At 65.0% G+C, this 136,574-nt stretch overlaps 6 protein-coding genes across 8 annotated transcripts in view; 4 read left to right on the forward strand and 2 right to left on the reverse strand.

Annotated features, from left to right (window-relative positions):
* The first annotated feature begins 1,221 nt into the window (after window positions 1-1,221).
* On the forward strand, window positions 1,222-4,295 carry LOC141977229 (uncharacterized). The gene has a single exon (XM_074938608.1). The coding sequence runs from the start codon at window positions 1,222-1,224 to the stop codon at window positions 4,288-4,290; it is 3,069 nt and encodes a 1,022-aa protein (XP_074794709.1). The 3' UTR covers window positions 4,291-4,295.
* A 5,030-nt stretch (window positions 4,296-9,325) lies between these two features.
* Window positions 9,326-60,968, forward strand: MEGF8 (multiple EGF like domains 8). Its single transcript, XM_074939139.1, is given in 45 exon segments — window positions 9,326-9,475; window positions 12,325-12,488; window positions 12,670-12,876; window positions 13,447-13,627; window positions 13,904-13,992; window positions 16,700-16,919; window positions 22,434-22,614; window positions 22,852-22,997; window positions 23,605-23,724; window positions 24,366-24,523; window positions 25,036-25,143; window positions 26,045-26,192; window positions 26,621-26,784; window positions 27,165-27,356; window positions 28,003-28,203; window positions 28,598-28,837; window positions 30,344-30,462; window positions 30,708-30,839; window positions 30,993-31,106; window positions 31,419-31,667; window positions 35,779-35,975; window positions 36,194-36,404; window positions 38,860-39,082; window positions 39,399-39,531; window positions 41,062-41,276; window positions 41,652-41,762; window positions 42,354-42,472; window positions 42,909-43,113; window positions 43,372-43,543; window positions 44,495-44,658; window positions 45,848-45,992; window positions 46,297-46,448; window positions 46,450-46,532; window positions 47,409-47,541; window positions 47,826-47,936; window positions 47,938-47,983; window positions 47,986-48,036; window positions 48,307-48,521; window positions 48,914-49,121; window positions 49,512-49,674; window positions 49,781-49,973; window positions 51,545-51,715; window positions 51,856-51,986; window positions 58,640-58,772; window positions 59,219-60,968. Coding segments are annotated over 44 exon segments (7,959 nt in total). The 5' UTR covers window positions 9,326-9,475; window positions 12,325-12,365; the 3' UTR covers window positions 60,401-60,968.
* Window positions 60,969-61,582: 614 nt separating this feature from the next.
* Window positions 61,583-63,653, reverse strand: LOC141977230 (uncharacterized). Its single transcript, XM_074938609.1, has one exon. It carries the CDS (start codon window positions 63,641-63,643, stop codon window positions 62,549-62,551), a length of 1,095 nt encoding a protein of 364 aa, XP_074794710.1. The 5' UTR covers window positions 63,644-63,653; the 3' UTR covers window positions 61,583-62,548.
* A 3,286-nt stretch (window positions 63,654-66,939) lies between these two features.
* LIPE (lipase E, hormone sensitive type) lies at window positions 66,940-84,038 on the reverse strand. 3 transcript variants are annotated; one of them, XM_074938574.1, is made up of 10 exons: window positions 84,015-84,038; window positions 74,901-75,448; window positions 74,449-74,539; window positions 73,869-74,014; window positions 71,839-72,024; window positions 70,939-71,233; window positions 70,472-70,699; window positions 69,831-69,995; window positions 67,616-67,980; window positions 66,940-67,377 (listed from the first exon to the last, which is right to left on the reverse strand). In XM_074938574.1, the coding sequence occupies exons 2-10, from the start codon at window positions 75,411-75,413 to the stop codon at window positions 66,955-66,957; spliced, it is 2,412 nt and encodes an 803-aa protein (XP_074794675.1). In that variant the 5' UTR covers window positions 75,414-75,448; window positions 84,015-84,038; the 3' UTR covers window positions 66,940-66,954. The 3 variants fall into 3 exon arrangements, with proteins under 3 accessions (XP_074794675.1, XP_074794677.1, XP_074794676.1); XM_074938576.1 differs by having other exon boundaries at window positions 74,901-75,423; window positions 84,015-84,035; XM_074938575.1 differs by lacking the exon at window positions 84,015-84,038 and adding an exon at window positions 76,431-76,446.
* An 8,960-nt stretch (window positions 84,039-92,998) lies between these two features.
* On the forward strand, window positions 92,999-113,412 carry LOC141977395 (cell adhesion molecule CEACAM6-like). Its single transcript, XM_074938860.1, is given in 8 exon segments — window positions 92,999-93,222; window positions 94,078-94,443; window positions 107,669-107,704; window positions 107,707-107,937; window positions 108,098-108,180; window positions 108,183-108,358; window positions 112,342-112,610; window positions 112,774-113,412. Coding segments are annotated over 8 exon segments (1,650 nt in total). The 5' UTR covers window positions 92,999-93,152; the 3' UTR covers window positions 113,193-113,412.
* Window positions 113,413-125,503: 12,091 nt separating this feature from the next.
* Window positions 125,504-136,574, forward strand: part of LOC141977393 (cell adhesion molecule CEACAM1-like) — a 27,253-nt gene continuing 16,182 nt past the window's right edge. Inside the window, exons 1-2 of the mRNA XM_074938858.1 lie at window positions 125,504-125,648; window positions 126,507-126,872. Of these exons, the coding sequence (XP_074794959.1) occupies window positions 125,579-125,648; window positions 126,507-126,872 (436 nt within the window). The 5' untranslated portion in view covers window positions 125,504-125,578. The remainder of the gene's footprint in view (window positions 125,649-126,506; window positions 126,873-136,574) is intronic.

Genomic DNA, 136,574 nt, shown 5'->3' on the forward strand with positions numbered 1-136,574 from the left:
AGGAGCAGTGGGGCCCCGGCTGCGGTGAGTGAGGGGGGACCCAAGACTGCAAGGAGCTTTGATAAGTGCTTCCTGGCCCAGCGGAAGGAGGGGGAGGACATAGATAGCTTCCTGACGGCCTTTGAGAATGCCTGCGAGCTGCACAGGGTTGACCCTGCAGACAGGCTCCAGTTCCTCACCCCCTTACTGGACCCCAAAGCCGTGGAGGTCTACAGCCGGATGACAGGGGCAGAGGCAGGGGACTATGAACTGTTCAAACAGGCCCTGCTCCGTGAGTTTGGGCTGACCCCCGAGATGTACCGGAGAAGGTTCCGGAGTCAGCGTAAAACGCCTGAGGTCACCTACCTACAACTGGTCAACAGGATGCAGGGATATGCCCGCAAGTGGACAGCGGGGGCCCAAACTAAAGAGGACCTGCTTGACCTGTTTGTACTGGAGCACCTGTATGAACAGTGCCCTTCCGACCTGAGGCTGTGGCTGGTGGACAAAAAGCTCGCGAACCCCCAGCATGCAGGGCAGCTGGCCGACGAGTTTGTGAACAGTCGGTCAGGGGGTAGCCGGGAGGAGTCCCAAAAGAACAGGCCCCCCCCGATGCAGAGAGAGAGTCACCATGGGGCCTCCCAGCGGGGAAATAGGGAGAACCCCCTCCAAAGGGGAACGCCTGGTGTCGGGCCCCTCCGACCCGTTCGAGGGGACCAACGTGACCTGAGCTGCTATCACTGTGGCCAGAGAGGCCACGTACGGGCCCAGTGCCCCGGGCTCAGGGACAAACTGAGCAGACCCAACCTACCCAGGGTTAACTGGGTAGGGACTCAGCTGGACGAGGGGCAGGCGACCCAGGAAAGGGGGGCTACCAGTTTGCCACCTGCTCAGGAGGGAAGAGTACCCCCAGCCAGCCCCGCCAGAGGGCTGGAGGCTCTGGACTCAGGGTGCTCGGTTTACAGGGTGGGTGCGGGGCTGTCCCTCCGGAGAGAGTGCCTTGTTCCCCTGGAGGTGGATGGGAGGAAGGTCAATGGATACTGGGATACGGGCGCGGAGGTGACGCTGGCCCGGCCCGAGGTGGTGGCCCCAGATCGGGTGGTGCCCAACACCTACCTGACCCTGACGGGGGTGGGCGGGACCCCATTTAAGGTGCCCGTGGCAAGGGTACACCTGAAATGGGGGGCCAAGGAGGGCCCCAAGGATGTGGGGGTACACCACCATTTGCCCACTGAAGTTTTGATGGGGGGAGACCTAGAGGACTGGCCAAGCGACCCCCAGACCGCCCTGGTTGTGACCCGTAGCCAGAGCCGGCGAGGGGCACTGCGACCTGACCCTGGGGAGGGTACCACACTGGAGGCGCGAGACCCTACTCGGGTGGGGAGGGAGCGCCGAGGGGCACGGCTCAGAGAGGCTGCGGCCTCAGACCTGGCCACGGAGGGGGAACCGGGCCCCATCCCTTCCCCAGCCGCTGAGTTCCAGGCCGAGTTGAGGAAAGATCCCTCCTTGCAGAAGCTCAGGGACCTGGCCGACCTCAGTGAGGGACGGACCATGAGGAGAGGCTGCCAGGAGAGGTTCCTGTGGGAGAAGGGGTTCCTGTACCGAGAATGGGCTCCCCCAGGGGAAGGGGAGTCCTGTGGGATCAGGAGGCAGCTGGTGGTCCCCCAGAAGTACCGCCGCAAGCTCCTGTCCCTGGCCCATGACATCCCCCTCGCAGGGCACCAGGGAATCCGGCGCACCCGGCAGAGGTTGCTACAGAACTTTTACTGGCCCGGGGTCTTTACCACCGTCCGGCAGTATTGCCGATCCTGTGACCCCTGTCAGAGGGTGGGGAAGGCCCGGGACAAGGGGAAAGCGGCGTTGAGACCTTTGCCCATCATAGAGGAGCCTTTCCAGAAGGTGGCCATGGACATCGTGGGGCCTCTCAGCAAGACGACCCGGTCGGGGAAGAAATACATTCTGGTGGTGGTAGATTTCGCCACCCGCTACCCCGAGGCAGTGCCCTTAGCTTCCATTGAAGCAGACACCGTGGCAGATGCGCTCCTGACCATTTTCAGCCGAGTGGGGTTCCCCAGGGAAGTCTTGACAGACCAAGGCTCCAACTTCATGTCGGCCCTGCTCCGGTGCTTGTGGGAGAAATGTGGGGTCCGGCATGACTGGGCCTCAGCGTATCACCCCCAGTCCAATGGGCTGGTGGAGAGGTTTAACGGGACGCTAAAGATGATGCTGAAAACCTTTATGAACCAGCACCCGCAGGATTGGGACAAGTACTTACCTCACCTGCTGTTCGCGTACAGGGAGGTGCCCCAGGAGTCTACCGGATTTTCGCCTTTCGAACTGTTATATGGAAGGAGGGTGAGGGGCCCCCTGGACCTGATGAGAGACGAGTGGGAGGGGAAGGCCACTCCCGATGGAGAGTCAGTGGTGGAGTATGTCCTGACCTTCCGAGAGAGACTGGCTGAACTCATGGGCCTGGCCAGGGAGAATCTGGCCAGAGCCCAGAGGAAGCAGAAGGTCTGGTATGACCGCACGGCGCGGGCCCGTGCCTACGCCACCGGGGATCAGGTGATGGTTCTCATCCCCGTGAGAAAGAACAAACTACAGGCCGCCTGGGAGGGCCCGTTCAAGGTCGTCAAGCAGCTCAATGAGGTAAACTATGTGGTGGAGCTGTCGAACCGGGCCCACCACCGCCGGGTGTACCATGTGAATATGATGAAGCCATATTATGCCAGGGGGAATGTGGTGTTAGCTGTGTGTGGTCAGTGGGAGGAGCAGGGAGATGACCCTTTAGTAGATCTATTCCCTGGGACCAGAGCTGGTTCCCCCCTGGAAACAATCCCCCTCTCGGATCAGCTCACCCCTGCCCAGCAAGCTGAGGTCAGGGGGGTGCTGCATCCGTACCGACAGCTGTTTTCCAACCAGCCTGGACGCACTAATCTGACTGTCCACCGGGTGCAGACAGGGTCGCACCCGCCGATAAGATGCTCCCCCTTCCGAGTCACAGGGAAAACTGCTCAGGACCTGGAAAGAGAGGTCCGGGACATGCTGGCTTTGGGGGTGATCCAGCCATCGGCCAGCCCTTGGGCCTCGCCGGTGGTGCTGGTCCCCAAAAAGGATGGGTCAGTCCGGTTCTGTGTGGACTATCGGAAGCTCAATGCCATCACTGTATCGGATGCCTACCCCATGCCCAGGCCGGACGAGCTCCTAGACAAGCTGGGAGGAGCTCGGTACCTTACCACCATGGACCTTACAAAGGGCTACTGGCAAGTGCCGCTGGATGCAGATGCCCGGCTGAAATCGGCCTTTATCACCCCTCTGGGGCTCTATGAGTTTCTGACCCTGCCTTTCGGCCTCAAGGGAGCGCCGGCCACCTTCCAGCGCCTGGTGGACCAGCTCCTGAGGGGGATGGAGAGTTTTGCCGTGGCGTATATTGACGACATCTGTGTCTTTAGCCAGACCTGGGAGGACCACGTGTCCCAGGTTAGACAAGTGCTGGACCGACTCCAGGGGGCTGGGCTGACTGTCAAAGCGGAGAAGTGCAAGGTGGGGATGGCTGAAGTATCTTACCTGGGCCATCGGGTGGGGAGCGGCCGCCTAAAGCCGGAACCGGCCAAGGTGGAGGTGATCAGAGACTGGCCCGCTCCCCACACCAAAAAGCAGGTCCAAGCCTTTATTGGGATGGCAGGATACTACCGAAGATTTGTGCCCCACTTTAGCGCCATAGCCACCCCCATCACTGAGCTATGCAAGAAGGGGAAGCCAGACAAGGTGGTCTGGACCGAGCAGTGCCAGGAGGCTTTCCGGGCGCTGAAGGAGGCTCTGGTCAGTGGCCCAGTTCTAGCAAACCCAGACTTTGACAAGCCCTTTGTGGTGTTCACCGACGCCTCCGACACGGGACTGGGGGCGGTGCTAATGCAGGAGGATGAAAAGGGGGAGAGACACCCCATCGTGTACCTGAGCAAGAAGTTGCTACCCCGGGAGCAACACTACGCGGCCATCGAGAAGGAGTGCCTGGCCATGGTGTGGGCCCTCAAGAAACTAGAGCCCTATCTCTTCGGGCGACACTTCACCGTCTACACCGACCACTCTCCCCTGACCTGGCTGCACCAGATGAAAGGAGCCAACGCCAAGCTCCTGAGGTGGAGCCTGCTCCTGCAGGATTACGACATGGACGTGGTCCACGTGAAGGGAAGTGCCAACCTGATAGCGGATGCGCTGTCCCGGAGAGGGGGCCCCGAACTTCCCCAGGTCACTGGTCACAGTGACCCCGCTCAGTTCAGTCTCGAAGGGGGGAGAGATGTGACGATGTGACGCAGCAGGGAGGGGGAACCCCAGGGCTGGGGTCTAAGCTCCCTGCTCCCCCAGAAGGACTTCACTGAGGGGTCCTGGGTGTACCCACAAGCTCTGTTTTGGACTGTGTTCCTGTTGTCCAATAAACCTTCAGTTTTACTGGCTGGCTGAGAGTCTCAGTGAATCCCAGGAAGAGGGGTGCAGGGCCTGGACTCCCCCACACTCCGTGACAACGGGTCACAACCAGGGCGGTCTGGGGGTTGCTTGGCCAGTCCTCTAGGTCTCCCCCCATCAAAACTTCAGTGGGCAAATGGTGGTGTACCCCCACATCCTTCGGGCCCTCCTTGGCCCCCCATTTCAGGTGTACCCTTGCCATGGGCACCTGAAATGGGGTCCCGCCCACCCCCGTCAGGGTCAGGTAGGTGTTGGGCACCACCTGATCTGGGGCCACCACCTCGGGCCGGGCCAGCGTCACCTCCGCCCCCGTATCCCAGTATCCATTGACCTTCCTCCCATCCACCTCCAGGGGAACAAGGCACTCTCTCCGGAGGGACAGCCCCGCACCCACCCTGTAAACTGAGCACCCTGAGTCCGGAGCATCCGGCCCTCTGGCGGAGCTGGCCGGGGGTACTCTCCCCTCCTGAGCAGGTGGTAAGCTGGCAGCCCCCCTTTCCTGGGTCGTCTGCCCCTCGTCCAGCTGGGTCCCTACCCAGTTAACCCTGGGTAGGTTGGGTCTGCTCAGTCTGTCCCTGAGCCCGGGGCACTGGGTCCGTACGTGGCCTCTCTGGCCACAGTGATAGCAGCTCAGGTCACATTGGTCCCCTCGAGCGGGTCGGAGGGGCCCGACGCCAGGCGTTCCCCTTTGAAGGGGGTTCTCCCTATTTCCCCGCTGGGAGGCCCCATGGTGACTCTCTCTCTGCATCGGGGGGGCCTGTTCTTTTGGGACTCCTCCCGGCTACCCCCTGACCGACTGTTCACAAACTCGTCGGCCAGCTGCCCTGCATGCTGGGGGTTCGCGAGCTTTTTGTCCACCAGCCACAGCCTCAGGTCGGACGGGCACCGTTCATACAGGTGCTCCAGTACAAACATGTCAAGCAGGTCCTCTTTAGCCTGGGCCCCCGCTGTCCACTTGCGGGCATATCCCTGCATCCGGTTGACCAGTTGTAGGTAGGCGACCTCAGGCGTTTTACGCTGACTCCGGAACCTTCTCCGGTACATCTCGGGGGTCAGCCCAAACTCACGGAGCAGGGCCTGTTTGAACAGTTCATAGTCCCCTGCCTCTGCCCCTGTCATCCGGCTGTAGACCTCCACGGCTTTGGGGTCCAGTAAGGGGTGAGGAACTGGAGCCTGTCTGCAGGGTCAACCCTGTGCATCTCGCAGGCATTCTCAAAGGCCGTCAGGAAGCTATCTATGTCCTCCCCCTCCTTCCGCTGGGCCAGGAAGCACTTATCAAAGCTCCTTGCAGTCTTGGGTCCCCCCGCACTCACCGCAGCCGGGGCCCCACTGCTCCTCAGCCTGGCCAGCTCCAGCTCATGCTGTCTTTGTTTCTCCTTCTCCTGCTGCTCATGTTGACGTTCCCTCTCCTTCTCCTGACGTTCCCTCTCCTTCTCCTGACGTTCCCTCTCCTTCTCCTCCTGCTCATGTTGACGTTGTTTCTCCTCATGTTGACGTTGTTTTTCATGATCCTCCAGCTCCCTCATTTTCCTCTCCCTCTCCCATTCCAGCCGCATCCGCTCCAGGGATGGGGAGCTCCGCTGGGAGGATCCCCTGCTGGCTGCTGGGGTCAGGGGGCCCTCGGTATTCGCTGGGCTTCCCACAACCCCTCCCCCAGGCATAGGTAGGAAGGGTCTCGGGGTGTCCTGGGCAGCAGTCTGACCCCTCCCAGCCTGGTCAGGCCCCAGGGCCCACGCTGCGTCCGCCGGGCGGCTTCCCTCAGGGACAGGGATCGGGTCATCCAAGCGATCCCTCTCCTCCAGCTGGGCAATCAGCTGTTCCTTGGTGGACCTCCCGACGCGCAGCCCCCTCTGCCTGCACAGCTCCACCAGGTCGCTCTTAAGGCGTTTAGCGTACATCTCCCGGCTGGCCACTCGCAGGCCGGGCAGCTGTCCACGGTTTCCAGGAAAAGCCCCTAGTGTGCCAGTCCTTCTTGAGGTCACCACCTCTTTGCCAGGGTCGAGCTGCAGACTCCTCCGCCCCTGGGACCGCTCGCTGCGATCCCCCGGGGGACCCTGTTACTGCAAAAGTCCTTCTCTCTGGTCACACACTCCCAGGGGTTAACCGCCCCCTGGAACCGTCTCTCTCTGAATCTTCAGCACGCCTGGTCCCCGTCAATCCCCCTTCGTTTTACTGTTCCCCAGTCACTTACTGCAGGAAGCGCTGTTCACGGGGTGCAGTAGATCCCACCGCTGCCACCAGTTGTCACGGAGTGTGGGGGAGTCCAGGCCCTGCACCCCTCTTCCTGGGATTCACTGAGACTCTCAGCCAGCCAGTAAAACAGAAGGTTTATTGGACAACAGGAACACAGTCCAAAACAGAGCTTGTGGGTACACCCAGGACCCCTCAGTGAAGTCCTTCTGGGGGAGCAGGGAGGTTAGACCCCAGCCCTGGGGTTCCCTGTGTTCCTCCACCCAGCCCCAAACTGAAACTAAACCCCCCCAGCAGGCTCCCTCCTGCAGCCTGTCTTCACATTCCTGGGCAGAGGTGTCACCTCCCCCTCCCCCTCCTGGCTCAGGTGACAGGCTCTCAGGTCTCCCGTCCCCAGGGCACATTCCCAGGTCAACACTCCCCCCTCCCTGCTGCGTCACATCGTCACATCAGAACTTCTTTAATATGATCCAACAAGAGTGTGTGGGGGCGGGGGCAGAGGCCAGGGTGTGAGTGGGGTGGGGGTGGGGGCAGGGGCCCAGAGTGTGTGGGGCGCAGGGGCCTGGAGTGTGTGGGGTTAGGGCTGGGGCAGGGGCCCGGAGTGTGTGTGGGGCCCTTGGTGTGTGGGGGGCGGGGGCCCGGAGTGTGTGTGGGGGGCGGGGGCCCAGGGTGTGTGGGGGGTGGGGGTGTCAGACCCTCAGCACCCCTGGCTGGAAGGGGCCGGGTCTGGAGGAGCTGGGAGCTCCCCCCATCACCAGCTCCTGCCGGGGTTAGCGCTACCGCTCCTGGGCCGGACCCGGATTCTTCCCAGGGCCAGGAGGCCCTGCCGGAGTCTCATGGGGTGGGGGGGCTGGGCCCCCGGTGCCGGCTAGCCCATTCGTCTGTGTACGGCCCTCCTCCCCACTCACTTGGGAGCGGGGCAGGGACTGGTTGTAGGTTGTGGTGGGGAGCAGGGTCCGGTTGTAGGTCGGGGGGGGGAGCAGGGACCGGTTGTAGGTCGTGGGGGAGCAGGGGCTGGTTGTAGGTCGGGGGGGAGCAGGGGCCGGTTGTAGGTCGGCTGGGAGGAGCAGGGGCCGGTTGTAGGTCGGGGGGGGGAGCAGGGTCCAGTTGTAGGTCGAGGGGGGGAGCAGGGGCCGGTTGTAGGTCGGAGGGGAGGAGCAGGGGCCGGTTGTAGGTCGGGGGGGGGAGCAGGGACCGGTTGTAGGTCGTGGGGGAGCAGGGGCCGGTTGTAGGTCGGGGGGGGGAGCAGGGACCGGTTGTAGGTCGTGGGGGAGCAGGGGCCGGTTGTAGGTCGAGGGGGGGAGCAGGGGCCGGTTGTAGGTCGGGGGGGGGGAGCAGGGACCGGTTGTAGGTCGTGGGGGAGCAGGGGCCGGTTGTAGGTCGAGGGGGGGAGCAGGGACCGGTTGTAGGTCGGGGGGGGAGCAGGGACCGGTTGTAGGTCGGGGGTGGCCTGTCCTCAGGGGGCCCAGGGGGTATCAGCCCGCGGCTGTCAGTAGGGTTCGGAGTTAACGCCCCGTGGGGGGATCGGGGCGGGGACCGAGCGGGAATGATCGGTGACGTAGGTATAACTGGGCGGGGGAAGGGGCGGGGCTGATGGGGGCGGGGCCTGTGTCTCCTCCGGCGGAGCGTCCCGCCCGCACCAGCCCGGGGCGGAACCATCGAGACGGGAGCCCAGAGCGGCCGGGCCGGGCCCCTCCCGCCGCGCAGCCCCGCCCGCTCTATGGTTCCGCGCGCCGCTCTGGCCCCGCGTCTCGCTGCTCCCGGCCCGGAGTCCGCCACGGGCAGAGCGAGCGGGTGAGAGAGAGACCGGCCCCTATAGACCCTATAGACCCCCCCGCCCCGCATAAACCCCCCGCTCCCGCCCCCCGGCCCCTATAGACCCCCCGCCCCCCATAAACCCCCCGCTCCCGGCCCCCGCCCCCCTCCGGCCCCTATAGACCCCCCGCCCCCCATAAACCCCCCGCTCCCGGCCCCCGCCCCCCTCCGGCCCCTATAGACCCCCCGGGCCCCCATAGACCCCCCCGCCCCCCATAAACCCCCCGCTCCCGCCCCCCATAGACCCCCATAAACCCCCCGCCCCCCATAAACCCCCCGCTCCCGCCCCCCGACCCCCATAAACCCCCCCGACCCCCGCTCCCGCCCCCGCCGGCCCCTATAGACCCCCCCGTCCCTCATAGACCCCCCGCTCCCGCCCCCCATAGACCCCCATAAACCCCCCCGACCCCCGCTCCCGCCCCCCTCCGGCCCCTATAGACCCCCCGGGCCCCCATAGACCCCCCGCTCCCGCCCCCCTCCGGCCCCTATAGACCCCCGTCCCTCATAGACCCCCCGCTCCCGCCCCCCATAGACCCCCCGGCCCCCCCGCCCCCCGGGTCGTATAGACCCCCCCGTCCCCTATAGACCTCTTTCGGCCCCTATGGGCCTCCTGCCTGCCCGGGGCCCGCCCATTGCTGCAGGGTCCCCGCGCGGCTTTGGGGACGCCTGGGATCGGGGGGGGGGTCGCCCCGTGGCCGTGGCTGTCCCGTGGGGGGTCGCCCCGTGGCCGTACCCAGGGTGGGGGGTCACCGCGCTGTCGCGCCCCTGACCCCCGTCTGCCCCGCACAGGTTGGCGCATGGAGCCCCCCGGCGCCCGCTGAGCCTGGCATGGACGGCGCCCCGCCCCCCCCCCGCAGCTCCGCCCTGGCGCTGGCCCTGGCGCTGGCCCTGGCGCTGAGCGGGGCCCGCTGGGCCGGCGCCGGCGACTGCAAGGGGCAGCGCCAGGTGCTGCGGGGCCCCGAGGGGTTCGTCAGCGACGGGCCAGGCAACTACTCTGTGAATGGGAACTGCGAATGGCTGATCGAAGGTGGGGCACACGGGGGGCACCAGCCGCACGCGGGGGGCACCAGCCGCACGCGGGGGGCACCAGCCGCACGCGGGGGCGCCCGCGATGCCGCCGGGGGCCTCGCGCAGGGCTGGGAGGGGCCCTCCCCTCTGGGCTCGGGCCAGGGGCCCCATGCCCGGATCCGCGCCCCGAGGGCGATTCGAGGGTCCAAAGCCCTGCCCGAGAGCCAGAGCTGCCAGGGGCTCCCGCGGTTCAGCTGGGGCCCGGGGCGGGGCAGGGGCTCTTGGGGGCTCTCGGCTCTGGCAGCGAAAGGCGGACACGCCCCTGGCCGGGACGGGGAGCGGGACCCGGCCCGACGGGGCATTGGGAGGGGAATTGGACCACGGATCCCCTGAGGCCGTTACGGTCCTGCCTGGCTGCCTGTGGGGGCTCTGCCCCGGGGCGGGGGGATTCGGGGCAGGTCTCTGGCGGGTCGGACGACACGAGCACAGTGGTGCCTTCTGGCCTGGAAATCGATGAAAGCCTGGGGGGCTCGGAGCCCTGGGGGCACCGTGGTGCATGCTGGGAGCCGGGCTCCCTGCAGGAGGGAGGTCAGAGCCCTGGGGCGCCGTGGTGCATGCTGGGAGCCGGGCTCTCTGTGGGGGAGGGGGTCAGAGCCCTGGGAGCGCTGTGGTGCATGCTGGGAGCCGGGCTCCCTGCGGGGGGGAGGTCAGAGCCCTGGGGCGCCGTGGTGCATGCTGGGAGCCGGGCTCTCTGTGGGGGAGGGGGTCAGAGCCCTGGGAGCGCTGTGGTGCATGCTGGGAGCTGGGCTCCCTGCAGGAGGAAGGTCGGAGCCCTGGGGGCGCCGTGGTGCATGCTGGGAGCCGGGCTCTCTGTGGGGGAGGGGGTCAGAGCCCTGGGAGCGCTGTGGTGCATGCTGGGAGCCGGGCTCCCTGCAGGAGGAAGGTCAGAGCCCTGGGGCGCCGTGGTGCATGCTGGGAGCCGGGCTCCCTGCAGGAGGGAGGTCAGAGCCCTGGGGGCGCCGTGGTGCATGCTGGGAGCCGGGCTCTCTGTGGGGGAGGGGGTCAGAGCCCTGGGAGCGCTGTGGTGCATGCTGGGAGCCGGGCTCCCTGCAGGAGGGAGGTCAGAGCCCTGGGGGCGCCGTGGTGCATGCTGGGAGCCGGGCTCTCTGTGGGGGAGGGGGTCAGAGCCCTGGGAGCGCTGTGGTGCATGCTGGGAGCCGGGCTCCCTGCAGGAGGGAGGTCAGAGCCCTGGGGGCGCCGTGGTGCATGCTGGGAGCCGGGCTCTCTGTGGGGGAGGGGGTCAGAGCCCTGGGAGCGCTGTGGTGCATGCTGGGAGCCGGCTCCCTGCAGGGGGAGGTCAGAGCCCTGGGGGCGCCGTGGTGCATGCTGGGAGCCGGGCTCTCTGTGGGGGAGGGGGTCAGAGCCCTGGGAGCGCTGTGGTGCATGCTGGGAGCCGGGCTCCCTGCAGGGGGAGGTCAGAGCCCTGGGGGCGCCGTGGTGCATGCTGGGAGCCGGGCTCTCTTGGGGGAGGGGGGTCAGAGCCCTGGGAGCGCTGTGGTGCATGCTGGGAGCCGGGCTCCCTGCAGGAGGAAGGTCAGAGCCCTGGGGGCGCCGTGGTGCATGCTGGGAGCCGGGCTCCCTGCAGGGGGGAGGTCAGAGCCCTGGGGGCGCCGTGGTGCATGCTGGGAGCCGGGCTCCCTGCAGGGGGGAGGTCAGAGCCCTGGGGGCGCCGTGGTGCATGCTGGGAGCCGGGCTCCCTGCAGGAGGAAGGTCAGAGCCCTGGGGGCGCCGTGGTGCATGCTGGGAGCCGGGCTCCCTGCAGGGGGGAGGTCAGAGCCCTGGGGGCGCTGTGGTGCATGCTGGGAGCCGGGCTCCCTGCAGGGGGGAGGTCAGAGCCCTGGGGGCGCCGTGGTGCATGCTGGGAGCCGGGCTCCCTGCAGGAGGGAGGTCAGAGCCCTGGGGGCGCCGTGGTGCATGCTGGGAGCCGGGCTCCCTGCAGGGGGGAGGTCAGAGCCCTGGGAGCGCTGTGGTGCATGCTGGGAGCCGGGCTCCCTGCAGGGGGGAGGTCAGAGCCCTGGGGGCGCCGTGGTGCATGCTGGGAGCCGGGCTCTCTGTGGGGGAGGGGGTCAGAGCCCTGGGAGCGCTGTGGTGCATGCTGGGAGCCGGGCTCCCTGCAGGAGGAAGGTCAGAGCCCTGGGGGCGCCGTGGTGCATGCTGGGAGCCGGGCTCCCTGCAGGGGGGAGGTCAGAGCCCTGGGGGCGCCGTGGTGCATGCTGGGAGCCGGGCTCCCTGCAGGGGGGAGGTCAGAGCCCTGGGGGCGCCGTGGTGCATGCTGGGAGCCGGGCTCCCTGCAGGAGGAAGGTCAGAGCCCTGGGGGCGCCGTGGTGCATGCTGGGAGCCGGGCTCCCTGCAGGGGGAGGTCAGAGCCCTGGGGGCGCTGTGGTGCATGCTGGGAGCCGGGCTCCCTGCAGGGGGGAGGTCAGAGCCCTGGGGGCGCCGTGGTGCATGCTGGGAGCCGGGCTCCCTGCAGGAGGAAGGTCAGAGCCCTGGGGGCGCCGTGGTGCATGCTGGGAGCCGGGCTCCCTGCAGGGGGGAGGTCAGAGCCCTGGGGGCGCCGTGGTGCATGCTGGGAGCCGGGCTCTCTGTGGGGGAGGGGGTCAGAGCCCTGGGAGCGCTGTGGTGCATGCTGGGAGCCGGGCTCCCTGCAGGAGGAAGGTCAGAGCCCTGGGGGCGCTGTGGTGCATGCTGGGAGCCGGGCTCCCTGCAGGGGGGAGGTCAGAGCCCTGGGGGCGCCGTGGTGCATGCTGGGAGCCGTGGTCCCGTGGGGCAGCGTTGCTGTCCCGTGTTTGACCCCCCCTGTCTCCCCAGCCCCCAGCCGCCGGCACCGCGTGCTCTTGACCTTCCTGTTCATGGACACGGAGTGCACCTACGACTACCTCTTCGTCTACGACGGCGACTCCCCGCGCTGCCCCCTGCTGGCCAGCCTGAGCGGCAGCACCCTGCCCGCCCCCCTGGAGGCCACCTCCGGCCAGGTGACCCCGGCGGGGCTGCAGCCTGAGGAGGGGGGAGAGTCCAGGAGAGGGTACTGGGGTCGGTGGGGAGGTGGGGGGCTGGGGGGTGACTGGGGTCTGTGGGGGGTAGGTGAGAGATTGAGGGGCTGGGGGGGAGGTGGGGAGTTGTGTGTGTGACCCCATCTGCCCCCCGCACCCCCAGATGCTGCTGCACCTCTTCAGCGACGCCAACTACAACCTGCTGGGCTTCAACGCCAGCTACCGGGTCTCGCTCTGCCCCCGCGGCTGCTCCGGCCACGGCACCTGCGAGCCCCACGGCCAGTGCCGGTGCCGGCCTGGCTGGGGGGGGCCGGACTGCGCTGTGCCCCCCTGCGACAGCTACTGCCTGGGCCACGGGGCCTGCGACCAGGTGAGGCCCCCGAGCCCCCCCACACCCTCTGAGCCCCGCCGCCCCCCCGAGCCCTGCTGCCCCCCTGAGCCCCACTGCGACAGCTACAGCCTGGGCCATGGGGCCTGCGACCTGAGCCCCCCCGATCCCACCACCCCCCTGAGCCCCCTGCCCCCCCGAGCCCCACTGCGACAGCTACAGCCTGGGCCATGGGGCCTGCGACCTGAGCCCCCCCGATCCCACCACCCCCCTGAGCCCCCTGCCCCCCCGAGCCCCACTGCGACAGCTACTGCCTGGGCCACGGGGCCTGCGACCAGGTGAGGCCCCCGAGCCCCCCCACATCTCCTGAGCCCCGCCGCCCCCTCGAGCCTTGCTGCCCCCCTGAGCCCCACTGCGACAGCTACTGCCCAGGCCACGGGGCCTTCAACCTGAGCCCCACCACCCCCCCGAGCCCCGCCGCCCCCGCCACCAGGTACGTGAGACTCTCCCCCCCACTGCTCCCTCTCCCCTGTGACCGGAGGGAAGGGCCGGGACCCCAGGGCTGGGGGATCTGCGAGCCGGGACCCTCCGTCCGTCTGTCTGTCCCCACAGGAGTCTGACCGGTGCCGGTGCCAGCCGGGCTTTGTGGGCGAGGCCTGTGACCTGGCGCTGGGCGAGAACCAGGGTGCCGGGCGCTGGTACAACGTGAGCTCCACCGACCCCCACTTCCGGCCCCGCACGGCTGCTGCTGGCGCTGTCCTGCCCCCCACCGGGGCGCTCTACATCTTCGGGGGTCAGAGACACCGCCGCTGCGAGGGAGGCGTTGGGGGGGCACCGTGGGGGGTGCAGGGTGGGGGGGAATGTGGGGACCGGGTGCAGGGTGGGGGGGATGCAGTGGGGTTGAGGGGAGGTGGGGCAGGATGGGGATGCGGATGGGGATGCAGTGGGGGCAGGAGCTGGGGAGGGAGGTTAGGGGAGACAGGGGGGTTGGGTGGGGGTGGGGATGGAGGTGCAGTGGGGAGGGGCAGGCGTTGGGGGGGCCCCCCTCACAGCTGCTCTGCTCCCCAAGGACTGGACCTGAACACGGCACTGGGCGACCTCGTCATCTACAACTTCACCTCCAACCTGTGGCAGAGCCGGGTGCTGAGCCCCTCCCCGGTACGTTCCCCCCTTCTATGCCCCTCCTCCCGGTACATCCCCCCGTCAGGTCGTCCCCCCCCCGTGCCCCCTTCCTGTGCCCCTCCTCCATGGTACAACCCCCCCGTCCCCCCTCCCCGGTACGTTCCCCCCTCCTGTGCCCCTCCTCCGTGGTACGACCCCCCCCCCCGTCCCCCAGCCTGTATGTGCCCCCCTCCTGTGTCCCTCCTCCATGGTACGACCCCCCCCGTCGCCCCTCCCCGGTACGTGCCCCCCTCCTGTGCCCCATCTCCATGGTACGACCCCCCCCGTCCCCCCATCCCCCGGCCTGTACTTGCCCCCCTCCTGTGCCCCTCCTCCATGGTACGACCCCCCTGTCCCCCCTCCCCGGTACGTTGCCCCCTCCTGTGCCCGTCCCCCCCGTGCCCCCTTCCTGTGCCCCTCCTCCATGGTACGACCCCCCCCGTCCCTCCTCCCCGGTACGTCCCCCCGTCACGTCCCCCCCTCGTGCCCCCCTCCTGTGCCCCTCCTCCCCGGTACGTCCCCCCGTCACGTCCCCCCCTCGTGCCCCCCTCCTGTGCCCCTCCTCCCCGGTATGTCCCCCCGTCACATCCCCCCCCCGTGCCCCTCCTCCTCGGTACGTCCCCCCCGTGCCCCCCTCCTCCCCGGTATGTCCCCCAGTCATGTCCCCCCCCATACCCCCCTCCTGTGCCCCTCCTCCATGGTATGACCCCCCCCGTCCCATCTCCCCGGTACGTTGCCCCCTCCTGTGCCCCTCCTCCATGGTACATCCCCCCCTGTCACCCCTCTCCGGTACGTGCCCCCCCCCCCCGCTGGGCCCAGCCGAGCGGCTCCCCAGCACCCTCTCCCACACTGCGCGCTCGGAGCTGCCTGGCCCACTCCTGTGCCCCGCAGAGAGGCAGCGTGTCAGGGCGCCGGGGTTGGCAGAGCCAGGGAAGGCAGCTCAGCCGGGAGTTCCCGGATCCCCAGGCGTGGGGCAGGTCAGACGGGTACGGCAAACCCAAGGCCGTGTCTACACGGCAGCGTTCGGTTGACAAGTTACGCTGCCGTGTTACCCTGCCGGCAGAGTGGGGCCCCACTAGCCGCTCCTGCAGGACACAGAGCGGAGCCGGCAGGGGGCTACGCACCGTGCAACGGGCCGCGGGGGGCTCTGGGGAGGGTTTGCAAAGCCACACGGGGCAGGTCCAGCCTCACGGGATGCGTCGTACCCTGGGTATCCTCCTCCATCGCCAGCCGGTTTGCAGCTGACGGGGGGGGCGGTTTGAGTGTGAGACAGGAAGTGTGTGTGTGTGTGTGTGGGGTGGGGGAGACTGGGAGCGTGTGTGGGGGCGAGTGTGTCGACATGCCACCTCTTTACGTTCACACAGCCGCTGGAACAACCAATCCTGGGGCGGGGGACCCCCCCGCACAGCACAGCGGTCTCCCCCTGCCGCCGTGTTCCCAGTGCCAGGTCCCACGTTCATGCTTCTCTGCGCCCTCCCGGAGCGCCCCCCTCGGCGGCTCTGAGCTCTCCAGGCTGGGGGTCCGAGCGGGGGGAGAGGCGTGTGTCTGCAGGGCACCGACTTGCAAGCAGGGAGCGGAGCGGTCACGCGGGCATTGTGGGACACTGGGGGAGGCCAGTTCCATGGGCGTCCCGAACGCCGCGTCTACACGGACGCTCTGCTCTCCCGTTCCTTGGGCGGCTCTGATTTTCACGGCAGCGCAGCCGAGTTTTGCGCCAGAAGCAGCCGTGTAGACAAAAGGGCTCTGGGCCAGCTGGGGCCTCCGTCTTCCCCGCGCCCCACACGGCCCTGGCCTCCGTCTTCCCCACGCAGGAGTCTTGCCTAAGCTGATCGCTTTCCAGAGACTTCAGCCCCCCTCTTGGTGGAAGGACCCCCCCCCGCCCGGGGAGCCCAGCTTGCACCACGGCGACCCCCAGGGCTCTGACCCTCCTTCTCGGCTGGCCAGAGCTCTGGCCCCTGGCATCCGTCCAGTGATGGTGCCAGAGGGGGCGTCTCGCCTTGTTCGTCTCCCCTACGGCTCCGTGACCCTGGTCCCTGGGGCTGGGTGAGCTCCGGCTGCTGGCCCCAGTTCCCGGCAGCCCGGGAGGGAGCGTCACGTCCGCCCGTCTCTATTTCCTCCGGCACTGGGGCGCCGCTCACTTTCCGCAGGGCCTGTGCGCCGTGCTTCGGGCCGGTCATGCTGGGCTGTGTCCCCTGCCACCCCAGCTGGATCCTTTGGGCAGGGCAGACCCCCCGCCTGGTTAGACGCAGGCTAGTCACGGCCCCCACGAATACCCACAGCCGGCAATGCCGCAGCCTGAAGGGGCAGCAGCCGCACCAGTGAGTGTCCAGGGGTGCCCGGGGTGTCGCTGGTGTCGGGGGCGTGGCGGGCGGTGCGGAGGCGTCCTGCCCCCTCGCAGCGCTGCAGAAGGGCCAGCCCCAGCTGACCCGGGGGGGCAGGGCAGAGCCTTCGGTCTGGGACGGGGCGGCTCTCGCCGGCTTTGCATTCCCGCGTGGTCCCATCCGCCTCCCCGGGCTGCTGGTGGCAAGGGGGGGCAGGTTTCAGATCCATCTCCTGGCCCAGCGGGGGGTGTAGCCAATGCCTCAGGCCGGGCGGCTGCTGGTGCAGGGCCGTCAGCCGCAGACTGCGTCACACACACACGCACACCCTCCGCCCGCGGTGGTGTGTCCCCTGCCCTCGGCGCTAACCCCCTCTCTCCCCACAGGCGGCCCGTCACTCCCACGTGGCCGTGGCCTGGCAGGGCTGCCTGGTGCTGTGTGGCGGGGAGCTAGCCGACGGCTTCTTGGCCAGCGACGTCTGGATGTACCAACCCCACGCGGGGCGCTGGCTGGAGCTGGGCCCCTCCAACGCCACGGGCTCCCTGCCCCCCGGCCTGGCCAGCCACGCCGCAGCCGTGGTCGACACATGGCTCTATGTCTTCGGAGGTGAGACGTGGGCTGGGAGCCAGGACGCCTGGGTTCCCTGCCTGGCTCCGGGAGGGAAGTGGGGGCTAGTTTTTAGAGCAGCGGGGGTGGGAGCCAGGTGTCCCGGGGTCGCAGGCTCGGGGCTCTGGCACGGCTGTGAATGAAGCCAGCCAGGACTTGGGGGCTGCTTGTCCCCTCAGGGCCACTGGCACCAGGGCCAGGAGCCTGCTCAGCTGTGGCCTTCCTGGGTCCGACCTCGGAGCGTTCAGCCCCTTGGTGACCCCGGGAACACCCCGCAGTGAGGGCCCCTGGACGGGGCCCCTGGGGAGCCTCAAGCACCACCAAAGGGCCCTGCCCCCCGCAGCCAGCGGCGACTCCCAGCCAGTGTGTGACACGGACGGGTTATTAGTTGTGGAGACTCCAACACCCCGGTACCGACCCTGTGTAACATCGCTGCCCCCCCGAGACGCCGAACAGCATTCCACGAAACTCGGCGAATCCAGACCCCTCCGATCCACCCAGTCCTTGACAATGCCCCCCCCCCCAAAGTCTTTCGCCCCGCAAGCCTTTTGGGGACTTTCGTTTCGCCTCATGCACTCAGGCTGCGATCAGAAGGAGGCTTGGAAAGCAGATTGGGCTCAGGGTGTGGCTGCGCTTGCAGGTGCTGAGCGCTGTGGGTTAAACCCGCCTTCGGCGAGCGCAGCAGGGAAAGTGCCGCGGTCTGTCCACACTGACAGCTGGCAGCGCACTGGCGTGGCCACTTTTGTGGCCCTTGCAGCGGCATTGGGAGCGGTGCATTATGGGCAGCTATCCCAGCATGCAAGTGACTGCTACGTGCTTTTCAAATGGGGGGGGGTGGAGTGTGACAGGGAGTGTTGTGTGTATGTGGGGGGAGAGAGAGTGGGTTTTTGGGGGGCTGAGAGCATGTCAGCGTGCTGTCTCGTAAGTTCAGACAGCAGCGAACCCCCCCACCCCGGCCTCTGTCTCCCACAGTAACGAAACGGAGCTTTCAAAGGGCACTTCCCCATTCCTGGGCGAGCTCCAAACAATGAGAAGAGTGGCCACGTGGCTTAAGGGATTAGGGGACGTTTCCAGAGGCTGATCAGGGTGCAGAAATGCAACACCTCGTCCACACGGACGCCGCAGCACTCCAGCCACCACGCAGCAAATGTTCATCTTCTCGCCGAGGTGGAGCACCAGGAGCTCTCTACCTGCCTTGCCAATGTGGACCGGGAGCGAGCGCGGGCGCCCGGGGCTGCCCTAATGCGCTCTACCTCACACATGCAGCCACGCCCGAAACAGGGCAGAAAACAACGGCACCTTGGGCCAGATCCCGGGCAGCAGGTGTCTGGGTTTGACTTTCCGTGGGTGTCTTGGTGAACTCTGACCCGAATCCGAACCAAGCCTGGTGGATGGGGACGTCTCACACACCCATGGGAAACCAAGGCCGCCCCGGCGTGCGACTGGCTCCCCGCGACGGGCCCACGAACATCTCCCCCCGGTTGCCCAGGCGATGAGTACGACGGAGCTGCTGGGCTCGCCCAGCCAGGGGCAAGTGCTGCTCTGCACCAGGCGCAGGAAAGACGTCGTTGTCGTGGGGAACCCAGCGCAGAACAGAGCTTATGACCGCAGGGAGCAGGGACCTGCAGCAAAGTCCGTCTGGGGGGATCCTGAGCCCTGCTGATCCAGTTCAGCAGTTTTTGAAGTTTTTTTGTTGAAGAATTGTCACTTTTAGGTCTGTAATCACGTGACCAGAGAGATTGAAGTGTTCTCCGACTGGTTTTTGAATGTTATAATTCTTGACATCTGATTTGTGTCCATTTATTCTTTTACGTAGAGACCGTCCAGTCTGATCAATGTACATGGCAGAGGGGCATTGCTGGCACACGATGGCATATATCACATTTAGATGTGCAGGTGAACGAGCCTCTGATAGTGTGGCTGATGTGATTAGGCCCTGTGATGGTGTCCCCTGAATAGATATGTGGACACAGTTGGCAACGGGCTTTGTTGCAAGGATAGGTTCCTGGGTTAGTGGTTCTGTTGTGTGGTGTGTGGTTGCTGGTGAGTATTTGCTTCAGCTTGGGGGGCTGTCTGTAGGCAAGGACTGGCCTGTCTTCCAAGGTCTGTGAGAGTGTTGGGTTGTCCTTCAGGATAGGTTGTAGATCCTTGATAATGCGTTGGAGGGGTTTTAGTTGGGGGCTGAAGGTGACGGCTAGTGGCGTTCTGTTATTTTCTTTGTTGGGCCTGTCCTGGAGTAGGTGACTTCTGGGTACTCTTCTGGCTCTGTCAATCTGTTTCTTCACTTCCGCAGGTGGGTATTGTAGTTGTAAGAACGCTTAACAGAGATTTTGTAGGTGTTTGTCTCTGTCTGAGGGGTGCCACAAGTACTCCTTTTCCAGAAGGTGGCCATGGACATCGTGGGGCCTCTCAGCAAGACGACCCGGTCGGGGAAGAAATACATTCTGGTGGTGGTAGATTTCGCCACCCGCTACCCCGAGGCAGTGCCCTTAGCGTCCATTGAAGCAGACACCGTGGCAGATGCGCTCCTGACCATTTTCAGCCGAGTGGGGTTCCCCAAGGAAGTCTTGACAGACCAAGGCTCCAACTTCATGTCGGCCCTGCTCCGGTGCTTGTGGGAGAAATGTGGGGTCCGGCACGACTGGGCCTCAGCGTATCACCCCCAGTCCAATGGGCTGGTGGAGAGGTTCAATGGGACGCTAAAGATGATGCTGAAAACCTTTATGAACCAGCACCCGCAGGATTGGGACAAGTACTTACCTCACCTGCTGTTCGCGTACAGGGAGGTGCCCCAGGAGTCTACCGGATTTTCGCCTTTCGAACTGTTATATGGAAGGAGGGTGAGGGGCCCCCTGGACCTGATGAGAGATGAGTGGGAGGGGAAGGCCACTCCCGATGGAGAGTCAGTGGTGGAGTATGTCCTGACCTTCCGAGAGAGACTGGCTGAACTCATGGGCCTGGCCAGGGAGAATCTGGCCAGAGCCCAGAGGAAGCAGAAGGTCTGGTATGACCGCCCGGCGCGGGCCCGTGCCTACGCCACCGGGGATCAGGTGATGGTTCTCATCCCCGTGAGAAAGAACAAACTACAGGCCGCCTGGGAGGGCCCTTTCAAGGTCGTCAAGCAGCTCAATGAGGTAAACTCTGTGGTGGAGCTGTCGAACCGGGCACACCACCGCCGGGTGTACCATGTGAATATGATGAAGCCATATTATGCCAGGGGGAATGTGGTGTTGGCCGTGTGTGGACAGTGGGAGGAGCAGGGAGATGACCCTTTAGTAGATCTATTCCCTGGGACCAGAGCTGGTTCCCCCCTGGAAACAATTCCCCTCTCGGATCAGCTAACCCCTGCCCAGCAAGCTGAGGTCAGGGGGGTGCTGCATCCTTACCGACAGCTGTTTTCCAACCAGCCTGGACGCACTAATCTGACTGTCCACCGGGTGCAGACAGGGTCGCACCCGCCGATAAGATGCTCCCCGTTCCGAGTCACAGGGAAAACTGCTCAGGACCTGGAAAGAGAGGTCCGGGACATGCTGGCTTTGGGGGTGATCCAGCCATCGGCCAGCCCTTGGGCCTCGCCGGTGGTGCTGGTCCCCAAAAAGGACGGGTCGGTCCGGTTCTGTGTGGACTATCGGAAGCTCAATGCCATCACTGTATCGGATGCCTACCCCATGCCCAGGCCGGACGAGCTCCTAGACAAGCTGGGAGGAGCTCGGTACCTTACCACCATGGACCTTACAAAGGGCTACTGGCAAGTGCCGCTGGATGCAGATGCCCGGCTGAAATCGGCCTTTATCACCCCTCTGGGGCTCTATGAGTTCCTGACCCTGCCTTTCGGCCTCAAGAGAGTGCTGGCCACCTTCCAGCGCCTGGTGGACCCGCTCCTGAGGGGGATGGAGAGTTTTGCCGTGGCGTATATGATGACATCTGTGTCTTTACCCAGACCTGGGAGGACCACGTGTCCCAGGTTAGACAAGTGCTGGACCGACTCCAGGGGGCTGGGCTGACTGTAAAAGCGGAGAAGTGCAAGGTGGGGATGGCTGAAGTATCCTACCTGGGCCATCGGGTGGGGAGTGGCTGCCTAAAGCCGGAACCAGCCAAGGTGGAGGTGATCAGAGACTGGCCCGCTCCCCACACCAAAAAGCAGGTCCAAGCCTTTATTGGGATGGCAGGATACTACTGAAGATTTGTGCCCCACTTTAGCGCCATAGCCACCCCCATCACCGAGCTATGCAAGAAGGGGAAGCCAGACAAGGTGGTCTGGACCGAGCAGTGCCAGGAGGCTTTCCGGGCGCTGAAGGAGGCTCTGGTCAGTGGCCCAGTTCTGGCAAACCCAGACTTTGACAAGCCCTTTGTGGTGTTCACCGACGCCTCCGACACGGGACTGGGGGCGGTGTTAATGCAGGAGGATGGAAAGGGGGAGAGACACCCCATCGTGTACCTGAGCAAGAAGTTGCTACCCCGGGAGCAACACTACGCGGCCATCGAGAAGGAGTGCCTGGCCATGGTGTGGGCCCTCAGGAAACTAGAGCCCTATCTCTTCGGGCGACACTTCACCGTCTACACCGACCACTCTCCCCTGACCTGGCTGCACCAGATGAAAGGAGCCAACGCCAAGCTCCTGAGGTGGAGCCTGCTCCTGCAGGATGACGACATGGACGTGGTCCACGTGAAGGGAAGTGCCAACCTGATAGCGGATGCACTGTCCCGGAGAGGGGGGCCCGAACTTCCCCAGGTCACTGGTCACAGTGACCCCGCTCAGTTCAGTCTCGAAGGGGGGAGAGATGTGAGGATGTGACGCAGCAGGGAGGGGGGAGTGTTGACCTGGGAATGTGCCCTGGGGACGGGAGACCTGAGAGCCTGTCACCTGAGCCAGGAGGGGGAGGGGGAGGTGACACCTCTGCCCAGGAATGTGGACGGAGGCTGCAGCAGGGAACCTGCTCGGTGGGTTTAGTTTCAGTTTGGGGCTGGGTGGAGGAACACAGGGAACCCCAGGGCTGGGGTCTAAGCTCCCTGCTCCCCCAGAAGGACTTCACTGAGGGGTCCTGGGTGTCCCCACAAGCTCTGTTTTGGACTGTGTTCCTGTTGCCCAATAAACCTTCTGTTTTACTGGCTGGCTGAGAGTCTCGGTGAATCCCAGGAAGAGGGGTGCAGGGCCCGGACTCCCCCACTCTCCGTGACAGCCGTCAGTCGCCAGGATACAGGGTGTCGGCCGGTCTCTGTGCCTGGACAGCCGGTCGGCGTCACACCTGCCCGCTAGGCGCCTCTGCACCGATCAGGCACCCTGATTGCCCCCCCCAGGTGCTGGAGTAGCACACAGGGGAAAGTGAGGCACCCACACAGTATTCAGACAAAACATTAAGAACATTCCCACTTCATCACACCAGACGCCTGGGTTGTGTCCCAGCTCTGGGAAGGGAGTGGGGGTGCTAGGAGTTAGAGCCTGGGGGCGCGGTGGGGGTTGGAGCCAGGACACCTGGGTTCCGTCCCCTGCTAACCCCGCTTCCCCCCCCGCAGGCCGCACCGCCATGGACGTCTTCTCCTCACAGATGTTCCGCTTCCATCTGGAGAGCTGGCACTGGGAGCGCGTGGTGCCCGCCGGGGGGAAGGCGCCCGCTGCTGCCGGGCACTCCATGGTCTTCCACCCGCCCTCCCGCGCCCTGCTGGTCTATGGGGGGCATCGGCCCTCCACAGCCCGGTGAGCGGGACGGGGGCTGGGCTGGGGGGCCCAGGGAGGGGCTGGGGGTGTGTGGCTGGGGATGGGGTGCCCAGGGAGGGGTTGGGGGTGTTGTGGGGGGAGTGGCTGAGGGCCGTGGGGGGCTGGGGGCGTGGCTGGGAGCGTGGCAGGTGTGTGCCTGGGTGCGTTGGGGGGGTGTGGCTGAGGGCTGAGGGGGGACCGGGGGGTCATGCTCCCCGGCTGACACCTCCCCCCCAGGTTCAGCATGCGGGTGAACAGCACGGACCTGTTCCACGTGGACCGGCGGCACTGGAGCACCTTGAGGGGGCGCGACCCCCAGCACGGCCCCCGCGAGCGCGTCTTCCACAGCGCCAGCGTGCTGGGCAGCTACATGGTGGTGTACGGTGAGCGCCCGGGACCCCCCTCGGACCTCCCCGAGCCCCCCGCTGGGATCCCCCTCGGGCCCCCCCGTGCCAGGACCCCCCTCACTCCTCGCAGGGACCCCCCACAGGACCCGCCTCTGACCCCCCCCCACCGGGACCCCCCCCACCGGGACCCCCCTGGACTTCCCCCCGCCAGGAACCCCTGACTCTTCGTGTGGACCCCCCGACTCCTCACGGGGACCCCCTCTGACCTTCCACCCCCCACCACCCCCACAGGGACTCTCCCATGGTGACCCCCCCCACAGGGGCTGGGGACCCCCTTCAACCGCCCCCATGTCACCGGGCCCAGATGGCAGCGTACGCTGAGTGACACCCCCTTATGCTTACCCATCATTGGCACCTATGTGCTCGCCCCCCCGAGACCCCCACTAACCCCGCCCCAGAACCTCCCCATGCCCCCATTCTGTCCCCTCCTCCATCATCAGCCCCCCCATGTGGGTCTGTGGTGAGTGAGAATTAACACCCCCGGGTCTGACCCCCACCTCCCGTGGCTGTGATGTTTCCCCCCCGCTGGTCTGACGCCCGCCTGACCCCCCCCCCCCCCGGTCTGACCTCCTCTTGCCCGCAGGGGGCAACGTGCACATTCACTACCACGAGGAGAAGTGCTACGAGGACGAACTTTTCTTCTACCACCTGGGCTGCCACCAGTGGGTGCCCGGCCGGGCGCTGGCGCAGAGCCTGCCCCACGGTGAGGGGCTTGGGGGGCGCGGGGCAGTGCCAGGGCTCAGGTACCCAAGGGAGCAAGAGAGGCGGGGGGCTCCCAGGGTGTGGGGGGAGAGGGGATGGGGGAGCAGGGGTGAGAGTGGGGGGGCTGCCCCAGTGGCTGGTGGTCGTGGGGGGGAGCCCTGGTGGGCAGGGTGAGGGGATGCCCCAGTAGATGGAGGGAAGGGGGGGCATGGGCAACTCCCCCGTGGCTGGCGGGCGGTGGGAGCCGCAGTAGATGGAGGGGGCAGGGGACTCCCCAGCGGCTGGTGGTTGTTGGGGGGAGCCCTGGCGGGCAGGGTAAGGGTGAGATGGAGGGAAGGGGGGGCATGGGCGGCTCTCTAGGTGCTGGCGAGTGGGCGGGGGAGCCCTGGCGGAGGGGGGGACTGGGGGTGCGCTCCGGGGGGCGAGTGGGTCTCGGCGCCGGGCTGATGCTCCCCTCTCGGCAGAGCGGGGCGGGCGGGGGGCCAGTGGGTCTCGGCACCGGGCTGAGCTCCCCTCTCAGCAGAGCGGGCCGGGCGGGGGGCCAGTGGGTCTCGGCACCGGGCTGAGCTCCCCTCTCAGCAGAGCGGGCCGGGCGGGGGGCCAGTGGGTCTCGGTGCCGGGCTGATGCTCCCCTCTCGGCAGAGCGGGCCGGGCGGGCGGCCGGGGGGCGCTATTCCCACGTGGCGGCCGTGCTGCAGGACAATGTGCTGCTGGTGGCTGGGGGGTTCAGTGGGGCCCCCCGCGGGGACCTCGTGGCCTACAAGGTGCCTACCTTCGTCTTCCAGGTGCCCGCCCAGAACGTAAGTGACCCCCGGGGCCCCGCCACCCCCCCAGCGCCCCCTCCATCCTGAGCCTTTGCCACAGGGACCCTAACCTCTGCCAGGCCCCCCAGCCCCTGCTGCCCCCCAGGATCCCTGGCTTCCCCTCCGCGCCTGGGATCTCACGGGAGCAGAACAGCAACCCCCCCCCCCCCCCCCGCCCTTTTCTGGCCCATGGTGTGGAGGGGATCTGGCTTGGGGGCTTTGGGTTCTGGTTGGGGGACGAGGAGGCTCTGGCTTGCAGGGGAGCTGTCTGGGGGGCCATTAACTCCCCCTCGCCCCCTCCCACCGGGGCTATTGCTGCCTCTATGTGGGGAGGTGGCCAGGGGGCTCTCACGCGGGTAGTTGGGGAGGGTCTCTGGCTGGTGGGGGAGGAGGGGTCGGGGGGTCTCTGGCTAGTGGGGGAGGAGAGGGGTGGGGGTCCCTGGCTGAGGGTCGGGGGAGCTGTTGGGGGGCAGCCCCTCCCTCACTGCCCTGCCCCCTCCCCTCCCCAGTACCACCTGGATTACTGCTCCATGTACTCGGAGAGCAGCACCTGCGGGAAGGACCCCGAGTGCTCCTGGTGCCTGGACGCCTGCCAGAGCCCTGCGCCCCCCAGCAACGTGAGTGACCCCCCGGCTCTGCAGCCCCCCGCCCACTGGCACCGCACCTCTGAGCCCCGAGCAGCCTGGCTCTGCCAGGGCCCCCTCAGGGAGTCCCCTCGCTCTGGGCCCCCGGGGCCCCCACCCCCAGAGGGAGCAGCGCCCCCCGATCTCTGGCTGCAGGGACTCCCCGTCAGTGTCACACAGGAGGGTTATTGAAGGTCTGGACCCAGCCTGGGCAGTTCTCGGGGCCCTGGGGCCTGGCCAGTCTCAGCCCCGGCCAGCTGGGTCTGTCCCCGTCCCCATGGGCTGCAGCTGCTCCTTGTCCCCAGCCCAGCCCCCTCCTTCCAGCTGATCATCTGTTATCGTCTCCCCCACCAGCCCCTCCTCTGTCCTTTGTCTTCGGTCCCAGATAAACAGGCCGCTGGGGCCCCTCTCGTCCCTCCTTTGTTCCCCCCTGCAAGGACTTGGCTGGTCAGGGCCGCGGGCCCCTCTCTCCTCAGCCCATTGTCCCCCCACTGGCCAGATCCGGCTGGCTCCCAACCTGGGCTGGGCCTCCCCGTCACCAGTCGCTGGGTCCCCCATCTCCAGGCCGGTGTCTGGGGTCCTGGCTGCTAAGCGAGGTCACACCTGGTCCCCTGCAACAACAAAGCCCCTCCCCCCACCTTGTTACACACAGGGAAACGGAGGCACACACAGTGTTCATGCAAAACAGTAAGAAAATCCCCCACTTCGTCACACCCCTGGGGGTAGGGTACAGACACCTGGGTTCTCTCCCTGGCTCTGGGAGGGCAGTGGGGTCTCGTGGGTTAGAGCAGGGGGGCCTGGGAGCTAGGACTCCTGGGTTCTCCCTGGCGCGGGGTGGTGCAGTGGGGGTCTGGCCGTGCTCCCCCATTGACGTCTCTCTCTGTTTCTCTCTCAGTGCCCCAGCACCGGCTGCCTGGGCCTGGCCCGGCTCCTGGTGGACTGTGAGTCCTGCCTGGCATTTGGGGGGGAAGCCCCCGCCCTGCCCCACGCGCCCGGGCCCTTCGGATGGTGCGTGCAGAATGAGACCTGCATGCCTGTCGCAGGTGAGTGCCCCTCGGCCCCTGCCACACCTGTCCCACCCCCCTCCTCCCCCCCCAGCCCTCCTCCCCTCTCCATCCGCCCCTCCTTCCCCTCAGCCCCCTCCCAACCCAGCTCTCCTCCCCCCAGCCCCCTACCCTACCCCTCCCCTCCCCTCCCCACCCGTCTCTCTCCTTCCCCCCAGCCCTCTCCTTCACCCGGTTCCCTCCTCCCTGCCCCGAACCTGAGGCTCTTCTGGGATCACTCTAGGAGGGCGGGTTGCCTCGGGGGATGGGCTGGGGGGTGCCAGGAGGGGGTGTTGCATTTTGTGCAGAGGGGATTCGGGGCTGTATTTGCTGGGGGAGATGGGGCAGGGCAGGAGGGCGGCATTCCTGGGGGAGAGATGGGTTGCTGCGTTCCCGGGGGCCTGTGAGCCTCCCTCTGCCCCCCACAGAGCAGAACCGGTGCCGTGTGGGGCAGATCTCGGGTACCTACGGCTGGTGGGGGCCGCGCCCTGTGTTCATCACCTCCCTGGAGAGCTGCCGACGTCACAACTTCCTGCCCGGCCTGCACCTCATCACCTACCAGCACCCCCGCAACGACTCGCAGCCCGACAAGGTTGGGGGGCAGCTCAGGCATCGGGGTTCCCCGTGCGGGGGGGGGCAAGGGGGCGCTGCCGGGGGAGCAGTTTGGGCACCAGGGTTCCTCATAGGGGTGTGAGGGGGCACTGCCGGGGGAAGCTCGCAGCGCTAGCTGGGGAGGGGCAGCTGACAGCACGTGGGTTCCCGTGGGGGGGTGGGGGGAGGGGGCACTGCCGGGGGAAGCTCTCAACGCCAGCAGGGGAGGGGCAGCTCGGGCACCGGGTCCCCCATGGGGGAAGGGGAGGGTGAGGAGGCACTGCCAGGGGAAGCTGGCAGCGCCGGCGGGGGAGGGGCAGCTGGCAGCATGGGGGTGCCCCACAGGGGGGCTGCAGCAGACTGACCCCAGTGCCCCCCCAGGTGTCCATCGTCCGCAGCACGACCATCACGCTGAGCCCCAGCTCGGAGATGGACGTCTCCCTGGTCTACAAGGGCTTCATCTACCCGCTGCTGGCCGGGCCCCCCCCAGCCCCCCACGTTTCCATCTGGGCCCGTGTGCAGCGCCTCCACGTGGTCGCCAAGCTGGGCCGCGCCCCCAACTCCCCCGAGCTGGTAAGGGGGGAGCCGGGGCCGCCCCAGCATGGTGCTGGGGGGTCTGTGCTGCAGGGGTCGGGCCGGGGTGAGCTGTGGGGCGGGGAGTCAACAGGGTGTGCAGAGGAGCAGGGATCAGCGGGGCATGCTGTGGGGCAGGGAGTCAGTGGGGGGCACTATGGGATGAGGGTCAGTGGGGGCCACTGTGCTGCGGGCTCAGTGAGGCAGGGGGTCAGCAGGGGGCACCAGCGGGGGGCGCTGTGGGGCGGGGAGCTCTGTGCTGGGGCTCGGTGGGGTGGGGGGTCAGCGGGGGGCACCAGCGGGGGTTGCTGTAGGGCAGGGGCCAGCCAGGGGCGCTGTGGAGCGGGGAGCTCTGTGCTGCAGCTCAGTGAGTCGGGGGGATGCTAGCAGGGGGCGCTGTGCTAGGGCTCCGTGGGGTGGGGGGTCAGCAGGGGGCGCTGAGCTGAGGCTCCGTGGGGTGGGGGGTCAGCGGGAGGCGCTGAGCTCTGTCTGGGGCTCTGTGGGGTGGGCGGTCAGCGGGGGGCGCTGTGCTGAGGCTCCGTGGGGTGGGGGGTCAGCGGGGGGCGCTGAGCTCTGGGGCTCTGTAGGTCGGGGGGACGCTAGCGGGGGGCTCTGGCTCCCGCCCCTGACTCCTGGCCCGTGGCAGGAGGAGGTGGGGCGCTGGGCCGTGCAGCAGGAGAGGGAGACGCGCCCCCTGCAGCGCCCGGGCGCCCAGCGGCTCTTCGGCAGCCCCGAGCGGGGCAACAAATACCTGGTGCAGGTCGAGGGGCATCTCAACAGCTCAGGCACCGGGCAGAGCAGCGAGCTCACCCTCATCTGGGACCGCACCGGCGTGCCGGGCGGCAGCGTGAGTAACCCCCGGTACCCTCCCGTGTGTAACCCCCAGTTCCCCACACCCCCCCCGTGTGTACTCCCCTTGTACCCCCACCATGTGAACCCCTGGACCCTCCCCCCATCCCTCTGCCTGGTGGCAGTGTGTACCCCCCACACCCGTGTGTACCCCCCACACCCGTGTGTACCCCCGACCCTCTCCCCCTGTGTACTCACCTGTACCCAGGTGCTGCAGAGGGATGATTGGGGTGCTGTGAGTTGGGGAAGGGTGAGGGGCTGGCTGGGGTAGGGAGGGGTGCTGCAGACTGATTGGGGGGTTCCCTGGGGGGCTGGCTGCCGGGGGTGCCCTGGGGGCTGCTGGGGTGCGTGGGGCTGGCCCCCGGGTTCTCACTCTCCCGCTTTCCCCCCAGGAGATCTCGTACTTCTTCCTGGAGCCGTTCCGCGCGGGGCCCTGCCACTCCTACCCCTCCTGCCTGGCCTGCCTGGCCGACCAGGGCTGCGGCTGGTGCCCGCTCAGCGCCAGCTGCCACGGCCGGCTGGAGGGGCCGGGGGGCGGGGGGCCATGCGGGGGGGGCTCCGTGCGCCTCGTCCTCTCTCCCAGCAACTGTTTCCTGTGCGAGGAGTACCGGGACTGCCATGCCTGCAGCGCGGTGAGACGGGCACCGGGGGTGGGGTCTTGGGGGGCGTGGGGAGGGCGAGATGTTCCCTAGGGTACGATATGGACGGCTGAACCGGGGCCCCCCCCGACTCTGTGCCTGGGGAACAGCGCCCCCTCCAGGCCCAGTCTCCTGCCCTGGCCGGCGCAAAGAAAGTGCCCCTCCCCCACCCTCGTTAGCTTGAGCGGGGATCCCTGAGCTGAGCAGGGCTGGTAACGAGGGAGGGGGCGGAGCCGTCAGGGTTGGTTACAAACCGGGATCTAGTCCCCAGACTCACCCAGCCAATGTCTCCTCCGGCCCCGGGACGTCCCGCAGCCCCTGCGGAGGGGAACCCAGCCAGCCCCAGCCAGTGACTCCCCCAGACCCATCAGGGGGTCTAGATAATACCTGGTCCCGCCATGAGTGCGGGGGGCTGGACTGGACACCTCGCGGGGTCCCTTCCAGTCCTGCTATTCTGGAGGGCGGAGAGGTGATGGTGCCTCTTAGGGTGCCCCCCCCCGGCACCGAGGTGCAGGCAGAGCTCCTCCCAGGCTGTGACAAAGCTGGGCTGTTCTTAAAGTTTCCTCTGAATAGTATGGGGGTGCCTCAGTTTCCCCTATGCAGTTCTTAAGTATCTAGGGGGTGGGATAAGGGTGTATGATCATTGCAGAGCCCTAGAGGGCAGGTGTGTGCAGGGGTCTGGACACAGAGAATGGCCGACACCCTGTTTCCTGGCCACTGATGGCCTGGGCCTTCCCCCCTGCAAGGTGAGAGCTAAAGGGTTGGAGAACAAAGGAATCAGGTGCCCTCCTGGCCCGGGAAAGGGACAAAGCCCAGAGGAGAAGGGGCTGGAGGGAGTTTCAGTTTGGGGCTGGCTGGGATATGGAGTGAAGGGCAGACTTGGTGGTCTGGCTCACTGCCCCCCAAAATGGACCCAGCTGAGGGGTCCTGTTCTCTGCACCTACAAGCTCTGTTTTAGACCATGTTCCTGTCGTCTAATAAACCTTCTGTTTTACTGGCTGGCTGAGAGCCACGTCTGACTGCGAAGATGGGGTGCAGGACCCTCTGGCTTCCCCAGGACCCCGCCTGAGCGGACTGGCTGTGGGAAGCACACGGAGGGGCAGAGGAGGCTGAATGCTCCGAGGTCAGACCCAGGAAGGTGGAAGCCGTGTGAGCTGTGTGTCCTGCAGACAGGCTGCTCCCCAAGAGGAGACTCCCCCAGAGTCCTGCCCGGCTTCATGGGGAGCAGTTCCAGAGCGTCACCTGGGGACCCCGTGACAGCAACACGTTCCAGTAACAAACACCCCGTAAAACCACCCAGCTTCATGCACCGCGTGGTTATACCCGTGTTAGTAGGACAATGATGTTCAGCACATTATGAGTTTCCAAGTGATCCCTCCCCAGGCAGGCTTAGTGCAGAACATACCATGGCCGTGTAAGAGTGGTGAACAGGGGGCACAGGAGGGCTCTGGGGTGCTGGCTCTGCAGGGCGGGTCTCTGACCCTCCTGGTGTCCCCCCAGGACCCGTTCTGTGAGTGGCAAGTGAACAGTAGCAAGAAGGGGGATCTCCTTTGTAGCCGCCGGGGCCGGCAGCCCCACGCCATCCGCGCCCCCCAAGACTGCCCTGCGCTGTGCCACCAGTGAGTCCTCGCGGGGGGCCGGGACTGGGGGGGGTGTCAGTGTGGGCAGGGTGCTGGGGCAGGGTGGACGCTGTCTGGGGGGGAGGTGGGCGCTGTCTGGGGGGGTCAGCGTGTGGGCAGGGTGCTGGCGCCGCATGGGTGCTGCCTGGCAGGGAGGTGGGCACTGCCTGGGGGGGCTGGGCATTGGGGGTGGGGCAGCGGGGGGGCTCTGGGGAGCTGTGCAGTAACCCCCCCCCACCCCCCAGGCGGAGCACTTGCGCCGAGTGCCTGTCCAACTCCAGCCAGTGCGCCTGGTGCCAGTCCACCCGCAGCTGCTTCTTCTTCGCCGCCTACCTGGCCAAGTACCCATACGGGGACTGCCGGGGCTGGTACGACAGGTGAGGGGCGCAGGGACTCCGGGGTTCTCTCCTTCCTCTGGGAGGGGGTGGGGCCTAGTGGGGGGCTGGGAGCCAGGACTCCTGGGTTCTCTCCTGCCTCTGGGAGGGGGTGGAGCCAAGCGGGGGACTGACTCATCTGTCTCCTGCCCCCAGTGTCCATTCGGTGCCCCAGTGCCTGGACTGTGCCCAGTTCAACACCTGCCGGGACTGTCTGCAGCACTTCGAGTGTGGCTGGTGTGGGAACACGGACAACCCCACGCTGGGCAGGTAACACGCTGAGGGGCGGGGGTGTGGCCGTTCTCTCTTGGGGGCACCAGCTCCCATCCGGCCCCAGGGCAGGGACTGGCTGGCTCAGGGGGGCAGGGAATGGGGCCGGGGCCTGTCCCCTCTAGGGGGCTCTAGCCCGATCCCCAGGACAGGGACTGGCTGGCTCAGGGGGGCAGGGAATGGGGCACGGGGCCTGTCCCCTCTAGGGGGCTCTGGCCCGATCCGCAGGGCAGGGACTGGCAGGCTCAGGGTGGGGGGTGTTGCTGCGCTTGTCTCTGCTGTGACCCCCCCGTCGCTTCCCCCCACCCCCAGGTGCCTCCAGGGTGATTTCTCCGGCGTGGACGGCTTCCCCAACTGCTCGGTGGCGCTGTGGGAGAGCCATGGGCTGCCCCCCGCCCAGCCCGCCGCCTGGTCGTACGGGCAGTGCCCCGACGTGGACGAGTGCCGGCTGGGCATGGCTCGCTGCCACCCCTTCGCCAGCTGCCGCAACACGCCCGAGGCCTACGAGTGCCGGTGCCAGCGCGGCTACGCCGGTGACGGCACCACCCACTGCAACCAGACGTGAGGGGGGGAGATGGGGCGGGGGGGAGGGCCTGGGGAGAGGGCAGTGCAGGGCTCAGGGGGGTGGTGCGGGGGTGGTGCAGGGCTCAGGGGGGTGGGGAGGGGGCGGTGCAAGGCTGGAGGGGATCTGGGGTGGGGGCAGTGCAAGGTGGGGGGGGTGGGATTTGGGGGCGGGGCTGGGAAAGGGGGCTGGGAGGAGGCTGGGGTGGGGGTGTCACGGAGTGTGGGGGCGTCTGGCCTTCGCCGTGACTCCCAGCCAGTAAAACGGAAGGTTTACTGGACGATGGGAACGGTCCCAAACAGAGCTGGTGGGTACAACCAGGACCCCTCAGTCAAGTCCTTCTGGGGGGCAGGGAGCTTAGACCCCAGCCTTGGGGTTCCCTGCATTTCCCCAGCCAGCTCCCAAACTGAAACCGAAATCCCCCTCCCGCAGTCTCACTCCTCCTCCCCCCAGCTCCTCCTCCAGCCTTTGTCCACTTTCCCGGGGAAAGGCGTCACCTGGGTCCAACCCTGCCCAGCTCCGGTTACAGGCTCAGGTCTCCTCACTCCAGAGGAGTCACCCTCAGCTCCTCCATCCCCCTTGCAGACAGTCCCAGCAGAACTAGACGCCATTCCCCGGTCAGTCCACCCTGCTCCCTGCTGCGTCCCATCTCTCCCCCCTTCGAGACTGAACTGAGCGGGGTCACTCTGACCAGTGACCTGGGGAAGTTCGGGGCCCCCTCTCCGGGACAGCGCATCCGCTATCAGGTTGGCACTTCCCTTCACGTGGACCACGTCCATGTCGTAATCCTGCAGGAGCAGGCTCCACCTCAGGAGCTTGGCGTTGGCTCCTTTCATCTGGTGCAGCCAGGTCAGGGGAGAGTGGTCGGTGTAGACGGTGAAGTGTCGCCCGAAGAGATAGGGCTCTAGTTTCTTGAGGGCCCACACCATGGCCAGGCACTCCTTCTCGATGGCCGCGTAGTGTTGCTCCCGGGGTAGCAACTTCTTGCTCAGGTACACGATGGGGTGTCTCTCCCCCTTTTCATCCTCCTGCATTAACACCGCCCCCAGTCCCGTGTCGGAGGCGTCGCTGAACACCACAAAGGGCTTGTCAAAGTCTGGGTTTGCTAGAACTGGGCCACTGACCAGAGCCTCCTTCAGCGCCTGGAAAGCCTCCTGGCACTGCTCGGTCCAGACCACCTTGTCTGGCTTCCCCTTCTTGCATAGCTCAGTGATGGGGGTGGCTATGGCGCTAAAGTGGGGCACAAATCTTCGGTAGTATCCTGCCATCCCAATAAAGGCTTGGACCTGCTTTTTGGTGTGGGGAGCGGGCCAGTCTCTGATCACCTCCACCTTGGCTGGTTCCGGCTTTAGGCGGCCGCTCCCCACCCGATGGCCCAGGTAAGATACATCAGCCATCCCCACCTTGCACTTCTCCGCTTTTACAGTCAGCCCAGCCCCCTGGAGTCGGTCCAGCAGTTGTCTAACCTGGGACACATGGTCCTCCCAGGTCTGGCTAAAGACACAGATGTCACCAATATACGCCACGGCAAAACTCTCCATCCCCCTCAGGAGCTGGCCCACCAGGCGCTGGAAGGTGGCCGGCGCTCCCTTGAGGCCGAAAGGCAGGGTCAGAAACTCATAGAGCCCCAGAGGGGTGATAAAGGCCGATTTCAGCCGGGCATCTGCATCCAGCGGCACTTGCCAGTAGCCCTTTGTAAGGTCCATGGTGGTAAGGTACCGAGCTCCTCCCAGCTTGTCTAGGAGCTCGTCCGGCCTGGGCATGGGGTAGGCATCCGATACAGTGATGGCATTGAGCTTCCGATAGTCCACACAGAACCGGACCGACCCATCCTTTTTGGGGACCAGCACCACCGGTGGGGCCCAAGGGCTGGCCGATGGCTGGATCACCGCCAAAGCCAGCATGTCCCGGACCTCTCTTTCCAGGTCCTGAGCAGTTTTCCCTGTGACTCGGAACGGGGAGCATCTTATCGGCGGGTGCGACCCTGTCTGCACCCGGTGGACAGTCAGATTAGTGCGTCCAGGCTGGTTGGAAAACAGCTGTCGGTACGGATGCAGTACCCCCCTGACCTCAGCTTGCTGGGCAGGGGTTAGCTGATCCGAGAGGGGAATTGTTTCCAGGGGGGAACCAGCTCTGGTCCCAGGGAATAGATCTACTAAAGGGTCATCTCCCTGCTCCTCCCACTGTCCACACACGGCCAACACCACATTCCCCCTGGCATAATATGGCTTCATCATATTCACATGGTACACCCGGCGGTGGTGTGCCCGGTTCGACAGCTCCACCACAGAGTTTACCTCATTGAGCTGCTTGACGACCTTGAAAGGGCCCTCCCAGGCGGCCTGTAGTTTGTTCTTTCTCACGGGGATGAGAACCATCACCTGATCCCCGGTGGCGTAGGCCCGGGCCCGGGCCCGCGCCGTGCGGTCATACCAGACCTTCTGCTTCCTTTGGGCTCTGGCCAGATTCTCCCTGGCCAGGCCCATGAGTTCAGCCAGTCTCTCTCGGAAGATCAGGACATACTCCACCACTGACTCTCCATCGGGAGTGGCCTTCCCCTCCCACTCGTCTCTCATCAGGTCCAGGGGCCCCTCACCCTCCTTCCATATAACAGTTCGAAAGGCGAAAATCCGGTAGACTCCTGGGGCACCTCCCTGTACGCGAACAGCAGGTGAGGTAAGTACTTGTCCCAATCCTGCGGGTGCTGGTTCATAAAGGTTTTCAGCATCATCTTTAGCGCCCCGTTGAACCTCTCCACCAGCCCATTGGACTGGGGGTGATACGCTGAGGCCCAGTCATGCCGGACCCCACATTTCTCCCACAAGCACCGGAGCAGGGCCGACATGAAGTTGGAGCCTTGGTCTGTCAAGACTTCCCTGGGGAACCCCACTCGGCTGAAAATGGTCAGGAGCGCATCTGCCACGGTGTCTGCTTCAATGGAAGCTAAGGGCACTGCCTTGGGGTAGCGGGTGGCAAAATCTACCACCACCAGAATGTATTTCTTCCCCGACCGGGTCGTCTTGCTGAGAGGCCCCACGATGTCCATGGCCACCTTCTGGAAAGGCTCCTCTATGATGGGCAAAGGTCTCAAAGCCACTTTCCCCTTGTCCTGGGCCTTCCCCACCCTCTGACAGGGGTCACAGGATCGGCAATACTGCTGGACGGTGGTAAAGACCCCGGGCCAGTAAAAGTTCTGTAGCAACCTCTGCCGGGTGCGCCGGATTCCCTGGTGCCCTGCGAGGGGGATGTCATGGGCCAGGGACAGGAGCTTGCGGCGATACTTCTGGGGGACCACCAGCTGCCTCCTGATCCCACAGGACTCCCCTTCCCCTGGGGGAGCCCATTCTCGGTACAGGAACCCCTTCTCCCACAGGAACCTCTCCTGGCAGCCTCTCCTCATGGTCCGTCCCACCCTGAGGTCGGCCAGGTCCCTGAGCTTCTGCAAGGAGGGATCTTTCCTCAACTCGGCCTGGAACTCAGCGGCTGGGGAAGGGATGGGGCCCGGTTCCCTCTCATTGGCCGGGTCTGAGGCCTCCGCCTCTCTGAGCCGTGCCCCTCGGCGCTCCCTCCCCACCAGGGTAGGGTCCTGCGCCTCCGGTGTGGTACCCTCCCCAAGGTCGAGGTGCAGTGCCCCTCGCCGGCTCTGGCTATGGGTCACAACCAGGGCGGTCTGGGGGTTGCTTGGCCAGTCCTGCAGGTCCCCTCCCATCAAAACCTCAGTGGGCAAATGGTGGTGTACCCCCACATCCTTCGGGCCCTTCTTGGCCCCCCATTTCAGGTGTACCCCTGCCACGGGCACCTTAAATGGGGTCCTGCCCACCCCTGTCAGGGTCAGGTAGGTGTTGGGCACCACCCGATCTGGGGCCACCATCTAGACGGCATTCCCCGGTCAGTCCACCTCGCTCCCTGCTGCATCACGGGGGGCAGTGGAGGGCTCAGGGGGCTTGGGATTTGGGGGGGGTCTGGAGAAGGGGGTGGCGCAGCGCTCGTGGGGGGGGGTCCGGGAAGGGGGGAAGGGGTGGTGCAGGGCTGGGGGGTTCTGGGGAGGGCTGGGATTCATGGGGGGGCGCTGGCTGTCCGGTTCCGACCCCCACCCTGGCGTCTCCCCAGGTGCTACGAGGAGTGTGGACACGGCCGGTGCAGCGGCCCCCCCGACTACGCATGCGAGTGTGAGCTGGGCTGGACGTCGGAGCCGGGCACCGGGGCCAATGGCAGCGCGGGGGGGGCCCGGTGCAGCGTGGACTGCGGCTGTCACTTCCACAGCAGCTGCCAGGCCGGGGGGCCCGGGGTGTGTGATGAGTGCCAGGGTGAGTCCCCTGAGGCCCCATAGCCCCCTTGCGCCTCCCGTGGCCACTGCACTCCCCCCCGTGGCCCCCTGCAAACCCCATGGCCCCCGCATCCCCCCTGCGGCCCCCCACATGCTCCCCCACGGCCCTGTCCTCCTGCTTGGGCCCTGCACTCCCCCTACGCCCCTTCCACATCCCCAACTCCCCTCCCCCCCGCTCACTCTGCTCCCCCTCCGCAGACTGGACCCACGGCGAGCGCTGCCATCTCTGCCAGCCCGGCAGCTTCGGCGACGCCACGAGCCCGGTCGGGTGCCGGGCGTGCGAGTGCAACGGGCACGGCCTGCCTGAGCTGGGCCACTGCCACGGGGCCACGGGGGCCTGCTACTGCGCCCCCCCCGCTGAGGGGCCACACTGCGAGCGCTGTGCTGCCGGGTTCTACGGCGACCCCAGGTGAGGCCCCCTCTGCCCCCCAACTCTGCCAGAGACCCCCCTTCTTCCTGCCCCCCAACACCCCATCTCCCCGCTGAGGGGCCACACTGCGAGTGCTGCGCCACTGGGAACTACGGGGACCCTAGGGCAGATCCCTGCCCCCCCAGAGCTGCCCAGTCCCGGGGTCCCAGGCTTGGGGCTCTGGCCCGGCTCTGGATGAAGCCAGGCAGGACTCTGGGGCACCGTCTCCCGCCAGGGCCAGCAGCCTACTCGGCTTCCGGGCCTGCTGGGTCCGACCTCAGAGCGTTCAGCCCCCTGCTTACCCCGGGACCCCCCTCAGCGAGTCCCCCTGGACGGGGCCCCTGGGGAGCCTCACACGCCCCCAAAGGGCCCTATCCCCTGCAGCCCGTGGGTGACACAGATGGGTTATTAGCCATGGGGAACCCAGCGTAGAACAGAGCTTGTGAGCGCAGGGATCCGCAGCAAAGTCCGTCTGTGGGGGATCCAGAGCCCAGTGCCCTTGGCTCCCCCCTGAGTCCCAAACAGGAGACTGACCCGTTTCCCACAGCCCAGCCCATCGCCCCCAGCTCCCCCCTCCAGACTTTGCCTCTCTCCTGAGGAAACCGGTGGCCTGGCCTGTGTTCTCCAACGCCATCGGTTGCCATCAGTGTCAGCCAGTCTCTGCAGCCCGTGGGCATCACACCTGCCCTCTCGGGGTCTCTGCAACGATCGCACCCCTTGATCCCCCCATCTAGGTACTAAAGCAATAGATGGGGTGTGACGAAGTGGGGGTTCCCCTTGTATGTGAGCCTACGTGAGTCTGATTGTTCTGCATGAATATGATGCATTCCTCAGTTTCCCTGTGTGCTGCACCAGAGGCTAGGTGGTGGGAATAAGGGCGTGTGACTTGCTGAGACCCTTGGGGGCAGTAGGCGATGGCCAGTGCCCCTCGGAACCTGAGACCCAGGAGGGGGATGTGACCAGGTGACATTTTGCCCAGGAAGCAGGACAAAGACCAGGGGGGTGGGGGGCAACGGAGGTGTTTGGGGCCAGGCAGTTGGAAGCGGGGCTGTCTCTTGTGTGGGACTCAGGGGGAGCCCAAGGCGCTGGGCTCTGGGTCCCCCCACAACGGACTTTGCTGCAGGTCCCTGGTCCCTGCGCTCACAAGCTCTGTTCTACGCTGGGTTCCCCTCGACTCACAACCCGCCTGAGTCACGCGCTGGCTGGGAGTCGCTGCTGGCTGGAGGGGGCCCTCTGGGGGCTCGTGAGGCTCCCCAGGGGTCCTGTCCAGGGGGACTTGCTGTGGGGGGTCCTGGGGTGACGAGGGGGCTGAACACTCCGAGGTCGGACCCTGGAGGCCCCGAAGCCGGACTGGCTCCTGGCCCTGGTGACAGGTGCCCTGTGGGGAGACCCTGCCCCAGAGTCCTGCATGAGCCTCATCCGGAGCCGTGCAGGAGCCCCCAGCCTGCGGCTCTGTGACAAGGGGAAACTGAGGCACACACAATATTCAGAGAAAACATTAAGATCATTTCCTCACACCCCATTCCCCGTTGGAGGGGTGTCACGGAGTCCCCGGGCGATGCTCGGGAACTGCTCCCTACATAGCCAGGCAGGACTCTGGGGAAGTCTCCTCTCTGGGAGCAGCCTGTCTGCAGGACACACAGCTCCCCCGGCTCCCACCTTCCTGGGTCTGGCCTCAGAGCATTCAGCATCCTCTGCCCCTCCGTGCGCTTCCCACAGCGAGTCCGCTCAGGTGGGGTCCTGGGGGGGCCAGAGGGTCCTGCCCCCCAACTCCGCAGTCAGACGTGACTCTCAGCCAGCCAGTAAAACAGAGGTTTATTAGACGACAGGAACATGGTCTAACACAGAGCTTGTAGGTGCAGAGACCAGGACCCCTCAGTCAGGTCCGTCTTGGGGCGCAGGGAGGCCAGAGCCCCATCTGGGCCTCCCTCCGTTTCCCCAGACAGCTCCAAACTGAAACTCTCCTGCCCCTCCTCTGGCCACCTGGTCCCTCTGTTCTCCAGCCCCTTCAGTTCGCACCTTTGCAGGGGAGGGGCCCAGGCCATCAGTGGCCAGGAGACAGGGTGTCGGCCATTCTCTGTGCAGACACCATCACACTGGGCCTCTAGGGCTCTGCAACAATCACACCCCCTGATCCCACCACCTAGACACTTAAGAACTGCCTAGGGGAAACTGAGGCACACAGTATTCAGAGAGAACACTGAGAACATTCCCACTTCGTCACAAGGGGCCACACTGCCAGGTTCTATGGGGACCCCAGGTGAGACCCCCCGCCCCACAGAGACCCTACCGCCGCCGCCCAGGAGTGGCACTGCTCCTCCCCCGAGAAGGAACCCCCCACTCCTCTGCACTTGCTCATGGGGGGTCCCTGCCTCCACAGACCCACAGGCCCCCTGTTCGGGGCAGGACCCCTGTGGGGGCCCCTCCCAGTGCTGATGCTCTCTCTCTCCCCCAGGAACATGGGCACCTGCTACCGGGCGTGTGAGGGGCGCTCGCTGCTGGCCAACCTCTCAGGTTTGGGGTCCCTGGGCTCCCGGCGGGCAGGTGGGGTGCCCGGGGACCTGGCCCACTGCCTGTGGGTGCTGTCGGTTTCACCCGGCCTGGAGCCCTGCCTGCCCGCCCAACCCTGCCCCGCCATCAGCCTGACCCTGCAGCCCGACCTCAGCACCCCCTGCATGGTGAGTGGGGTGGGCTGGGGGGGCTTGGATCAGGTGCTGGGGGCCGTTGTGGGGAGCAGGGTCTGTGCTGGATGCTGTGGGGAAGGCAGCACTGGGCGGCAGAGCAGGATCTTACCATGGGGGGGCAGAGTGGGGTCCAAGTCGGGTGCTATGGCGGGTCTGGGGGGTACCAGGGTTCAGGCCCTGCGGGGGCTGCTGTCATTGGGGGAGCAGGGCCTGGGCCATGGGGCGGGGGACCAGGGCGTGGGCCAGGTGCTGTGGGGGGTGCTGGAGGGGAGCAGCCATACCAGGGGTCCCATCTCCACCTGCCCCCCAGCACAGCTACGCCTACGCCTTCGATGGGCTGCCGGCCTTCCTGGACACCGGGGAGATCCAGGCCGACCGGACCCTCATCGGAGCCTTCTGCGGACAGGGCCGTGCCCAGCCCCTCACTGTGGAGGCCGCATCAGGTGGGTGCTTTCAGTGGGGGGGGCATGGGCCCCCCAGGGTTCCGGGCATGGCATGGGGTTGGGGGTGTCCTGGGGTCCCAGCTGGCTCTGCAGGAGATGGGACGGGGTGTAGCCCTGGGTGGGCCTGTGTGGGCCGCGACCCACCCATTTATAGTCCAGCCCTGCCCCACAGCCCCGGCTCTGCTCCGGCCCTGCTCTGGCGCTTGCCGGCCCACAAGCCCCCGCACCCCGACCCACTGCTCCCACCCGGCAGTTCTGCACCCATTTTCCTGGGGGCCCCCCAATTGGCCAGGGCCCCTGGCTATGGGCCCCGTTGGCCCAGTGACTAAGCCACCACTGGGAGGAGGGCAGTTGATCGAGTTGGCGGCCCCAAAGGAGATCCTCAGGAAAGGTCGGGCTGCCGCCTCAGGGAGCCAGGCCCAGCGTGGGGCGCGGACGGGGCCGAGAGCCGTGGGCGCCGAAGTCAGGGCCCACCCTGATGTCCCCTCCCGGCTATGCCACTGGGACACGCTCCGGCTGTTAGGAGCCAGGCTACCTCGTGTTGGCCGGTCTCTGTGCCCAGGCAGCCAGTCACAGCCACACCCGCCCCCAGGGGTCCCCGGGCGATGCTCGGGACCTGCTCCCCCCGAAGCCAGGCAGGACTCTGGGGGAGTCTCCTCTCGGGGAGCAGCCTGTCTGCAGGACACACAGCTCACCCAGCTTCCACCTTCCTGGGTCTGACCTCGGAGCATTCAGCCTCCTCTGCCCCTCCGTGCGCTTCCCACAGCGAGTCCGCCCAGGCGGGGTCCTGGGGAAGCCAGAGGGTCCTGCCCCCCAACTCCGCAGTCAGACGTGACTCTCAGCCAGCCAGTGAAACAGAAGGTTTATTAGACGACAGGAACATGGTCTAACACAGAGCTTGTAGGTGCAGAGAACAGGACCCCTCAGCTGGGTCCATTTTGGGGGGCAGTGAGCCAGACAACCCCATCTGCCCTTCACTCCATGTCCCAGCCAGCCCCAAACTGAAACTCCCTCCAGCCCCCCCCTCCTCTGGGCTTTGTCCCTTTCCCCGGCCAGGAGGGCACCGGATTCCTTTGTTCTCCCATCCTTTAGCTCTCACCTTGCAGGGGGGAAGGGCCCAGGCCATCAGTGGCCAGGAAACAGGGTGTCGGCCATTGTCTGTGTCCAGACCCCTGCACACACCTGCCCTCTAGGGCTCTGCAAGGATCATACACCCTTATCCCACCCCCTAGATACTTAAGAACTGCCTAGGGGAAACTGAGGCACCCCCACACTATTCAGAGGAAACATTAAGAACAGTCCCGCTTTGTCACACCCCCCACCTCGGTACTGGAGTAACACGGGGCAAACTGAGGCACACAGTATTCAGAGAAAACATTGAGAACTGCATAATGGGGGGCCAAACAGACCCTCCTGGTTCCCGGCTGCGCGCAGGGTAGATGGGGTGGGGGGGCACAGAGACACCCCCCCACCTCCCCTGGCTGTGCACGGGTGGGGGGCACAGACCGCTCTAACACCCCTCCCTCCCAGGGCTGCTGGTTCTGTACTACGAGGCGAACTCCAGCGAGGCGTCAGGGTTCAACGCTACTTTCGCCGTGCATCGCTGCTGGCCTGGCTGCCGGCCCACCCAGGAGTGCCGGGATGGGCGCTGCGTGTGCCGGGGGGGCTATGCCGGGCCCCACTGCCAGCTGCGGGTCTGCCCCGGGAACTGCTCTGCCCACGTCGGCCGGGGCGTCTGCAACATGGTGAGTGATGGGGCGGGCAGGGGGCTGCCAAGGGAGGGGCCTGGGACAGGGGGACTGACCGGGGGGTGGGGGGCGGGCAGGGGACTGAGCTGGGGGAGGGGCAGGGAGAGTGTTATGGGGGCCACGGGCAGGGGGTACAACAGGGGGAGGGGCGGGGGGATGAAGTGGGAGGCGAAGGGGAACGGCTGGGGGGCTCCATTGGGGGACTGGCCCAGGGCGAGTTCACAGTGGGGCTGGAGTCCACGGCTGGCCCAGGATCTGTGCTGAGGCATGTGGGGGGAGGAGGTGGGGTCAGCACAGGCTCTAGGGGGGCAGTAGCCAAGGGGGGCAGGGTGAGGGCCGTGCCCATCTCACCCTCCCCCTCCTGCCCCCCAGAGTCTGGGTCTGTGCATCTGTGGCGAGGGATTCGGGGGTGCGGATTGTTCGGTGCCCCTGGACCCGGGGAAGCTCATCTGGGAGACGCTGATCGACAGCCAGCTGACGCCCGTGAGTCCCCCCGCCGGGACCCCCAACCTCGCCGAACCACCCCCCACGCGCCCTGCCTGGGCACCCCCTGCTCATGCACCCCCTTGCCCCGCCATGCCCCGCCCCATCCCCCCAACCCCACCGGGCACTCCCCACTCTGCCTGGCAGGGGCACTGCCCAGCTGCCCCACGCCTGCCCCGCCTGGCCTGGGATGGACACCCCCCGCATCCTGGCACCCCTGCCCTGCCCAGCCCCACCCCCACGGCCCCACCGGGCACCCTATAGCCCTGCCTGGCCCGGGATGGACACCCCGCATCCTGGCACCCCTGCCCCACCCAGCCCCACCCCCACGGCCCCACGGAGCACCCCATGGCCCTGCCTGGCCCGGGATGGACACCCCACATCCTGGCACCCCTGCCCTACCCAGCCCCACCCCCACGGCCCCACCGAGCACCCCCTAGCCCTGCCTGGCCTGGGCACACCCCATTCCTGGCCAGGCACTGCCTCCTGCCTGACACCGTCCCCTGCCCCACAGTCAACGCTGGCCCTGCAGGCCCCGGCCCCAGCCCCAGCCCCCCAGGCACTGACCCTGCCTCTGTGCGTCTGTCCCAGGACACGGCCAGCCGGTTCCTGCACCGCCTGGGCCACACCATGGTGGAGGGGCCGGAGGCCACGCTCTGGATGTTCGGGGGCCTGTCCCTGCGCCAGGGGCTGCTGGGCAACGTCTACAGGTGAGTGGGGAGCCCTCGGGCTCCCCCCCCTTCCTCGGGCTCCCCCCTCTGGGACCTGCCGGGCTCCGCCCCCTTTCTCGGGCTCCACCCCAGGGACCTGCTGGGCTCCTCCCCCTGAACCTGCTGGGCTCCGCCCCTTCCTCAGGCTCCGCCATCCCCGGATGGGACCCTCTCTTCTCCCACTGGGATCACAGGTTCACCCCAACTCCTGACCTGACTCCACCCCCAGCCCGGGGTGCTGCCCCCACCCTCTTCTGATTGGACTGGCCTTTGTCAGGCCTCGGTTACCCCCCAACGGTGGGGCTGGAGGGGAGGGGCAAGCCGTGGGTCTCTGAGGTGGGGAGAGCCCCATTGCCCCCAGCTCCGGGGGTGGGGCTGTGGGTCTCTGGCCCCCCCGGCTCCGGGGGACTCTCTCGCTCTGGGTCTCTCCCCACAGGTACTCCATCCCTGAGCGCCGCTGGACCCAGATGCTGGCGGGGACGGAGGACGGGGGGCCAGGGCCCAGCCCCCGCTACTTCCACGCCGCGGCCTACGTGCCGGCCCGCCAGGCCATGGTGGTGCTGGGGGGGCTGGCGGCCGGCGGCGTCACCAGCGACTGCTGGGTGCTCAACCTCACCACGCTGCAGTGGAGACAGGAGCAGGTACCCGCAGCCCCCGCCCCCCACCGACCCAGCGCCAACCCCCCCCCACCCCCCCGCATGACCCCCGCCCCCCACCGACCCAGCGCCAACCCCCCCCACCCCCCTGCATGACCCCCGCCCCCACGCTGACCCCAGCCCTGGGCTCCTGCTCACTCTGCCCGTGAGCCCAGTGCCCCTGACACTTCACATCGACCTCGGTGCCTTGTGACCCCTGCCCCCGGGGGCCGCCGGCCCGCTCTGAGCTCTGCTCTCCCCCAGGATCCCCTGCTCCCGGCCGTGGCGGGGCACACGCTGACCCCCCGGCGCGACACCTCCCTGCTGCTCATCGGCGGCTACTCCCCGGCCGACGGCTTCAACAAGCAGCTGCTGGAGTACGGTGTGGAGAGCGAGCGCTGGCAGGCGGGGCCGGCGGCCGGGACCCCCCCCACAGGTACAATCCCCCCCAGGTACCCCCCAGCGTGGAGAGTGAGCGTTGGCAGGCAGCTGGGACCCCAATGTGGGGACAGAGCAGGGTGAGGGGTGTCACGGGGTCCCTGGGCGATGCTCTGGAACTGCTCCCCACAAAGCCAGGCAGGACTCTGGGGCCGTCTCCTCTCGGGGAGCAGCCTGTCTGCAGGACACACAGCTCCCCCGGCTCCACCTTCCTGGCTCTGACCTCGGAGCATTCAGCCTCCTCTGCCCCTCCGTGTGCTTCCCACAGCGAATCCGCCCAGGCGGGGTCCTGGGGAGGCCAGAGGGTCCTGCCCCCCAACTCCGCAGACAGACGTGGCTCTCAGCCAGCCAGTAACACAGAAGGTTTATTAGACGACAGGAACATGGTCTAACACAGAGCTTGTAGGTGCAGAGAACAGGACCCCTCAGCTGGGTCCATTCTGGGGGGCAGTGAGCCAGACAACCCCGTCTGCCCTTCACTCCATGTCCCCAGCCAGCCCCAAACTGAAATTCTCTCCAGCCCCTCCTCCTCTGGGCTTTGTCCCTTTCCCGGGCCAGGAGGGCACCTGATTCCCTTTGTTCTGCAACCCTTTAGCTCTCACCTCACAGGGGGGAAGGGCCCAGGCCATCAGTGGCCAGGAAACAGGGTGTCGGCCATTCTCTGTGTCCAGACCCTTCCACACACCTGCCCTCTAGGGCTCTGCAATGATCAGACACCCTTATCCCACCACCTAGACACTTAAGAACTGCCTAGGGGAAACTGAGGCACCCCCAGAATATTCAGGGGAAACATTAAGAACAGTCCCGCTTCGTCACAAGGGGTTCAGCAGCTGTCCCCGCCCCCCCCCCAGGTCCCCCCGGCATGCAGAGCGAGCGTGGGCAGGCAGCTGGGACTTCAGGGTGGGCACAGAGCAGGGTGAGGGTTCAGCAGCTGTCCCCGCCCCCCCAGGTCTGTACGGGCACTCAGCCGTGTACCACGAGGGCACAGACGCAGTCTACGTTTTCGGGGGGCAGCGTTTCCACGTGGAGACTGTGTCAGCCTCCCCCGAACTTTACAGCCTACACTGCCCCAGCCGGACCTGGAGCCTGCTGGCCCCCGCCCAGGGCCCCAAGGTAGGGGGCAGTGCCAGGGCAGGGGCGTGGGCATGGGAGGCAGGGGGGTTGGGCAACAGGGACATGGGGGTTAGGGGCTAAAGTTTGGGGGATGTGGTTTGGGGGTGCAGCGGGGTGGTGGGTTTTTTGGGGTACAGTGTGGTTTTGGGGTGCAGCAGGGATGTGGGCGTTTTGGGTTGCAGTGCAGTTGTGGGGTTTTTGGGGGTGCAGGGGTTTTGGGCTACAGTAGGGATGTGGGAGGTGGGGTCACAGGGTTTTGGGATGCAGTGCGGTTATGAAGCTAGGGAGATGGATATGGGGGTGCAGGGTTTTTTGGGGTACAGCAGGGATGTGGGGGGTGGGAAGGTTTGGGGTGCAGTGGGGTTATGGGCTGGGGGATGGAGTTTTGGGGTGCAGCGGGTGGTTAGGGTTTGGGGCACAGTGGGATTATGCGGTTGGGAATAATAATGAGGTTTTGGGGTGCAGTGAGGTTATGAGGCTGGGAGATGGGGTTTTGGGGTGCAGCCGGGGTGGGTTTTGGGGGGTTGGATACAGTAGGGTTATGGGGCTAGGGGGATGGGGTTTTGGGGTGCAGTGATGTTATGGGGCACGAGGGCACAGACACCATCTACATTTTGGGGGGCAGCGTAGATGGGGTGGTGGGGTTTTGGGGGCACAGCAGGGATAGGGGGGTGGGGGTAGGGGGTTTGGGGTGCAGTGGGATTTTGGGGTGCAGTGAGGTTACGGGGCTGGGGGAATGGGGTTTTGGGGTGCAGCAGGTGGTTAGGGTTTTGGGGTGGTGGGGGGGTTGGGGTATAGTGGGGTGATGAGACTAGGGGGATGGGTTTGGGCTGCAGTGATGTTATAGGGCACAGATGCAGTCTACGTTTTCGGGGGCAGCGTAGATGGGGTGGTGGGGTTTTGGGGTACAGTGGGGTTATGGGGCTGGGGTTTTGGGGTGCAGCGGGGTGGTTAGGGTTTTGGGGCACAGCGGGGATGTGGGGGCGGGGGCAGGGGGTTTGGGGTGCAGTGGGATTGTGGGGTGCAGTGAGGTTACGGGGCTGGGGGAATGGGGTTTTGGGGTGCAGCGGGTGGTTAGGGTTTTGGGGCACAGCGGGGATGTGGGGGGAGGGTTGACCCCGGCTCTTTCCGATCCCGTGTGGGGGGGAGGGTTGACCCCGGCTCTTTCCGATCCCGTGTGTTCCCCCAGCCGCTGTCTCACTTCTTCCACGCGGCGGCCGTGCTCCGGGACACCATGGTGGTGGTCGGGGGCCGCACGGAGACCCAGGACTTCACCAGCCACCTGCTGCTTTACCAGCTCAACTGCAACACCTGGATCCTGCCCAACCAGACGGGTAACGGGGCCGGGATGGGGGGCCAGGGGCCGGGGGGGCCAGGCAGGGAGACCCCCCCAGCCCCACAAAGCAGGGAGGGGACCCCAGCCACACAGGCAATGGGGAGTGAGTTTCTCCCCCGCTCTGAGTTTCTCCCCAGCGTCTCCTTCCCCCCGCCACACTGCCCCCGTTTCCCATGATCCTTCACGGCCCCCGTTTCCCATGATCCTTCACTGCCCCCGTTACCCATGATCCTTCACGGCCCCCGTTTCTCCCTCCAGGCTGGGTTGGCGGGGTTACCCAGGATCCTTTGCTCTCCCCGCAGGCCCGGCAGTGGTGGGCGTGCCCATGAACGAGTCGGTGGCCCACGCGGTGGCCGCGGTCGGGGGCCGGATCTACGTTTCCGGGGGGTTCAGCGGGGTGGCGCTGGGGCGCATGGCCGTGCTGACGGTGCCCTCCGACCCCTGCCTCGTCTTCCCCGGCCCCCGACGCCTGCAACCGCTCGCGTGCCAGCTGCACCTGGTGCCACGGCAGCTGCCTGTCTGCCGACGCCGCCGACAGGTGGGGGCTGGGAGGGGGCGTGGCCACTGATGGGGAGGGGGGCGTGGCTTCAGGGGAATAGGCCGTGGTTATTGGGGGATGGGCGGAAGCTATTGGTGGGGTGAGGAAGTAGGGGTGTGGCCATTGGTGGGGGACGTGGGGCGAGGAGTGGGGTGTGTGCCTAGTCTGTCACCAGGCTCCTGGGTGCGACCCCACAGCGGGTCAGGCCCCAGGATTGGAGAGGGGCAGGCCCGTGGGCTCCAGGACTGCCCCCCACCGCCCCAGGGGTCCCTGCCGGAGTCTGGCCCAGCAGACCCTGCTGGGGGGAGAGCTGGGCCCTGCAGGCGCGAGGCCCCCAGGGCGGTTCCCATGACCCCTGCCCCTGGGCAGAGCCAGGGCCCCATCAGCCCTAGGTCCTGAGTTCCTTGGGGCCGGCCGGGCTGCAGCGAGTCCCGCTCCGGCTCCGTCCGTCTGTGGCTCCCCGGGGAGACCCCGGCTCCCTCGGCAGCCCCCTTGTGCCCCCTCCCCCCCAGCCGTTGTTGTCTGCAGGGAAAACCTCTCTCAGGGCCCCGCCAGGGGTCAGGGCCTGGGGCCTGCCGGTCCCACTGCTCCCGGATGGGTTCGGCTGGTCTGTCCCTGACCCTTCCTGGCCACACGCGCCCCTGAGAGCAGACCGTCCGCGCCAGGGAAACTGAGGCACACACACTGCCTGAAAATGTTACAGCGACTCCCTGCCTTGTCACATGAGGTGAGCGGGTCGGGAGGGCTGTGGGCCTGGTTCCCAGAGCAGCCGTGGGCAGGGCCAGGCCGTGGCTACGGCAGCTGGGGGGCGTTGGCCAGCGGTGGGGGCAGGGCTGCAGTCCCCCCCCCCCCCCGTTTCACTGGTCTCTCCCACAGGCTGGGCTGCCCGGCCGGGTTGGCCGCCTGCTTCCCCGCGCCGCGGTCGGCAGACGAGTGCCGACGCCTGAGGACCTGCAGCGAGTGTCTGGCCCGGCACCCCCGCACCATGAGCCACGGGCTGGGCGCTGCGGTGAGCGCGTGTCCGGTTGCTGCCCTGTCCTCTCCCGGGGGCAGCTGGGGGGCACGGGGGGAGCAGGGTGGGGCACTGGCTGGAGGCGGCGTGGTGGGGACAAGGCTGGGGCACGGGCTGTGGGGCGCGGGAGGGCAGTGGGGGGGGCACTGGCTGGAGAGGGTGCTGGCCGGGGGCGTGGTGGGGACGGGGCTGGGGCACGGGCTGTGGGGCGCGAAGGGCAGTGGGGCGGGGGACGCTGGCTGGAGGGGGCACCCCTGGCCAGCCCTGACCCCACCCCCCAGGCGCCCTCGCAGTGCAAGTGGTGCACCAACTGCCCTGAGGGCGCCTGCATCGGCAGCGCCGGGAGCTGCACGTCGGAGAACGACTGTCGTATCAACCAGCGCGAGATCTTCGTGGCCAGCAAACTGCTCGGAGATCTCGTGTGAGGCAGCCGACTGCCGGCCTGCACCGCCTCGGGGAAATGCATGTGGACGCGCCAGTTCAAACGCACCGGTACGGCGGGGGGGCAGGGAGACGGGGGGCTGCAGGGGGCCATGGGGGGCGGGGCACATCTGTGGTCTGGGTCAGGGGGTACCTGGGGGAGGGGGCGGCAGGCTGGATCCAGGGCAGGGTGGGGTGGGGGCAGCGGGACAGGTCTGTGGTTTGGTCAGGGGGTACCTGGGGGAGGGGGCGGCAGGGTGGTGGGTGCCTGGGTGGATCCGGGGCGTGGCAGAGGATATGGGGGGGTCCCCCAGGGATCTCACTCCCCACCCCCACCCCCAGGCGAGACGCGGCGCATCCTGAGCGTGCAGCCCACCTACGACTGGACGTGCTTCAGCCACTCGCTGCTCAACGTCTCCCCCATGCCCGTGGAGTCCTCGCCCCCCCTGGCCTGCCCCACACCCTGCCACAACCACAGCTCCTGCCCCGCCTGCCTGGGCTCCAAGGGGGCCGACGGGGGCTGGCAGCACTGCGTCTGGACCGTCAGCCTGCGCCAGGTCTGGTGGGGGGGGCTGTGCTGGCAGGGGCAAGGGGGGAACTGGAAATCCCAGGGGGGGATCCTGGGGAAGCTGGGGGGGCCAGGGGGAGGGGGGATCCCAGGTGGGGACCATGTTGAGGGAGGATACTGGGGGGGCCAGGGGGAGGGGGGATCCAAGGTGGGGGCCCTGTCGAGGGGGGATCCCGGGGAGGGTGGGAGGGCCAGGGGGAGGGGGATCCTGGGGGGGCCGTGTCGAGAGGGGATCTTGGCGGGGGCCAGGGGGAGGGGGGATCCCAGGTGAGGGCCGTGTCGAGGGGAGATCCCGGGGAGCCTGGGAGGGCCAGGGGGAGGGGGATCCTGGGGGGGCCGTGTCGGCCGAGTGGAGCAGTAACCCCCCCTTTCTCCCCGCAGTGCATGAGCCCCACCTACCTGCCCATGCGCTGCCTGGCGGGGCTGTGCGGGCGGGTGCTGAGTGGGACCGAGAGCTGCGCCCCCCCCTGCGCCCGCGCCCTGCAATGCGCCCGCTGCACCCGCCAGCCCCGCTGCGGCTGGTGCGGCCGCCCCGGCGAGAACGGCCACGGGCGCTGCCTGGAGGGGGGGCTGGGCGGGCCCCGGCACGGTAGGTACTGGGGGGAGGGACGCTTGACCCACAATGCCTCGCTCCCCGGGGGGACTATACCCACAATGCCTCTCTGCCCTGGGGGGACTATACCCACAATGCCTCGCTCCGCAGGGGGACTATACCCACAATGCCTCGCTCTGCAGGGGAGCTTTACCCACAATGCCTCTCTGCCCTGGGGGACTTTACCCACAATGCCTCTCTGCCCTGGGGGGGACTATACCCACAATGCCTCGCTCCCCAGGGCCAGTTCCCCACGAGGCAGGAGCTGCCTGGGGCGGTTCCCATGATTCCCCTCTCCCTGCAGGAGCGTTGTCTGCTCTTACCCATGATGCTTTGCTTCACGGGGGTGGCCCCGGGGGCTTGTACCCACAGTGCCCCTCTCCCCAGGGCTGGCGCAGGCTTGCGGGCCGGGGGCCACCTGGTCCTTCCTGTCGTGCCCCCCGGAGAACGAGTGTCTGAACGGGCACCACGACTGCAACGAGACGCAGACCTGCCACGACCGGCCCCGCGGCTACGAGTGCGCCTGCAAGGCCGGCTACACCCTGCACAAGTGAGCGGCGCGGGGGCGGGGGGCGCGGGGGCTGGGGCGGGGGGCGCGGGGCGGGGGGGTGCGACGGAGCTGGAGGTTCCCCCCGTGACCCTCTCTCCCCCCGCAGCGCCTCGGGGCTGTGCCGGCCGGTCTGCCAGCAGGGCTGTGTCAACGGGACGTGCGTGGAGCCCAACCGGTGCCGCTGCCACTTCGGCTACGTGGGCGAGAACTGCTCGGTGGAGTGTCGGTGCAACCGGCACAGCGAGTGCGCCGGCGTCGGGGCGCGGGACCGGTGCCTGGAGTGCGCCAACAACACCATGGTGAGCGGGGGGGAACCGGTGCCTGGAGTGCGCCAACAACACCATGGTGAGCGGGGGGGGGGACCGGTGCCTGGAGTGCGCCAACAACACCATGGTGAGCGGGGGGGGGGGACCGGTGCCTGGAGTGCGCCAACAACGCCATGGTGAGCGGGGGGGGGGACCGGTGCCTGGAGTGCGCCAACAACACCATGGTGAGCGGGGGGGGGGGACCGGTGCCTGGAGCGCGCCAACAACACCATGGTGAGCGGGGGGGACCGGTGCCTGGAGCGTGCCAACAACGCCATGGTGAGCGGGGGGGGGGACCGGTGCCTGGAGCGCGCCAACAACACCATGGTGAGCGGGGGGGGGAGAACTGGTGCCTGGAGTGCGCCAACAACGCCATGGTGAGCGGGGGGGGGACCGGTGCCTGGAGCGCGCCAACAATGCCATGGTGAGCGGGGGGGACCGGTGCCTGGAGTGCGCCAACAACACCATGGTGAGCGGGGGGGGGGGACCGGTGCCTGGAGTGCGCCAACAACACCATGGTGAGCGGGGGGGGGGGGACCGGTGCCTGGAGTGCGCCGACAACACCATGGTGAGCGGGGGGGGGGGACCGGTGCCTGGAGTGCGCTGACAACACCATGGTGAGCGGGGGGGACCGGTGCCTGGAGTGCGCCAACAACACCATGGTGAGCGGGGGGGGGGGGACCGGTGCCTGGAGCGCGCCAACAACACCATGGTGAGCGGGGGGGGAACCGGTGCCTGGAGTGCGCCAACAACGCCATGGTGAGCGGGGGGGGACCGGTGCCTGGAGTGTGCCAACAATGCCATGGTGAGCGGGGGGGGAACCGGTGCCTGGAGTGCGCCAACAACGCCATGGTGAGCGGGGGGGGGACCGGTGCCTGGAGCGCGCCAACAATGCCATGGTGAGTTGGGGGGGGGGGACCGGTGCTTGGAGCGCGCCAACAATGCCATGGTGAGCGGGGGGGACCGGTGCCTGGAGTGCGCCAACACCGCCATGGTGAGCGGGGGGGACCGGTGCCTGGAGTGCGCCAACAACACCATGGTGAGCGGGGGGGGGGACCGGTGCCTGGAGTGCGCCAACACCATGTGAGCGGGGGGGGGGACCGGTGCCTGGAGTGCGCCAACACCACCATGGTGAGCGGGGGGGGGGAACCGGTGCCTGGAGTGTGCCACAACACCATGGTGAGCGGGGGAACCGGTGCCTGGAGCGCGCCAACAACACCATGGTGAGCGGGGGAACCGGTGCCTGGAGCGCGCCAACAACACCATGGTGAGCGGGGGAGCATGGAGGGGGTCTCTGGTCGCCCTGTGTGGTGGGGCCTGGGGGTATAGGGGTTTCTCAGCGTGAGGAGGCTCTGGGGTCACTGCATTGGGGGGTGAAGGAGGGTCCCAGAGGGGGTCTCTGACATCCCAGGCTGAGCCTGCAGCTGCATTCCCTGCAGGGGGTGGGATTGTGGGGGGCAGAGGTCTCTGGGGATCTCAGCCCCCCTCTCCCGGCAGGGGGCACACTGGCGGGACAGGGTGCTCTGTAGGTTCGCTGTAGGGTTTCAGCCCCCCTCTCCCGGCAGGGGTCGCACTGTGAGAAGTGCCGGCCGCTCTTCGTGGGCTCAGCACTGAACGGGGGGACCTGCCGGCCCTGCCGCGCCTTCTGCCGCGGGAACAGCGACGTCTGCATCTCCCGCGAGGAGCTGGGGGCCGCCCGGCGAGACCCCGCCCGCTTCCCGCTGGAGCCCGCCCTGGTGAGCCAGGCCCCTGGGGGGTGTCTCCCCGTCTCCCCCCACCCCCACTTCTCCGCCGGTCCCCACCTGGGCCCCCTTGTCTCACCCCTGTCTCCGCAGGTCCCCACCTGGGCCCCCTTGTCTCACCCCTGTCTCCGCAGGTCCCCACCTGGGCAGCCGAGGGGCCGGCCGAGGACGTGGCCGTCTGCGTGAGCTGCCAGAACAACAGCTTCGGGGAGAAGTGTGAGAGCTGCCTGCACGGCTACTTCCTGCTGGAGGGCAGGTGCACCCGGTACGGAGCCGGGGGGGGGCAGGTGCACCCGGTACGGAGCCGGGGGGGGGGCAGGTGCACCCGGTACGGAGCCGGGGGGGGGCAGGTGCACCCGGTACGGAGCTGCGGGGGGAGGGTGGGAGCCGGGGGGGCAGGTGCACCCGGTACGGAGCTGCGGGGGAGGGTGGGAGCCGGGGGGGGGCAGGTGCACCCGGTACGGAGCTGCGGGGGGAGGGTGGGAGCCGGGGGGGGGGGCAGGTGCACCCGGTACGGAGCTGCGGGGGAGGGTGGGAGCCGGGGGGGGGGGCAGGTGCACCCGGTACGGAGCCGGGGGGGGGGCAGGTGCACCCGGTACAGAGCCGGGGGGGGGCAGGTGCACCCGGTACGGAGCTGCGGGGGGAGGGTGGGAGCCGGGGGGGGGCAGGTGCACCCGGTACGGAGCCGGGGGGGGGGGCAGGTGCACCCGGTACAGAGCCGGGGGGGGGCAGGTGCACCCGGTACGGAGCTGCGGGGGGAGGGTGGGAGCCGGGGGGGGGCAGGTGCACCCGGTACGGAGCCGGGGGGGGGGCAGGTGCACCCGGTACGGAGCTGCGGGGGGAGGGTGGGAGCCGGGGGGGGGGGCAGGTGCACCCGGTACGGAGCTGCGGGGGGAGGGTGGGAGCCGGGGGGGGGGGGGGGGGCAGGTGCACCCGGTACGGAGCCGGGGGGGGGCAGGTGCACCTGGTACGGAGCTGCTGTTACCCGCACACTCTAGGGCCCCCCCTCACCCTGTTCCCAGGGCTTCGGCGTAACCCTGTGGGTCTGCGGGGTCTTTTCCCAGTGAGGGAGCCTCACACAGTAGGATCCGGACCCTCTTTATTAACGATCCCCCAAACCGACTGCGCCCGCTACGCACAGAGTGGTCCCCACTCCCCGTGAGACAGGGAGGTCCATCAGGATCAGGTCCATCTGGGGGACTCCAGTCTCTGCCCGCTGTCACGGGCAGGGGGTGAGGTCTGGCGGCTCCGATCGTGGGGCTGGGTCCTGGAGTTGGTTCCCAAGAGCTTCCTTTGGACCCCAGTTTATATAGTGAAACTCGAGCCTGCTGAGCTGAACCGTAACCAGCGTTGTCCCGGAGAATTACGAAGCAATCGTCTAACCAATCCGAACATATTGTAAAACTTCCTTCAGCCAATCCGAGCCCACCACCGTCATTGATTTAAACCTCGCAAAATTAGTTATGCCACAGACCGAAACAACAGGAGCCAGACAGACACTAGGGAAGCGGGGACCATTAACCCAAGAATACGGAAATGGGGGTTCACACCCTCCCCTGGGGAGACGTGGATCCTTGCGAGGAGACGCCATCGAACTTTCCTCTGACCCGCTCACGCTCGGTTTCTTTCCCTGGCGCTGGTGGGAGCGGAGGACAGGCGCCCTTGGACCAGCCCGACCCTACGTTGTCCTTGGAGCCTCGCTCACGTCCCTTGCGGCGCCCCCCGAGCTCTCGGGGGTTTTTCCCCTCGTGGTGCCCATCGGTGCAGCCTGGCGCCCCTGTGGCCGCGCTCCTAGCGCCAGTATAAGGGGCCCCTGGAGCCCCCGCTCTGCCTTGGCAAAGTGCGTTCGCTTAACAGCTCATCAGCTCGGGTGGTGGACGCCGGGGCGGGGAGTCCGTCTCCCCCCAGGACCGGGCACGTCTCAGTGTGACGATGTGACGCAGCAGGGAGGGGGGAGTGTTGACCTGGGAATGTGCCCTGGGGACGGGAGACCTGAGAGCCTGTCACCTGAGCCAGGAGGGGGAGGGGGAGGTGACACCTCTGCCCAGGAATGTGGACGGAGGCTGCAGCAGGGAACCTGCTGGGGGGGTTTAGTTTCAGTTTGGGGCTGGGTGGAGGAACACAGGGAACCCCAGGGCTGGGGTCTAAGCTCCCTGCTCCCCCAGAAGGACTGCCGCAAGCTCCTGTCCCTGGCCCACGACATCCCCCTCGCAGGGCACCAGGGAATCCGGCGCACCCGGCAGAGGTTGCTACAGAACTTTTACTGGCCCGGGGTCTTTACCACCGTCCAGCAGTATTGCCGATCCTGTGACCCCTGTCAGAGGGTGGGGAAGGCCCGGGACAAGGGGAAAGCGGCGTTGAGACCTTTGCCCATCATAGAGGAGCCTTTCCAGAAGGTGGCCATGGACATCGTGGGGCCTCTCAGCAAGACGACCCGGTTGGGGAAGAAATACATTCTGGTGGTGGTAGATTTCGCCACCCGCTACCCCGAGGCAGTGCCCTTAGCTTCCATTGAAGCAGACACTGTGGCAGATGCGCTCCTGACCATTTTCAGCCGAGTGGGGTTCCCCAGGGAAGTCTTGACAGACCAAGGCTCCAACTTCATGTCGGCCCTGCTCCGGTGCTTGTGGGAGAAATGTGGGGTCCGGCACGACTGGGCCTCAGCGTATCACCCCCAGTCCAATGGGCTGGTGGAGAGGTTTAACGGGACGCTAAAGATGATGCTGAAAACCTTTATGAACCAGCACCCGCAGGATTGGGACAAGTACTTACCTCACCTGCTGTTCGCGTACAGGGAGGTGCCCCAGGAGTCTACCGGATTTTCGCCTTTCGAACTGTTATATGGAAGGAGGGTGAGGGGCCCCCTGGACCTGATGAGAGACGAGTGGGAGGGGAAGGCCACTCCCGATGGAGAGTCAGTGGTGGAGTATGTCCTGACCTTCCGAGAGAGACTGGCTGAACTCATGGGCCTGGCCAGGGAGAATCTGGCCAGAGCCCAGAGGAAGCAGAAGGTCTGGTAGGACCGCACGGCGCGGGCCCGTGCCTACGCCACCGGGGATCAGGTGATGGTTCTCATCCCCGTGAGAAAGAACAAACTACAGGCCGCCTGGGAGGGCCCGTTCAAGGTCGTCAAGCAGCTCAATGAGGTAAACTATGTGGTGGAGCTGTCGAACCGGGCCCACCACCGCCGGGTGTACCATGTGAATATGATGAAGCCATATTATGCCAGGGGGAATGTGGTGTTAGCTGTGTGTGGTCAGTGGGAGGAGCAGGGAGATGACCCTTTAGTAGATCTATTCCCTGGGACCAGAGCTGGTTCCCCCCTGGAAACAATCCCCCTCTCGGATCAGCTCACCCCTGCCCAGCAAGCCGAGGTCAGGGGGGTGCTGCATCCGTACCGACAGCTGTTTTCCAACCAGCCTGGACGCACTAATCTGACTGTCCACCGGGTGCAGACAGGGTCGCACCCGCCGATAAGATGCTCCCCCTTCCGAGTCACAGGGAAAACTGCTCAGGACCTGGAAAGAGAGGTCCGGGACATGCTGGCTTTGGGGGTGATCCAGCCATCGGCCAGCCCTTGGGCCTCGCCGGTGGTGCTGGTCCCCAAAAAGGATGGGTCAGTCCGGTTCTGTGTGGACTATCGGAAGCTCAATGCCATCACTGTATCGGATGCCTACCCCATGCCCAGGCCGGACGAGCTCCTAGACAAGCTGGGAGGAGCTCGGTACCTTACCACCATGGACCTTACAAAGGGCTACTGGCAAGTGCCGCTGGATGCAGATGCCCGGCTGAAATCGGCCTTTATCACCCCTCTGGGGCTCTATGAGTTTCTGACCCTGCCTTTCGGCCTCAAGGGAGTGCCGGCCACCTTCCAGCGCCTGGTGGGCCAGCTCCTGAGGGGGATGAAGAGTTTTGCCGTGGCGTATATTGACGACATCTGTGTCTTTAGCCAGACCTGGGAGGACCACGTGTCCCAGGTTAGACAAGTGCTGGACCGACTCCAGGGGGCTGGGCTGACTGTAAAAGCGGAGAAGTGCAAGGTGGGGATGGCTGATGTATCTTACCTGGGCCATCGGGTGGGGAGCGGCCGCCTAAAGCCGGAACCGGCCAAGGTGGAGGTGATCAGAGACTGGCCCGCTCCCCACACCAAAAAGCAGGTCCAAGCCTTTATTGGGATGGCAGGATACTACCGAAGATTTGTGCCCCACTTTAGCGCCCTAGCCACCCCCATCATTGAGCTATGCAAGAAGGGGAAGCCAGACAAGGTGGTCTGGACCGAGCAGTGCCAGGAGGCTTTCCGGGCGCTGAAGGAGGCTCTGGTCAGTGGCCCAGTTCTAGCAAACCCAGACTTTGACAAGCCCTTTGTGGTGTTCACCGACGCCTCCGACACGGGACTGGGGGCGGTGTTAATGCAGGAGGATGAAAAGGGGGAGAGACACCCCATCGTGTACCTGAGCAAGAAGTTGCTACCCCGGGAGCAACACTACGCGGCCATCGAGAAGGAGTGCCTGGCCATGGTGTGGGCCCTCAAGAAACTAGAGCCCTATCTCTTCGGGCGACACTTCACCGTGTACACCGACCACTCTCCCCTGACCTGGCTGCACCAGATGAAAGGAGCCAACGCCAAGCTCCTGAGGTGGAGCCTGCTCCTGCAGGATGACGACATGGACGTGGTCCACGTGAAGGGAAGTGCCAACCTGATAGCGGATGCGCTGTCCCGGAGAGGGGGCCCCGAACTTCCCCAGGTCACTGGTCACAGTGACCCCGCTCAGTTCAGTCTCGAAGGGGGGAGAGAAGTTGTCACGGAGTGTGGGGGAGTCCAGGCCCTGCACCCCTCTTCCTGGGATTCACTGAGGCTCTCAGCCAGCCAGTAAAACCGAAGGTTTATTGGACAACAGGAACACAGTCCAAAACAGAGCTTGTGGGTACACCCAGGACCCCTCAGTGAAGTCCTTCTGGGGGAGCAGGGAGCTTAGACCCCAGCCCTGGGGTTCCCTGTGTTCCTCCACCCAGCCCCAAACTGAAACTAAACCCACCGAGCAGGTTCCCTGCTGCAGCCTCCGTCCACATTCCTGGGCAGAGGTGTTACCTCCCCCTCCCCCTCCTGGCTCAGGTGACAGGCTCTCAGGTCTCCCGTCCCCAGGGCACATTCCCAGGTCAACACTCCCCCCTCCCTGCTGCGTCACATCGTCACACTCAGTCACCGGGGTTAGCAGGGCTCTTCCTGGGCATGGCCTGCGCCACCCCGCGCCTGAGGGGTCTGAAGAGTCTGGGGGAGGGGCGCAGGGCGGGGGTGGGGGTGGGACTGGGATCAGAGGAGGGGTGCGTGATGGAGTGGGGGAGGGGCCTGGGATGGGGTGGGGGAGGGGCGCAGGACGGCGCGGGGGAGGGGCGCAGGATGGAGTGGGGGAGGAGCCCGGGATGGAGTGCGGGAGGGGTGCAGGATGGAGTGGGGGAGGAGCCCGGGATGGAGTGCGGGAGGAGCCCGGGATGGAGTGGGGGAGGGGCGCAGGACGGCTCGGGGGAGGAGCCTGGGATGGAGTGGGGGAGGGGTGCAAGATGGAGTGGGGGAGGGGCGCAGGACGGCTCGGGGGAGGAGCCCGGGATGGAGTAGGGGAGGGGCCTGGGATGGAGTGGGGGAGGGGCGCAGGACGGCTCGGGGGAGGAGCCCGGGATGGAGTGGGGGAGGGGCGCAGGACGGCTCGGGGGAGGAGCCCAGGATGGAGTGGGGGAGGGGCCTGGGATAGAGCGGGGGAGGGGTGCGTGACAGAGTGGGGGAGGGGCGCAGGACGGCTCGGGGGAGGAGCCCGGGATGGAGTGGGGGAGGGGCCTGGGATAGAGTGGGGGAGGGGTGCGTGACAGAGTGGGGGAGGGGCGCAGGACAGCTTGTGGGAGGAGCCTGGGATGGAGTAGGGGAGGGGCCTGGGATGGAGCGGGGGAGGGGTGCATGACAGAGTGGGGGAGGGGCGCAGGACGGCTCGGGGGAGGAGCCCGGGATGGAGCGGGGGAGGGGTGCAAGATGGAGTGGGGGAGGGGCGCAGGACGGCTCGGGGGCGGGGCAGCAGGCCTGAAAGTCGTGGTGGAGGCAGCTGTGAGCCCCGCCTCGGAGCTGAGCCCTGACCCGGCACCGCGGACGTCCGGCTCCGGGCAGACAGGGACAGAGCGAGACCTCCCGGCAGCCGCGTGGGGGCTCCGCATCGCACGTGCCGACACGGTCGACGGTCCGTTTCTCCCGGGGGGCCGGGGCGGCGCAGCAGGCCCCTCGCGCTGCAGGGAAGTGCGGAGCGGGGGCTCGGCGGGGCCCCTTATGCCAGAGCCGAGCCGGCGGGTGCCACGAGGGGAAAACCCTCCGCCGGCTCGGGGGCGCCCGCGCGGGCCGGGGCGCGTCTCGAGGGGCAGGGAACCAGTTTTGTGACAATTTAGAGGGAAGCTGAGGATGTGACTTTCCGGCTCCTGGCTGCTGCTGCTCCTTACGCAGCGGCTGGGGGGCCAGGCAGGAGCTGGGGGGCAGCACCCCCAGGGCCAGCGAGCCCAGCCCGACGCGGATCCCACAGGAGCCGGCCCGGGGCCGGCCGCTGGCTCCTGTCCCCGTCCGTCTCCTCACGGCAGGTTGAGCCCGTCGGGGCCGGGGGGAGCAGCTGATCTGCCGGGGCCCGCGGCTCCCCCGGTCGGGATTCCAAACCCTCCGCTCCGTGGGGCTCCCCCTGGTCTGCCCCATTTCCCAACGCCTGGGGCGCCCCAGCCGGAGCCCGTTTGGGTTTCGCTGTCCCGGCAGCCCTCGGCACCGGGTCTGGCTCAGTTTCCCCGGCTGGTTTCCCACGCGCGGGAGGGCGGGTGCCCATGCAGCCCGCGTGCAGTCACCCCCACTTGGGCTGGGGCGGGGCCGGCCCGCACGCCCTGACCCCCTGCTCCCCCCAGCTGCCAGTGTAACGGCCACGCGGACACGTGTAACGAGCTGGACGGGACGGGCTGCCCCTGCCAGAACAACACGGAGACGGGCCCCTGCCAGAACGGCGCCCAGGCGGACAGGAAGGACTGCTACAAGTACCAGGTGGGGCAGGGGCGGGGCCTGGGGCGGGGGCGGGGCCAGCCGGGGCTGCTACAAGTACCAGGTGGGGGCGGGGGCGGGGCCAGCCGGGGCTGCTACAAGTACCAGGTGGGGCAGGGGTGGGGCTGAGGAGGGAGAGAGGGAGGGGGTGCTTAGAAGGAGCTCTGTGGGGCAGGAGTATGGGGGAGGGAGACCTGTGTGGGGCGGGGTCTGAGGGAATCCTCAGAGGGAGCCTTGTGGGGCAGGGGTGGGGGGCAGAGGCTGAGTCAGTGGGGGAGGGGATGCTCAGAGGGAGCCCTGTGGGGCTGTGTCTGGGGAGAGGCACTCAGAGGGAGACCTGTGTGGGCGGGGGGCTGAGCCGGCGGGGGGGAGGGGGCACTCAGAGGGAGCCCTGTGGGGCAGGGGTGGGGGGGCTGCTCTCACTGACACCTCCCTTCCCCCCCGCCCAGTGCGCCAAGTGCCGGGACTCGTTCCATGGGGCGCCGGTCGGGGGCCTGCAGTGTTACCGGCTCATCTCGGTGGAGCAGGAGTTCTGCTTCGACCCCACCTCGCAGAGCAACTGCTTCCACCAGCCCAACCTGCAGCACCTGGCGCGCGGCCGCACCGTGCTCTTCGGGGTGCAGCCCAAGTTCACCAACGTCGACATCCGCATCACCGTGGACGTCACCTTTGGCGCCGTCGACCTCTTCGTCTCGCCCGCCTACGACACCTTCGCCGTGGACGTGGACAGGGCCACGGGGGTGCACGCCGTGCGGGTGCTGGCACCGGGTGGGGCCGAGGGGGGGCCCAACGGCACGGCCCCGCCCCGGCTGCGGGAGGAGCGCCCCCGCGGGCTCATCACCTACCTGACGGTGCGGGAGCCGCAGGCCGTGTTGGTGGTGCGGGGCGTGCGGGACCGGGTGGTGGTGACCTACCCCCACGAGCTGCACGCCCTGAAATCCAGCCGCTTCTACCTGCTGCTGCTGGGGGTGGGCACCGGCCCCAACGCCAGCGACTCCCAGGGGCTGCTCTTCTTCCGGCAGGACCAGGCCCACATCGACCTCTTCGTCTTCTTCTCCGTCTTCTTCTCCTGCTTCTTCCTCTTCCTCTCCGCCTGCGTCCTGCTCTGGAAGGTGAAGCAGTTCCTGGACCTGCGGCACGAGCAGCACCGCCAGCTGCAGGAGATGACCAAGATGGCGAGCCGCCCCTTCGCCAAGGTCACCGTCTGCTTCGAGCCGGAGGCCGGGCCCCACGCCGCTGACCTGGTCTTCCTGCCGGCCCGGCCCCACAAGCCGCCGCCGCTGCCCGCCCCCCCGGCCCTGCCCAGCCGCCTCAAGCCCTACCCCGAGGCCCCCTACTCGGCCCACTTCCGCCGCTCCGAGCCCTTCCTGTCCCACCTGCTGGGCTACTCCTACTCCAGCTTCCGCGTGGGCCCCGTCACGCTGGAGCCCACGGACGACGGCATGGCCGGCGTGGCCACCGTGCTCTTCCAGCTGCCCGGCGGCCCGCAGGCCCCCAACCGCGCCTGCCTGGCCTCCGCCCTGGTCACGCTGCGACACAACCTGCAGGACTATTGCGGCGGCAGCCACGGGGCCGGCGGGGCCCGCAAGGGTCTGCGCAGCCACGACCACCTCACCAGCCTGTCGCTGTGACCTGCCGGGACCCGCCCCCCACGCCAGTCTGTCGCTGTGACCCGCCGGGACCCGCCCCCCACGCTGGCCTGTCGCGGTGACCCGCCGGGACCCCCCTGCCCCTCCCACGCCAGCCTGTTGCTGGGAGATGCCAGTAATCACCCCCCCACCCCCGGCCAGCTTGGGCACCACACGGGTCAGGCCACAGACACCCCCCTCCCGACAACCTGCCGCTGGGAGCTGTCTGGGGGTCGGGCCCCAGACGCTGCCCCCCGCCAGCGTGGACACCAGGGCCTGGCACCGGGCTGCATGTGGACAGACTCCCGAGGACCCTGGCTTGCAGCAGCTGCCCGGAGGAGGATTCACCTTGGACGGGGGCCCCAGACCCCTCCCTGCCCACGAATGGGGGCTGTGTCCAACCTGGTCTGACCCCCTCCACGAGAGCCCCCCGGATCAGCTCCCCCCTAGCTCCAGGGGGCTGATGGGGTCTGGGGGTGTTGGAGCCTCAATTCACTTGTGTCCAGGTAATTCCCGTATTTCAGGGGGAAGGAGCAACTCCCCCACCGTGGGAATAAAGAGACCAGCCGGCTCTACGGGCTCCGCGTCTGCGTGGGGGGCAAAACAGGTGCCCTTGTGCTGCTGCGTAGCCAGCCCCCCCCAAGGGGCCACAGCTCCCTCAGGGGCAGGGTCCCCCTAGAACCAGCCCCCCACCCCCCCGGGCCGCATCTCCCTCAGGGGCAGGGTCCTCCTAGAACTGGCCCCCCCCTGCCACCGGGGGCTGTGTCTCCCTCAGGGGCAGGGTCCCCCTAGAACCAGCCTCCCACCCCCCCATGGGCCGTGTCTCCCTGAGGGGCAGGGTCCTCCTAGAACCGCCCCCCCCCCGTCACCGGGGGCTGCGTCTCCCTCAGGGGCAGGGTCCCCCTGGAACCAGCCCCAAGCTGGGCACGGGTCCCTATGTATGAAATGGCTGCTCCAGGGATTGCTCCTGACTCCCTGCCCCCCTCAGGGCTTGGTGGGGGGGAGTGGATCAGTCAGGGCTGGGCCCCCCCAACCTCTGGCCGTGCCCCTCACTCCTGACCTGCAGCCCCTCACTAGCCCAGCCTGGCCCCCACGGTGATGATCCCCCGCCACCCCGCACAGACACAAGGCGCCAGTGTGAAAAGGCAAAACTTTATTCCTATAAAGTTTTTGTGACACTTCCCCACCCCTCCCTGAGGACAGGGCTGGAGATGGAGGCCCCAGCTCTGGGTCAGCCAAGCCTGGGACCTCCCCCACACCAATCTGTGCTCCCAGGGGCCCTCTGCTCAGGGCGCAGGGGGTGCCCCTAGTACTGGGGGTGAATAAGCACAATGGGCTTACAAAAGGGACTGACCATGGGGCTGCTACCCCTCCCCATCCCATTGACCACCAAAGAACCCAGGAGTCCTGGCTTCCACCCCCCTGCTCTGGCGCCTCCCCATCAGTCTTTTGGATCCTAGAGAATCTGGGTGTCGTAAGAATGAATATTGGCCCCCTCCAGCAATTGATTTGGGCTGAGAGGGTCACCCTCAGCAGAGAATGGTCCAGTCCTCTCCTGGGCAGACACCCCTTCCTCTCGGAAAGGTCTGGCCCATTATACCTCTGCTCCCCCACACCAGGAGGGAATGGCACAGTCCGTGGTATCCCTGGTCCTCGGGGAAGGCTCTGGCTGTGCCAAGCACCTTGTGAGCCCCCGTGGCTCAGTCCATGGCTCACCCCATGCAGGGGAGGCTGTGGGCCTGTGGCTTGGTCCATGACCCCTCCCCAGGGGAGGCTGTGGCCCTGTGAGCCCCCATGGCTTGGTCCATGGGTCTGTGACCCTCCACAGAGCAGCCTGTGGCCCTGTGGCTCAGTCTGTGGCCCCATGACCCCACCCTGGGGCAGCCCATGGCTCTGTGACCCAGTCCGTGAGCCCACGTGGCTCAGTCTGTGGCCCCGCGACCCCTCCCCGGGGCAGCCCATGGCTCTGTGACCCAGTCCGTGAGCCCACGTGGCTCAGTCTGTGGCCCCGCGACCCCTCCCCGGGGCAGCCCATGGCTCTGTGACCCAGTCCGTGAGCCCACGTGGCTCAGTCTGTGGCCCCGCGACCCCTCCCCAGGGCAGCCCGCAGCCCCATGGCTCGGTCCGAGGGCAGCGGCTCGGCCCCGGCCCTCAGTCGCAGGCCCCGGCCACCTCCTCGCTCTCCTCGTGGCTGTTCTGCAGGGTGCTCTTGCCGTGCAGCTCCTTGAGGTGGCGCCGCAGGCCGGGCTTGTGGGTGAAGTGCACGGCACAATAGTTGCAGCGGTGCGGCTTGCGGCCGCTGTGCAGGTTGAGGTGGTCCTGCAGCGTGGCGTTCTGCGTGAAGCGCTTGCGGCAGACGGGGCATTGGAAGGGCTTGAAGCCGGAGTGCACCCGCAGGTGCCGCGTCAGGTTGCTCTTCTGGGAGAAGAGCTTGGCGCAGCGCAGGCAGAGGAAGAGCCGGTGCTCCCGCACGTGGCTCGCGAAGCCGCCCAGCTGGGGGAACAGGCCCTCGCAGCGCGGGCAGCGGTAGGGCCGCTCCGGCTCCGGCGCCTTCCTGGCCGCCCCCAGCCCCGCCGGCCTGTCCTTCCGGGCCGGCTCCAGGGGCCGCCGGCGCAGGGGGCAGCCCCGCCACGGCCCCCCCGGCGCCACCTGGTCGTCGCCGCAGCCCTGCAGGGAGCTGCGGCTGCTTCGCACGGCCGAGTTGACGAGGGGCAGGGAGATCTCCGGGGACGAGGGGCTGCTGCGGCCCGCCAGGAAATCCCCGGCCCGCTCCGCCCCGTCCTGCCGCCGCACGGGCAGGGGGCTGGGGGAGGCCCCCTTCTCCTCCTCCCCGCGGCCCGCCTGCTGCCCCCCGGCCCTGGGCGCCAGGTAGCGGGCGACGGCCTGCGTGCAGCGCTCCACCACGTGGCCCATCTGCAGGAAGGAGGCGGCCGTCAGGTAGTGGACCAGCTCGGGCAGCGGCACCTCGAGGCAGCCGGTGTAGCAGGAGAGCAGCAGCTGGCGGCCGATCTCGGGGCTCTGCAGGAGCGAGACGGACACCTCGGGCGAGTCGCTGAGCAGGAACTGGTCGCGCAGGAAGGGGGAGCAGGCGGCGAAGACCACGCGGTGCCCCGGCACCCGCAGCTCGTTCACCTGCACGGTCACGTCGCAGAACCGCCGCTGCGCCCGCAGCTGGTCCATGCGCCGCAGCACCCCGTCCCCGTAGCCGGGGAAGCGGAAGTGCAGCCGGTCGCGGGCCGGGGCCATCCTGGCGCAGCTGGGGAGAGACGGGGGTCAGGCACCCCACAGCCCAGAGCCCGGGGGGGGGTTGAGTTTGGGGGATGAGTGGGCGGGGTTTTATGGGGCGGGTGGGGGAGGGGCGGGTATTGTTGCGGCGGGTGGGGGAGGGGTGCTGTGTGGAGGGGTGTTATGGGGTGGGGGAGGGGGTGTTGTGGGAGAGGGGCAGTGTATTGTGGGGGAGGGGCGGGGTGTTATGGGGTGGGGGAAGGGTGTTGTTGCGGTGGGTGGGGGAGGGGCGGGGTGTTGTGGGGGAGGGGTGCTGTGGGGGAGGGGCAGTGTATTGTGGGGGAGGGGTGTTGTGGTGGGCGGGGCAGGGGTATTATGGGGTGGGGAAGGGGCGGCATACTAGATTCCTCGGGTCTCAGTCCCGCTATCACCCCCCCGGGTGTTATTCCCGACCCATCTTTACGCCATTTGCGTAGTCACCTCACCACTCTGGGCGGCGGCCGCGCTCCCACGCCGGCGTATTTTGCGCTCTAGGCAGCGCGTTCCGCCGTTTGCGCAGCTGCCCGGCTATTCTACGCAACGTGCGCACCCACCCCCCGCGCCTGTCAGCTGGTCACGTGGCGCCCCCTGGCGGCCGCGGAGGGAGCCCTTTACGTCATTTGCGCAAATTCAGCGCTTGTTTACGGCGTGTGCGTAGCACGCCTTTCCTAACTGCTATTCCCGAACATGACTTACGCGCTTGGCGTACGTAGCGCGCTTATCCTTCGGCGCCCCTACGTTCTTTACGTAAGACTCGCCTCTCCCCCCCGCCCTCACCTGGGCCGCCTCCTGTCCCGGCTCCGGGGCCGCCTCGGCCTCGCCCCGCCCCGCGGGCCCCGCGCGCCGCTCACCGGCCCCGCCCGGCCACCCCGCGCCGCGCCAGCGCCGCCATCTTGGCCGGTCTGCGGCCTCCGGGCCGGGGCTTCTTCCCGCGGATCCCTCCGCCCAGCCGCCGCGGCGCCGCAGCTGCGCGCGGAGAGAGGGGAGAGGGATCCCTCCGCTGCGAGGGGAAATAGTCCCGCCCCCAGCACCCCCGGCCCCGAAAAAAACCCAGCCCATAATAATCCCCTCCCACCCCCCCACAACCCACTTCGCCCATGATCCCCTCATCATAGCCCCCCCATCCCCTGCTACCCCCCCCCCGAGCTGCCCCCAGCGCCCTGATCCCCAGTCACCCCCCAGGTCAGAATATCCCCCAGTAACAACCCCCCACTTCTCCCATTCATACCCCAACCCCCCACCCACGGCTGCTGCCCCATAACCAGGCCAAAGCCTCCCACAGCACCGGCACCCCCTCATCCCACCCTGCCCCCGAGCAAACCCTCCTTCCCAGCCCGTAGCCCCCCTCATGCGCCTGCCCCCTGCCCCGTTAGAAAACCCCACACCACATGCCCCAACATCCACTTACCCCCAAAACCCCCATTTAACCCTATAGCTCCCCCCGTTGCCTGACCCACTGGGAAAGGGGGGGCTGCCCCACAAAGGGCCTTGGTTCTTGCCAGGAAAAGAGATGGGGGGGGGGAGTGTGGTGGCCCCTCCCCCTCCATAGAGTGGGGTGTTCAAGAGGTGGGGTATGAGGGAGGGGCCAGCCCCCCAGGAACTGTCCCTCCTGTTTATTTAAGGTCCCAGGTGATTCCAAGGGAATGGGGCCGGGGCCTGTTCCCTCTAGGGGGAGGGGCTGGCTCAGAGGGGCAGGGAATGGGGCCGGGGCCTGTCCCCTCAGGGGGAGGGGCTGGCTCTGAGGGGCAGGGAATGGGGCCGGGGCCTGTCCCCTCGCGGGGAGGGGCTGGGTCAGAGGGGTAGGGAATGGGGCCGGGACCTGTCCCCTCGGGGGGAGGGGCTGGCTCAGAGGGGCAGGGAATGGGGCCGGGACCTGTCCCCTCAGGGGGAGGGGCTGGCTCAGAGGGGCAGGGAACGGGGCCGGGACCTGTCCCCTCGGGGGGAGGGGCTGGCTCTGAGGGGCAGGGAACGGGGCCGGGACCTGTCCCCTCGGGGGGAGGGGCTGGCTCAGAAGGGCAGGGAATGGGGCCGGGGCCTGTCCCCTCGGGGGGAGGGGCTGGCTCAGAGGGGCAGGGAACGGGGCCGGGGCCTGTCCCCTCGGGGGGAGGGGCTGGCTCAGAGGGGCAGGGAATGGGGCCGGGGCCTGTTCCCTCTAGGGGGAGGGGCTGGCTCAGAGGGGCAGGGAATGGGGCTGGGGCCTGTCCCCTCGGGGGGAGGGGCTGGCTCAGATGGGCAGGGAATGGGGCCGGGGCCTGTTCCCTCTAGGGGGAGGGGCTGGCTCAGAGGGGCAGGGAATGGGGCCGGGGCCTGTCCCCTCGGGGGGAGGGGCTGGCTCAGAGGGGTAGGGAATGGGGCCGGGGCCTGTCCCCTCGGGGGGAGGGGCTGGCTCAGAGGGGTAGGGAATGGGGCCGGGGCCTGTTCCCTCTAGGGGGAGGGGCTGGCTCAGAGGGGTAGGGAATGGGGCTGGGGCCTGTCCCCTCGGGGGGAGGGGCTGGCTCAGAGGGGTAGGGAATGGGGCCGGGGCCTGTTCCCTCTAGGGGGAGGGGCTGGCTCAGAGGGGCAGGGAATGGGGCCGGGGCCTGTCCCCTCGGGGGGAGGGGCTGGCTCAGAGGGGTAGGGAATGGGGCCGGGGCCTGTCCCCTCGGGGGGAGGGGCTGGCTCAGAGGGGCAGGGAATGGGGCCTGGGAGAGATGCTACAATTGGCTAAATATCAAACAGTCTTTTATTTACAAAACTGGAGGTTGTGGGTGGGGGTCCCTAGAGCCCCCCGGAAGGGAGTGCACCCCCAACCCTTCATTTGGTTCACAGCAGCAGCAGGCAGGGGGTGAGTAGTTTGGAGGGGGGGCAGATGGGCTAGAGCAACCCCCCCCCCAGTGCACACAGGGAAAGGAGGGGGGTAGACAGCTCCCTTCCCACCCCCCAGGAGTATGGGGTGGCAGAAGGTGGGGGTCAGGAGCTGCACCCTCAGCTCAGGCCTGGCAGCTGGGGCATCCCTTGGAGTGCAGGGGCGCCCGCACAGTGCAGTGCTGGCGTGTGGGAGCCCAGGAGGGGCCAGGCCCCCTGAGGGCGAGGGGCTGGGGGACGGGAGACACCCCCCCCTCCTCAGGCTACAGGATACAGACAGCAGCAAATGCCTGTCCAGCATAAACCACTACAAACCAGTCCCCAGGGGCTGTGGGGGGGACCCAGCCAGGCTCTCAGCGTTGGGCCCCTCCCCTCCTCCCCCCACCTGGGAGCCACAGAGAGAAAAGCACCAAGGGGCTCCCAGAAAATCCCGGCCCCGGCCCGGGGGCTCAGGCCCCCACCTCCCTGCCCGCCGGGCCACCCTGGGGCCCTGGCTCCCGCCTGGGGGGGGCTCCCGCCTGGGGGGGGCTGGGCTCCAAGGGAGCTGTGATCGGACTCTTGAGGCTGGGCGAGGCGAGGCCCGTGGCCGCCTGGCCCGTGGCCGCCCCCGAGGGTGGCGTGCGCTGCAGCTTGCGGTGCTTGCGGGGCGAGGGTGGGGCAGTGGGCGGCGCGGGCTCCGGGGGCAGCAGGATCTCACGGATGATGCGGGTGCAGAGTGCGGCCGCCTGGCGGGTCTCATGGCTCATCTGGGAGAGGCTCAGGAAGCCATGCGGCAAATCCTGCACGATCCGCAGGGTCACCGGCTGGCCCAGCTCCCGCAGCCGCCGGGCGAACATCACCGAGTCGTCCAGCATGGGGTCCAGGGCGCAGGCCTGCACAGCGGGGGGCTGAAGTCAATGGGGGCTACCGCACTTCCCAGGCCCCTGGGGCTCTCACTGCTATATGGACCAGTGCCCCCTCCCCGTGGGCTCTCACTGCTATATGGACCAGTGCCCCCTCCCCGTGGGCTCTCACTGCTATATGGAACCAGTGGCCCCTCCCCGTGGGCTCTCACTGCTATATGGACCAGTGGCCCCCCCGTCCAGCTGACTGCCCTGCCCGGGCTCTCACCACGATATGGATCGGCGGCAGCCCTCGCAGCATGCTGTCCGGGGCCAGCAGGGGCGACATGAAGGGGTTCTTGAACACAGGCGATGCCTCCACAGTGATGCTGGCGGCGGGCTGGTCCGAGCGCAGCGGCTCAAAGCCATCGGGATACTGCAGCCTCTCGTCCCCAGGGGCCTCTGCCTCCAGCTGCCCCCCACTCAGGAAGAAGCTGGGAGGGCTGCCCTGGGGAGCGGGGGCAGGCGCAGGGGTTGGGGGGGCTGATACCCCGTATGATAGATCCTGGCAGGTCTGGCTCTTGCGGGAGCCCCTGGATTTGACAACTGAGTCATCGTCCAGCGCTGCCTCCGAGATGCTCTTCCGCACGGCTTCTGTGAGCCAGGGGAGACGTGAGAGCCTGGGGACCCCCCGAATCTCTCTCACCTCTCCCCTGCCAGGACCCCCCCCCCATCGCCCTCACCTCTCCCCTGCGGGTATTTCACCCCATCACTCTCTCCTGTCCCCTGCCTGGACTCCCCAAATCGCCCTCACCTCTCTCCTGCCGGGACCCTTCTCCCCAATCGCCCTTGCCTTTCCCCTGCCTGGCCCTCCCCAAATCGCCCTCACTTTTCCCCTGCCGGGACCCTTCTCCCCAATCGCCCTTGCCTTTCCCCTGCCGGGACCTCCCCAAATCACCGTCACCTGTTGTGACAAAGTGGGAATGTTCTTAATGTTCTCTCTGAATACTGCAAGGGTGCCTCAGTTTCCGCTAGGCATTTCTTAAGTCTCTAGGGGGTGGGATCAGGGGGTGGGATTGTTGCAGAGCCCTAGAGGGCAGGGGTGTGATGGGGTCTGCACAGAGAATGGCCAACACCCTGTCTCCTGGCCACTGATGGCCTGGGCCCATCCCCTGCAAGGTGCGAGTTGAAGGTGTTGGGGAACAGAGAGATCAGGTGGCCTCCTGGCCCAGACAGGGACAAAGGCTGGAGGAGGAGCCGGGGCGGGTGGCTGGGTGAGACAGCTGGAGTTTGGAGCTGGCTGGGGAGACAGGGGGCGGGGGGGAAGGCCCAGAACTGGGGTCTGGGCTCCCCAACCCCCAGGATGGACCTGACTGCAGAGTCCTGGTCTCTGCACCTACCAGCTCTGTGTTAGACCATGTTCCTGTCCTCTAATAAACCTTCTGTGTTACTGGCTGGCTGAGAGTCACAGAGAATCGCAGGAAGTGGGGAGTGCAGGGCCCTGACTCCCCCCCACCCCGAGATACCTGTCCCCTGCTGGGACCCCCCCAATTGCCCTCATCTTTCCCCTGCTGGGTCCTCCCTGATCACCCTCACCTCCCCCCTGCCGGGACCCGCCACTTGCCCTCACCTCTCTCCTGCCGGGACCCCCCCAAATCACCCTCACCTCTCCCCTGCTGGGACCCCCCCAAATCACCCTCACCTCTCCCCTGCCAGGACCTTTCCCCCTCCCTTCCAGCTGGGGCAGTGTCTGTGCCATGCTGGGTTCTGTTCTGTGCGCGCCTAGGTCACCCCACACCAACGTGCCACACAGCCCTGCCCCACTGCCAGGCCGCCCTGCCCCACACCAACGTGCCACACAGCCCTGCCCCACTGCCAGGCTGCCCTGCCCCACACCAACGTGCCACACAGCCCTGCCCCACTGCCAGGCCGCCCTGCCCCACACCTACGTGCCATGCAATGTCAGCCCACCCTGCCCCACTGCCACCGGCCATGGTGCCAGGCTGCCCCACTGCCAGGCCGCCCTGCCCCACACCTACGTGCCATGCAATGTCAGCCCACCCTGCCCTACTGCCACCGGCCATCGTGCCAGGCTGCCCCAGGCCACCCTGCCCCACACCTACGTGCCATGCGGTACCAGCCCACCCTGCCCCACTGCTCCAGGCTGCTCCAGTGCCAGGCTGCCCTGCCCCACACCTGCATGCCACGCAGTACCAGGCTCTGCCTGGCTGCCCCTGATGCTGAGGGGCAGCACCGTGGGTGAGAGCCCTCAGGAAGCTCCCCTGACCCCAGGGTGGCCCGTGCAGTTAGGGGCTGGTGGGGCAGTCCTACCAGTGGGTAGGTTAGTGGGGGCGGGGATCCTGGCTCCCAGGAGACGCGCCGGGGCAGCAGCAGCAGCTGGGTGGTGGGGGGCAGGGCTGGCACCAGGCACGCCCTGTGGAGACAAGGGGCAGGTGAGAGGGGGCGGGCAGGGGGCAGGGGTGGGGGCCTCGCCCAGCTCTTACCTGCGCCGGCCCCATAGCTGCGCCCCGGGGCATCCAACAGCGCCCCCAGCCAGGCCGAGGCGCTGTGCCGCAGGTCCTGTAACAGCAGCGCGGTATCCCGCCGCACCATGTTCACCGGGCTCAGCTTCTCCAGCCCGGGGGGCTCGCCCTCCGCTGGCTCCGTGCCTGGGGGGCAGGGACAGAGAGCACTGGGTTCCCCCTGCCCACCTCTGCCCCACCCCTCCGCTCGCCCTCCACCGGCTCCGTGCCTGGGGGGCAGGGACAGAGAGCACCGGGTTCCCCCTGCCCAACTCTGCCCCCGCCCTCTGCCGGCTCCGTGCCTGGGGGGCAGGGACAGAGAGCACCGAGGTCCCCCCCTGCACCCCACCAGGCCCAGGTTCCCCTCCCTGCTTGCCCTCCACTGGCTCTGTGTCGGGGGGGGAGGGCAGGGAGAGGGCGCATCAGGGTAGCTGCTCTTCACCCCCACACCCACCAGCTCTCTGCTTTTGCCCACCCGTCTCCCCATATTTGTCCCCCTGTAACTGCCCACTGCCCCCTCTCCCATCCTGCCCCTGCCCATAGGAACCCACCCCCAGCTCATCACTCCCGCCCCATTCCTGCCCCCCTAGCACCCCCGCCAGTCCCTGCAGCCCCCCCCGTACCGGCGTAGGCGCTGAGGCACTTGCAGAGCACGCTGAGGGGCAGCAGGGGGTCGAGCAGGGTGAGCAGGCGGGAGGGTGAGGCTGCGGCCCGCACCAGGGTGACAGGATAGGCCGCCATGATGCCATCGGGCAGCTGGATGCCGAAGGCGGCTGCCCGCATGGTCACGGTGAGGCAGAGGTTCCCGCCGGCACTGTCTCCGGCCAGGCAGACCCGCTGCGCCGTGGAGCCTGCGGGGAGATGGGGTGAGTGGCGGGGGGGTCTGCCCAGGGCCTCAGGGAACCCAGGGGGGCCCCATCAGGGGTGGCAGCTCTGTTCCTGCCCCACACTCTCCAGCCCCTGCCCGTCCCACCCAGCGAACAGCGTCAAGGTCCTGCCCCCCATGTGCCCGTCCCACCCAGCAGGGGATGCTGGGGTCCCCAGCCCCTCCCCGCCACGGGGGTGCTGGGGCCCCCCCGTTGCATCTCACCCAGCAGGCGGCAGTGCTGCAGGGCCCAGCAGTAGGCGTAGAAGCACTCCTCCAGGGCGCGTGGGAAGGGGGCCTCGGGCGCCAGGGCGTAGTCGACGGAGAGCACGGGGGCGCCCAGCTCCTGCGCCCAGCCCCGCAGGTACGGCTCGTGGGACTTGGACGTCTGGGCCACGAACCCGCCGCCGTGGAAGTGAATCAGCAGGAGGGGTGAGGGGGGCGCGGGCGCGGCCTTGCGCCACAGCTCCAGCCCCAGCGGGCCCTCGGCCTGGGCCAGTGCGCTCAGGGCCTCGCTGTCCTGGGGAGAGCAGGAGGGACGGTGTGCCAGGGACCCCCGGACTGTCCCCCCGCACACCCCGCCAGGGACCCCAGACTGTCCCCCGCACACCCTGCCCGGGACTCCTCGGCTCATGCAGTACCCTGCCCTGCCTGAGACCCCTGCTTGTCCCCCCCCGACACCCCATCTGGGACCCCCCCATCACACTCAGTGTCCTGCCCCGCCTGGGACCCCCCGCGGCGCCCAGCCCGGGGCCCCCCGCGGCCCCCCGCCCTGCCCAGGACCCCCTGCCTGTCCCTCCCCACACCCCCTGTCTGGGACCCCCCATCACACTCTGTACCTTGCCTTGCCAGGGACCCCCAACCCAGCCCCCCATGTGTGTCCCACCCAGGACACCCCCACCCAGCCCATCGCCCCCATGCACGCCCTGCCTGGAACCCACCACCCGGTCCCCGTAACCTGCCCTGGAACTCCCTGGCCCTGCCTGGACCCCACCTGGTTCTGCTCACTCCCTCCCACATCCCAGAGCTCCCAGCCCCATGCCCACCTTCCACGCAACAGCCCCCCACCCGCTCCACTGGCCCCCCACCCACCAGCCCTCCCTGCTTGCAGCCCCTGCCCCTCACCTGTCCCTCACGCAGCTCGTGGGAGATAAGGCGCATGTGGATGGGCCCGGGGCCAGTGTGTGCCACCGGGGGGCTGATGGTGATGGTCAGTGAGGGGTCGGCAGCCAGCGGCAGCTCAAAGGGCTCAGGGGGCACCGTCAGCACCCGGCTCACCCGCACCTGCGTGGATGCCATGCTGGCCACAGACTGCAGGGAAGGGGGAGGGTGAGGGTGACAGGGACCCCCAGGCAGGTCCTACCCTGCACTCCCCCGCCCCCCTGCCCCACAGCACCCTGCGCCGATCACCGCTCCCACCCCCCCGCCCCACAACACCCTGCGTCAGACACAGCTCCAACCCCTGCCCTCTGGCCTCACAGTGCCCTGTGCCGGGCATCTCTCCCAACCCACAGCACCCTGCGCCAGGCACCACTCCTACTCTGTATCCCAGCCCCACAGCGCCCTGCGCCAGGCATCTCTCCCAACCCACAGCACCCTGCGCCAGGCACCACTCCTACTCTGTGTCCCAGCCCCACAGCGCCCTGTGCTGGGCACAGCTTCTGACACTCTGTACCTCGGGGCAACACCCTGCACCCCCCACGTTCATCTTTATAAAGTGAGTGTGGGGGACCCAATGCAGAGTTTGTCACGTCGGGTGTCTTCGGAAGGCTGATAATGCCCTGAGCATGGTTGTAATAGTGACGTTATAGTAATTGGTACAGTCATGTGATAGGTTATAATTTCATGTATATAGTTATGAGCCTGAAATGTGTCCTCATGGCTTAAAGCCGGCCCAGGCAAAACCTCTCCAGGAGCAGAGGGGCCGTTCACACCTCGTCAGGGCATGGATGGGACAAACCCAGCCCAGCCGCGCAGGAACAAAGGACGCTGTCTTAGGCAGCAACAAAGGATCTGCTGGACCCTCGAGTGAGTCACCCCCCTTCACTTCGCCAGTTTGGGACTGCGATGAGGTAATGCTGACTCTGAAGGGGGGGCAAAGCCAAGAGGGAAGAAAGGACATGGTAAAAGGGAGAGATGTTTGCCATGCTCTTCCTCTCTCTTCCACCTACATCTACAGACACCACCAAGTGACTGAAGTGCTGATCAAACGGGAGAGCCTGGCTGAAGGGCAACCAGCCAGCCTGTGGTGAGAAGCATCTAAATTTGTAAGGGCACTGAAAGTGTTAAGATCAGCTTAGAATGCGTTTTGCTTTCATTTCATTTGACTAAATCTGACTTGTTATGCTTTGACTTACAATCACTTAACATCTGTCTTTGCAGTTAATAAATCTGTTTGTTTATTCTACCTGAAGCAGTGCGTTTGGCTTGAAGCATGTCAGAGACTCCCCTTGGGATAACGAGTCTGGTATGTATCAATTTCTTTGTTAAATTGACAAACTCGTATAAGTTTGCAGTGTCCAGCGGGCATAACGGGACACTGCAAGACGGAGGTTCCTAGGGTTGTGTCTGGGACCGGAGATATTGGCTAGTGCAGGGGTTCTCAAAATGGGGGTCGGGACCCCTCACGGGGACGTGAGGATATTACCTGGGGGGTTGTGAGCTGTCAGCCTTCACCCCCAAATCCTGCTTTGCCTCCAGCATTTATAATGGTGTTAAATATATTAAAAAGTGTGTTTAATTCATTAGGGGGGTTGCACTCAGAGGCTTGCTATGCGAAAGGGGTCACCAGTACAAAAGTTTGAGAGCCACTGGGCTAGTGTCATTCGGTTGCACAATCCAAGGAGCAGCTGACATGGCAGAGGCTGTGCGTGACCAGCCCGGGAGCGGGGGGTCGCAGAGCAGAGCAGGGTCAGGCTGGCTCCCAGAGTCAAGGATTGGAGGGACCTAGCAGATCACCGGTCCAGATAACGCCAGAGGGGAACGTCACACCGCTCCTACCCCACACCCCAGCCCCACAGCGCCCTGCACCAGGAACCGCTCCAACCCCCTGCCCCACAGTGCCCTGTGCCAGGTACCGCTCCACCCCCTGCCCCCACCCCACCGCTCCTACCCAGAGCCCTGTGCCAGGGACAGTCCCCAGCCCCCGCACTCACAGCCAGCAGCTCGGTCTCCGTCAGGTTCCAGAAGCTCTTCCAGAAATGCACGTCGAGGTTCTGCGTGATCCTCTCGAACTCGGCTCCCCGCAGCTCCGGGTCAATGGTGAACATCCCTGAGGTGAACAGCGAGCCGGCCGCCATGCCTGGAGGGATGGGAGATCGGGGTGGGGTGCTGTCCCCTGGCCCTGTGGGGCTCCCACAGCCCCTGCCTGCCCCCCAGCAGTGCTCCCTTGCCCCCACCAGCTTCCTCCACAGCGAGGCTCCATGGCCAGCCAGGCACAGGGTCCAGCCCCCAATGGGCAGGGCAGCGGGCAGAGCAGAGCATTGTGGATAGCAGTCAGGCCAGACGGGTTCCCTGGGCGACCGGCTGGGCTGAGTGGACCCAGAAGGGAATTGTGGGTTCAGCCAGCCTGTAGCTGCAGTGCATCATGGGAGCAGAGCACCCCTGGGGGCTGCAGTGCATTGTGGGTGCAGCCCCCCCTGCAGCAGTGCATCATGGGAGCAGAATCCCACCCCGGGGGCTGCAGTGCATTGTAGGAGCAGTGCACCCCCCGCCCCCCCCCGGCACCCCACTCACTGAGGCTGGAGTCGTGGCGTCTGTAGTTCTCCCCGAAGGAGACCAGGCTGATAGAGATGGTCTGGAGGAAGGGCCGGATGGAGGGGGCGAACTGCAGGGCAAAGGGCAAAGGTCACCCTCTGCACCCCCAGACCGGGTCCGAGGGAGCACCCCGGGGGCATGATGCCGGCTCACCCCCCCCATGGGTGTTCAGTGGGGGAGGGGGCAGAGTAATGGGCGTGGCCATGGTGTGGGGGGGGCAAGCAATTGTGGGGCCATGGAGGCGGGCCCTGCACCCAGGCCAGCAGGGCCCAGAGCGAGGGGCACAGCTGGGGGAGGGGGGGGCACAGCAGAATCCCTGAGCATGTCTGGCTGCCAGGGACTTGGATGCATTTCCTTCGGCCCCTGGGTCGCCCCTCCCCGACTTGCCGCTCCCCCTCAATCCCCCCTTCCCCTGCCCCCCAGGCCCCCACCTGGAAGCCCAGGCAGCGCCCGTAGAAGCAGCCCTTGTGCAGGGTGCCGTACTCCTGCAGCACCAGCTCGGTCAGGTCATGCTCGTCGTGGTGGAAGAGGCAGCCGGGGCGGTTGTGGGTCAGCAGGCGCTGGGCCAGGTACAGCACGGCCCGCAGCTGGCTCAGGGCGGCGCAATAGGCCTCCAGCTCGGCCGCGTTGTGGCCCGTGCGGAAGAAGATGCTGCGGCGGTTGGCGGCCACGTAGCGGCTCTTGTGCAGCACGTGGGCCAGGCAGCAGCGCACCGTCTGCACCAGGCTGCGGTACCCGTTGGCCTGCGTGGCCTCGTCCAGGTCGAAGACGTGGTAGATGCTGGCGAAGTGCCGCAGCACCGGCTCCAGGCAGCGGGCGTGCTCCCGGATGGCCGTGAAGGCCGCCACGAACCGGCGCCCCGTCTCGGACGCGCTCTGCCGGAAGAAGGCCACGTTGTCCTCGGCCAGCGCGTGCAGGGCCTGGAACAGGGGCCGGGAGTCCATGGCGCGGGGCCTCAATCAGGGACAGGCAGGGCTAGCTGGGGGGACCCCAGCAGGGAGGGTGAGAGGGTTAGCTGGGCGACTTGGGGGGAGGGCTTGCAATGGGGGGGGTATGGTGGGTGGAGTAAGTACCCCCACACACTCACCCCTCCCAGTGCCCAGCTGGGCCCCCCCCATTCCTAATACCCCCAGCCGGCCCCCCAGTATTCAGCCCCAGTTAGGCCCCCCCATACTCACCCCCCACACCCTAGCCAGGACCCCCTTGTACTTACTCCCCAAGAACCCCGCCAAAGCTGCCCCCATAGTTGCCCCCAGCACCACAGCTGGGACCCGCTTTGCACTCATCCCTCAGAATCCCCACATAGCAACCCCGCCCTGTGCTCATCCCCCCAGTGCCCCAGCCGGGACCCCAGCCCTATTCCCCCCCAAGCCAGACCCCAGACACACACCCACTCACTCTCAGCCCCCTGTGTTCATCCCCCCAACGCCCCAGCCAGGACCCCAGCCCTATTCCCCCCCAAGCCAGACCCCAGACACACACCACACTCATCCTCAGCCCCCTGTGCTCATCCCCCCGCCGGGACCCCAGCCCTGTTCCCTCCCAAGCCAGACCCCAGACACACACCCGCTCACTCTCAGCCCCCTGTGCTCATCCCCCCAACGCCCCAGCCAGGACCTCAGCCCTGTTCCCCCCAGCCAGACCCCCTGCCACACACACCCACTCACTCTCAGCCCCCTGTGCTCATCCCCCCAACACCCCAGCCGGGACCCCAGCCCTGTTCCCCCCAGCCAGGACCCCAGCCCTGTTCCCCCCCAGCCAGACCCCAGACACACACCACACTCATCCTCAGCCCCCTGTGCTCATCCCCCCAGCCGGGACCCCAGCCCTGTTCCCCCCCAAGCCAGACCCCAGACACACACCCACTCACTCTCAGCCCTCTGTGCTCATCCCCCCAACGCCCCAGCCAGGACCCCAGCCCTGTTCCCCCCAGCCAGACCCCCTCCCACACACACACTCACCCTCAGCTAGTGCCTGCTCCCCTGGCTGGGCCGTGGCAGAGCCTGTTCCCTCCAGCTCTTTATAGCCCAGCTGGAAGCCAGGGAGCCGGCTCCACCCCCCGGGAGGGGTTGAGCCCATGGGAGGGAGGTGGTGAGAGGCACCGACAGTGAGTGGGGAGAGTGGTTGGGGGGGGGCAGGACTCCTGGGTTCTCTCCCTGGCATTGGGAGGGGAGGTGGGGTTAGTGGTTAGAGCAGCGAAGCTGCTCCCACCCGCTCCCCACCCAGGGCAGGCTCACAGCCTGGCCCACATCTCACCCCCACACCCCGGGGCCCTTTCACCCAGACCTGGCATCCCCACAGCTGGGAGCCTCCGTTCGCGCCAGTCCCCAGAACCCCCCTCCAGCAGGGGCTGCGGCTCCTGCCAAACAGGGCCTCACCCATGGGTCCCTGGGGCCCGGCTCCGAGCAAACAAACAGCCAGGGGTACTGCAGGGCACTGACCTCCAGACAGAGTCCCACAGCTGGGCCAGCCAGCCCAGGATCAGACCCCCGGGCACATCCTGCCCGGACACGGGATGTGTTAACCTGCGGGGGAGGGGGTCCCCTCTCTGGCTGCCCTGATGCCAGCGCTGACGGGGTTAATGAGATGTGGGGTTGAGCGGGTGCTGGGGCTGGCCCTGCTTGGCAGCTGGGAAAGCTCTGGGAGCAGGGGCAGGAATGTGCACAAACAGCCGGGAGCTGGACTGGGGCAGGGGGGACTGGAGCAGAGGGTGCTGGGGGGGCACATGGGGTCCAGAGGGCCGGGGGCAGGAGGGGCTGAGGGGGGCACGGGGGGCAGGAGGGGCTGGGGCAGAGGACGCTGGGGGGCTGGACAGGGGGTACTAAGGGGTGGGGGATCCAGAGGGGCTGGGGTCTCTATCTAGTGTCTATCCCCCAGGAGGGGGGTGTCAGAGGGTCAGGGGTTCCTATCCTAGGTGGTCCCAGTATTTGGCACCTGCCCATGAGGTAAGCTGCCCCCCTCCCCATACACGCACTACCTTGGCCAGCCCACAGCCTACCCCCCACAGGGCTGAGATACCCATGGGCCTGGGGCAGAAGCTCCCATTCCCATGGCTAGCCGGCCTCCAATCCCCTCATGCACTGCCCCCCACCTCGGGGAAGGCTCCCCCCCCGGCACTGCCCCCCCAGGGTGTGCTGTTGACAGCTGCTGTGCCCCCCAAGGCTGTTGGGGGGGGGGCGGGCACCGTGAGTGGCTGCCGGCCTTGTGACTCCCAAGGACAGAGGCCCGCCCAGGGAGCCAGGAGCTGTTGGTGCCAGGGCGGCTTGGTGCACACAGCGCTCATTGTGCCACCTGCCTGCCCGAGGGGCAGCCCCACCCCACAGCACAGCTCCGTGGGGGAGGGAACCTTGGTGGGGGGGGGTCATGTTCTGCCCCCCCACCACCCCAGGATCCCAGACTTGGGAGGCAGAGAAACGTCACAGGGATAGGTGCATTTGTGCCCAGCGTGCCCATCTGTGGCCGTGGAGCAAAGATCATTGAGGCAACAAAGGGACCTTGCTCCTCATGGGAGGCAGGAAGGGGTCTCCCCCACAGTGCACCGACCAGAGAGAGGAGCTAGAAACCCCTCCCCCCAGCCATAATAAAGAAAGGTCCATGCCCCACACCTCCCCACAAGCTTACCCGGTGTGGCATGCCCCACTCCCCCCATGACAGCACCAGCATGCCACGCCCCATGCCCCCTCAATCCTCCAGCACCACAACACCTCGAGGGTCAACGACACCCAGCAGAGCCAGCTGCACTGCCCCACACAGCACCAGAACACCTCGAAGGACACGAGACGCCCGTCAGATGTGGCTCTCCCCACGCAGCACCAGAAGGACGAATTTTAGGCCCAGATAAAAGAAACCCAAGACGCGTCAATGAAGATGTAAGAAGCTCCACGGGAACGTCAGGATCTCCGAATGCTCTGCCACGGGCCCCTTCGGACTGAGGCCGTCGTGTTGCCGGAGCAGCTGGAACTGGAGGGATACGGCAGATAGCTCAGCCCAGGCCGACTGAGGGGACAGAAGCGCAATCGGTCAGGAATATATCAGACGTGTCTTGCCCAGGGCGCACGGGGCTTGTCTTTACACTAAAGAGAAGCTCAAGCAACAGATCTAAGTAACCAACAGCCAAGGCACTACCCTCGCTGAGACAAGCCTCTCCATTAACCAGGTGCCCGGTGCCTGCATAGAGAGGCTTCTGCACACAACTCTCTAACCAGCTTCTCACAGCGGGGCAGAGCGTAATCCAGCACCGGGACAGAGGTGATTTCATTAACTTATCTCTGACCTGCATCGGACCAACCGGCAGCGTGACGAGCTGCCAAACAAGGGAAGAGCCCTCCGAGAGAGGGATGGGACTAACGGCAAACCAATCACTCCTGCTGCCAGCTCGCACACCAGGGTGGGGCCGGATGGCCAGAGGAGCCCAGCACAGAGCGGCCGGTGGAAGTCAGTTACTGAGTGAAGATAAGCCACCAGCAGGAGGATGTGTGGTCGGAGGACAGGTGGCCGAGCGAGTCTTATGCAAATGCTGTTGCCCAACCTGTCTTACACCAGCAGGGATGGCACAAGACGACTTGTGCAGAGAGACAATGTTGCAAGAAGCCGCTAAGACCACACCTCGTTTCCTGGCTGGCTGATGACAAAAGACCTGGCCCCTTCTTTGCCAGGGGTCTGGGTTGCTTTGACTGGCCCATGCCAGCTTAGACACGGAGTGGAACGGACCATGCCACGCGGCAGGCAATGGAGAGAACACCCCGTTCTACCCCCCAGAAGCTTCAGAAGAGAGTTCGGAAACATGGGGATACTGCGTACAGAGAAACTGACTCGTCACCTCTTGTGGCCTCTGGGGAGGCGTCGACAGCCACGCTACTGCCACCTTTAACATTGTGCCTTGGAATTCAGCGGGCACCCGGAACCGCAGCTGGGAAGCTGCGAAAGTTCTGTAGGGGGAGAAACACGCACGTTGCTGCTCTTCAAGAGACAACTGTAGTTCTGGCTGCTTGAGAAACGACTGCACGGGGCGAGCTGGGGGAGGCCTGAGGTTGGTTATTCGGGAGATGCTCCATACAAAAGAGATGTGGGAGTCCAGGAGGTGAACATCTGTCACCCTGACGACACCCCAACTGGTAAAGCGAATCACTGGGGAACGGCAGCCAAACAATCACCTGGGGAGGTGTCAACGCTGGACGCGCAGTTTGCGGGAACAGAACAGATTCAGCTGGAGCTGCGCTAGATATGTGACGAAGTGGGGTTTTCCCCCCTTGTTATGTTGCATATGAGTCTTACTGTCCTAGACTAATACTGTGTGTGCCTCAGTTTCCCTGTGTGCTGCACCAATGCCTAGGTGGGAATTGGGTGTGTGACTTTCGCTGAGCCCCTTGGGGCAGGGGAGGCTGCTCAGTAGTCTGCATGTAGATGATGGCCGATGCCCTTCGTAACCCCAGACCCAAGATGGGGATGCGACCAGGTGACACTTTCCCAGGAAGCTGGACAAAGACGGGAGGAGGAGCAACAGGCATGTTGGAGGCCAGGCAGCGGGGGTCAAGGGCAGTCTGCTGTGGGGGACTGGAATAGCTACGGGTGCCCCCAAGATGAACTTGGCTGAAAGTCACCAATTTCTGTGCTAACAAGTTCTGTTCTACGCTGTGTACCTGTTGACTAATAAACCTTCTGTTTTACACTAGCTGACAATCACGTCTGACTGCGGAGTTGAGGTTCAGGGCCTCTGGCTCCCCCAGGAGCCCCACCTTTGTGGACTCGCTGCGAGAAACGCACGGTGTGGAGGGGATGCTGAATGCTCTGGGGCGGGACCCAGGAAGACCGAAGCTCCATAAACGTCTTTCCCTGGCGACGGTGAAGAGGAGGCTCCCCCAGAGTCCTGACTGGCTCCAAGCGGAGCAGTTCTAGAGCATGGCCCCGGTGACTCTGTGAGAGAGGACAAGGTTTTAGTTGAGCTGAATGAAGGTGCCATGACTTACACATGGTGATCATACGGCACACAGTCCCTCTGGCTGTAACTGGGATGCACATGGGATGTTCTGGAGGACGCTAGAAGCAATCATCGACCTGCACTCGCTCGTTAGAACAGGGAGAGAGTGAGCTCTCCGGTGACTGACAGGAGGTGGAACATCCATAAAGCTGACTGGTCCCACTTCACAGACACATGAGAAGAGTATTTCTTAAACACCTAGGAAGGTTTTCCAATCTGCGCTGCAGAAATCAGCAAAAAGGAGCAAGCCAAGAGGCAGAAATGGATCCCATGCTAGAATGGTACAGGGATGGGAGATTTTAGAAGGGAAGAAATCCAGTTTGACTGGAGGCTGAACAGACCCTTGGAGGCGAAAAGGCCAGATGGAAATGGAAGGAACTTTCAAAAGAAGTTGCCCTGAAAACAGCTGAATGTAGACAAAGGCACCAGGAAGAGACTTGTGAATAGCTGAATCCTCACGGGAGAAAGGATTTATAGATGACACTGCAGGGAATCAACAACAGACAGACCAACACTTGCAATCTTAAGAACACCAATATCCTGACAAATGGAGGTACAGAGGCAAAAGGTGACACAGAGTCTGTGAATACTGTACCAAGACTAGCAGGCGCACAAGGACAAGGATGGAGCCGCTGCAAATCATACAAGATGAACTACCCAGGAGGAAAGACAAAGAGAATTTAAAAACGTGCACACACATTTCACCGAGTACCTTGGCTTTAGTGAGATCTCTCTCATACACGAGCTAGAAGATGCAATAGAGAAGCTCAAACCAAGAATCCCGTGGGCTGGACCTCCCCTATGGTTACGTGGTGAAGCACTTTGGGAAGAAGGCTAAAGCCAAGTTGCTGGAATTTATCAACAAATCATGGATAAAAGGGACGGTCCCTAATCAGTGGAATTCAGCAGTTATTGTTCTTAAGTCTGGCATGGATCCGTCTTCTCCAAGCAGCTACCAGCCTGTATCCTTAGCCAGTCACCTCTACAGATAACGGGACACATGGTCCAATCATGGCTTCTGTGGGGGCTTCCAACAGGAGGGAAGATGATACTCATCCCAATGGCAGACAGGCCTCACACTCAGTTACAGGGTCCCTGGGAGCCTTCTGTCAGCCTCTTATTGACGGATTCCCATGCCAGCCACCACAATCATCAACAGGAGTCTGTTTGGATCTCAATCTGTTTGGACCTCATGTGACAGAGTCTTAGTGAAACAGCAAGAGGGGAATCTGTGGCAAAATGTACCTTGGGATAGGCGATTTCCTGCAGTACAGGACAACAACAGGAAGACTAAATGGCACTTTTTTGAAGGCAAGACCTCAGCGCGGGAGTTCCTTCAGGCTCAGTGTTAAGTCCTCTTTTCCTTCTGGACTCCTATGGACTGTCCGGCCACGTGACATCACCTGTATGCCTGTGTGCAGGCGAGATCACGCTGTGTGTCAGGGTCGGAAAGAGATGTATTGGAGATTGAACTGAATGAGGACTTGGAACTATAACCAGATGAGCAAACGAACATAAACTTCAGCCGAATCCAGCAAAACCGTAAGAGGTTCGACCACAGTCCGAAACTGACACTGGATAGAGAACATATTAGCGTTGAGAGCGAGCCAGTATACCTTGGAATGACCTTGGACACGGAACTAGGGTTTGGGCCACAAGTCAGAAAGATGGCAGCCAAAGCCAAGAAGAGACTAAACCTTCTACAGTGTATTGCCGACACCAACTGGGGCTCACGTGTTAGGGTACGGAAAACAACATACGGCTGGATAGTTCACCCAATACTTGAATCTGCCTCTCTGGTTTGATCACAGCAACCCTGCCAAGATGGAAGCTGTGCAGTCAGCCAAAATTCACACGACAGCTGGAGCTGTAAGATCCTCTCCAACAGCAGTTTGCGACCAAGAGTCTGATGTTCAGCCTCCCGAGAATCGTGGACGAGAACAGCTAATTCAGCAAGGAAATCATCTCATTCACACCTGAAAGTCATCACCGCTCACGTCTGCACAGGAATTGGAAACCCAAGCGCAGGCTGAAATGATCATCCTATTTTAAAGGTGTGCCAAGGCCACTGAGAAAACGGGAGCAGTAGGTGATGTTAGAAGGGGAGGGGGGACGAAGAATGTGGTGTGCCCAGTAATTATTCCACAGGAACTGATTTATTTCAGTAAATGTCTCTCTCTTCTGGAGCTGAGCTCAAAGAAACATGTGGACTTGGCCCCACTAAGGAAAACTGCAGAAAAGACCACCCAAGAGTATCAGTCACAAGGCGAGTGGAGACCCGTGCCCACTGATGGCTCATCAGACAAATCCTTCCAGCATGGTGGTTGTGGTGTCCTCATCCCGTGGCTAGCAGAGAGAGCACAAGAAAGACCCTTCGGTCAGGGTACGTCAGCTCCAATTATATGGCTGACATGAATTCTCCTGACACTGCAAACAAGGACTTGGCTCCTCGGACCAAAGATCAAGAGCAGACACAGATGCTGGTGTTGTCTTGTCTGTCGATCTGCAGGTGAAGACCCTCGGTTCCTTTCCCAAAAACCAGGTAGCTGCGAACCCTAGGGCGGCTCAGAGAACGGGGACGCGAGGCAGGAGAGTGACTTTTCACGGGACTCCTTCACACATGGGTGTATCTGGGAGCGAGCGAGCAGATGACCTGGCCAAAGTGGGAAGGCTGGAAACTCCAGTAGGAGCGACAGCGGTGGAGGACACTGGCACCCCATCAAGGAAAATATTCGCTGAAACAAACGGCCGAGAGAGAGACGCTCCTCTGAGCGGCGTCAGAGTGCCTCAGACAAGAACAGCCCCCGCTGTGAGAGTGGGGACAGGGCCTTGGGCAGGAAGGGACGTGAGCAGCGACGGGGCCAGGCGCCGTCCACGTTGCGAGGCGGGTCCTGAGCGGCTTTCACACCTGCCCGGGCTTCTGAATGTCGCAGTGCAAGGGACGCGCCGCCCTGGCCTTCGGATCGAGCCCTTCGAACAGACCCTGGCCGAGGCAGCCAGGGCGCTGGCCAAGCCCAGGGCCTGACCCCCCCGCCCCCTTGCCCCATGCCCCAGCACTGCCCCAGCCCCGCGCCATGGCCCCGGCCCCCTATGGATCCTGCCCGAGGCAGCCAGGGCGCTGGCCAAGCCCAGTGCTTGACCCCCCCCGCCCCCTTGCCCCAGTCCCCCGCGCCCCGCCCCAGCCCCGTGCCCTGGCCCCCGCCCCGAACGGACCCTGCCCGAGGCAGCCAGGGCGCTGGCCAACCCCAGGGCCTGACCCCCCGGCCAGCCCCCCGGCCCGGCGGAGCAGCCCCGTCTAGGGGGCAGCGGGCCCCGGCCGACACGTGCGGACCCGCGTCGGGGGCGAACACTGGGGGGCGGGGCCGGGCGAGCCGGGAGGGGCCGGGGACTGGGGGGGGGCCGGGAGCGGGGGGCGAGCACGAGCCCGGGGGCGGGGCGGGGCCGGGGGCTGCAGCCCGCGCCGAGCGGGACGGACTCTCCCACCCCCCGGCGGGGAGCCCGGACGCCTGGGTCCCTCCCGGCCCTGCCACCCGCGGACCTGGGGCAACGCCCCCGGGCCTCAGTTTACCCGTCGGTAGCGCGGGGGGGGCCGCTCCGGAGACCCGCCCCCCCCCGCTCCCACCTGTGGCTCCGGCTCCGCCCCTCAGACCGGTCCCGCTTCCGGCTCCCCCGGCCCCGATCGGGCACGTGACGCGCGCCGGCCAATCAGCAGCGGCGCCGGTGGCGCCACGTCTGTTACCGGGGTAACCGCGTCGAGCCCCCCCGCGCTGCGCCGCCTGCGGGCCTCGACCTCTGACCCCTGCGGGTCACCGCCCTGGCCCCGCCCCCGCGCGGTGACCTCTGACCCGGCTCCGCTTCACCTCCGACCCCACCGCAGCCGTGACCTTTGACCCTGGGTCACTGGCCCCGACCTCCGACCTTTAACCCCGTTGACAAAACCAGCGCGTCTCAGTGTCGCCTCCTCTGGCCCCTCCCCTCGGGCCGCCCCTCCCCCACCCGGTGCTGGGGGGGCTCCCCCCCGGCGGGGCTCCCCTCCCCCCCATCGGGGCACCCCGGGCTCCCCCCTCCCCCACCCACCCCCGTCGGGGTCCCCGGGGCCCTTCCCTCCTCGCGCCCTTGGCTGACCCCAGCCGCCATCACTAGGCTCCAGGGTTAACGCCCCGCGCGGAGAGAAACCCCCCCCGGGTGGTGCCCCAGGAGCGGGGGAGAGGATGGCGCAGTGCCCCACGGGGGAGGCGGCCGTGGGAGATTTTGACCCCGGCCGTGGGGTCGGAGGTCGGGGTGAAGGAGCCGCACTCAGACACCAGACGGGAGCGTCCCCTCGACTGGGTTTTTACTGACGGGGTGTCAGGGTTCCCTCCCCACTCTGAATTCTGGGGTACAGACGTGGGGACCCGCATGAAAGACCCCCCAAGCTTTTTACTACCAGCTGAGGTTAAAACTTCCCCAAGGCACGAATCCTTCCTTGTCCTCGGGCGGGATCGCTGCCACCACCAAGTGAGCTAGGCAGAGATTCAGGAAAAGGAACCACTTGGCATTCCTGTTCCCAAAATATCCCCCCCAAGCCCCTTCACCCCCTTTCCTGGGGAGGCTTGAGAATAATATCCTCACCAATTGGTACAGGTGAGCACAGACCAAATCCCTGGATTTTTAGGACACTAAAACCTGTAAGGGGACTGTTGCCCCCTTACTAACAGTTGCGGGGGAGGGGGTGTTTTAGTTGCTAGCTCCCAGTACTAAAAAGGGGGAAGGGTCAATGGGGAATCAGGACCCTGAGCCTGACAGCCCCCAGGAACAACGGGGAGAGGCCAATGCTCCAGGTCAGCCTGAATGACAGGGCGGGCCGGCTAATCAGGGAGTCAGGAGGCCAGGAAAGTCCCGTCCTCCATGTGAGCTGGATTTGCCTGGGTCAGACAGAGTGGGGCCGAGCTAAGGAGAAAGCAGAAGCCTGAGTTGAGCTGGGGGGCAGAGCTGTGCCAGATCCAGAGGGACCAGAAAAGCAGCCCAGAGAGAGCAGACCCTGTCCTGGGAGCAGAGCTGCAGCGACCCGAGCCAGAGGGGCCAAAGAAGCAGCCCAGGGAGCTGGAAGCAGCAGCAGCCGTGCAGAGACCGAGTGGTGGAGCTGGGGCTGGAGCAGTCTGGAGCTGGGTGCGGTGAGCAGCTGGGGAGAGCGAGGGGGACCCTGGGCGCGGGCCCAGCACAGGGAGACACCTCAGCCAAGGGGCTCTGCAGGCCAGGCTTGGATCGTAACCCCGACAGGGCAGGGGTGACGCTGGGAAGAAGGGTCCTGCCACTTAGCGCCTGAGAGCGTGTGGCCACCACCAGAGCGAGTGTCCAACCCCCAAGCATCCCTGCAGCACAGCCAGGGCCGGAGAAGGAGGCCTGGGACTTACCAGGAGCAGACTGTGAACTGCCCTGATGTTCCAGAGACGCTGTTTGTGATGTTCCCTGTCACAGAGCGGGGTGATGTGTTTCCTTTAGCCTTTCCCATTTCCCCTTATTCTTTTTAAAATTAATTGTTGATTAAATTACTTGCGTTTGCTTTAACTTGTATGTAATGGTCAGTGGGTCAGAGAAGTGCCCAGGGCAGAGAGAGTACCCTGGAGTGGGGACACACTAGCCCCTGTCCTAGGTGACCACAGCAGGGTTGGGGGTCGAGCCCCCCAGGAATCCTGGGCCCAGCCTTGTTGGGGTTACGAGGACTCTGCCAGACAGGAGAGTGGAAGAGGAGTCCTCAAGGGAAGGGAGGCCACTGGGTAAAGGAAGTGGGAGCGAGGACTCAGATCCTTTCACTAGCCCACTTCACCGGGGTCGTGCAGAAGCCAGGAAAGTTCCCCACAATAGCGGGACTATTCCTCTGCTTACAACCAATCAGTTTCTAAAGAAAAAAAGAACTTTATTATAAAGAAAAAAAAGTAAAAGAAGCACCTCTGTAAAACCAGGATGTAAGGTAATTTTACAGGGTAATCAGATTCAAAACACAGAGGATTCCCCTCTAGGCAGAACTTTAAAGTTACAAAAAACAGGGATAAACCTCCCCCTAAGCACAGGGAAAATTCACAAGCTAAAACAAAAGATACTCCAATGCATTTCCTTGCTATTTGTTTGTTCCTGTAATTTTAGACGTATCATTCAGTAGGAGCTGGATTACTTCCTTGGTCTCTCTGTCTCCCGAGAGAACAAACACAGCTCAAAACAAAAACCTTCCCCCACAGATTTGAAAGTATCTTCTCCCATTATTGGTCCTTTTGGTCAGGTGCTAACCAGGTAACCTGAGCTTATCAACCCTTTACAGGTAAAGGAGGGATTTTATGCGACCCTTAGCTGTATGTTTATGACACGGGGAGAAAGGCGAGATGCCCCCCACTGGCTCCGGGGACGGGCAGCTAGAGGGGCAGCAGCAGCCCTTTGGCCAAGCCCAGCTGCCGGCATCGGCTTGGGATCCCGCGGCACCGCTGCTGTTTGCGGCTGTGGTGCTGGCCCCGTCTCCCCCGGCCCTGGGGGTGACGCTCTGCAGGAGAGACGGAGAGTGGGGGGGCTTAGCAGGGATGTCTCCTGCCCTTCCCCCAGCTAGATCCCAGACCCCGCTTCCCCTTAATGCCAGACCCCAAGCCTTCCCCCTTCCCCTCAATGCCAGACCCCAATCCCTGCATCCCATCCCAATCTCAAACCTCCTCTCTGCACCCCATTACCAGACCCCAGTCCATCCTCTTCTTCCCCTCAGTGTCAGATCCCAATCTCAAACCCGACCTCATCCCCTGCCCCATTCTCCGCGCTGTTACCAGACCCAAGACCTGCACCCCACCCCATCCGACACGCCATTCTCTGCACCCTGTTACCAGAGCCCAATCCCTCCCCTCTTCTCCTCAATCCCATCCCCCAATCCTTGCCTTGCTCCACCTCAGCCCCAAACCCCATTCCTTGCACCCTGTAATGAGACTCAAATCCCCGTCCCTCGTTCCCTGGTGCCGTTCTCTGCCTCTGTCGTTACGAGCCCCTAACCCCACCCCTGCCCCGTTAGCAGATCCCATTCCCCGGCCGTGCTCCCCCATCCCTCCAACCCCACCCCACCCCTCCCACCCCCGACGCTGGGAGCGGCTCTCACCCGTGCCTTGGCCACGGGGGACGATGCCGTCACACGGGCACAGCCCATTGTGTCTGGCCCCAACCCCGAGTTCTCCTGCGAGCTGGCGCCGTGATCCCGACCAGCCTGAAATGACAGGAGACATCACATGGGGGGGGGGGGGTGGCTCCTCCCCAACCCAACTTCACCCCATGACAGGGGACACTGACCTGGGCACTCACAGAGTCCTGCTCCGGTCGCGCGCCGTCTGGTGGGGTTCAGCTCCCGCTCCGCTCCTTGTCCACCACCTGTGTCAGACAGGAGAAGGGAAGCTAAACCCTCGCCCGGTGCTGAGATGCAGCCCCTCTCGGGTGGGGCATGGGGGCTGTTTACACAGGACCCCCTTGCCCGGTGCTGAGGTGCAGCTGGCTCTGGGGTGGGGCATGGGGGCTGTTTACACAGGGCCCCCTCGCCTGGTGCTGAGGTGCAGCTGGCTCTGGGGTGGGGCATGGGGGCTGTTTACACAGGGCCCTGTCCCCTCTCACCTGGCACATGGGGCGAGCAGGCTGTGATGGTTACAGACAGCAGCAGCGGGAGGAGGCACAGGATTCGGTCCATTTTGGCAGCGCTGTCTTGGGGCTCGCGCAGCCTTTATACCCCAGGGGCTGCCAGCCCTGCGCCCATTGGCTGCGGTTTGGGCCAGCGGGAGGGACCCATTGTCCTGTCACCCTGACGACTGATGGGAAACGAGCAGGAAGGATTAGTGCAGAACGGTGACTTTTGGGCCAATTCCCAGAGTGTGCAAGTGCCCCAGGGCTTCCTCATTCCAGAGCCTTCCTGGCACCCTGGGCACCCCCCAGCTCGGGGAAATGAAAGTGAGAGCTGGAATAGAACCCAGGAGTCCTGGCCCCCAGCCCCACCCCTGGGTCTAACCCACTAGCCCCCACTCCCCTCCCAGCGCTGGAATAGAACCCAGGAGTCCTGGCCCCCAGCCCCACCCCCGGGTCTAACCAACTGGCCCCCACGCCCCTCCCAGAGCTGGAATAGAACCCAGGAGTCCTGGCCCCCAGCCCCACCCCCGGGTCTAACCCACTGGCCCCCACTCCCCTCCCAGAGCTGGAATAGAACCCAGGAATCCTGGCTCTCAGCCCCACCCCTGGGTCTAACCCACTAGCCCCCGTCACGGAGTCCCCGGGCAATGCTCTGGTACTGCTCCCCATGAAGCCCGGCAGGACTCTGGAGAAGTCTCTGTGACAAAGTGGGAAGTCCTGGCCCCCAGCCCCACCCCCGGGACTAACCCACTGGCCCCCACTCCCCTCCCAGAGCTGGAATAGAACCCAGGAGTCCTGGCTCCCAGCCCCACCCCTGGGTCTAACCCACTAGCCCCCACTCCCCTCCCAGAGCTGGACTAGAACCCAGGAGTCCTGCTCCCAGCCCCAGCCCTGGGTCTAACCCACTAGCCCCCGTCACGGAGTCCCCGGGCAATGCTCTGGTACTGCTCCCCATGAAGCCCGGCAGGACTCTGGGGAAGTCTCTGTGACGAAGTGGGAAGTCCTGGCCCCCAGCCCCACCCCCGGGACTAACCCACTGGCCCCCACTCCCCTCCCAGAGCTGGAATAGAACCCAGGAGTCCTGGCTCCCAGCCCCACCCCTGGGTCTAACCCACTAGCCCCCGTCACGGAGTCCCCGGGCAATTCTCTGGTACTGCTCCCCATGAAGCCCGGCAGGACTCTGGGGAAGTCTCTGTGACGAAGTGGGACTGTTCTTAATGTTTCCTCTGAATATTGTGGGGGTGCCTCAGTTTCCCCGAAGCAGTTCTTAAGTATCTAGGTGGTGGGGTTAGGGTGTATGATCGTTGCAGAGCCCTAGAGGGCTGGTGTGTGCAGGGGTCTGGACACAGAGAATGGCAACACCCTGTTTCCTGGCCACTGATGGCCTGGGCCCTTCCCCCCTGCAAGGTGAGAGCTAAAGGGTTGGAGAACAAAGGAATCAGGTGACCTCCTGGCCCGGGAAAGGGACAAAGCCTAGAGGAGGGGGGGCTGGAGGGAGTTTCAGTTTGGGGGTGGCTGGGACATGGAGTGAAGGGCAGACGTGGTTGTCTGGCTCACTGCCCCCCAAAATGGACCCAGCTGAGGGGTCCTGTTCTCTGCACCTACAAGCTCTGTGTTAGACCATGTTCCTGTCGTCTAATAAACCTTCTGTGTTACTGGCTGGCTAAGAGTCACGTCTGTCTGCGGAGTTGGGGTGCAGGACCCTCTGGCCCCCCCAGACCTCGCCTGGGCGGACTCGCTGTGGGAAGCGCACGGAGGGGCAGAGGAGGCTGAATGCTCCGAGGTCAGACCCAGGAAGGTGGAAGCAGTGTGAGCTGTGTGTCCTGCAGACAGGCTGCTCACAGAAAGCTGACTGCCCCAGAGTCCTGCCTGGCTTCGTGGGGAGCAGTTCCCGAGCATCGCCCAGGGACGCCGTGACAGTCTCCTCTCTGTGAGCAGCCTGTCTGCAGGTCACACAGCTCACCCGGCTTCCCCCTTCCTGGGTCTGACTTCGGAGCATTCAGCCTCCTCTGCCCCTCCGTGCGCTTCCCCCAGCGAGTCCGCCCAGGCGGGGTCCTGGGGAAGCCAGAGGGTCCTGCCCCCCAACTCTGCAGTCAGACGTGACTCTCAGCCAGCCAGTAAAACAGAAGGTTTATTAGATGACAGGAACATGGTCTAACACAGAGCTTGTAGGTGCAGAGAACAGGACCCCTCAGCTGGGTCCATTTTGGGGGGCAGTGAGCCAGACAACCAAGTCTGCCCTTCACTCCTCGTCCCCAGCCAGCCCCAAACTGAAACTCCCTCCAGCCCCTACTCGTCCTCTGGGCTTTGTCCCTTTCCCCGGGCCAGGAGGGCACCAGATTCCTTTGTTCTCCAACCCTTTAGCTCTCACCTGGCAGGGGGAAGGGCCCAGGCCATCAGTTGCCAGGAAACAGGGTGTCGGCCATTCTCTGTGTCCAGACCCCTGCACACACCTGCCCTCTCGGGCTCTGCAAGGATCATACACCCTTACCCCACCCCCTAGATACTTAAGAACTGCATAGGGGAAACTGAGGCACCCCCACACTATTCAGAGGAAACCTTAAGAACAGTCCCACTTCGTCACACCCCCACTCCCCTCCCAGAGCTGGAATAGAACCCAGGAGTCCTGGCTCCCAGCCCCACCCCCGGGTCTAACCCACTAGCCCCCACTCCCCTCCCAGAGCTGGAATGGAACCCAGGAGTCCTGGCTCCCAGCCCCACCCCCGGGTCTAACCCACTAGCCCCCACTCCCCTCCCAGAGCTGGAATGGAACCCAGGAGTCCTAGGACACCCTGTTCCCCAGGAGTTGCATTGGGGGAACACAGGGCCCGCCCGGAGCGAGACAGGGAACCCGCTTGATGATCCAGGAGGGACACAGCATGAACCCCACGCCTAGGGTGCTGCCACCCCCCTCGTGCCCATTCTGCTGCTCCCCCCTGGGTGGCGCTGTGGGACTGTGGCTCCAGGTCCCTCTGCAGCAGCAGGTTCGGGGGGTTCCCAGGCCAGGGGTCTGCTGTGCTCCCTGGAGGGGATCGGTGGGTGGATCTGAATCCCTGTTCCCCCCTCCCCAGGGCATGGGGCACAGAGCAAATAACCCCCCAGAGGGGAACCCCCCCCACCCGGTCCCGGTGCCACCCGGAGTCTGGGGCCAGCCCCCAGCTGGCGCAGGCTGCCTCAGCCAGGGGTGGGAAGACTGCAGGGGGCATGAGGGGCAGTGGGTGCCCCAGGGTGCACTCAGGGGGGCTGGGCTTCCCAGGTGGGGCCTGGGGGTGACTGGGGTCTGCAGAGCTGGGGACCCCCGGAGGGCTGGGGGTGGGGTGGCAGGGGCACCCGGGGGTTGGGGCTGGATCCTATTTGGAGCGGGGGACTTTTGGACTCAGACACGTCACGCATTGTGGGTGGGGGGTCAGTGCATGGGAACTGAAATGGGAGGAACCCCCCCACCTCTCCAGTTCCCTGGAAACAAAACCCCAGGGCCCCCAGCCAGGGGAGGGGGGAAGATCCTGCCCCCCCCCATGCAGGGCCCCTCCCACCCGACAGCACCGTGCCCGCTGTGTGACTCAGCACAGAACCATCCCAGGCGAGTCTGGGCCTGGCCAGCCCCTGGGCGTCGCCTGGGGCACGGGGGCCTGCCGGTTACAGCACGAATGGGTCTGTCACAGCGCGCCTAGAGACCCCACCGAGGTCGGGGCCCGTCACGCCATCGCTGCACAGACCCCGAGTGAGATCAGGGCCCCGTCACGCCGGGAAGTGCCCAGAACCCCCAGAGTGAGATTAGCGCCCCATCACGCCTGGCGCTGCTCAGCCCCCGAGACTGAGATCAGGGCCCTATGGTGCCGGGCGCTGCACAGACCCCAACAGATCAGGGCCCTGTCGCACCAGGTGCTGCCCAAACCCCAACTGACATCGGGGCCCCATGATGCCGGGCGCTGCTCAGCCCCCCAGACTGAGATCGGGGCCCCATGGTGCCGGGCGCTGCCCAGACCCTGATGGAGATATGGCTCCCCGTTGTGCTGGGCGTTGCACTGACCCCGGCTAAGGTCAGGCCCCCATCGCTCTGGTCACTGCACAAAGAGAGATTGGGCCCCCCCCGCATTGTACCGGGTGCTGCACAGACCCAGACGGGGCAAGTGTGTCTCTGTGAGTGTGGCCCCACGTGCAGACACACCTGTGCTGAGTGTGACTCTCTGCGGTCCGATCTGGGCCAGCCACAGCGGGCGGGGTCCCCTGAGGGATCCCCGAGCCCCGGCACTGAACAGAAGAGCGACCCGACTGGGTCAGAGCAAAGGTCCATCTACCCAGTGTCCTGTCTGCCCACAGCGGCCAGTGCCGGGTGCGCCCGAGGGAATGACCAGACCCGGGAATCGCCCAGTGATCCATCCCCTGTCGCCCATTCATCGGTGGACCTGTCCTCCATGAATTTATCCAGTTCTTTTTTGAACCCTGTTATGGTTTTGGCCTTCACAACATCCTCTGGCAGGGAGTTCCACAGGTTGACTGTGCGTTGTGTGAAAAAATACTTTACTTTTGCTTGTTTCAAACCTGCTGCCTGTTAATTTCAGTTGGTGGCCCTAGTCCGTGTGTTGTGACAAGGAGTAAATACCACGTCCTTATCTACTCTCTCCACACCAGTCATGATTGTATGTGTCTGCCCTTAGTCGTCTCTTTTCCAAGCTGAAAAGGCCCACTCTTATTCATCTCTCCTCACCTGGCAGCCCTTCCATCCCCCTCATCATTTTTGTTGCCCTTTTCTGAACCTTTTCCAATTCCAGTATCTCTCTTTTGCGATGGGGCGACCGGATCTGCACAGCTCCCAGCTGCCCCTGCCCTAGAGCGGGACCCACAGGTGCAGGGACACAAACAGCTGGGCAGGTGGGAGGGGCTGGCTCGGAGTTAGCCCTGCCCCCAGAGAGGGGGAGGAGGGCGGGGACCGGAGCTGTCTCGTCCCCACCCCGCCTGGCCAGAGTCTCAGTCAGGGAGCCCCGGCAGCTGGCACAGCTGCTCCAGAGAACCCAGGCGTCCGGCGGGGCACCCACCCTCGGCTCTCTCCAAGGCCACGGCAGGCAGCGATCCCCTGGGGAGGAGAAGGGCCATGGGGCGTCTGTCCGGGAGCTGGGACCCCCCCGCATGGGGCGGCCCCTGGAAAGGGCTGCTGCTGGCAGGTGAGAGCAGGGCATGGGGGGCGGGCTTGGCAGCTTTGGGGCAGAGGGTGGGGGTCACCCCTTAGGGGGTGTTAGTCCCAGGACGGGGTCCCCTGTGGTCCCCCAGGGAGCCTACCCCCCCCGTCTGCCTGACAGCTGGTGTTTGAATTGTTCTTTGGTGTCTGGTCGGATCCCGGCCTCAGGGACACCAATCACCCGACTGTAATCTGCCTGCCCATCCCCACACACCTACTATCCCCACCCCACCCCTCTCTCTGTCTGTCTCCCCGGGCCCAGCCCCCAGGGGTGTCAGTGGGGGGATATTGTGTCCCATGGAGCAGCTCCGATTTGCACCCTCCGGGCTCTGGGCGTTTTCTCACCAGATTTCCCTGCCCGTAGCTGCGTCCCAGGGGGCTCCCCCCCCAGCTCATCCCCCCTCTTTCCTGTCCTAGTGGGATGGGGGCGCCAGCCCTCCCCCACTTGCCCCGCGCTCTAACCCCACCCTGACCTGGGGGTGTCAGAGCTGGGGGGGGTCACATGTTTGACTCTCTCAGCGGCTTTGGGGATACCCCCCATCTCCATGGAGCCGTCGGCAGCTCCTGCCCCCCCCCCGCCCGATCCGCACCCCGCCCTCTGCTCTGCGACTGGGGAGCGACGGCTGGAGCCCGGGGCGGTTCCCCCGGCCGGGGGTGGGTCTGGAGGCCGGGCAGGGACCGGCCCAGGGTCTGCCCCGTGCCCCGCGCTGTCTGGCCGGGTGTAGCCGGGCGGCTGGTCCCCCCTGGGCGGGCGCTCGCTGCTTGTGTCCCCCCCAGGCCCCGACTGACCCCCCGCGCCCCGGCCCCTCGCTGCCCAGCTGAGCCTCTCCTTCCCCCGCAGCCTCCGTCCTGGGCTCCTGCCTCCAGCCGGCGCCGGCCCAGACCCCGGGGACCATCGTCCTCACCCCGCCGAGCCCCGCGGTGGGAGGGGGCGTCAGCCTGGCCCCCCAGCCAGCGCCACAGGACTTCGTGGTCTGCAGCTGGTTCCGATCAGACAACACTGATGAAAACAGCCGGATCCTCACCTACTTCCCAGGACCACCCCCCGTCCAGACCAACGGCCCGGCCCACACGGGGCGGGAGACAGCGGGGCCGGGCTGCGCCCTGCACATCGCGGGGTTAAGGCTCAGCGACACCGGGAGCTACACGGTGCAGATTCTGAGTCCGACTAGCCCTGTCCTCGGCACGGTGCATCTGCCCGTCTCCGGTAAGTGCCACCCCCGGGCCCTGTCCCTTCCCCATCCCCGCCCCAGCGATGGGCTCTGGGCCTCTCCCCCGGGGATGAGCCTGGCTGGGTCATGGGGGGAACCCGCCCCCCAAACACAGACACCGTGGGGTAGCCTGGGACTCCCTGCCCCCCGCTTCTCCTGGGAGATGGTGCCCCCCAGAAATGTGGGGCTCTGGGTCCCCCCCCGTCCTGGCTCTCCCTGACGTGCCAGCAGTGTGGGATTGAGCCTCACTGGGCATAGGGGGATCCCTGGGCTTCCCAGCACCCCCCAGAACCCGCCGTTCCCACCGATGCCCGTTCAGGGTCCGGGGTGAAATGGATTTGCTGGGTCCCAGCTCAGTTCCTGGCCCCTGAGTGGGATCCAGCCCCTCACTGGCAGCAGTGGCAAAGGGGCCAAGGGCTGGGCCAGAGACCCTGAGATCCCCTGGGGCTTGGGGCACACTCTGGTGAGGGGGGCTATGAGTGTTGTGGGGGGATCTCTCCCTCATGCCACCTGCATCGGCCCTGCTCTGGGCACGGAGGAGTCAAGCTCCGGGGCCGCAGTTCCCCCCAGGGTCTCTGGTGCCCCCAGCCCGTCCTGGTGTCTGCAGCGTCCCCCTGCCTGTCCCAGCCTCTCCAGCTCCCCCTGGTGTCCCTGGCACCCCCCCCCCCATCCTGGTATCCCAGTGCCCTCCCACCCCACTGCCTCCTGCCCACCACAGCCTCTCCGGGCCCGCCTAGTGTCTCCCCCCATCCCGGCATCTCTGCCTTGCCAGCCTGAGTGAGCATTAACCTGCCGGGGGAGAAGCGTCTCCATGGCAGAGCCGGGTCGTGCTGCCCCGGGGAGCTGGCACTGACGGCTCTGCCCGGGGGAGGACGGGCTGCAGGCGGGGGCGTGGGGTGGGGAGGGGGACAGGCTGCACCATCACAAGTCCCTGTTCATGGCGCTCTGGGACGTGGCCCCTGGCGCTGGGCGGCGGGAAACGGCTGGCCCTGGGGGGCAGTGGAGGGGGGGTGGTTTCAGGGCATGGGGTCAGGGTCCGTGCTGGGTGTGAGGAGCTGGTGTCCCGTGCTGGGGGGAAGTCCGGGTTGGGGAAGGGGGTCTGTGCTGGGGGTTCGGAGGCACATCTGTGCCAGGGAGTGCCAGGGTCCCTCTCCCTGTGTGTGATCAGTGCTGGTGTGACACCCGCTCTTGAGCACTGGGGTATTTGGGGAGGGGCAGATTCACCCCTTCTCCCTCTGGCTCCATGGGGAGCTGGGGCTCTCTGGGACGCTCCCCCAGCCCCATCCGTGTGTCCTCACCTGGGGCCAGGATCGGGGCACCAGGGCTCGAGATTAAGGTTCTGTATTTGGCCTGTGGTTCCCGCCCCAGACTCTGGGCCCCCCACACACCCTGCCTCCCCAGGTGTCTATGGGCTGCCGTTCCCTCTGGGGCAGTTCTCTCTAGCACACCCTGCCCCCCTACCACCAGAGTCCATCTTGCAGTGTGATCAGTGCAAAGATCTTCGCACACCCTAGTGCAAACCCCGCCCCCTGGCTCGCACCGTGTGATTCTCAGTCTCAGTTCCCCTCCCTCTTTGGGGGGAGGAGTACGCTCACAGGACCTGATCCTGGTCCCACTTGCCCCAGTCCAGCGCTGCTGCCCAGTCCCAGTGGGAGTGCGGGTGGGATCGGGAGATTGACGGGGGCTGTGGGACAAGGATCTGGGGGTGCAGGAGCCCATGCCCCCCCTCCGTGCCGCCGTAGAGGCAGTGCCCATCACTGTTTGGAAGCCAGGAGCTGTCGTCACCTTGTGCCTCAGTTTTCAGGGGCGCGTGGGGCCACGATAACTGGGGGCAGAGGGAGCCCTGCGGCTGTGGATGATGGGAGACCCCTGGGAGCTCTGGGGGGTGACTGCCAGGTCTCCCCATCCCTGGTTAATCACCATGGGGCCCGTTCCCAGCAGCTGCTTGCCCAGGGAAGTAGCCGCAGAAAGAAGTTGTGTCTCTGTGCAGCCGGCCCATCTGCTTTCAGAGGGGGGCAGGGGAGGCAGGCTCTTGCGTGTCCCTGTGAGGATCCTGAGATGGTGCGAGGGCGGCTGGACTCCTCGTGCCAGGTGCTGGAGGGGAGAGAGCGCTGCCCCCCCATAGCCCTCTGTCCTGTCCACCCCTTCTGCTGGCTCTGCCCCAGGTGGGGTGCGCAGCCCCTGCCCGGTGGAGTTCGCTGACACCGTAGCTCTCGTCTGCGTGACCTCCCCTTGCACCGGCACCAGGCTGGCTGAGGGCCAGGCAGCCCCCTGGTTGGGCGAGTGCCTGGCGCTGATCCCAGACAGCCGCACCCTCACCCTGGCCAGCGTCACCTGCAGTCACGCCAGGGCCTGGTTGTGCGAAGCCTCCATCCGGGTCAGCACCAGCGACCTCACCTCCATCGACTCGCTCTGAGAGTATCCCCAGCTGCGCCTCAGCCTCCCCGCTCCCCCTGCTCTGTCGGGCCCCTCACCGGGGCATCTGGGCTCCGGGCTCCAGCCTCCTCTGGCCTGGTCTGCTTTCTCCTGGGTAACCCTGGAGATCTCTCTGCGCCGCTTCCCTGGGAGAGAATCTTCCTGCTGTGTGTGCCCATCGACTGCCCCCTGGGCCTGCTGCCCCGTGGGACTCAGCAAAGAACCTGGAGTTTCATCTTTCTGTAGTTGTGGGAGCCCGGACTCCTGGGTTCGATTCCTAGCTCTGCCGCTGACTCCCTGGGTGCCCTTGGGCCAGTCTCTGCCACTCTCCAGCCCTCGGTTCCCAGCTGTAACGTGGAGAGTGATTCTGCCTTTGCAGCGCCTGGCGCGACAGGGCCCTGATCTGGGTCGGGGTCTGTGCAGCACCCAGCCAGAAGGAGCCCTGGTCTGGGTCGGGGTCTGGGTGGTGCCCGGCATGAGGGGCCCTGGTCTGGGTTGGGGTCTGGGTAGCATCCGGTGCGACGGGTCCCTGGTCTCAGCTGGGGTCTGAGCAGCGCCCAGAACAATCGTCCACTGTGTGTTACCATAATCCTGGTAACAGATCAACCTGCTAAAACACAATGGACCAAATCCATCCCTGGTGTAGGGCAGCTCTGCCCCAGGGCAGTTCTCCAGCACAGGCCACACAGCCCTGCCAGCCCCCAGAGCCCCCCAGCCCGACCCCTTGCCCCGTAGCACAGAAGCCCTGCAGCACGGCCGGGGCTGGGAAGCTGCAAACCCCTCTTTTCCTGGGGAGCGTCTGGCCGGATGCAGGGAGGGAGCGTGGGGCCCCCTGATGGGTCGAGTCTGGGGTGCGAACCCTGGGCGGGGTCTGATGGGAAGAGCTGGGAGAGCAGCGGGGGTGGGGGGTCCTTGCCCCACAGCAGAGACGTGCCAGGCAGCTCTGGCTGTTCGCTGCCCTCGGCCTCCCTCCCCCATTCACCTGGCAGGGGCGCTTGGCTGACCGGGGGAAGGGCGGCTGGCGAGGTCACTCTCAGCTGTGTCACCCTGGGGTGGGGGGCGGCTGGGTCCTTGGTGCCTGGCTGGACCCACCCTGGGTCCTTGGTGCCTGGCTAGACGCACCCTGGGTCCCAAAGTGAGATACTCTATGGGGGGTATGGCACTGCGGCCCCACAGAGTCTCGAAGCCGCCCCAGTCTTTCTCCTCCATGTGCCCTGGGCCCCCACCCTGGTCACCAGGGAGCTGGAGCCCCTCCCTCTGTGAGCCCAGGTCCCGCCTCCCCCCAAGTCAGGGTCTGGCAGGTTATAGGATAAGCAGGCGGGGGCGGTTAATGGGTAACTTGCTGGGGGAAGCAGGAGCTCAGAGCAGAGAATCCCGGCACCCGGCACTGAAGCCGGGTGGATCTGTTGTCATGGGCAGAGCGGCAGGGCAGTGGGTGGCCGATAACCACCCAGAACAGGTCCTGCCACGTCCTTTGTGCCCCGTGTGCCTGTCACCCCTGAACCCGTCTGCTAATCCCCCTCCCTTTGTGCGCCTTGTCAGTAACCTTCGGCCAGCGCCAGCTGATTCGGTGACAGGAACGGGAAGGCGCCACCCTCAGAGTCGCTGTAAATGGTTGATAATTAACAGACTTGGTGCGTTTGAGGCCAGCCAGCGGGGGCCATTGGACCAACTAGTCCGGCTTCCTGCCTAGCGCAGGCCAGAGAATCCCCTGCTATTGCAGTATGGAGCCTAGTCACTTGTGCTCGAGGAACAGGCCCCAGCCTGGATCCGAGACGGGGGATCCACCTCTCACGGAGTCCCCGGGCGATGCTCTGGAACTGCTCCCTATGAAGCCAGTCAGGACTCTGGGGAAGTCTCCTTTCTGTGAGCAGACTGTCTGCAGGACACACAGCTCACACAGCTTCCACCTTCCTGGGTCTGACCTCGGAGCATTTAGCATCCTCTGCCCCTCCGTGCGCTTCCCACAGCGAGTCCGCCCAGGCGGGGTCCTGGGGCAGCCAAAGGGTCCTGCCCCCCAACTCCGCAGTCAGATGTGACTCTCAGCCAGCCGGGGAAACAGAGGTTTCTTAGATGACAGGAACATGGTCTAAAACAGAGCTTGTAGGTGCAGAGAACGGGACCCCTCAGCTGGGACCATTTTGGGGGGCAGTGAGCCAGACAACACGTCTGCCCTTCACTCCACTCCCCAGCAGCCCCAAACTGAAACTCCCTCCAGCCCCTCCTTCTCTGGGCTTTATCCCTTTCCCGGGGCCAGGAGGGCACCTGATTCCTTTGTTCTCCAACCTTTTAGCTCTCACCTTGCAGGGGGGAAGGGCCCGGGCCATTAGTTGCCAGGAAAAAGGGTGTCGGCCATTCTCTGTGCCAGACCCCTGCACACACCTACCCTCTAGGGCTCTGCAATGATCATACACCCTTATTCCACCCCCTAGATACCTAAGAACTGCTTCGGGGAAACTGAGTCACCCCCTGTCAAGGTTCCTCCCCCACTCTGAACTCTAGGGTACAGATGTGGGGACCTGCATGAAAAACCTCCTAAGCTTATCTTTACCAGCTTAGGTCAAAACTTCCCCAAGGTACAAAATATTCCACCCTTTTGTCCTTGGATTGGCCGCTACCACCACCAAACAAATACTGGTTACTGGGGAAGAGCTGTTTGGACACGTCTTTCCCCCCAAAATACTTCCCAAAACCTTGCACCCCACTTCCTGGACAAGGTTTGGTAAAAAGCCTCACCAATTTGCCTAGGTGACTACAGACCCAGACCCTTGGATCTTAAGAACAATGAACAATCCTCCCAACACTTGCACCCTCCCTTTCCTGGGAAATGTTGGATAAAAAGCCTCACCAATTTGCATAGGTGACCACAGACCCAAACCCCTGGATCCAAGAACAATGAAAAAGCATTCAGTTTTCTTACAAGAAGACTTTTAATAAAAATAGAATTAGAAATAAGAAATCCCCCCTGTAAAATCAGGATGGTAAATACCTTACAGGGTAATTAGATTCAAAACATAGAGAACCCCTCTAGGCAAAAACCTTAAGTTACAAAAAAAGATACACAGACAGAAATAGTTATTCTATTCAGCACAATTCTTTTCTCAGCCATTTAAAGAAATCATAATCTAACACATACCTAGCTAGATTACTTACTAAAAGTTCTAAGGCTTCATTCCTGGTCTATCCCCGGCAAAGGCAAAATGTAGACAGACACACAAACCCTTTGTTTCTCTCCCTCCTACCAGCTTTTGAAAGTATCTTGTCTCCTCATTGGTCATTTTGGTCAGGTGCCAGTGAGGTTACCTTTAGCTTCTTAACCCTTTACAGGTGAGAGGAGATTTCCTCTGGCCAGGAGGGATTTTAAAGGGGTTTACCCTTCCCTTTATATTTATGACACCCCCACACTCTTCAGAGGAAACATTATGAACAGTCCCAATTCGTCACATCTCTCCCCCCTTCGAGATCGAACTGAGCGGGGTCACTTTAGCTGGTGACCTGGGGAAGTTTGAAGCCACCAATGTTCCCATGGATGCCCCAGCATCTCTCCCGTTCCTTGGTGGGAGTTACACCAGGCCCTTCCAGTTTCACGCCCTCCCTTAGGTCGGGGGTGGTCGATAGCACTCGCTGGCCGCATGTGGGAAGGTTTATGCGGCCTGTGCTCTTTGGCCACCCCATAACCCCCGGAGGTCACACTGGGATCGGGTCTTCTCCCAGCACTCCAGTCTGGAGGCCTGCAATTCGGGCTCTCTTGGTTAAGAGCCCCCCTCTTGACCTGGGCCACATACTGTTCACTTACAGAACTAGCATGGAGACAGTCCTTTCTCAACAACCTTGTCTCCCCAACAAGCTGGCCAAACACAGCCACTTGGTTAGAGGACTGTTTAACTTTCTTAACAGCTTTCACTCCACCTGAGACCTTCTCAAAGCTATCCACACTGGATCCTTCAACAGGAAAGGCAGTGGCTTCATTCACAACAGAAAATTTCTGGCTGTTAGGAACAGAGACTTTCTTGCTTAAATCACTTTCACACCCTTCAGTGGCAGTAAACTGCTTGCAAAGACTCCATGAGGATTCCTTTCCCGAGGGCTTTTCTATGCAACAATTCACCCCTCACGGAAATTCTGCTCTTACCCTCTTTACCTAGGGCTTGCTCTAGAGGAACACTTTCCTGAGCAACAACAGACCCTTTCTGGGTCTCCCTTACATCCAGAATCACCTCTGGCCCATCAGGCGGATTCCCACACAATCCCCTTTCAGGCAAACTTATGGACTTCCTAGATAACAGGTCAGAAGCATTCTCCTTCCCTTTGCCACACACTAGCAACAGGCAAAATACAAGCACCAGAATTGTCTGGTCTCTGGGATTTTACATAGGCACTGACTGGATGCGACCTAGTTACAGGGCCATTCTCCTGAGCAGACATAAACTTAGGACCCTTCCCTTCCTGGGCTTTAGCTGAATCCAGAACCAGCTCTGAGACAACTGCACGACCCTCAACCATCACAGGCTGAAAGGCCCCTTCTGTCTGCTCCACAGACAAAGAAGAGCCGGACACACTTTCTCCTTTCCCAGACACACAGCTTGGGATCTCTTTCCCCTGGTCCCAGCACACAAGGCTGGTCACAGACAACTGCCTGGAGACCGGGGTAGCTCCCTCCATAGGCAAGTCAATACCCCTGACAGACACAGGCACGTTTCCTTCCCTGTCACAATTCTCCACCCAGCTAACAGGTAAGGTCCAGGGACACTCATCTGCCACTCTCCTCGCCTTCCCACCCTGCTGACTAGACACAGCCATCAGATCACAAGGCTGCCTAGGCTCATCCAGACTCTCCTTACCAAGCACCTTGCCACTCCCAACAGATCCCCTGCCCTGCCTGTGTCTCCCCCCCTCAGCTGGGGTCTCAGCTCCCACTGTGCTCAGCGCTGCCCTTGCTGTCCCAGTGGGGGTAGGCAGCGAGCTCGCTGCTTTCCTCACTGCATCAGAGCCAGTGTGAGCCCCCTCTCCGGTGTGCAAGGGGGCAGGGAGCATCTCTCTGTCCCACCCAGCCCCAGGGGTCTGGTTACAGGCAGGCAGGTAGCCTGAGTCTAGCTGCTCCTCCCTGCTGCCAGCCCGGTCATCTGCATTTTCACTGACCATTTCCCTCTCCACCGATTGGTTCCCTGGATTCAAATTCAAACCCTTGGCCTTACAGGAGCATGGCCTGGATCCTGTCCCAAAGAGACAGTCACCCCACAACAGGGTCTCGCAGCTGGTATCCTGGAGCACCCCAACGGCCAGCCAGCCCCACCCCTCCTGGGTCTGCACAGGGATCTGGGCCATACGCAGGGTGAGGGGCTTCGTCCCTGGGACCCTCACCCAGCTCACACAGCCGTTCAGCATCTGAGGCTGCACCACCCAGGGCCTGACAACAGTTCTCTCTGTCCCAGGATCTCGCCACCCCAGGAATGTCTCCCCATTGACCTTCATCTTCCGCTCCCACTGGGGGTCGGAGGGGCTTGGCCCCAGGAAACTCCACACAGACATACAGGTTGGGGTCAGGAGTGGGAGCCTGTCCACCTCCCCACCCATCGGGCTGACGGAGTCTACAGCCTTGGGACCCAGCAAGGGAGCTGGACACCGGGGCTTTTCCGCAGGGTCCCCCTGGTTCAAATCGCCAGCCTGCTCAAAGGCAGTGAGGTGGGCATCCACATCCCCCCCCCCCCCTTAACCAGGGGCAGCAATTTAGTCTCGAGGTTCCCTGCGGAGCTGGCCCCCCGGGGTCTATCCCCACTCACCCCGGGGGGGTCCCCTAGGCCTCTCCGCTCCCCCACCGCCAGTTCATGCTGCTGCTGCTTCTGCAGCTCTTTCTCGGGCTCTCGCTGTCTCTCACAGTCCTCTTGCTCTCTCGGACTCAGCTCCAATCCCGTCCGTCTCTGATCCCCCGATGGGGAACCCGATCGTGAAGACCCTCGTCTGGTCGGGGACTGGAGTCTTGGGGATGCCTGGCTACCACCCCAGCTGCTCGTGGACCCTGCTATAGCCCCATTTGGGGTCAGGAATCTGTTCCTTAGAGCGGTCATCCTCCTCCAGCTGCACGGTTAACTGTGCTTTGGTGAACTTTCCAATGCTCAACCCTCTCTTTCTGCACAGGGTTACAATGTCCTTCTTAAGGAGGCGGTGACAGGCCATCACTCCGCTCTTCCCAAGTTGTTGTGGACTCACAGGCCTGTGTGCTCTCAGCTCCCGACGGTTTCCAGGGAGAACCCCTAGTGTGCCAGCCCTTCTCGAGGTCACCCCCTCTTTGCCAGGGTCGAGCTGCAGACTCCTCCGCCCCTTGGACCGCTCGCTGTAATCCCCAGGGGAACCCTGTTACTGCAAAAGTCCTTCTCTCTCCCAGGGCCAAGCCACAGGTTCCTCCGCCCCTGAGACTGCTCCCCGCAGTCCCCAGGGGGACCCCATTACTGTACAGTCCTTCTCGCTGGTCACACACTCCCAGGGGTTAACCGCCCCCCGAAACCGCTCCTCTCTGAGCCTTCAGCATGCCTGGTCCTCATCAATCCCCCTTCGTTTTACTGCTCCCCCGTCACTTACTGCAGGAAGCGCCATCCACAGGGTGCAGTACATCCCACCTCTGCCACCAGTTCTCACGGAGTCCCCGGGCGATACTCTGGAACTGCTCCCTATGAAGCCAGTCAGGACTCTGGGGAAGTCTCCTTTCTGTGAGCAGACTGTCTGCAGGACACACAGCTCACACAGCTTCCACCTTCCTGGGTCTGACCTCGGAGCATTTAGCATCCTCTCTGCCCCTCCGTGCGCTTCTCACAGCGAGTCCGCCCAGGCGGGGTCCTGGGGAAGCCAAAAGGTCCTGCCCCCCAACTCCGCAGTCAGACGTGACTCTCAGCCAACCAGTAAAACAGAAGGTTTATTAGATGACAGGAACATGGTCTAAAACAGAGCTTGTAGGTGCAGAGAACGGGACCCCTCAGCTGGGACCATTTTGGGGGGCAGTGAGCCAGACAACACGTCTGCCCTTCACTCCACTCCCCAGCGGCCCCAAACTGAAACTCCTTCCAACCCCTCCTCCTCTGGGCTTTATCCATTTCCCAGGCCAGGAGGTCACCTGATTCCTTTGTTCTCCAACCCTTTAGCTCTCATCTTGCATGGGGGAAGGGCCCAGGCCATTAGTTGCCAGGAAAAAGGGTGTCGGCCATTCTCTGTGCCAGACCTCTGCACACACCTACCCTCTAGGGCTCTGCAATGATCATACACCCTTATCCCACCACCTAGATACTTAAGAACTGCTTCGGGGAAACTGAGGCACCCCCACACTCTTCAGAGGAAACATTAAGAACAGTCCCAATTCGTCACACCACCCTGCCCTCGGGCGTTCGCCCAGCGGCTGGTCACCCTGGCTGGTACAAATCTGGGCCTTTGTCTAACTGGGACGTGTCTGCCTTGAACTTCCAGCCGTTCCTTCTCGCTCGGCCTTGCTCTGCTCCCAGGCCTGGTGTTATCTCCCCACGGAGGGGCTGACGCGCTGTTATCAGACAGACACTCACACAGAGCTCCGAGAAGCTCAACACATTGAGCTCTGCCAGTCGCTCGCTCCAAGGCATTTCCTCCCGCCCTGAATCGCTTCTGTGGCTCTTCTCTGCCCCTGATTTAGTGACCAGGGGATCAGTCGTCACAGAGTCCAGCAGCTCAGCAGGGGGCTTATAACCACCCGTATCAGCCTCTGGAGACGCCTCAGACCATCCCTCACCCGGGCCTGACAGTTACTTGAGCCAGCTCAGGGATCAGCCCCGAGTTAGCCGTCGATCGAGGGATCTTCCCATAAAGCAGGAGCGGGGGTTTCGCCCTCCAATCTGTTTCCCACTGTGTTCCTTCAGGAGGCCGGGTCCCTGGGCCCCGGGGCAGCCCTGGGCATTGGCGCCAGCTCTGGGTATCTGGTGCTGGGGCTCTCCCTGCCCTGTGGAGGTGCGCGACCGTCCTGTGTTTGCTCCATTCGGGCCTGACCCCCGTGATCAGCCCCCATCAGCAGCTCTACGCTGCGGGCTCTAATCTGAGCCTGCCCTGGGTCGCGGACACTAACCTGGCCGTGGGGGGCGCGTGGTGTCACGGTGGGATGCAGACCCAGGAAGAGGGGCCGCTGTCCGAGTCCCTGATCCTCAGTCTCTCTGTGAACCACTCGGGCACAGAAACCCCAGAGCCGACAGCGTCCTCACACCCCACTACGACAGTGCCGACCTGGAGATCGCGGGGCTGGGTGAGCAGCCGGGCACCGCGCCCCACGCCTGCCTCTGTCTTGGGCACGTGGGGTGCTGGGGGCTCTGTCAGCCCGGCCAGCCGGCGCTCAGCTGCCCCGGGTCTGTCCTGTCTCCAGCCCGCTCCCTGTCTGCGTGGGACGTCCCCTGTCACTCCCTGCACCGACCCCATGGGTCAGCATCGTCCCCGCGCGCTGGGATCTCCCTGTCTCTGCAGCCAGGGCTCTGGGGCTGGCCTGGATCCACCCCTCAGGCTCTGTTCTCTGGGGGACGCTCCCGCCTGTCTCCAGTCTGGATCCAACGGTGCCCTGTCACCATGCGCCAGCCCTGCTGTCCATGCTGCCCTTTCAGCAGCCGGGCCCGGGGCTCCAGTCTGAGATTCGTTCCCGCGTCGCTGGCCCCGTCTCTCTTGACGCGGGATCCGAAGCCGGACTGTTGCCCGTTGATGAATGACCCCGTCGCTCTGCACTGCAGAGCCTGCGCCTTGCCCCCAACACCCCGTCTGCCATCAGCCGGGTCGGTGCGGCTCTGTCCTGCCCCCTCGCCACCCTCGGGGCCGTCCTCTCCCTCCCTCACTGCGCCGATATCGCCCATCCGCGCAGGGGGTGCCGGCTCTCTTGGGCTCTCCCCAGCGCCTGCTCTTCCCTCCTGGCCAGGCCTGGTTTAACCCCCGAGCGTCTGTGCTTCGCCAGAGCTGCATCAGCCGTCAGCCGGTCACTCGTTCCACCGGCCGCTCCCATCAGCGCCTCGTGTGCCCGCTCTCGCCGGCTCTGCACCCAGCGCCGGCTCTCTCGGTGCCTGGTCAGTTCCTGTTTCACCCCCGTGGGGTCTCTTCTCCGTGGGCTGTTCCCAGGTGTCCGGAATCTGGATCGTCCATCGCTCCGGATTCCATTCCTCGGCGCAGCCCGCGCTGCTGTCTCTGCCTGTCTGTGCCCAGCGCCTGGTCGCTTGTGACCCGTCCTGCCTCCCCTCGGCTCCCTGTCTTTGCCCTGCGCGGGAATCGGACGTGAGCCTGGTGCACGTCTCTCACCCACCCTCTGCCCTCAGCGCAGCCCGTGCTCCCTGCTCTGTCTCCGTCTCTGCCCCACGTCCTGTCCGTCGGGCTCCGGGTCCATCCCGGTTTCACCCCACAGCCCTTGTGACCATGGGACGCTCCCTCCCACCCCAGCAGGATTGGGGTCAGCTGGTGCCTACTCCCCAGTGTGGGGCCAGGCTGGGAGCTCCATGGGGCAGGAGCATGTTACCCCATCCCGGGACATGCGCCCCCCCTTGGCTGCTCCCCTGTGCCTCGGGTAACTGTTGGATCTAGTTCCCTTGGGCAGCGAGTTCTCTGCAGCCGGAGCAGCCTGCCCTCCCCCCAGCCCCCCCCAACACGCGGCTCTCCTGTGTTCGCTCCAGGTGGGCCCACGATCACCCCCAGCCAGAAGGTTTATGCTGAGGGCTCCGCCCTCAATTTGCTCTGCCGAGACCACCCCAGCCCGGCTCTAGTGTACATTTGGCTTTACAATGAGCTCCAGGTGAGCGGCTCCGGCTCCGGCTCCGGCTCTGAGCTCCAGGTCACCAATCTCTGCGTCAGCCAGTCTGGGAATTACACTTGTGTGGCCATCACTGTCTTCCCCCTCAGCTCAAGGAACGCCACCCTGGAGCTCCAAGTACAGGGTGAGCAGCCGGGCACCGTGCCCCCACGATGGCCTCAGTCTACTGGCAAACTGAGCCCTGGGAGCTGCATCACTGTCTGTCCAGCCGGTGCCCCAGTAACACCAGGTCTGTCCTGTCTCCAGCCGGGCTCCCTGTCTGCATGGGACGTCCCCTGTCGCCTGCCACTCTGTGCACCAGCCCCGCGGGTCAGCACCGTTCCTGCACCCTGGGCCCTCCCTGTCTCTGAAGCTGGGTCTGGGGACTTCAGCTCAGTTCTGGATTCACCCTTCAGGCTCTGTTCTCCAGGGGACGCTCCCGTCTGTCTCCAGTCTGGATCAGACTCCGCTCGGTCACCAGTCACTTCCTGCACCGATCCCACTCCCCGCACTGGGCGCTCTCGGCTATTTTACTGTCTGTCCAGCCACATCCCCCTGCACTCTGGTGCTGTCCAGCTTCCTGCCTGTCTCCTGTCACTCACTGGACCAACCTGATGGCCAGTGCAGCTCACAGCCCTCGAAGCCAGACCCGCACATTCATGAGATCGGGATATAAATCAGGCTTTAAATCCAGGTCCTGGTCAGAGCCGTGTCTTCGCTGTCGGGACCCAGGGTCTCTTCGGGTTGCAGTTTCCACATTTTCACCCCAGTCAAAAGGGCCAGAAACTTGCTCTTTGTTAAATGAAAGTGAAGATTCTCCTGAAAATCACAGGACTCCAGGAGCTGAGGATTTAAAAGGGGGCACCCAACATGGCAGGAATTGGCCAACACCTCCATCTGAGACCCCATCGTTCCTTGTCTGAGACGGTCTGTGGTGGCAATGGTCAAAGGCACCTTCTCACAATCCCATGGGATGGCGGCCCTGGTCCCAGGCGACTGGAGGGCCAGGACACACATTGACGCCCTCTCTGTTCCCTGCACAGAAATGCTGCCCAGGCCCCCGGTGCCGCCAAACCCAACCCTGAGAACGGGACCTTCTCCCTCCCATGTAACAGCTCCCCCCGCACCGACACCATGCTCTGCCTCCGGGACGGGTCTTACCTTGTACCCAGTGAGGGGCTGGGGCTGTCCTCGGAGAGCCGGACCCTCACGGTGCCAAATGCTCCCCGGGCCGACACCGGCGCCTACTGGTGCGAGATCGGGAATCACATCAGCACCAACCTCAGCGAGCCCAGCAACGTCACCGTGCCCTGTGAGTAACTGCAGCCCCGTCCCCCGGCCGCGCTGCCCTTGGCCCTGCCGGCATCACCCAGCCACGGAGATGCAGCCACTGTAGGGTGGGACATGGCACCTGTTTATACTTTGTCCTACTGGTGCCATCCCTCCCCCTGATCTCCTCCCACTGTGTGCAGATGGGCCAGACTCCGCCAGGATAGACCCTCCAGGACCCATCGGCCTGACCCTCGGGTCCCCTCTGCCCCTGACGTGTGTCTCGCCGACTCTGTCCCAGCCCCGAGCTATCCCTGGTTTCTCAACGGCACCGACACGAACGAGACCAAGAGCATCTTGACTGTTAACCCCACAAGCCTGGATCAGCTGGGCAGGTACAAGTGCCAGGCTCACAACTCCGTCACCGGCTTCACGGCTAGGATGGAGATCGTGGTGGAGGGTGAGTAGCCGGGCACTGTGCCCCACACTCACTTGTCTGTCCAGCCAGTGCCCCGGCAACTCCGGATCTGTTCTGTCTCCAGCCGGGCTCCCTGTCTGCATGGGACGTCCCCTGTCCCTCTGTGCACCAACCTCATGGGTCAGCACCGTTCCTGCTCCCTGGGCCCTCCCTGTCTCTGAAGCCAGGTCTGGGGTCTTCAGCTCAGTTCTGGATTCAACCCTTGGGCTCTGTTCCCCAGGGGACGCTCCGGTCTGTCTCCAGTCTGGATCAGACTCCGCTCGGTCGCCTGTCACTGCCTGCACCGATCCCACTCCCCACGCTGGGCGCTCGGCTATTTCACTGTCTGTCCAGCCACATCCCCCTGCGCTCTGGTCCTGTCCAGCTTCCTGCCGGTCTCCTGTCGCTCACTGCCCCGACCTGGCAGCCGTGCAGCTCATGGACCTTGGCACTGGACCAAAACAATCATGAGATCGGCATGTAAATCACAAGATGTAAATCGAGCTCCTGGTTGGGGCCGTGTCTTCACTGTCTGGATCCGGGGTCTTGACTGGATGCGATTTCCTCCATGCCTGCCATGCCCATGGCTCTGCGTGACCCCCATTCCCCTTTCTCCAGTTTCCCCCCGCCCCCCCCATGCCAGGTGCTCTCTGCTCCCCCATCTCCGGGTCCCACACTCGGTTGCTCATGTCAGCAGAGCGCTGGGCGTGTATTGGAAGTGGCTTGTTTCCCCCATGCACTGAGATCCCGGCACCTCTGGCTGTTTGGCAGGGGTGGCTCAGGGGTCAGGGCTTAGGGGATCCCCAGGGGAGAGCTGTATGGGCAGGGGGATCGCTGCAGGATTTGTACGGCTCGGGGAGGCGGGATGCCAGCCACATGGGCGCCTGCCGTGTGCCCAGCCTGGCTTTGCATCCCAGCCAGACGTGCCGTGTCTTTGATGGATGCCAGGGACTTTGTCCCGTGGCTCCACTCCCTGCCTGGGGCAGCCCTGCCGCGGGAGGGGAGCTGCACCTGCCCAGCTGCTTCCTCCTTCGCTCTCTTGTTTGTGCCAACATTTGCCGTTTATTTCCTTGTGCCAGTGTCTCCCTGTCAGCCACCCCCACCCAGCGCCGCCAGCTCCCAGCTGGGGATGGTGTCACGGAGCCCCAGGCCCCCTGCTGCGCCCCCAGCTCCGGAGCAGCCCCTCGAGGGACCTGCGATGTGCCAGACCCCCAGGGGTCCCCCTTGTCGTGCTGGCTGGAGCAGCTCCCCACTGTGAGTGCCAATCTCCGGGCATAGTGTCAGAAAACAGGGCAGACCCCCCAGCTGGCGGTGTGCTCGGTGATTAGATTTCCCCTACCCAGTAACGAGTGTGCACTCCCGCATCACTGCAGCAGGGTTTCCAAGGAGCCCATCTTCCCACCCCGCAAACTGGGCTGCGTGAGGAGAGGTTATTAAACCCCAGAGCCACCCCCTTGCGTCGCTCCCGACCCCAAAGGCCCGTCACTTACGCCGGTCAGTGGATGCTTTTCACCTCGCCCCAAAGACAACGCTGCAGCCAATGTCTCGACTAAACTACCCAAAGATTTCCCAGCTGCGAGAAAGGGACGAGTTGCTGCCAGGCTCACGCAGGGACCGTACATCACAGCGACTCCGGGTTTGTCGGTCCAGTGGCAGCAGGGCTGCGTGCTCTGCTCGTTTTCCGTACGTCTCTCAGCGTGGCCCAAAAGGGTCCTGGGGCCTCTGTCCTGTGGCTCCGAATTCCTCAGGCCCGGGACGCAGGATCGTTCCCTTAGCCCCGTGTTTATGGATCTTCTTCCCGGGCGAGCGACAAGCTGCCGGGCCCTTCGCCCACTTGGGTGCGGGTGAGCAGCCCGCGCAGGCAGGCTGGGCATTTCCACTCTCCCTCGACGGCTCCTGCTTTGCAGTTAACAGGAGGCTTCACTGGCAATTCTGAGGCCTCGACCCCGCTTGCTGGGAAAGGCCCTGTAAATGCCTTGTGATAGAAACGACCTTCCTTAGGTCTCAGGCACTTTCGCACCTCAGGTGAATTCCCACCTAAACGCCGAGACACCTGTGATTGGGGGCCAGTGACGTGCAGGGTAACGTCTCGTGAACCAACACGCTACAGATCAGTGCAGACAAGACACCAACGTCTCCCTTTAATCTACACAGCTTGGACGCACCAAGACCTCTTGACAGCCCTTTGTCGCTGCACCCGGTGAATTCCCTGTGGCCGTAGCCTGAGCTGATCTGTCTGGTTAGACAGCGTCACACCCCTCTTCCCCTCCCCAGCCCCCTCCCCACGCCTCCGAGATGGAGCCCGTGGGCGCCACCTGCCCGGCAGCTCCAGACATTGGAACCAGCCCCAAACAATCACGAGATTGGCTTAAAAATTACAAGATTTAAATCCAGCTCCTGGTCGGGGCCGTGCCTTCGCTGTTGGGACCCAGGGTCTTGTCGGGTTGTGATTTCCATTTTTTCTCCCCATTCATATGGCCCAGAAACTTCCTTTTTATTAAATGGAAGCCGAGATTCTACCAAAAATCACAGGACTCCAGCAGCTGAGGATTTAACCTAGGGCAGGAGAACCCCCTCGTTCTCTGTCTCGGATGGTCTGTGGTGGCAAAAGCCAAAAGAAGCTTCCAAACTATCCCATGGGACAATGGCACCAGGACCCTTCCCACAATCCCGGAGGACAGCAGCCCCGATCCCGGGCAGATGGAGGGGCAGGGACACAGAAATGCTGCCCAGGCCCTCGGTGACGCCGAACCAAACCCAGGTGCTGGTGAACGTGACCTTCACCCTCACATGTATCAGCGCCGACACCCTGCTCTGGCTCTGGGACGGGGTGTATCTCGCGCCCAGTGAGCGGCTGGTGCTGTCCTCCGGGAACTGGACCCTCGCGGTGCTGGGTGTCACCCGGGGTGAGGCCGGCACCTACCAGTGCGAGGTCGGGAACCCCGTCAGCACTGAACGCAGCGAGCCCAGCACCGAGACGGGGGCCTGTGAGTAACTATAGCCCCAGCCACGCCCCACACTCACTTGTCTGTCCAGCCGGCGCCCTGGCTACTCCGGATCTGTCCTGTCCCGGGCTCCCTGTCTGCATGGGACGTCCCCTGTCGCCTGTTACTCCGTGCACCAACCCCGCGGGGGGGAAGAAGCTCGGAGGGGGACAGGGGGATGTGGGGTGCCCTGAGGGAAGAATGGGAGGGGATGTTCCCAGCCCCCCCGGGCAGGGGGTACAGACTGGAGGGGTTTCCTTGGCCCTGCTGCTGGAGTCCGAACGCCCCCTCCCCATTCGGACTCTCGTGGGTCGTGGGGAGAACCCAGGGGGCCTGGGGCTGTATGGCACTTGCTGAGCTATGGGGCTAGGTGGGAATATGGGGCAGCACTAGGCTGGGGGCTGCCCCCCCCACACTGAGTCTCCCCGATCTCCCCGGGGTCAGTGAGATCGGCTCTGGCTGACTGCCCATGGTGCCCCAGCAATGCCACCCCTCGGCCTGGGTCTGGGATGGGCAGCTCTGTCCGGGTCAGAGGGGACGGCAAGGACCTGGCACAGGGCTGTGCCCACGGGGCGTCCGGTGGCACCAAGAGACCTGTGGGGTTGTGACCTTGAGTCCGGCCTGAACTGTCACGGGATCGGCTTGAAAGTCCTGCTGTCGGGCCGGAGCCTGGGAGCCGGAGTGTCGCTCTCCCTTCGAACCACAGCCGAGAGTCTCCCAAAAATCACAGGACTCCAGGAGCCAGAGCATCAGGGAGGCACCAATAACTGAGACTCAATGCTGGGGAGAGGGACCCTCTGCCAGACCCCAGAAGGTGACTGCCTGTCTCCGCAGCTCTGAGGTGCAAAGGGCAAAGGACACCGCAGGACAGTGGTGCTGGGACCCTTCCCACAACCTCACATGGTGGCAACACCAGCACCCTTGCCCCAGTCCCGCAGGACAGCAGCCCCGATCCCGCATGGAGGGGCAGGGACACACGGTAACGCTCTCTCTGTTCCCTGCACAGAAATGCTCCCAGGCCCACGGTGACGCTAAACCAAACCCTCGGGCTTGAGAACGGGACCTTCACTCTCACGTGCAAAACTTCCCCCAGCGCTGACAGCGTGCTCTGGGATGGGTCGTACTTCACGCCCAGTGACCGGCTGGGGCTGTCCTCTGACAACCGGACCCTCACGGTGCTGGGTGTCACCCGGGGCGACGCTGGCGCCCACCAGTGCGAGGTCAGGAACCCCGTCAGCACCGACCGCAGTGAGCCCAGCACCGAGATGGGGGCCTGTGAGTAACTACAGCCCCGTCCCCCGGCCGCGCTGCCCCCGGCCCTGCTGGCATCACCCAGCCACAGAGATGCAGCCATCTCTGGGGTGAGGCACCGGGGCTGCTAATACGGGGATCTCTCACGGGTGCCATCCACCTACTGACCCTCTCCCTCTCTGTGTAGACGGGCCAGACTCTGCCAGGATAGACCCGCCAGGACCCGACACGCTCCTGGGGACCCCTCTGACCCTGTTGTGCGTCGCCAACTCCATCCCAGCGCCGAGCTACGGCTGGGTTCTCAATGACACCGCCACTAACGAGAACAGGAGCAACTTGTGTCCCGGAGTCCCCGGGCGATGCTCTGGAACTGCTCCCTACAAAGCCAGTCAGGACTCTGGGGAAGTCTCCTCTGCAGGGCAAGATGCTCACACGGCTTCCACCTTCCTGGGTCTGACCTTGGAGCATTCAGCCTCCTCTGCCCCTCAATGCGCTTCCCACAGCCAGTCCGCTCAGGCAGGGTCCTGGGGCAGCCAGAGGGTCCTGCCCCTCAACTCCGCAGTCAGACGTGACTCTCAGCCAGCCAGGAAAACAGAGGTTTATTAGACGACAGGGACATGGTCTAACACAGAGCTTGTGGGTGCAGAGAACAGGACCCCTCAGTCAGGTCCGTCTTGTGGGGCAGGGAGGCCAAAGCCCCATCTGGGCCCCCCTCCATTTCCCCAGCCAGCTCCAAACTGAAACTCTGCTGCCCCTCCTCTCGCCTTTTTCTCTTTCCCCGGTCAGGAGGCCACCTGATCTCTTTGTTCTCCAGCCCCTTCACTTGGCACCTTTGCAGAGGAGGGGCCCAGGCCATCAGTGGCCAGGAAACAGGGTGTCAGCCATTCTCTGTGTCCAGACCCCTGCTCAGGGGACCCCTGGCTGAGCTGCCCCCAATGTCTCTGGGGGTGGAGGGGCAGGTGGCGGTTCCAGCCCCCAGGGCCTCACGGTGGGCACCAAGAGGGAGCAGCATTTGGAAGCCTGGGGCATGGGGGGGGGGTCATGCCTGGACTCCCTGATACACCCCCTTTTTCTCCCTCCGAATCTATTCCAGACTCAACTTCATTGCCGGGATTGTCATCGGGTCGCTGGCCGGGGTGGCATTGCTCGGGGGCCTGCTCTACTTCCTGCTCTGCAAAACTGGAGGGGAACGGCTTGGGGGACCGGAGGTCCCTGGGGCTGGGGGCTGCCCCGAGTGCTCGTGAGGAGAGGGGTTGGGAGCTGCCCCTGGGTGCTGGAGCGGGTCACTCTCTCTGCCCCCCAGCCCCAGGTCTCTGCACTTCAGTGTCTCTGCTTGTCACTCGCTCTGTGGGGAAGGGTCCTTCCACCTCTCTGCCCCCCAGGATGGGATCTCGCCCCACATGCTTCTTGGAAACAGTGTCAGGTCTCCTAGGGAACAGTCCCTGCCCAGGCTGGCACCCAGCGCCCTGAGCCACCCCGAAGCTACCCATCCCCACAGGGAGAGCCAGGGGCTGAGTGTGGGGCACATCCCGGAGGGAGCAGCCCGCATTGTGGGGAAGCCGGCTGGTTGCTGCCCCTGTCCCTGGTGTGGGGGACGGCCCAATTCTTCCCCCCCCGGCCCCCCGGCGTCATGTGGAATCTGCTGTTTCCCCAGGGGGCCCAAGCAGCGCCCGCCCGTCGGAGGCCAGGCCGCGCCCGCCCACAGTAAGTAGCAGCCCCGCCCCTCGCAGCTGCATGCCACGTGCCGCGTGGGCGGGGCCTGTGAGCTGTCTGGGCGGGGCCTGCACCGCTGCCAGTGCTGCTGTCACTCCCCCATGCCACAGTGTGATGGACGGCCAAGCCCAGGGGCATGATGGGAAACTCCCCGGCCAGACAGGAAGTGACATCGCAGCCGCGCCAGCCCCAGTTTCCAAGAGCCTGTCTGGGATTCTCTTCCCCCGGGCTGGGTCCCGGGTCCCCCGTGGCTGCTCTGGGCTGTGGGTGTCACGGGCTCCGGGTGCCCCCCACCCCCGGTGTTAGGAACTTCGGGAGCAACTGCGGAGATGGGGCGAGGGGGCACTTGGGGCCTGGGGTTCCCTGCTTCTCCGATCCCCCCACCCCCTTTCCTCTCTCAGCCCCCCCTTGCTCCCCTCCCTCCCCAACCCAACCAAAGCCGCTGGTGCTGGGAATCTGGGACAGCACCGCGGAGACACAGGCTGGGGGTCACGTGGCCAGCGGGTTCCCTGCTTATTCCCTCCCCATCTCCCCCCCCCCCCGCCGCTTCTCCACTCCCCTCACGCCCGCTTCCCCTTCCCTTCCCTCCTCCTCCCCCCTCCCGGGTTCACCATCCTGGTGCAAGGAGACCCCACCCTGAGGACCCCTTGCTGAGCCCTGGGGGCCACGCTGGCTGCAGCCACTAACCCAGCTGATGCTGGTTTGCCTGCTGGCACTAACTCCGCATGGGCCCTGCTGCCCCTGGGGGGTGGGTCACTGCTTGGCTGGGGGGGGCCTGTGCCCCGGGACTGTCGTGTTTCTAACCCCCTCTGTCTCCTGTCTCTGTCCTTCAGACCAGGGTGTCGGTGACAACAAACCTACCTTGGTAAGGAGCCTTCGTGTCCGGCCGCAGGACTCCTGGGTTCTATCCCGCTGGTGGGAGGGGAGGGGAGGGGAGCAGGGGGGTGTAAGGATGCTGGTTCTGGGGGGACCCAAGTGAGAGTACCAATTCAGGATAAAGTGCTTCAAACAGGGCAGTTACAGCCCGAGGCTGGAGTTTTTCCACCCCTAAGGCAAACTAACCAGCCAGAACGAGGAGTACAAACACGGCTACTACTCTGAAATCAGCCAGCCAGAGAGGACTTCGGTTTTACCCCATTGGCTAACCACAAGTCACACGAGCAATTCCCTTAGACACCCCAGTTTCCCAGTATCCCCACCAGGGCCACTCGTCATGGGGACAAACGGTGATGAAAACCAATACCCCAGTAAAAGAACAAAGGTTCCCTCGATCCCAAAGGACCAAGCCCCAGACCCAGGTCAATATACAAATCCGATCTTACCCACAAATCACGCTGTTGCCAATCCTTCCACTGAATGCATCCGATGAAGGGAGCTGGAGAACATCCCCAGCTGGGATGGGTCCTTCAGTCCTTTCTTCAGAGTTTCTGTTTGTAGCCAAGTCCCTCCAGAGGTCGGAAGCAGGACTGAAGACCAGCTGGAGGAGCTGCAGCAGCTTTGTATAGTCTCTTGCCAGGTGGTCTCTGCTTTCTGTGTCCCACGGACAATCTGTCCATCCCATGGCCTGGAAAAACCCCAGAGTCCTGTCCATAGGCAGGGCCCTGCCTGCCTGGCTGAGTCCCCAGGCGTGTCTGCCTTCTCTCAGTGGGTCAGGTGTGTCGCTGATGGTCCTTAATGGGCCGTCCAGCAGGCTGGGCAGAGCTGACCCCAACGTGCCTGGGGTGTCCCCCGGAAGCACAGCACAAGTTTGAAATACAGACAGTACAGAGCCAGTTCTTACAACTTTAAATACAAAAACGATACACACACACAGACAGCATAACCCTAACCAGCCAGCCACAGACACCTTATTTGACCCCCTTTATACAAGATTTGGTGCCATACAGGACTTTGGTTGCAACATTGATCTATACGGTCCCAGCTTATGTCAGTAACGTCACAGGGGGCTGGGAGCCAGGACTCCTGGGTTCTATCTCTGGCCCTGGCAGGGGAGTGGGGTCTGGTGGTTAGAGCAGGGGGGGCTGGGAGCCAGGACTCCTGGGTTCTCTCCCTGGTGCAGTCCTTGATCTGGCTTTCCTGTCTTCCAGGGTAACGAAGATATTCAGGATTGTACACCAGCCTTCACCGCAGGAGACCAGAAGCCGCCGCCCGGGCCCCAGCCCCGCCCCGGAAAGCGGCACCGTCTACTTGGAAATCAGAAAGAAACGACTGTCATTTGCTTGGGACTCTCGGGAATCACTGCACCCCCCCCACCCCTTCCTCCCCCACCCCCCCCCATGCAGCACTTGCTGGGGGGCAGCTCCAGTCCCACCTACCCCCTCCCCCCCATGCAGGGTCACTGCCCACTGGGCACAATGAGTGTGGTCCCCTCCCCGGGTGAGGGCCGTCAGGACTCCTGAGGGGCTCTGGGAGGGGAGGGGGGTCGAGTGGTTAGAGCAGGGGGCTGGGAGCCAGGACTCCTGGGTTCACCTCTGCTTTGCACAGGGGTCGGGGCTGGGGGGGGTGTGCTGTGCAGAGGGGGATGGTCGGTGTGTGGGGCTGAAGGATAACAGCTGACACCCCCACCCCAGTGCTGGCTGGTGCGGGGTGTGGATCTGGGCAGCCCCGGGGCAGGGGTGAGGCAGTGAGTCACCCCATAGCATCTCAGCCCACAGCTCTGTGCCCCCCAGCTCCACCCCCAGCTCTCCGCATGCCCCTCCCCAAGCCTCCCGCTGTCGGACAGCCTCCGAGGTGCAGGGCGGTTGTGTTGCTCGGGGGGGGGTGATGATTGTGCGGGGTGGGGGGTGTCGCTCGCAGCAGGTGGGACTGGCTGATTGGGGGGGTGTACCGTGATTGACGCTGTTTGTAATAAAACGAAATGTCAAAACTGCCCCCACGACAGCCGGGTGTGAGGGGGGAGGGCGGAGACGGGCCGACGCTGGGGGTGGGGACACGGGGACATGGCACAAGCAGACACGGACACGGGGACACGCAGGTCCTGGGTGTGGGGACACAGGGATGGGAGGACACTGGGGCGACAGACAGACACACGGGCAGCGACACGGGACGGGCAGGACCCCGGGCACAGGACGGGCTGGTCGCCGGGTCCCCGCCCCAGGCACGGGGCTCGTGTCCGGTTGGACTCAGGGGCTCGGCCGGTGGGAGCCGGCGCTGGGGGTAACGGGGCGCCGTTCCCTGGCCGCAGGGATGAGCTCAGTGGGCTCACGCCCCAGCAAGCGCCGAAGGGGGTAGAACCGGGCACAGTTCCAGGCGTGACCCCAAGGCCCCCCCCAGTGCTGCCCGTGGCTGAGCTTGGTGCAGCCCGGCTGGGGGGGTCTCCGTGGACGCCCCTTTGGCTGCTGCGGGACCGTGACCTGGCGCTCCAGGGACCTGCTGAGGAAGGGCCCTGGGGAGCGTCTCACCAGCAGCAGCTGGGCCAGGACAAGCCCCTCCAGCCCCCCACCCGGTCACTTTGGGCCAAACAACCCCCCCCCTCCACCCCGTTCATCCTGGGCCCATATTGATGTGACGGGAGGTGTCAACCAAGGTGCAAACGGCCAGTTGGGGGGACGGGAGGCCATTCCCCCCTGCCCCCTCCAAGGAAGGGCCGCTCAGCTGAGGGCATTTCCCCTGCTGTGACCCAGAGTGGGGCAGGGCAGGGGAAGGGCCCCACTCAGCCCCACACCAGGAACTGAGTCACAGGGGCCTGGGGTGAACTGCCAGGAGCCTGGGGCTGATACAGAGGGAGCCTCAAGGCCTGTCCTCACACAGCCCCATGCACCCACCCTCCCACAGCCCCCCAGTAAACCCCCCGCACACCCCATACACCCCCACCACAACACACACACCATAAACCCCCTGTCACGGAGTCCCCGGGCGATGCTCTGGAACTGTGTCACGGAGTGTGGGGGAGTCCGGGCCCTGCACCCCTCTTCCTGCGATTCACCGTGACTCTCCGCCAGCCAGTAAAACAGAAGGTTTATTGGACCACAGGAACACAGTCCAAAACAGAGCTTGTGGGGACACCCAGGACCCCTCAGTCAAGTCCTTCTGGGGGGCAGGGAGCTCAGACCCCAGCCCTGGGGTTCCCTGCATTCCTCCACCCAGCCCCAAACTGAAACCAACCCCCACCCAGCAGGCTTTCTCCCCCTCCCCCCAGCTCCTCCTCCAGCCTTTGTCCAGTTTCCGGGGCCAAGGTGTCACCTGGCCCCACCCCCTTCCTGGCTCAGGTGACAGGCTCATCCCCTGCTCTCCCATCCCCAATGCAGCCAGTCCCAGTAAAACTAGAGGACATTCCCCGGTCAATCCACCCTGCTCCCTGCTGCATCACACACGGGTGTATCTGGGAGCGAGCGAGCGGATGACCTGGCCAAAGTGGGAAGGCTGGAAACTCCGGTAGGAGCGACAGCGGTGGAGGACGCTGGCACCCCATCAAGGAAAATATTCCCTGAAACAAACGGCGGGGAGAGAGACGCTCCTCTGAGCGGCGTCAGAGCGCCTCGGACAAGAACAGCCCCCGCTGTGAGGGTGGGGACAGGGCCTAGGGCAGGAAGGGACGTGAGCAGCGACGGGGCCAGGCGCCGTCCACGCTGCGAGGCGGGTCCTGAGCAGCTTTCACACCTGCCCGGGCTTCTGAATGTCGCATTGTGAGGAAAGTGACGCTCTAACCTTTGGATCGAGCCCTTCCAAAGGACCCTGTACGAGGCACCAAGGTCACTGGCGAACGTCATGGCCTGACCCCCCGCCCCGTCCAGGAGAGTGAATGGGACCATCACCTGGCCAGCGACAGGGCCCCGGCGGGTAACAGCCGGACAGAGGAGTCCCGTCTAGGCAGACGGGGGAGCTGGGGGACCGCGGCTGTCACCCAGACCGGACTCGGTGATACCTCTCATGCTCCGAGCGAGTCCCCGGAGCGAACTCAGTCTCCAGACCCCGGCCCGGCTGCACTGGAGGGGAGCTGGGGAATCGCGGCCCAGGCCGGCTCCGGCCGACACATGCAGACCCTGGTCCCTGTCCCCAGTGCGGACGGGGTGACACGAGTGGACCCGGCCCGGGGCAGGTGCCGAGTGAAGCCCGAGGGTGGGACGCGTGTGTGAGGCTCGCCTCGCTCCAGGGCGCCGCTCAGGGATTGGGATGAGCCCGGGGGGCCGGGCAGGGCGCGCGGCGAAGCCGGGATTGTCCCAGGGGCCGGGCGCTGCCCTGGAGGGGCGAGCCTGGGAGAGCCCGAGGGACCCGAGCTCAGCGAGTGGCCCGGGATGGCCCAGTGGCTGCAGCCTGCGCTGAGCTGGACGGACACAAACCCCCCCGGCGGGGAGCCCGGATGCCTGGGTCCCTCCCTGGCCAGCCCACCGGCGGACCTGGGGCAACTCGCCCCCCCATGCCTCAGTTTACCCGTTGGTAGCGGGGGGGGGAAGCTGCTGCCGGTGGTGCCACGTCTGTTACCAGGGTAACCGTGTCGACCCCCCCCCCGCTGCGCCACCTGCTGTGACCTTGTAGAACTGACCAATGAAATTGTTTTTAATTGTTCACTCCATTCGTATAACTTCATAAGTAAAGTTTTATGAATGAAACTGCATTCAGTCATAAAACCAGGGACCCCAAGAACTGGCTAATTGAGTTTCCCTTTCAATCCAATTGCTGCTTAAATCGCTGGAACTTGCACGGCCTCAGCACGGGAGCTTCTGCTCCCTGTCTGCCGTTCCTCACCCGCGTCCCAGACTCCCTGTTAAAATGCTCACTCGGTTTTGTAAACCCTGCTGCGGCCTTCGTTTTCGCAACGCCCGGCTGTAATCTGACTGGTGCAGTTCCGATGTGGGTGAGGGACAGAGGGATGATGGAATCAACCTCCAGCCCCAGCCGGTCCTGATGAGATAAAGTGGCGGAAGATGCAGACAGCAGCCCTGACAAAGCAAGAAGAGTCCACCCCCAAAGGAACAGGACAAAAGTACCACGGAAGAAACAGCAAAGCCAGGCCGCAGGCTGAAAGTCACGTCTGCCACTGACGGGGGATCACTCACGCCGGACCCAGAGGCAGCCTGACACAGCAAGACCGAGCGACTCTGGATTCAAACGAAAGCCTGCGAAAGGGATGGGTGAGCTGGAAGCTCAGAGGGTCACGTTCTCTGCCAGGATGGAAGGGCCTCGGTGCGCGCCCGACAGAGACCCAGCCCTCCCTTGTGCCCGGCTTTCCTGGCCCGTTCGCCACGAGCCCTCGCTGCATTCGGGACCGGTAACTACCCAGCAGCTGCAGAAGACGGGGGGCGTGGGGGGCTTGGTGGGTGTGTGTCGAGGTAATAGGGATTAGCTAGTGGTGATAGCTCGAACTGTGTTGTGATAAGAAACGTGGCCTCTTGTCTTGGCCCCGGAAACGATCCCGTGTGGTTTTGTCTGCGGGTCGCCGCCCTGGCCCTGCCCTCGCGCGGTGACCTCTGACCCCGGCCCGCTTCACCTCCGACCCCACAGGAGCCGTGACCCCAACACCTTCCAGGGCCGCAACCTCTGACCCTGGGTCACTGGCCCCGACCTCCGACCTTTAACCCCATTGGCAAAACCACCGCGTCTCAGTGTCACCTCCTCTGGCCCCTCCCCTCGGGCCGCCCCTCCCCGACCCGGTGCTGGGAGCGGGGGGCTCCCCTCCCCCTCTCTCTCCCCAGCCTCACCACCCCTGTCGGGGCACCCCGGGCCCCTCCCTTCTCGCACCCCTGGCTGATCCCAGCCACCATCACTAGGCTCCAGGGTTAACACCCCGCAAGGCGAGAGGACTCTCCCACCCCAATGCTGGTGCCCCAGGAACAGGGGAGGGGTTGGTGCAGTGGTCGGAGGGGAGGCGTCCGTGGGCGATTTTGACCCCGGCCCATGGGGTCAGAGGTCAGGGGTGAAGGATCCGCACCCAGACACCAGACAGGTGCATCCCCTCGAGCTGGGTTTTTATTGACGGGGCGAAAGGCGACGCCCCTGACGGGCCCCATGGGCCCCAGGCAGCTAGAGGGGCAGCAGCAGCCCTTTGGCCAGTCCCGGCTGCCGGCATCGGCTCGGGATCCCGCGGCACCGCTGCTGTCTGCGCCCATGGTGCTGGCCCCGTCTCCCCCGGCCCTGGGGGTGACGCCCTGCGGGAGAGACGGAGAGTGGGGGGGCTTAGCAGGGGTGTCTCCTGCCTTCCCCCAGCTAGACCCCAGACCCCCCTTCCCCTCAATGCCAGACCCCAATCCCTGCATCCCATCCCAATCTCAAACCTCCTCTCTGCACCCCATTACCAGACCCCAGTCCATCCTCTTCTTCCCCTCAGTGTCAGATCCCAATCTCAAACCCGACCTCATCCCCTGCCCCATTCTCCGCGCTGTTACCAGACCCAAGACCTGCACCCCACCCCATCCGACACGCCATTCTCTGCACCCTGTTACCAGAGCCCAATCCCTCCCCTCTTCTCCTCAATCCCATCCCCCAATCCTTGCCTTGCTCCACCTCAGCCCCAAACCCCATTCCTTGCACCCTGTAATGAGACTCAAATCCCCGTCCCTCGTTCCCTGGTGCCGTTCTCTGCCTCTGTCGTTACGAGCCCCTAACCCCACCCCTGCCCCGTTAGCAGATCCCATTCCCCGGCTGTGCTCCCCCATCCCTCCCACCCCTCCCACCCCCGACGCTGGGAGCGGCTCTCACCCCTGCCTTGGCCACGGGGGACGATGCCGTCACACGGGCACAGCCCATTGTGTCTGGCCCCAACCCCGAGGTCTCCTGCGAGCTGGCGCCATGATCCCGACCATCCTGAAATGACAGGAGACATCACATGGGGGGGGGGTGGCTCCTCCCCAACCCAACTTCACCCCATGACAGGGGACACTGACCTGGGCACTCACAGAGTCCTGCTCCGGTCGCGCGCCGTCTGGTGGGGTTCAGCTCCCCCTCCGCTCCTTGTCCACCACCTGCGTCAGACAGGAGAAGGGAAGCTAAACCCTCGCCCGGTGCTGAGATGCAGCCCCTCTGGGGTGGGGCGCGGGGGCTGTTTACACAGGGCCCCCTTGCCCGGTGCTGAGGTGCAGCTGGCTCTGGGGTGGGGCGTGGGGGCTGTTTACACAGGACCCCCTTGCCCGGTGCTGAGATGCAGCCCCTCTGGGGTGGGGCGCGGGGGCTGTTTACACAGGGACTCTCGCCCGGTGCTGAGGTGCAGCTGGATCTGGGGTGGGGCATGGGGGCTGTTTACACAGGGCCCCCTCGCCCGGTGCTGAGGTGCAGCTGGCTCTGGGGTGGGGCATGGGGGCTGTTTACACAGGGCCCCGTCCCCTCTCACCTGGCACATGGGGCGAGCAGGCTGTGATGGTTACAGACAGCAGCAGCGGGAGGAGGCACAGGATTCGGTCCATTTTGGCAGCGCTGTCTTGGGGCTCGCGCAGCCTTTATACCCCAGGGGCTGCCAGCCCTGCGCCCATTGGCTGCGGTTTGGGCCAGCGGGAGGGACCCATTGTCCTGTCACCCTGACGACTGATGGGAACCGAGCAGGAAGGATTAGTGCAGAAGGTGACTTTTGGGCCAATTCCCAGAGCGTGCAAGTGCCCCAGGGCTTCCCCATTCCAGAGCCTTCCTGGCACCCTGGGCACCCCCCAGCTCGGGGAAATGAAAGTGAGAGCTGGAATAGAACCCAGGAGTCCTGGCTCCCAACCCCACCCCCGGGTCTAACCCACTAGCCCCCACCCCCCTCCCAGAGCTGGAATAGAACCCAGGAGTCCTAGGACGCCCTGTTCCCCAGGAGTTGCATTGGGGGAACACAGGGCCCGCCCGGGGCGAGACAGGGAACCCGCTTGATGATCCAGGAGGGACACAGCATGAACCCCACGCCTTGGGTGCTGCCACCCCCCTCGGGCCCATTCTCCCGCTCCCCCCTGAGTGCTGCCCCCCCCTCGTGCCCATTCTCCCTCTCCCCCCTGGATGCCGCCCCCCCTCGTGGCCATTCTCCCGCTCCCCCCAGGGTGCCGCCACCCCCCTCGTGCCCATTCTCCCGCTCCCCCTTGGGTGCCGCCACCCCCCTCGTGCCCATTCTCCCGCTCCCCCCTGGGTGCCGCCACCCACCTCGTGCTCATTCTCCCGCTCCCCCCTGGGTGGCGCTGTGGGACTGTGGCTCCAGGTCCCTCTGCAGCAGCAGGTTCGGGGGGTTCCCAGGCTAGGGGTCCGCTGTGCTCCCTGGAGGGGATCGGTGGGTGGATCTGAACCCCTGTTCCCCCCTCCCCAGGGCGTGGGGCACAGAGCAAATAACCCCCCAGAGGGGAACCCCCCCACCCGGTCCCGGTGCCACCCGGAGTCTGGGGCCAGCCCCCAGCTGGCGCAGGCTGCCTCAGCCAGGGGTGGGAAGACTGCAGGGGGCATGAGGGGCAGTGGGTGCCCCAGGGTGCACTCGGGGGGCTGGGCTTCCCAGGTGGGGCCTGGGGGTGACTGGGGTCTGCAGAGCTGGGGACCCCTGGAAGGCTGGGGGTGGGGTGGCAGGGGCACCCAGGGGTTGGGGCTGGATCCTATTTGGAGCGGGGGACTTTTGGGCTCAGACACGTCACACATTGGGGGTGGGGGGGTTCCTCCCATTTCAGTTCCCATGCACTGACCCCCCACCCCTCTGGTTCCCTGGAAACAAAACCCCAGGGCCCCCACCCGGGGGAGGGGGGAAGATCCTGCCCCCCCCCCATGCAGGGCCCCTCCCACCCGACAGCACCGTGCCCGCTGTGTGACTCAGCACAGAACCATCCCAGGCGAGTCTGGGCCTGGCCAGCCCCTGGGCGTCGCCTGGGGCACGGGGGCCTGCCGGTTACAGCACGAATGGGTCTGTCACAGCGCGCCTAGAGACCCCACCGAGATCGGGGCCCGTCACGCCGTCGCTGCACAGACCCCGAGTGAGATCAGGGCCCCGTCACGCCGGGAAGTGCCCAGAACCCCCAGAGTGAGATTAGCGCCCCATCACGCCTGGCGCTGCTCAGCCCCCGAGACTGAGATCGGGGCCCCATGGTGCCGGGCGCTGCACAGACCCCCCCCCAGTCTGAGATCGGGGCCCCATGGTGCCGGGCGCTGCACAGACCCCCCCAGACTGAGATTGGGGCCCCATGGTGCCGGGCGCTGCACAGACCCCCCCAGACTGAGATCGGGGCCCCATGGTGCCGGGCGCTGCACAGACCCCCCCAGACTGAGTTCGGGGCCCCATGGTGCCGGGCGCTGCCCAGACCCTGATGGAGATATGGCTCCCCGTTGTGCTGGGCGTTGCACTGACCCCGGCTAAGGTCAGGCCCCCATCGCTCTGGTCACTGCACAAAGAGAGATCGGGTCCCCCCCCCCATTGTACCGGGTGCTGCACAGACCCAGACTGGGCAAGTGTGTCTCTCTGTGAGTGTGGCCCCAGGTGCTGACACACCTGTGCTGAGTGTGACTCTCTGCCAGTCCGATCTGGGCCAGCCACAGCGGGCGGGGTGCCCTGAGGGATCCCCGAGCCCCGGCACTGAACAGAAGAGCGGCCCGACTGGGTCAGAGCAAAGGTCCATCTACCCAGTGTCCTGTCTGCCCACAGCGGCCAGTGCCGGGTGCGCCCGAGGGAATGACCAGACCCGGGAATCGCCCAGTGATCCATCCCCTGTCGCCCATTCATCGGTGGACCTGTCCTCCATGAATTTATCCAGTTCTTTTTTAAACCCTGTTATGGTTTTGGCCTTCACAACATCCTCTGGCAGGGAGTTCCACAGGTTGACTGTGCGTTGTGTGAAAAAATACTTTACTTTTGTTTGTTTTAAACCTGCTGCCTGTTAATTTCAGTTGGTGGCCCTAGTCCGTGTGTTGTGACAAGGAGTAAATACCACGTCCTTATCTACTCTCTCCACACCAGTCATGATTGTATGTGTCCACCCTTAGTCGTCTCTTTTCCAAGCTGAAAAGGCCCACTCTTATTCATCTCTCCTCACCTGGCAGCCCTTCCATCCCCCTCATCATTTTTGTTGCCCTTTTCTGAACCTTTTCCAATTCCAGTGTCTCTTTTTTGCGATGGGGCGACCGGATCTGCACAGCTCCCAGCTGCCCCTGCCCTAGAGCGGGACCCACAGGTGCAGGGACACAAACAGCTGGGCAGGTGGGAGGGGCTGGCTCGGAGTTAGCCCTGCCCCCAGAGAGGGGGAGGAGGGCGGGGACCGGAGGTGTCTCGTCCCCACCCCCCTCGCCAGAGTCTCAGGGAGCCCCGGCAGCTGGCACAGCTGCTCCAGAGAACCCAGGCGTCCGGCGGGGCACCCACCCTCGGCTCTCTCCAAGGCCACGGCAGGCAGCGATCCCCGGAGCGGAGAAGGGCCATGGGGCGTCTGTCCGGGAGCTGGGACCCCCCCGCATGGGGCGGCCCCTGGAAAGGGCTGCTGCTGGCAGGTGAGAGCAGGGCATGGGGGGCGGGCTTGGCAGCTTTGGGGCAGAGGGTGGGGGTCACCCCTTCGGGGGTGTTAGTCCCAGGACGGGGTCCCCTGTGGCCCCCCAGGGAGCCTACCCCCCCCCCCGTCTGCCTAACAGCTGGTGTTTGAATTGTTCTTTGGTGTCTGGTCGGATCCCGGCCTCAGGGACACCAATCACCCGACTGTAATCTGCCTGCCCATCCCCACACACCTACCTATCCCCACCCCACCCCTCTCTCTGTCTGTCTCCCCGGGCCCAGCCCCCAGGGGTGTAAGTGGGGGGATATTGTGTCCCATGGAGCAGCTCCGATTTGCACCCTCCGGGCTCTGGGCGTTTTCTCACCAGATTTCCCTGCCCGTAGCTGCGTCCCAGGGGGCTCCCCCCCCAGCTCATCCCCCCTCTTTCCTGTCCTAGTGGGATGGGGGCGCCAGCCCTCCCCCACTTGCCCCGCGCTCTAACCCCACCCTGACCTGGGGGTGTCAGAGCCGGGGGGGGTCACATGTTTGACTCTCTCAGCGGCTTTGGGGATACCCCCCATCTCCATGGAGCCGTCGGCAGCTCCTGCCCCCCCCCGCCCGATCCGCACCCCGCCCTCTGCTCTGCGACTGGGGAGCGACGGCTGGAGCCCGGGGCGGTTCCCCCGGCCGGGGGTGGGTCTGGAGGCCGGGCAGGGACCGGCCCAGGGTCTGCCCCGTGCCCCGCGCTGTCTGGCCGGGTGTAGCCGGGCGGCTGGTCCCCCCTGGGCGGGCGCTCGCTGCTTGTGTCCCCCCCAGACCCCGACTGACCCCCCGCGCCCCGGCCCCTCGCTGCCCAGCTGAGCCTCTCCTTCCCCCGCAGCCTCCGTCCTGGGCTCCTGCCTCCAGCCGGCGCCGGCCCAGACCCCGGGGACCATCGTCCTCACCCCGCCGAGCCCCGCGGTGGGAGGGGGCGTCAGCCTGGCCCCCCAGAATCCGCCACAGGACTTCGTGGTCTGCAGCTGGTTCCGATCAGACAACACTGATGAAAACAGCCGGATCCTCACCTACTTCCCAGGACCACCCCCCGGCCAGAACAACGGCCCGGCCCACACGGGGCGGGAGACAGCGGGGCCGGGCTGCGCCCTGCACATCGCGGGGTTAAGGCTCAGCGACACCGGGAACTACACGGTGCTGATTCAAAGCTCGAATAGCACTCGCCTCGCCACGGTGCATCTGCCCGTCTCCGGTAAGTGCCACCCCCGGGCCCTGCCCCTTCCCCATCCCCGCCCCAGCGATGGGCTCTGGGCCTCTCCCCCGGGGATGAGCCTGGCTGGGTCATGGGGGGAACTCGCCCCCCAAACACAGACACCGTGGGGTAGCCTGGGACTCCCTGCCCCCTGCTTCTCCTGGCAGATGGTGCCCCCCAGAAATGTGGGGCTCTGGGTCCGCCCCATCCTGGCTCTCCCTGACGTGCCAGCAGTGTGGGATTGAGCCTCACTGGGCATAGGGGGATCCCTGGGCTTCCCAGCACCCCCCAGAACCCGCTGTTCCCACCGATGCCCGTTCAGGGTCCGGGGTGAAATGGATTTGCTGGGTCCCAGCTCGGTTCCTGGCCCCTGAGTGGGATCCAGCCCCTCACTGGCAGCAGTGGCAAAGGGGCCAAGGGCTGGGCCAGAGACGCTGAGATCCCCTGGGGTTTGGGGCACACTCTGGTGAGGGGGGCTATGAGTGTTGTGGGGGGAGCTCTCCCTCATGCCACCTGCATCGGCCCTGCTCTGGGCACGGAGGAGTCAAGCTCCGGGGCCGCAGTTCCCCCCAGGGTCTCTGGTGCCCCCAGCCCGTCCTGGTGTCTGCAGCGTCCCCCTGCCTGTCCCAGCCTCTCCAGCTCCCCCTGGTGTCCCTGGCACCCCCCACCCCCATCCTGGTATCCCAGTGCCCTCCCACCCCACTGCCTCCTGCCCACCACAGCCTCTCCGGGCCCGCCTAGTGTCTCCCCCCATCCCGGCATCTCTGCCTTGCCAGCCTGAGTGAGCATTAACCTGCCGGGGGAGAAGCGTCTCCATGGCAGAGCCGGGTCGTGCTGCCCCGGGGAGCTGGCACTGACGGCTCTGCCCGGGGGAGGACGGGCTGCAGGCGGGGGCGTGGGGGTGGGGAGGGGGACAGGCTGCACCATCACAAGTCCCTGTTCATGGCGCTCTGGGACGTGGCCCCTGGCGCTGGGCGGCGGGAAACGGCTGGCCCTGGGGGGCAGTGGAGGGGGGGTGGTTTCAGGGCATGGGGTCAGGGTCCGTGCTGGGTGTGAGGAGCTGGTGTCCCGTGCTGGGGGGGAGTCCGGGTTGGGGAAGGGGGTCTGTGCTGGGGGTTCGGAGGCACATCTGTGCCAGGGAGTGCCAGGGTCCCTCTCCCTGTGTGTGATCAGTGCTGGTGTGACACCCGCTCTTGAGCACTGGGGTATTTGGGGAGGGGCAGATTCACCCCTTCTCCCTCTGGCTCCATGGGGAGCTGGGGCTCTCTGGGACGCTCCCCCAGCCCCATCCGTGTGTCCTCACCTGGGGCCAGGATCGGGGCACCAGGGCTCGAGATTAAGGTTCTGTATTTGGCCTGTGGTTCCCGCCCCAGACTCTGGGCCCCCCACACACCCTGCCTCCCCAGGTGTCTATGGGCTGCCGTTCCCTCTGGGGCAGTTCTCTCTAGCACACCCTGCCCCCCTACCACCAGAGTCCATCTTGCAGTGTGATCAGTGCAAAGATCTTCGCACACCCTAGTGCAAACCCCGCCCCCTGGCTCGCACCGTGTGATTCTCAGTCTCAGTTCCCCTCCCTCTTTGGGGGGAGGAGTACGCTCACAGGACCTGATCCTGGTCCCACTTGCCCCAGTCCAGCGCTGCTGCCCAGTCCCAGTGGGAGTGCGGGTGGGATCGGGAGATTGACGGGGGCTGTGGGACAAGGATCTGGGGGTGCAGGAGCCCATGCCCCCCCTCCGTGCCGCCATAGAGGCAGTGCCCATCACTGTTTGGAAGCCAGGAGCTGTCGTCACCTTGTGCCTCAGTTTTCAGGGGCGCGTGGGGCCACGATAACTGGGGGCAGAGGGAGCCCTGCGGCTGTGGATGATGGGGGACCCCTGGGAGCTCTGGGGGGTGACTGCCAGGTCTCCCCATCCCTGGTTAATCACCATGGGGCCCGTTCCCAGCAGCTGCTTGCCCAGGGAAGTAGCCGCAGAAAGAAGTTGTGTCTCTGTGCAGCCGGCCCATCTGCTTTCAGAGGGGGGCAGGGGAGGCAGGCTCTTGCGTGTCCCTGTGAGGATCCTGAGATGGTGCGAGGGCGGCTGGACTCCTCGTGCCAGGTGCTGGAGGGGAGAGAGCGCTGCCCCCCCATAGCCCTCTGTCCTGTCCACCCCTTCTGCTGGCTCTGCCCCAGGTGGGGTGCGCAGCCCCTGCCCGGTGGAGTTCGCTGACACCGTAGCTCTCGTCTGCGTGACCTCCCCTTGCACCGGCACCAGGCTGGCTGAGGGCCAGGCAGCCCCCTGGTTGGGCGAGTGCCTGGCGCTGATCCCAGACAGCCGCACCCTCACCCTGGCCAGCGTCACCTGCAGTCACGCCAGGGCCTGGTTGTGCGAAGCCTCCATCCGGGTCAGCACCAGCGACCTCACCTCCATCGACTCGCTCTGAGAGTATCCCCAGCTGCGCCTCAGCCTCCCCGCTCCCCCTGCTCTGTCGGGCCCCTCACCGGGGCATCTGGGCTCCGGGCTCCAGCCTCCTCTGGCCTGGTCTGCTTTCTCCTGGGTAACCCTGGAGATCTCTCTGCGCCGCTTCCCTGGGAGGGAACCTTCCTGCTGTGTGTGCCCATCGACTGCCCCCTGGGCCTGCTGCCCCGTGGGACTCAGCAAAGAACCTGGAGTTTCATCTTTCTGTGGTTGTGGGAGCCCGGACTCCTGGGTTCGATTCCCAGCTCTGCCGCTGACTCCCTGGGTGCCCTTGGGCCAGTCCCTGCCGCTCTCCAGCCCTCGGTTCCCAGCTGTAACGTGGAGAGTGATTCTGCCTTTGGCCGCTTAGACTGGGAGCCCTTCAGGGCAGGGGCCGTCTCACTCTGTCTGTGCAGCGCCTGGCGCGACAGGGCCCTGATCTGGGTCGGGGTCTGTGCAGCACCCAGCCAGAAGGAGCCCTGGTCTGGGTTGAGGTCTGGGCGGCGCCCAGTGCGAGGGGCTCTGGTCTGGGTTGGGGTCTGGGTAGTGCCCGGTGCGACCCGGGCCCCTGGTCTCAGCTGGGGTCTGAGCAGCGCCCAGAACAATCGTCCACTGTGTGTTACCATAATCCTGGTAACAGATCAACCTGCTAAAACACAATGGACCAAATCCATCCCTGGTGTAGGGCAGCTCTGCCCCAGGGCAGTTCTCCAGCACAGGCCACACAGCCCTGCCAGCCCCCAGAGCCCCCCAGCCCGACCCCTTGCCCCGTAGCACAGAAGCCCTGCAGCACGGCCGGGGCTGGGAAGCTGCAAACCCCTCTTTTCCTGGGGAGCGTCTGGCCGGATGCAGGGAGGGAGCGTGGGGCCCCCTGATGGGTCGAGTCTGGGGTGCGAACCCTGGGCGGGGTCTGATGGGAAGAGCTGGGAGAGCAGCGGGGGTGGGGGGTCCTTGCCCCACAGCAGAGACGTGCCAGGCAGCTCTGGCTGTTCGCTGCCCTCGGCCTCCCTCCCCCATTCACCTGGCAGGGGTGCTTGGCTGACCGGGGGAAGGGCGGCTGGCGAGGTCACTCTCAGCTGTGTCACCCTGGGGTGGGGGGCGGCTGGGTCCTTGGTGCCTGGCTGGACCCACCCTGGGTCCTTGGTGCCTGGCTAGACCCACCCTGGGTCCCAGAGTGAGATACTCTATGGGGGGTATGGCACTGCGGCCCCACAGAGTCTCGAAGCCGCCCCAGTCTTTCTCCTCCATGTGCCCTGGGCCCCCACCCTGGTCACCAGGGAGCTGGAGCCCCTCCCTCTGTGAGCCCGGGTCCCGCCTCCCCCCAAGTCGGGGTCTGGCAGGTTATAGGATAAGCAGGCGGGGGCGGTTAATGGGTAACTTGCTGGGGGAAGCAGGAGCTCAGAGCAGAGAATCCCGGCACCCGGCACTGAAGCCGGGTGGATCTGTTGTCATGGGCAGAGCGGCAGGGCAGTGGGTGGCCGATAACCACCCAGAACAGGTCCTGCCGCGTCCTTTGTGCCCCGTGTGCCTGTCACCCCTGAACCCGTCTGCTAATCCCCCTCCCTTTGTGCGCCTTGTCAGTAACCTTCGGCCAGCGCCAGCTGATTCGGTGACAGGAACGGGAAGGCGCCACCCTCAGAGTCGCTGTAAACGGTTGATAATTAACAGACTTGGTGCGTTTGAGGCCAGCGGGGGCCATTGGACCAACTAGTCCGGCTTCCTGCCTAGCGCAGGCCAGAGAATCCCCTGCTATTGCAGTATGGAGCCTAGTCACTTGTGCTCGAGGAACAGGCCCCAGCCTGGATCCGAGACGGGGGATCCACCTCTCACGGAGTCCCCGGGCGATGCTCTGGAACTGCTCCCTATGAAGCCAGTCAGGACTCTGGGGAAGTCTCCTTTCTGTGAGCAGACTGTCTGCAGGACACACAGCTCACACAGCTTCCACCTTCCTGGGTCTGACCTCGGAGCATTTAGCATCCTCTGCCCCTCCGTGCGCTTCCCACAGCGAGTCCGCCCAGGCGGGGTCCTGGGGCAGCCAAAGGGTCCTGCCCCCCAACTCCACAGTCAGATGTGACTCTCAGCCAGCCGGGGAAACAGAGGTTTCTTAGATGACAGGAACATGGTCTAAAACAGAGCTTGTAGGTGCAGAGAACGGGACCCCTCAGCTGGGACCATTTTGGGGGGCAGTGAGCCAGACAACACGTCTGCCCTTCACTCCACTCCCCAGCAGCCCCAAACTGAAACTCCCTCCAGCCCCTCCTCCTCTGGGCTTTATCCCTTTCCCGGGCCAGGAGGGCACCTGATTCCTTTGTTCTCCAACCTTTTAGCTCTCACCTTGCAGGGGGGAAGGGCCCGGGCCATTAGTTGCCAGGAAAAAGGGTGTCGGCCATTCTCTGTGCCAGACCCCTGCACACACCTACCCTCTAGGGCTCTGCAATGATCATACACCCTTATTCCACCACCTAGATACTTAAGAACTGCTTCGGGGAAACTGAGTCACCCCCACACTCTTCAGAGGAAACATTATGAACAGTCCCAATTCGTCACATCTCTCCCCCCTTCGAGATCGAACTGAGCGGGGTCACTTTAGCTGGTGACCTGGGGAAGTTCGAAGCCACCAATGTTCCCATGGATGCCCCAGCATCTCTCCCGTTCCTTGGTGGGAGTTACACCAGGCCCTTCCAGTTTCACGCCCTCCCTTAGGTCGGGGGTGGTCGATAGCACTCGCAGGCCGCATGTGGGAAGGTTTATGCGGCCTGTGCTCTTTGGCCACCCCATAACCCCCGGAGGTCACACTGGGATCGGGTCTTCTCCCAGCACTCCAGTCTGGAGGCCTGCAATTCGGGCTCTCTTGGTTAAGAGCCCCCCTCTTGACCTGGGCCACATACTGTTCACTTACAGAACTAGCATGGAGACAGTCCTTTCTCAACAACCTTGTCTCCCCAACAAGCTGGCCAAACACAGCCACTTGGTTAGAGGACTGTTTAACTTTCTTAACAGCTTTCACTCCACCTGAGACCTTCTCAAAGCTATCCACACTGGATCCTTCAACAGGAAAGGCAGTGGCTTCATTCACAACAGAAAATTTCTGGCTGTTAGGAACAGAGACTTTCTTGCTTAAATCACTTTCACACCCTTCAGTGGCAGTAAACTGCTTGCAAAGACTCCATGAGGATTCCTTTCCCGAGGGCTTTTCTATGCAACAATTCACCCCTCACAGAAATTCTGCTCTTACCCTCTTTACCTAGGGCTTGCTCTAGAGGAACACTTTCCTGAGCAACAACAGACCCTTTCTGGGTCTCCCTTACATCCAGAATCACCTCTGGCCCATCAGGCGGATTCCCACACAATCCCCTTTCAGGCAAACTTACGGACTTCCTAGATAACAGGTCAGAAGCATTCTCCTTCCCTTTGCCACACACTAGCAACAGGCAAAATACAAGCACCAGAATTGTCTGGTCTCTGGGATTTTACATAGGCACTGACTGGATGCGACCTAGTTACAGGGCCATTCTCCCGAGCAGACATAAACTTAGGACCCTTCCCTTCCTGGGCTTTAGCTGAATCCAGAACCAGCTCTGAGACAACTGCACGACCCTCAACCATCACAGGCTGAAAGGCCCCTTCTGTCTGCTCCACAGACAAAGAAGAGCCGGACACACTTTCTCCTTTCCCAGACACACAGCTTGGGATCTCTTTCCCCTGGTCCCAGCACGCAAGGCTGGTCACAGACAACTGCTTGGAGATCAGGGTAGCTCCCTCCATAGGCAAGTCAATACCCCTGACAGACACAGGCACGTTTCCTTCCCTGTCACACTTCTCCACCCAGCTAACAGGTAAGGTCCAGGGACACTCATCTGCCACTCTCCTCGCCTTCCCACCCTGCTGACTAGACACAGCCATCAGCTCACAAGGCTGCCTAGGCTCATCCAGACTCTCCTTACCAAGCACCTTGCCACTCCCAACAGATCCCCTGCCCTGCCTGTGTCTCCCCCCCTCAGCTGGGGTCTCAGCTCCCACTGTGCTCAGCGCTGCCCTTGCTGTCCCAGTGGGGGCAGGCAGCGAGCTCGCTGCTTTCCTCACTGCATCAGAGCCAGTGTGAGCCCCCTCTCCGGTGTGCAAGGGGGCAGGGAGCATCTCTCTGTCCCACCCAGCCCCAGGGGGCTGGTTACGGGCAGGCAGGTAGCCTGAGTCTAGCTGCTCCTCCCTGCTGCCAGCCCGGTCATCTGCATTTTCACTGACCATTTCCCTCTCCACCGATTGGTTCCCTGGATTCAAATTCAAACCCTTGGCCTTACAGGAGCAGGGCCTGGATCCTGTCCCAAAGAGACAGTCACCCCACAACAGGGTCTCGCAGCTGGTATCCTGGAGGACCCCAACGGCCAGCCAGTCCGACCCCTCCTGGGTCTGCACAGGGATCTGGGCCATACGCAGGGTGAGGGGCTTCGTCCCTGGGACCCTCACCCAGCTCACACAGCCCTTCAGCATCTGAGGCTGCACCACCCGGGGCCTGACAACAGTTCTCTCTGTCCCAGGATCTCGCCACCCCAGGAATGTCTCCCCATTGACCATCACTTTCCGCTCCCACTGGGGGTCCGAGGGGCCTGACCCCAGGAAACTCCACACAGACATATAGGTTGGGGTCAGGAGTGGGAGCCTGTCCACCTCCCCACCCATCGGGCTGACGGAGTCTACGGCCTTGGGACCCAGCAAGGGAGCTGGACACCGGGGCTTTTCCGCAGGGTCCCCCTGGTTCAAATCGCCAGCCTGCTCAAAGGCAGTGAGGTGGGCATCCACATCCCCCCCCTTAACCAGGGGCAGCAATTTAGTCTCGAGGTTCCCTGCGGAGCTGGCCCCCCGGGGTCTATCCCCACTCACCCCTGGGGGGTCCCCTAGGCCTCTCCGCTCCCCCACCGCCAGTTCATGCTGCTGCTGCTTCTGCAGCTCTTTCTCGGGCTCTCGCTGTCTCTCACAGTCCTCTTGCTCTCCCGGACTCAGCTCCAATCCCATCCATCTCCCATCCCCGGATGGGGAACCTGATCGTGAAGACCCTCGTCTGGTCGGGGACTGGAGTCTTGGGGATGCCTGGCTACCACCCCAGCTGCTCGTGGACCCTGCTATAGCCCCATTTGGGGTCAGGAATCTGTTCCTTAGAGCGGTCATCCTCCTCCAGCTGCACGATGAACTGTGCTTTGGTGAACTTTCCAATGCTCAACCCTCTCTTTCTGCACAGGGTTACAATGTCCTTCTTAAGGAGACGGTGACAGGCCGTCACTCCGCTCTTCCCAAGTTGTTGTGGACTCACAGGCCTGTGTGCTCTCAGCTCCCCACGGTTTCCAGGGAGAACCCCTAGTGTGCCAGCCCTTCTCCAGGTCACCACCTCTTTGCCAAGGTCGAGCGGCAGACTCCTCCGCCCTTGGGACTGCTCACTGCAGTCCCCAGGGGGACCCCATTACTGCACAGTCCTTCTCGCTGGTCACACACTCCCAGGGGTTAACCGCCCCCCGAAACCGCTCCTCTCTGAGCCTTCAGCATGCCTGATCCTCGTCAATCCCCCTTCGTTTTACTGCTCCCCCGTCACTTACTGCAGGAAGTGCCATCCATGGGGTGCAGTACATCCCACCGCTGCCACCAGTTCTCACGGAGTCCCCGGGCGATACTCTGGAACTGCTCCCTACGAAGCCAGTCAGGACTCTGCGGAAGTCTCCTTTCTGTGAGCAGACTGTCTGCAGGACACACAGCTCACACAGCTTCCACCTTCCTGGGTCTGACCTCGGAGCATTTAGCATCCTCTCTGCCCCTCCGTGCGCTTCTCACAGCGAGTCCGCCCAGGCGGGGTCCTGGGGAAGCCAAAAGGTCCTGCCCCCCAACTCCGCAGTCAGACGTGACTCTCAGCCAACCAGTAAAACAGAAGGTTTATTAGACGACAGGAACATGGTCTAACACAGAGCTTGTAGGTGCAGAGAACGGGACCCCTCAGCTGGGACCATTTTGGGGGGCAGTGAGCCAGACAACACGTCTGCCCTTCACTCCACTCCCCAGCAGCCCCAAACTGAAACTCCTTCCAACCCCTCCTCCTCTGGGCTTTATCCATTTCCCAGGCCAGGAGGTCACCTGATTCCTTTGTTCTCCAACCCTTTAGCTCTCACCTTGCATGGGGGAAGGGCCCAGGCCATTAGTTGCCAGGAAAAAGGGTGTCGGCCATTCTCTGTGCCAGACCTCTGCACACACCTACCCTCTAGGGCTCTGCAATGATCATACACCCTTATCCCACCACCTAGATACTTAAGAACTGCTTCGGGGAAACTGAGTCACCCCCACACTCTTCAGAGGAAACATTAAGAACAGTCCCAATTCGTCACACCACCCTGCCCTCGGGCGTTCGCCCAGCGGCTGGTCACCCTGGCTGGTACAAATCTGGGCCTTTGTCTAACTGGGACGTGTCTGCCTTGAACTTCCAGCCGTTCCTTCTCGCTCGGCCTTGCTCTGCTCCCAGGCCTGGTGTTATCTCCCCACGGAGGGGCTGACGCGCTGTTATCAGACAGACACACACAGAGCTCCGAGAAGCTCAACACATCGAGCTCTGCCAGTCGCTCGCTCCAAGGCATTTCCGCCCGCTCTGAATCGCTTCTGTGGCTCTTCTCTGCCCCTGATTTAGTGACCAGGGGATCAGTCGTCACAGAGTCCAGCAGCTCAGCAGGGGGCTTATAACCACCCGTATCAGCCTCTGGAGACGCTTCAGACCATCCCTCACCCGGGCCTGACAGTTACTTGAGCCAGCTCAGGGATCAGCCCCGAGTTAGCCGTCGATCGAGGGATCTTCCCATAAAGCAGGAGCGGGGGTTTCGCCCTCCAATCTGTTTCCCACTGTGTTCCTTCAGGAGGCCGGGTCCCTGGGCCCCGGGGCAGCCCTGGGCATTGGCGCCAGCTCTGGGTATCTGGTGCTGGGGCTCTCCCTGCCCTGTGGAGGTGCGCGACCGTCCTGTGTTTGCTCCATTCGGGCCTGACCCCCGTGATCAGCCCCCATCAGCAGCTCTACGCTGCGGGCTCTAATCTGAGCCTGCCCTGGGTCGCGGACACTAACCTGGCCGTGGGGGGCGCGTGGTGTCACGGTGGGATGCAGACCCAGGAAGAGGGGCCGCTGTCCGAGTCCCTGATCCTCAGTCTCTCTGTGAACCACTCGGGCACAGAAACCCCAGAGCCGACAGCGTCCTCACACCCCACTACGACAGCGCCGACCTGGAGATCGCGGGGCTGGGTGAGCAGC

This window comes from Natator depressus, chromosome 24 (assembly GCF_965152275.1).
Source record: "Natator depressus isolate rNatDep1 chromosome 24, rNatDep2.hap1, whole genome shotgun sequence".
Lineage (NCBI taxonomy): Eukaryota > Metazoa > Chordata > Testudines > Cheloniidae > Natator > Natator depressus.

What these genes read in the sequence shown, in the direction of transcription:
- LOC141977229 (XM_074938608.1), top strand. Translation starts at nt 1,222, where the DNA reads ATGGGGGGAGACCTAGAGGACTGGCCAAGCGACCCCCAGACCGCCCTG.
- LIPE (XM_074938574.1), bottom strand. Translation starts at nt 75,413, where the DNA reads ATGGACTCCCGGCCCCTGTTCCAGGCCCTGCACGCGCTGGCCGAGGAC. An exon ending in GGCGCTGCCTGGGCTTCCAG is followed by an intron (nt 74,540 to 74,900) that starts GTGGGGGCCTGG and finishes TTTGCCCTGCAG; the next exon opens with TTCGCCCCCTCCATCCGGCC. An exon ending in CAGCTATGGGGCCGGCGCAG is followed by an intron (nt 67,981 to 69,830) that starts GTAAGAGCTGGG and finishes CCTGGCTCACAG; the next exon opens with AAGCCGTGCGGAAGAGCATC.
- LOC141977230 (XM_074938609.1), bottom strand. Translation starts at nt 63,643, where the DNA reads ATGGCCCCGGCCCGCGACCGGCTGCACTTCCGCTTCCCCGGCTACGGG.